General features: G+C 41.3%; 5 protein-coding genes across 29 annotated transcripts; 1 reads left to right on the top strand and 4 right to left on the bottom strand.

Annotated features, from left to right (window-relative positions):
* Positions 1–8,945: 8,945 nt before the first annotated feature.
* On the bottom strand, positions 8,946–56,531 carry huwe1 (HECT, UBA and WWE domain containing E3 ubiquitin protein ligase 1). 17 transcript variants are annotated; one of them, XM_068598030.1, is made up of 83 exons: positions 56,394–56,531; positions 53,836–53,905; positions 49,934–49,984; positions 49,696–49,765; positions 47,139–47,237; positions 45,865–46,071; positions 45,603–45,755; positions 45,445–45,507; positions 45,202–45,279; positions 45,033–45,080; positions 44,776–44,944; positions 44,590–44,690; positions 44,228–44,378; positions 43,991–44,118; positions 43,766–43,906; positions 43,531–43,636; positions 43,308–43,415; positions 43,126–43,227; positions 42,889–42,969; positions 42,548–42,654; positions 41,649–41,826; positions 41,470–41,561; positions 41,166–41,386; positions 40,981–41,038; positions 40,126–40,302; positions 39,728–39,973; positions 39,352–39,485; positions 39,155–39,267; positions 38,881–39,060; positions 38,548–38,764; positions 38,338–38,460; positions 37,974–38,211; positions 36,669–37,025; positions 35,363–35,413; positions 34,835–34,957; positions 34,057–34,152; positions 33,660–33,929; positions 31,742–31,894; positions 31,472–31,599; positions 31,285–31,366; positions 30,401–30,577; positions 29,715–30,266; positions 29,411–29,606; positions 28,996–29,163; positions 28,767–28,915; positions 28,615–28,681; positions 27,724–27,947; positions 27,429–27,640; positions 26,584–26,766; positions 25,935–26,107; positions 25,704–25,855; positions 24,892–24,967; positions 24,572–24,670; positions 24,320–24,447; positions 24,076–24,235; positions 23,394–23,622; positions 23,090–23,268; positions 22,911–23,000; positions 22,368–22,528; positions 22,200–22,242; positions 21,248–21,604; positions 20,835–21,045; positions 20,337–20,461; positions 20,031–20,251; positions 19,482–19,873; positions 18,654–19,308; positions 17,845–18,556; positions 17,637–17,728; positions 16,882–17,038; positions 15,555–15,687; positions 15,183–15,385; positions 14,846–15,087; positions 13,283–13,385; positions 12,850–12,999; positions 12,501–12,746; positions 12,295–12,412; positions 12,035–12,175; positions 11,657–11,944; positions 11,376–11,481; positions 10,993–11,110; positions 10,316–10,497; positions 9,895–10,085; positions 8,946–9,801 (listed from the first exon to the last, which is right to left on the bottom strand). In XM_068598030.1, exons 4-83 carry the CDS (start codon positions 49,738–49,740, stop codon positions 9,699–9,701), a joined length of 13,788 nt encoding a protein of 4,595 aa, XP_068454131.1. In that variant the 5' UTR covers positions 49,741–49,765; positions 49,934–49,984; positions 53,836–53,905; positions 56,394–56,531; the 3' UTR covers positions 8,946–9,698. The 17 variants fall into 17 exon arrangements, with proteins under 17 accessions (XP_068454131.1, XP_068454121.1, XP_068454128.1 ...); XM_068598020.1 differs by having other exon boundaries at positions 15,183–15,401; positions 15,556–15,687; XM_068598027.1 differs by having other exon boundaries at positions 15,183–15,398; positions 15,556–15,687.
* Positions 56,532–56,620: 89 nt separating this feature from the next.
* Positions 56,621–66,727, bottom strand: phf8 (PHD finger protein 8). The gene is made up of 22 exons (XM_068597968.1): positions 66,443–66,727; positions 65,700–65,823; positions 65,418–65,503; positions 65,175–65,301; positions 64,808–64,968; positions 64,539–64,680; positions 64,151–64,337; positions 63,868–64,030; positions 63,659–63,746; positions 63,107–63,213; positions 62,905–62,996; positions 62,037–62,126; positions 61,620–61,901; positions 61,405–61,487; positions 61,139–61,308; positions 60,838–60,923; positions 60,263–60,384; positions 59,620–59,951; positions 59,406–59,501; positions 59,206–59,315; positions 58,730–59,090; positions 56,621–58,638 (listed from the first exon to the last, which is right to left on the bottom strand). Exons 2-22 carry the CDS (start codon positions 65,795–65,797, stop codon positions 58,550–58,552), a joined length of 3,072 nt encoding a protein of 1,023 aa, XP_068454069.1. The 5' UTR covers positions 65,798–65,823; positions 66,443–66,727; the 3' UTR covers positions 56,621–58,549.
* A 652-nt stretch (positions 66,728–67,379) lies between these two features.
* On the bottom strand, positions 67,380–103,505 carry wnk3 (WNK lysine deficient protein kinase 3). Of its 7 annotated transcripts, none has more exons than XM_068597961.1 (25): positions 102,953–103,505; positions 94,404–95,538; positions 86,763–86,935; positions 85,902–86,122; positions 84,818–84,975; positions 84,553–84,641; positions 84,212–84,431; positions 83,606–83,912; positions 83,374–83,504; positions 83,055–83,264; positions 79,218–82,514; positions 78,879–78,922; positions 78,055–78,190; positions 77,835–77,951; positions 77,639–77,740; positions 77,507–77,555; positions 77,234–77,386; positions 74,999–77,133; positions 74,578–74,824; positions 72,759–72,844; positions 72,320–72,663; positions 71,820–72,055; positions 71,245–71,340; positions 70,998–71,161; positions 67,380–70,760 (listed from the first exon to the last, which is right to left on the bottom strand). In XM_068597961.1, the coding sequence occupies exons 2-25, from the start codon at positions 95,100–95,102 to the stop codon at positions 70,197–70,199; spliced, it is 9,978 nt and encodes a 3,325-aa protein (XP_068454062.1). In that variant the 5' UTR covers positions 95,103–95,538; positions 102,953–103,505; the 3' UTR covers positions 67,380–70,196. The 7 variants fall into 7 exon arrangements, with proteins under 7 accessions (XP_068454062.1, XP_068454066.1, XP_068454067.1 ...); XM_068597965.1 differs by having other exon boundaries at positions 74,719–74,824; XM_068597966.1 differs by having other exon boundaries at positions 74,999–75,195.
* A 1,969-nt stretch (positions 103,506–105,474) lies between these two features.
* On the bottom strand, positions 105,475–110,074 carry fam3a (FAM3 metabolism regulating signaling molecule A). Of its 2 annotated transcripts, none has more exons than XM_068598320.1 (10): positions 109,598–110,074; positions 108,891–108,922; positions 108,679–108,786; positions 108,398–108,421; positions 108,145–108,271; positions 107,737–107,795; positions 107,604–107,654; positions 107,407–107,491; positions 106,262–106,388; positions 105,475–105,779 (listed from the first exon to the last, which is right to left on the bottom strand). In XM_068598320.1, the coding sequence occupies exons 2-10, from the start codon at positions 108,901–108,903 to the stop codon at positions 105,681–105,683; spliced, it is 693 nt and encodes a 230-aa protein (XP_068454421.1). In that variant the 5' UTR covers positions 108,904–108,922; positions 109,598–110,074; the 3' UTR covers positions 105,475–105,680. The 2 variants fall into 2 exon arrangements, with proteins under 2 accessions (XP_068454421.1, XP_068454420.1); XM_068598319.1 differs by having other exon boundaries at positions 109,622–110,072.
* A 1,031-nt stretch (positions 110,075–111,105) lies between these two features.
* On the top strand, positions 111,106–117,065 carry idh3g (isocitrate dehydrogenase (NAD(+)) 3 non-catalytic subunit gamma). 2 transcript variants are annotated; one of them, XM_068598499.1, is made up of 12 exons: positions 111,106–111,194; positions 111,441–111,488; positions 112,173–112,270; positions 112,360–112,475; positions 112,597–112,657; positions 112,834–112,966; positions 114,055–114,188; positions 114,295–114,397; positions 114,500–114,646; positions 115,485–115,579; positions 115,692–115,752; positions 116,148–117,065. In XM_068598499.1, exons 1-12 carry the CDS (start codon positions 111,114–111,116, stop codon positions 116,247–116,249), a joined length of 1,179 nt encoding a protein of 392 aa, XP_068454600.1. In that variant the 5' UTR covers positions 111,106–111,113; the 3' UTR covers positions 116,250–117,065. The 2 variants fall into 2 exon arrangements, with proteins under 2 accessions (XP_068454600.1, XP_068454599.1); XM_068598498.1 differs by lacking the exons at positions 111,106–111,194; positions 111,441–111,488 and adding an exon at positions 111,584–111,840.
* The last annotated feature ends 1,362 nt before the right edge of the window (positions 117,066–118,427 follow it).

The raw sequence follows: 118,427 nt of genomic DNA, 5'->3' as shown, positions 1-118,427 counted from the left end.
AAATTAAAGAGAAAGAAAGAAATAGGAATGAGGTGTATTGGTTAAAAATAGTGTCTCTTGCGAGCAAAAATATCCCAATGCTCAAACAGCAAGTAATCCTGTGGTTTGTATCTGACGTGAGTTACCACAAAAACATTGTTTCAGACGGCGCTTAGTAACGCCACGACGTACATATCACAGCAGAGACTGAATGAAGGTTTCTTACTCCACGTCAACTTTATTCATAACACTGACAGGTTTACAAATAAACTTGGGTTGGTCCCGGTCTATCAGACAACGAGCATCTTCTCTCATCTGTCTAACTCAGTGGTTCTCAAACTTTTTCTGTCGCGACCCACTTTGGAGGACGAGAAATGTTCGGGCCCCACCGCCCCAACAACATTTTAACAAAATGGTCCAACTCTTGGAGACTCCTCCATTCGTGCTTTTTTAATTGATAGATTAAAGAACATCGAAATCCCAAGTAAACCGGATTGCTCCGTCAGACAAAAACTAATAACATGTGCACATCACTTTGTTAAAACAAAGCAAATAAAGTTTTACCTGTGCAAAAAATAACTAATATTTGGCAAGAAGATTATCACAAGGAAGCCGGTTGGATCCCTGGTCTCCCTGTAGTTTGCATGTTATAGTGTGCTGAAGCAAGACACTGAAGCCCCAGTGCTTTACAGCAGCACATCCTCATTTACTAAGGATGTGGAATTAGTAAAAAAAAATAAAAAATTTAAATTTATTTTATATTTTTAAGAATCTGCTTCTTCCCCCCGCGCCCCACAGTTTGAGAACCACTGGTCTAAACCAACCAAAGTGTGGCTCGACCTTTGTACATACTATATCAGTGACACCATTATGGTTATACAAACATGAGTATAGTAAACACACAGCCTACACAATCATTCCAAACTTGTTCCTAAAAATAAAGTACTTCCAAAGATTCAGGTAATTGGGGCGGCACCATGTACAGTCAGAAAACTCGTATTGAGCTGCTGCAGTTTTTCTTTGTGCCTTTGCAACCTGAGGGTGTCAGTGTGCCCATCTGCCACTGCTACCAGAGGATATGCGAGGCATGCAGACAAAAGCTGCCAAGGGAGCACACAGCATGGGAATAATGATTGATGAAGCCCGTTTAAATAGGTGAGAACCTCCGCCATTATCCTCCGGAGAGGCTGGGCGGCTGAAGAACGAGTTCAGGGTCGAAACTGTGGCTGGATCGACGCCAGGAGGGGAGCCAAAAAGTGGATGTGAGATTGGAGAAGAACATGAGGTGCACATGACAATGATGCATTCATCTGGAATCACATACTGTTCTTGTTGTTGCTTTACATTAAATAAGTAGTCAGTAAAACAAATTTAACATTTTGAGACGGACCCTGAAGAGGAAGGAATGAAAAGAAGAGAAGGGTGGTGGATTTTATTTCTTAGGAAAGATAGAAAAAAATATATATTTCTAGAGAAAGAAGTTCTTTGTTTGCACTGGATGTAAAACGTTATATTCATGTCATTGCAACAGTACTTTTTAGGTGTATTGTAAATCCGCTGGGCACTTACCAACTAACTGAGGCAACAAAAAGTCAATTTTACCGTAAGAATTTATGAAGACTTAACGGTCAATGGGCTTCACAGTTGGAAACAGAGTCATCTCCACAGCCTCTGTTCAGACCAAGCAATTAAAACATAAAGCAACACTCTATTATTTAGATGGCGGGTGCAAGTGGAAGATGGAAGTAAATAAGAGTCCTGCTTGAAGGAAGTCTTACTCGGACCGATCAATAGAACAATGTCTCCCTCGCTCTCATCGTTTCACCTCCTCATAGCTTGAGTTCAATGTTAAATTAAAAGTCGAACAGGAAATCTTCTGTATGACTTTTTCTAAACTCATCTTGCTGAACTATGATTTATATAAATGTATCTGTGAGGAGACCTTTACTTGAGCGGTCACACTTCTTCCATCCGGCCGGGCCTTCACCCAAAACCATTCATTGGTGTGAAACTTCTTACTTGCCCTTGCAAAAGCTCTCTGCTCATTTCCTTTCCTACCGACTAAACTGTGGGTGAGTCAGCTGGCAGACTGGCGGGAGAGAGAGAATGATATATGAGGAGGAAGACGGGAGTGTGGAGCAAGAGAGATGAAGGCTATGAATGAACAACTTAAAAGTCGCGAGCTGCAGGAAAAACACGAGGTCAGCAAAAGACAGAGAGAGAGAATGGGAGAGAGAGAGAGACAGAGAGAAAGAGAGAGAGAGAGAGAGAGAAGTCCATCAGCTTAAAACGCAAGGAGACGGAACCAATATAGCAAATGGATGCAGTATGTGTGTGTGTGGCGGTTAAGAGAGGGAGGGAAATAAGTACTGAGATGAAGAGCATGAGATTAAAGCAGAAAGAGACAAGAGGATACTGTGTCATAGAGGAGGGTGTGATGGACAGGTGATTGAAAATATATATTTATTTATATTAAAAAAAAGGTACAAACCTGTTATGTCCTTAAAGGCTTATTGGAGTGTATTTTATTTCCCTTGTTTAATTGCTTAATTTTCATCAATTTCTTGCTGATGTTGTTTTCTGAATGGGAGTTGATTCCCCTTATGTCCATTGACCTTTTATTTATTATCAATATTATTACTGATAATGTTAAAACAATGTTATTGTGGATGGGAGGAGAGTGAATGTTTGTTTAGTTTCTTCAAAATGTGCACGAGGAAAAAGAAATGTCATATGTGTATTGTAACAAATTAGTACTTTGAGCAGATGGTGCATACAAATAGGAAGCTAAGTGGACACAGATGGCCGAGGAAACATATTTCCTAGTTTATGAAAAATCAGTGATAAGTAAAAAAGTTTTGGCCAATTATGGGTTTCATAACAGTTTGAGAGATAAGGGACATTAAAGGGATTTAAAGGAAATCTACACAGGCATACCTACAAATATTGTCGGCCCAAAACCGTAACAGTCAGAAGAGGAACAGTCTCGAGTTAACGTGTTGGAGAAAGACAACAGACGAACAACCAAAAACACGCAAGGCACAACAAAGACACAAGCTTCATTATTTAATATGTCTGGAGGTTGTAAATACAACAGAGTTTAGATTAAGCGAGAGATACTGATCAGATGAATTCTTTGTTCTTCCATTGTGGTAAACATTTGATGTATTTTAAATCATTTGTTCTGTCTGCTTCTGTGTTATTAAATAAAGTTCAAGCCAGGGCTACCATGTATTGTTATTAACAGAGTTAAAGGGGTTCACATTTAAGTAATGCCCTCTCCTCGGTGCTGTAAAAACTAAATGTTTGTGTTTAATCCTAGTGCATCGTAAATGGGTCTTGTTGGGTGCTTTCAAACCTGCAAAAACAACATTCCCCCGGCAGCAAGTGTATTTGCAGCCTGAATAATTTTCCAGCAACTCCACCAATGGCTCCACCTGGGAAGATTATGTCATTACATAAGAGGAATAAAATTCAAATTAAGGAGAGCGGGTTCTTCAGGAGGAAAGAAGATGGCATCTGAATAAAGGCTGGAACATGAGGGCTCGTCTGGACTTGTGCAGAAACATCAGATCATTGATTGATTGGTTGATTAACTGAAAATAAAAAAAAACATTTGATGAGAAATTTGTCATTTATTTAGTCCCTGTCCACAGAGGAACATCATTGATTGTCTTGTGTCTCTATATGTATGCTGGCGCACTGCCACAGCTTACTGGGGATGTTATTGCATCTGCTTTTCCTGCTGTAAAAAAAAACAGTCTACTCTGTACAAGACCCATTATGGCTCTGAGAACCTGGGATTGACATTTCACTCTTTTCAGAAGAGACAATTATTCAATAGAAAATTTGTATAGGCCTAATAAAAAAAAAAGATATTGCAAAAATAGCATTTGTTGCAACCCTGGTCTGACCTGCTGCTCTTATAAGAATGCAATGAAATGTGTTAAAGAGGCGCTCGGAGCCTCAGAGAGTGACAGAAAAAGATTGCAGTGAGCCAATTGTACAGTGGGGAATAAAAGTATTGATGTGACCATTTTACAAAGAGACAGAGAGAGGTGACAGGCCATGATGGAGTAAGAGTCAGAAGTGGGCAGTCAGTGGTAGATACTCTCTGCTCCTACAGTGCCGGTCCAATGACTGCACGGATGTTGATGTGGCGATTGGAGATCCATTGATCCAGTTAAACCCATTAGGTGGCCAGAAGGTCAGCCAGCCGTCTCTGACCTGCCGTTAATCACTCGCTAATTGAAGGGAAATTACTCTGATTTAGTTTCCTGCCATGCTTAGAGTGGCTCGGCTGCCTGATATGACGAGCACTTCACTCGCCAGCCCACATCTCATTCAGCATGTTAACTGCATGTGAATATCTACGAGTCAGTATCAAGGCGAACGTGCAGTGGCACGCCAAAGGTTAGAGTACCATCAAAGAAAGGTTGTGGGAGGATAAACAAAATGAGGACACTCAGTCAGAGGGGAAATGGCCATTTGCAGGTTATGTATAGTCAAATTTTCATCAGTGACTTTCAAATTCAGGTTTTGCATAATGTGTTATTGCGCAGTGTGCCATGTTGTTAAAGCCAAAGAATGACTGAAGTTAACTAGTTTAATTCCTCTCATATCGAGGCCATTTTCCTCTAAAATTAGAAATGACCCTTTGCTGTACTGCATCTAGTATTACAATGCACCATGTAGGAATTACATCATCCCGTTAGTTGCATTTCTTTTTAATAGTGTAATGAGGTCGTCTAGAAAATGTCACCGGGAGGAGTGTACTGTGAACATTGCACGTTATGTTCACCGATAAAAAAAAGATGTTTTCTTCAGATTATGCCATCAAATGTCACTGCTGTTATTACCTCCCGCTTTATTACCTCTGTCAGTGGCTCAACAATAATTACATCTCCAGATGATAACCTTCAGTAGTTGACTGCATTACAAGGTCTGGAATATGACAGGGCTGAATTTCATGCACTGGTTTACCTCTAAAATGCCACTAGGTGCCCACTGTTGTGCCACTGAGGGGGAAGCAGCTTAAAGGGGAAGGGCTACAGATGCAATGTGGTAATACGTAGATAGCGACCAGATACTTGGAGGCTCAGAGGTAATAAAGACTACGACCTTTACAGTAGACAGACTGTCACTTCTGGTTTGAAGCTGGACTCTGGTCTCAGCACATGTGTCAGTGACTAAAGGCCAACCTTCGTGCACCCACCTGATCCTAACTTGTTCCACCGCTGACCCTCCATCCTCCCTAAAGGACAAATCGCACACAGTACTTAGACAAAAGAGACAACATCACTAGTGAGTACAGGGATGTCTGCTGCTTTCCTCCTGGGTCCCCGTCCTCGCAGGCTGAGCAGAGATAGCGGCCTAATCAAGAGGTGATGACAAACCCGACAGATTCACAACAGAACATAACACCCTCGCTAAGCCGTCACACTGCTGTCAAAACTAAGGGCTGCTCCTGTCCACCTTGATATGTCAAGTTTCTCCTTTATCTTACACATGTGCTGCAAGACATTGGGAGTACACAGAGCAATGTGACAGAGCGCACCATCATGAATCTGATTATCAAGTTCACAGTCCACAGGGATGCTTTATATTTGGAACATCCATCATGAATAAACCACACCGAATTAATGGTAAGAAACAATGACAAGCTGTGCTCACACCCTGTAAATAGCAACACTGTTAACTGGTTTCTTGGGCAAATGAAGCCGGCGTTAACTGACGATGAATATTTATCAAGCCTCATGTTTTTCATTATGGTGCTTCGGTGGATCAAGAAACCAGGAAGGAGCAGAAGTGCATGATGCATTCTGCAAAGGAAGTGTTGACCATCACCATCACCTTTCCTTCAGTATAAAAATCTCTTTACCTAATTAGAAACATTAAACCAATTACTCTAATGAACTGATTTTGTCCTCTTGCTGGTTTGCGCTCTGTGCTAAAGAAACCTTTTGTCATTTTGCTCTGCGAATGCTGTAATATTGTGATTTATTCCAGCGACACTAAAGACAGCAGCAGTAAAATGTCTTTGGCCGGGAGCGTTCTGGCTCATACACAAAATAGTCATTATTAATCAACTCCACCGGCCTTCATTTCCCCCCCAGCTCCACTATCACTGATGGGGACGGACTTTTTTGAGTGCACTTTGTTTTTAACTTTTAACTTGGTTGCGTTTAAAGACATTTACTAACTATTTATTTATCATATTGCCAGATGCGGTAGCAGAGGGACCAATTCTGAATTTGTCACACCGTTCTACTCACATGCAGACTAACAGCTTCCGTGGCACCAAACACACAAATAAATTAAATTCCTACAAAAGTCACCCTTAAATTCTTCCCATAGCATGAAATGGAAAACATCAGAGTGACTTTACATCAAAATGCACTGACTTGGAGAAATGTCAGGGAACATCCCGTTTACTCTGTGTAGTGTGTTGATTCCCACCCAGAGGGCCGTCCCAGTGTATTACAACAGCATTTGGCAAAACCACTGATTTCTCAAATCTCTGGAATTTAGATTCACAGTGAAATATTTTTTTTCATAAAACTGTAGCGAAAGGTTCACGCACCTGTGGGAAACTGTATTGTGAAATGGTTTTGCTCAGCAATTCAATGAATGACTTAATTATGTTTCCTATTTTATTGCAAAACAAAGCCACCACACCGCAACAGATGCTTACAGAATATGTGAATTACGCATGGCAGAAAATTGCATCATACATAAAGGGGGGCAAAAACCTGGCTAGCCAATGTACTGTAAAACCAGGGCTTGCTGGGGGGGCTAAACTCCCTGCATGACAGCACTGTAATTTCATTTCTCACGCCTCAGCACACACCAAATCAGACATGGATGATCCCTATTCTGCAATGAGTGTGTGAGTTTGCAGTTGTGGTGGGGGAGGGTCAAAGAAGCAGCAATAGAACACCTGCAGTAGTGGTGGCGGGGATTCGATTTCCACTGTTGTAGCGGGTCTTCAAGTGGAACAAATTCACCACGCTAGAGCAGGAAGGAGAAGATGGTTCACAGGGGAGGATTAAAAGAAAAACATGGAACGACAGGTGAAAACTGCAGACATGCAAGGGGCTTTAGTGGAGGAGCCGAGAGCCGAACGGGGAACCCAGAGAGGCAGAACAAACAGAGGTATTCTTTAACCGAGTATTGTGGCTACATGGAGCACAGAAAGTAAACATCTTTAAATCCCTGGTGACAAGGGAACCATCCCAATCCGGCCCCTACACCCTCTCCCTACCCACTTCCATATAGCTGCAATATTAAATGCCATTCCAAAGTAATTATCTGGGCGTGGTGGTGGATTGTGACCCAGTAACAGAGAGTGCGTCGATGTTGACTTCAGATGCCGACTCAACCAGAATACAGACGTGTAACGCAATTTCGAGTTTGACATGGAACAATGGTTCTGTGCAACCAATTGTATAAATATTTACTAATAAAGTAATTGAAATTAGGCCGAGGAGAGTTTTGGGTTGTGGAGATTTTACACCGTAAGCGTGAGGCGTTTTCAAATGAACTTTTGGATTCAAGTGCATTTGCCAGAAGCACATGAACATATTTAACTCTTCTTATGAGTGGGGGGGTAATACTCATCTAATTCTGGTGGCTGAGCTGCCATGCAAGGAGCTGGCCCGCTCATTCGGGTCAACTTGATCAAGGGCTCAGACTTTGCTTAGGGTTACTGAAGTGGCATGACTCAATTAAAAAACAGCTGAGCCACACAAAAGCACCAACAGTTAGTTCTTACATGGAGATTAGAGTTGTCACTAGTTTACTAAATCTCTTAGTACTACACTGACTAACTGGCAGTCTTAATCATTTGCAAGCCAACTGACAAAGGGTATAAAATACATTTAAAAAAAAGAAATATAATAAACAAAAATGTCCTAGTATCAAAACAGCGAACATCAGTTTTCCTAATTAGATATTTTCCTCGTTCTAAGCTTAATAAGTTGATCGAGTTCCTAAAACTGTTATTTTGCTGTTACAGTGATAGATTACTAGATGTTTCTTGTTTCAATTTACTGTCTTTCTTTAAAGTTTTAATTGAGCAACTAGATCATTAACTTACCAGTTTTAAGCAATCTGACTTTGTGGTTAATAAGAGTTTAGAAAGGACTAATGTAAACAGATGGATTACAAATAGTTTGCATAAAATGAGACTGCAGCTTTCAGTCCTTTGATTTGAAAATTGAGGCAAATCAAAAGTTCATTTTCAGGCACCTGATCAAAACCAAGGCAATAAATAGACTGCAGACATTTTGATTGCATAGGAGAAATATTGACATTAACTATATCAACGGACTAGCTGGAACTAGCTTAGCACAGAGGTACTGTTACTTTAAGTTATAAAATACGCCTGAGCTTTTCTAACTAGGACATGCCAATATGTCTGCTGTGAAAAATGTCAGTTTCCAACCATATGTTGCATGCACATATACAGATAGATGTCCGTTACACCCTGAGAATCTTTTTTTAATTGACACGATAAATTCAAGTCAGTTTGCCAATACGGAAACTGTGTGACACGCGTACTGACAATGGTTTCAGAATAAATTGCAAACTAGGCCAGTGTCCACATGGGAAATGACAGCAATGCTGCAATAAGCTCCTTTCATTCTCCAACTGATTATTTAAACCTAAAGGCGTCCGGCAGCGGATGAGAAATGTACTTCAGGATTTCATCAGTCACTACACGTTACTGTACTCGATTGATTTTGTTTGTCTGATTTACAGCTGGGATCGATGTCAGTGTAAACTGTCACGGAATATTTGAGGACTCGCTTGATAAACGGATGAAAATACTAAATATTTCTACTGAAATTGTCTAATAATTAAAAGTACTTTGGTGTGATTACACACAATCAACATATTCAATTTTGATTAAATTAATTCACTTCAAGTAATGCTTAAAACACTGTTAAAAGAGACAATAGACGCAATTTTATGCATTTATTCATGTAGTTATTCCACTCTGATTCAAAGGCTCAAGGCTGGGTCAGCGATTTAATAGCCAAAAATACTCTAGAATTTATGGTTAACTTTTTTTTTTATCTCCTTCAGGTTTTCTCTTCATTTTTTTGTACCATCCTTCCTTAAAAATGCCACAAAACTTTGAAAAGTGCATTTTTGTGAATATCTCCAAAACTTCTCAAGTTGTTCATATACCCCCGATAAAAATGTTCCCCATTATCAAGGCTTGTGAGGTCACAAATTTGCAACAAGAAACAACCAACATTTTTTCCCCAAAGGTTTTATAACCATCCTGTTCAAACAACATTCTCTTTTTTCTTTTTACACAGCCAGAGAACAAAAAAGATTAAACATAATAAACTCCCAAACCTTTTGTACAGAGAAATCAAACTAAATGAAGAAAACGTCTCTTATATTAGTCCATGTTTTATCCTCTGAATCCTCTCTTGCATTTGCCATTAAATTGGGAAGGGAGACACAATTGTGTCAACATGAGGCTCTCTGTGTTGTACGCAATGTCAATCAGTCCATTTCACTTGCTGGTTTTATCTGTTTTATATGGAATAGAAACCAGTAAGTCTAGGCGTTCAACAAGTAATTCAGTAATGTCTATGATAGTGTGTGCGTGCGTTCAAAGGTTATCAGTGTGAATGTGTCTGGAGTAGGCAAATCTAAATCAAGTGTTTGTATGCATGTCTGTGTGTTAGGAGTCTCATAGTTTAGGCCAGTCCGAATCCCTCCGAGCATTCCTGGATGGCCATCAGCAGCATATGTCTCAGCTTTTCATAGCTTTCATAAGCTGGGAGGTCCAGCTGGTTAAAGCTGAGGATTGAAAAGAGAAAAACATTTAAAACTTTTTTTTTTACAATTTAGTTTCTCCCAATATTGTTCAGATGTATGCCTCGCTGTATTTACCAGGTATGAGCAGATGGCAGACGGTCAGTGGAGCGATCATCACGGTGGATCTGGAACTTCTGGATGCCGTTCATGCCCTCCAGAGCAGCAAAACCTTGGAGGGGAACCTTGGATGTGCCAGTGACAAACTGTAGGAACTTGGCCCGGTCTGCCTGGTCAAAAGACCGCAAGGCTCTCCAGAACCACTGGATCTATAGTAAAAAATAAAAAAAAAAGATTATACAAAATAAATAAAATCATGCAGTTGAGTTATAAATGTCACAGTGTCGTCTTTGTTGTGTAAATTTAACATGTAAAAGAAAATGAAGAAATCCTGGATTTACTGTCGCCAACTCCTAACATACCCGTTGAAGTTCTTTCAAAAGTACGTAGACGTGAAGACAATAAAAGTAATGCAATACAAGTGTTTACACATCCATACCTGGATGGAGCTGGACTGGTATTTGTGATATTCAGTGTTGGCCTTTAAGTCATCGATGTCAATAGTGGGCAGGCCAGAGATGAGCAGCTCCAGTTCCTGCTCGGTGAAAATGGAGATCAGCCTCTTGGGAATGATCTCGTAGAATCCCTCAAGGAAGGCTGCCAGCTGCTTGCGGATCGCACCTAATAAACAAATTATGTTAACAGACCTTTCTGTGGCAAATACAATATTCTTACTTTTTTATTTAGTGGCCATTTCTTTTTTTAATTATAATGCAATTGAACAATGTATGAGCAGCTGAAGGGTGTTGCAAATGTTAAATCAGCCATCTTCCAGAAAGAAACACCTTCAGCTCCCTGCTGCCACCTTGTGCATTATTTAGTGCACAATTGAGAATTATATATCTCATGCATACAGCCTAAATATTAAAAATCTGTGTTTTTATTTTATATATATATATATATATATATATATATATATATATATATATATATATATATATATATATATATATATATATATATATATATATATATATATATTAGTTAAACCCATTTGGAGAAATATAGTTAAACCCATTTGGAGAAAGTAATTGTTTTTGTTTGCAATACTGTATTATTACAGCTCTTTTGCTAATAAAAAAATGTAATATTTGGTAAAAGAACCACAATCCTCACCTGTCATTTTCATCTGGCATACCAGGTGCACATACTCTTTTTTGTTTTCCTCTGTGACCAGAATATTGGCGCCATTCGGCTTGAGGTCTCTCACTTCACAGACTCCAAACTCCTGGACCTGGATAGACACAGCACATGCAGGCTTTCAGTATCACTGGTTCAGCTTAATATTTCACTGCTAGTCACAGATGATATCCATTAACAGTATTTTAAGACCATCTTATTGCAAACTACACATTTGCAGCACTTATTATATGATAGCATAAAGCATTTAGGATTCAACCCCTTAAGGCACTATCATAATTTCAACAGTTACGATAGGGCATGAGAACCAATTTTTTTTACTTAAAGCAAATACAAATGTTCAGAGAACAGACACCAACCTCTGTGCTGAATGTCAGCTCGTAGCCCAGCGTGGACACATCATTCTCCAACAAGTACACCAAACCCTGGAAAAATGGGTAGTCCTCGCTCTCCATGTCAGTGTACCTGGCAAGACCACAGGAATACATCCATGTTATGCACATATAAAACCAGCTCTCTGGTTGCAACACCTTTTAGTGTAGCGTAATAAGTAATAAGGCATTGTTTGGACAATTAGTGTAGTTGGAACACGTCTTGAACTATTAGAATACTTTGCTGCAGCTGCCATCGGCTAAAATACCTGACACTCTTGCCCAGAATGTGCTTGTAGAAGCTGCGGGTGAAGTAGCACTCCAATAACCGGTTATCGTAGACTGCCTTGGCCACCACACGACCTACAAACTTGAAGTAGCTCAGGTGGTTGGGGTTGCAGTGGGATGAGGGGTTGATGGTGTAGGTGACACGGTCACCTGGCGAAGTGCGAAACAGGGCGTACATGGCATTGAACATCTCTCGGGAGATGATCATGTACCATTCCCTCAGCAGGCCACCAGCATCCTGGCCCTCCTCCCCTTCAAACACAATGTATCTGTAATGAAAGGGAACAGAGTATGACTCAGGCTGAGTGGTTCTGAATTGAAAGGACATGCAGGTAGATAGACGGGCAATGGAGCCTTACAGCCTATTCTTCATGTCCTCTGGGCTTTTGCGATGCAGCTCCCTGTAGGAGTCCTCAAACACGTGATCTCTCCTCACATGCACAGCCATGTCCTCCTTTCTAAGACCTTCGTCCAGTCGCTCCAACTCCTGGCGGAAGTACCTGCACAGATGTCCAGAAAGTCAGTAATTTAAAAAACCAAAACTGTTCTAAAAAAAAAAACAATTAAAAAACGTTTTATTAGATGGTGTAAGATAGAAGTGTAAGAAAATGGCTCTTACTTCCTCTTCACGTCAAAGTCCAGGATGCGAATGTAGTCAACCAGTACTGCAAAAGGCCCATCAGCCAAGTGAGTGGTGGACTGGCGCAGGATCTGGTTAAGCACTGTGCGGTGAGTTTCTACATGGAAGAAGAATGAGTTACGTTACACACTGCAACATCAGAACAAAGCGTTAACGTTCTCCCTACTTAAATCTTTCAGGCTCACCGGCAAAGCGGAGGAACTTCTGCGTATCCGGTGGCAGGTTTGAAGAAATGTGCATGGAAGATGGTTCCCTGGAAAAGAACGGGTCCAGGGATGAGGGTGTGGCAGGTGTGAGTGGTGCCGGCGACAGTGGTGGAGGTTCATCCTTGATATGAGAAAGCTGGCTCTCCCGGGTGTCCCTCACAGGAGGTTTGCTTTCTCGCTCCGTGGCATGGACTAGGAAGAAGGCCTCCACAGCAGGCTGGAGAACTGGGGAAACAGAAAAACATTATGGGAAGAAATCAAACAACCAGACTCATCAAAATAAAATACAGCATAAATAAATGCATTTCTTAAGAAGGATTCCACATACCCAGTACTGCATGCTGGTCATGAGACTCCTCCAGCTCTTTCAGGCACTCCCCGAGCATGTCCCATAATTCATCCAACAACAGTTGCTCGCTAAGCAAAGGAAGGTCTGGAAGTCTCTCCTCACTCTCTGACTGTCCATTTCCATCTTCATCTGGAAAATGATTTAAATATTGAGCCATGCACTTGTCTTATGCTGTCATCAACTGTGACTAGAGTAGTCATTTGTACAGCCCCAAAAATTGTTCCAGTTGGCAAATAAGTCTATTCTACAGACTGTGTGCAGTTTAGCCATGTTAGCCATGAGTTATTACTGTTACTATTAGAGAAGTTTAGACACATTGTGCACATTGCAGGTGAAGGTCATTTACTGGAAAAAAACAAAGCAAATCAGGAGGAGTTTTAAATTGTCATTAAGAGTTTGCAAGCAATCCTACCCAGAGGTGCGGGGTCCTGCTCTAGAGGAGATGGCTGGTCCACGTCCATTGGAGAATCATCTCTTTGGGCAGCCTGAGCTTCTGACATTGACTGTACTTCAGACTACAGAAAACAAACCAGGAAGGACCAGAGAGACAGAGTCACAGGATGAACAACAGGGAAAACCATGGGGTAATTAATGACTGGCATTTGTGTTTTCTAATAGAAACCATCTTGAGTGGTGTTGCCATGCATAATGACATTCCCATGATTCACAGAGAGGAGGGGAACTGGAATTGAATACGAAAGGAAGGTGGGCCAAAAGCATGAAGCCATGCCAGCCAGCAAACAGACACAACCGATCAAACAGTTTGGAGCAGGCAACACATTCATATTGAGATTATTTCAACAGTCAAACATATCAATGCAAAGATAATGATAGAAGCTGCAGTCCACCGGCTCATCCATCTTTCTGTTAACAGAGCTATGTTCATCATGGCCGCAGCAGTCACTGTGCATTAACCAGACAGTAGTCCGAAAGGTGACTGCATAACACATTATGCTGTTTACAGATACAACAGTACTAGGGCTGTGTCGTCTGGCCCAAAATTCATATAATGGTATTTTGTAAGATTCTGACGGTTTCACGGTATATCACAGTTTTTTTTTGTGCCACCGGTCAGTTACATAGCAGTGTAGTCAGCAAGCCGTGCTAAGCCGTAACAAGTGCAGGCAACAACATTATTTTTTCACATGTTAATGTTGAAAGCGCAGCGGGATACTTGCGTCTCAGGGTTCTAACTCCAGTCATGGTTCAAACTTGTTGTGTATTTAACTTTATAACAATTGATAACCCACAACTAACGCTCTGTAACAGTGTTAAACACCACAACATAACACTTTATGACACAGTTTGTTACACTAATAATTGTACGTTCATAAAATTGCAAAGTCAAACTGCATGCTGGTTGTACCTCGCACACAAAAAGGGAGCATATTAGGCATATTACTGTATTGGTATTGAGTAAACAGCCTGTGGCTCAAAAGTTGAATTAAAATCTTAAATTATAGTCTTGATCTTTCCCTCCATCAAACTGATGTAACATTACTGTGAATAAATAAAAAACTAATAAAGATTGCTCATTAGATGCTCATAACCTCGTCGGAGAAATCGCAGCCAGCGAATCATTTCAAAAAGTCCTGCCGAAATCAGGCTGCTCTTGGCAGCAGAGTGCCGTTCAAGCATGCAATTCGGCTATGTAATTCTGCACCATGACTGAACTTAGAACCCTGACAGGTAAGTAGCTTCGCTGCACACTCAGTGTTGAACTGTGAAAAATGAAATATGCTTGCTGGCACAGAGCAACAACAGATGTTGTGTCTATGCACCGGTATGACAGTATATGAAGAATTCATATCGTATGGAATACTGAAACAGGTATACCGGTTAAACCGGGATACCGCACAGCCGTACACAGTACCATATACAAGGTTTAACTTTCAGCTTTCAAATGGGCTCCTACTGTAAGTGTATGCAGTGTCTGAGTAGGAGTATGCCTGCCATCAGTGCAACCCATGCTAACCGTGGAAGCAGCAGCCGTGCCAGCAGGGGGAGCAGCATTAGTGGGGGCATTGGGTGCCACCACTGATGATCCGGCGGCGGCAGCAGCAGCAGCAACGGCAGCAGAGGCAGTGGATGGGGGAGCCTGTTGGAGCCGACGTGCCCGCTGACCCTCTCTCACCATCTGGATGATGGCGTCAGCCTCAGCCTCTAGTTGACGCACCGCAGCCTGGATACTGCTGGCTGAGCCTAAACTAGTGGAGCCTGGCCGTAGGGAGAGGGAGGAGATTATAGTTTCACTTAATACATCACCATGTTGTAGTCATACATACAACTGTTTATATGCAACATCTTCTTACCTAATCGCCCTGTCTGTTTGGCTTTCTTGTTAGCACGCCGTGTGTCCTCACGGAGCTGGATAATGACCTGCAGCACTCGCAAGAAAAACTTTTGCGTTGACGTCTTGGAGGTTAGGGAGCTCATACAGGGAAGCTGTAGTTCACGTCCCCCGAGTGTGCGTTTTTGTGCAGCCACAATGACCACACTCTCCGAACCGTCAAACCTGTTCCCCAGCCAACAAATGGTATACAAGGTAAAGGAAATTGTAGTTGTGACAAATTCACTTTCATACAAGAACAGATAGGACTACTCAGGCCTATTTAACACATGCGAGAGAGACCGTTGTAGACCTAAAGTCACTAAGTGGCCCAGAACCATCACTACTGGCTAACCTGCTAGACATCTTGCCCTTGAGTCTGCCTGAGATGGAGGTATCCTCAGGAGGGGCATCCGGGGAATGTGAATCCGCTTGTGCCCGTCTCTGCTGCTCCAAGTTGTACTCTCTAAGTTCGGCTAGCAATGTGCCTGAGAGAAAGAAATTGTTAATGTTTAGGTCTCTTCAAACCAATAGAGTTGCAGTTTGCATCCACGTCTGTGCAAAATGTCTTCATGTTATTATTTGATATTTTTTAGACATTTGTGTTAAGTCATACTTATTAGTACATGAAATATTGAGTCACGACCAAAAGTGTTTTTGTTCTGAAGTCAGTGACCAGTCACACAATCTATAGATATAAAAATATATCCTTAAGTCCAAGTTAAACTCAACTGATTATTGGACAATAGGGCTACAACAGGGAATCGATAAAAATCGATTATTAAAAAAGTTGGCAACAAATTTCATAATCAATTTGTTGTGTCGTGCGATTATTACGCCACTCACTAAGTTGCGAAGATGTTGGAGTATTGAACAAAACAGTGGAGCGGAGCACGAGGCGCAGCAAACAGGAGCTTCTGCTGCAGCCCGTTGTATCCTCTCGTATGTCACTGCATAGTTTCGTTGCGTGTACAATAACTTAACAGCTAGGCTAACCGCTGTCGTTAGCTCGCGAGCTAGTCGCTCATTCCCCGTGTTGGAGCCGCGCGGTTGGGTTAGATAACGTCTTCGTTTTAAAATATTGCGGTGTCTTCAGAGAAGCAACACGTAAATATCTCCTGGAGGTGCAGAACGCAGACTTGCGTTCAGCAGTCCGATATAATGTGGCTTCATGCAGAGGAAGTGTTGCTGGGATTTGTAGTTCGATATCTAATTAACAACTTTTGTTTAGGTATAGTGCAGTCCGTAAGTTATCAGTTCATACATTAAGTGGTTACTTCTGGAATTATCATCTGTTCTCTGAGTTCTGAGTGTGTACACATCTGTGAGTGTGTACATCTTTGTGAGTGTAGAGAACAAGTTCTCATGTTCAAACAAATCCTGTTAAGTTTTCTGATTTGTATTTTACTTTTTATAAATTCTTTATTGTTACGATTTGTTGCACTGTGAATTCGCACTGTCAGTTCTGTTACAATTTTTTTTTTTATCCGATTAATCTAAGAAAAAAAAAGAAGAGAAAAAAAATCGACCGATTAATCGATTATTAAAATACACGTTAGTTACAGCCCTAGTGGACAAACATCTGCCGGGTCCAGAGGCATTACCAATGTGTATAAAGAGAAAACTAAATTGCTTAAATAGGAGCATGAAAACTAGCATCTGTGTCGTTGACCAGCACTGACCGATCTGTTTGCAAAGAGTGTATCCGAGATGTCTAGCTCCACTGAGCAGCAGTCTGAGCACAGTGTCTCTGGTGGCGCCATCTCCTCTAGATAACTGCAGCAGGATGTTGGCTGCATCCTCCAGACCCTCCTCTGAACATGAGTGAGATGTCAACACCTTGTGAGGAGGAAAAGGATTATTAGAAAAAACCTTAGGGATAATTAATAAACTTGCAAAAAGTTGTAAGAAACACAACACAGATAAATTGCCAAGTGTGCAAAACAATGAAAACGAGTAGATGACCTTATCAATAGTTTATAAAAGCACCCAAGCAAAAGTGCCGGTTTTGTGTCAGTTCAATTGTGGAGAGAAAGGGCAGTTCTCTGGACAGTCAATATAATGTACACGGATGACTGAACTAACGACCTATCTGGCTACCGGCTATGTACAAGTCCAAGTGGCAAGGCAGACAAAACAGCTTGTTTGTCAACTCTGAATAGACTCCCACAAAGTTTCAGTGCACATCTACCACATCATTTTACTTGTTTTGTATCTTTCTCGGATAAGAAATAAGTACAAGCCCAGATCCACACTCCAAACATGCCTCTTGACTTAATACTTGCTTCTCCCTATCGCCATAGTTTGCAAATTAGATTGCCTCAAAGTATGCATACTAAGATTAATTGATGAGTTTGGGAAATTATCAAACATTGCATGATGGCGTAATGAATGACAACCTATGACCCCCCCCCTCCTCCCCGCCAACGCCCCGTACCTCCACAGAGAGCTGAAGCTGTTTCTCTGTAAGTCCACTGGAGGCCATCTTGTTGTCACACTCTGTACTGCTAGTAGTGCCCCTCGGTTTTCCTGTTTGGGAAAATGGCCCAGAAACATACACATTACTATTTGCAACATTGATTTGAGTAGAAATGTTAAATCTAAGTGAATTGATTACAACTTATTTTGGGATAAATTAAAACTACCTGTAGAGGTTATTCCAGTGGATGTAGGTATAGAGATTGTTGTAGAGGATGTCTGGGATGCTGCTAGACCTGTCCCTGAGGATGTACCTTGGACTACAGCTCCCACAGAGGCCCCTAAGACTGTCACAGTAGGCTGGATAGAGCCTGCTGACACTGTGCCTTGTGTTGTGATTTGGGCTGTGACTCCTGAGCTAGATGCCGTGGTGGGGATGGCAGCCTGTGGGGTTGGGTGTCCAGCAGGCACCTCAGTAGCCTTGTTGTCAGGCAGGGCAATGGATATGAGGGAAAGCAGACGCAGCAACTTTTCAGTGAGCAAGGAGCTCCGTCTGATTACAGGGTGGGACAGCATGTTCATTAGCTGGCCGAGAGGAGAGGTCTCCAGGCTTAACTGAGCCCCCTCAGCCTCGGCACTGCCCCCCAGAGGCACTGTCTTCATAGAGGCCTTGCCCTTGCGGCTGACATTCATGTTGTCAAGCTTGACCAAAAGGTCCCAAAAATCAGTGGAGATTCCTAGAGACTGGAGAGTAGCGGCATTGGCGCCGAAGGAGTTCTGGGTGTTTGAGGCATTGGAGCTGGGGTTACCTAGAGATCCTGTTCGGGAGCCCCCACCTCCACCCACTCCCACAGAGGTGATTGAACAAAGACGAGAGTCCAGGTCAGACGAAGATAACAGATCTTTGCAGCGTTGCTGAGTGAAGTGGCTGGGGAACACCTGCATGGACAGAAACAAAAAAGGACATAATTATAACTTAATTGGCTCAAAAAACAACACACAACCAATGATGAATCAGATATAGATGAACTCTCACCTTTGCTAGCTGAATGAGTGTGTCCAAAACATGTCGACAGACCACTGGCGCAGCTTGTGGGTGGATGTGGACAGTGGAACCTCCACCTCCAGCACACGCGACTCCTGCAGCAGTGCCTGCCATTCCTGCCAGCGTTCCAGATGCTGTTGAACCCCCAGCTGAGTGCCGGTCAGCATGCTTCCTACCTGATGCTCGCTGAATCTGGAAAATGTTTGTCCGACAGCCCAAGGCTGCATCCATAGAAACAGAGAGCCAGGAAAGCTGGCTGGAACTGCGAGACTCCACCCTGTTCAGTAGCTCTAAGGAGGAGGAGGAAGAGGAAGAGGAGGAAGAAGAGGAGAGGGAGGAGGTAGTAGACCCTTTTCCTGCACAGCCTCCTTGGGTGCTCCTTTTGCCACGAGAGTCTTCTAGACGTGTGGTCTCCACACACACCTCACTCTCGCTGCTGCGTTGGAGGATAGACAACAGGCTCCGAATGACCCAACCACGAGTCTGAGAGTGGTAGCAGAGGTTCCTGAGCACACGATGCAGACGGCTGGTGTTAAGCTTCGGTTCATCCACAAACAGCAAAACCAGCAGGCAGGACAAGGCCTCGTGGTCCAGCAGCAATCTACCGCGCAGACGCAACAAGGAGTCCACACTGGAACTAGATGGTCTGAGGAAAGAAAAGAATAACATTTAGTTTTTCACTACGTTTTTTTCCCCACTAAAGTGCCCTTTGCAAAATCTGGGATTTCAGAAATCCCACATATTATGGAATTACATTTTAAAAAAATGCTAAAACATTTTGATTTTTCAAAACAAGCCATTAGATCAGTTTCCTCTCACCTGTGGTTTGTTCCTCCACCCATTTGAAATGTGCCTCCTCTCTGCACAGCAAGTCGCGTGTACTGGACGCCACGATTGCTCCCTAACCGACTGGTGAAGGCTGGTGAGCGCAAGATGGCTGATAGGGCTGAAGATGAACTATGACCAAACAACCTCTCATGCATCAGTTGCCTCTGGCGTGCCTCTTGCTCTCTACGCAACGCGGCTGCTTCAGCAGCAATGTCCGGGGGCATGACAGCCAACACACTGTCTTCCATGTCCTCCAGGACACTACGCCGGAGCTCTGAGGGCAGTGTCTGGATGAAGGTGACTGGATCCAAAGGAGTGTCTCCTTGTTGGGGCTGTTGAGCCAGCTCCCTCCGCTGTTGCTCAGCCCGTTGCTGGGCAAGCACCTAGGACAACAAATGACAATCCCAGTTAGGAGAAAAAATTATCTGGGATTCATTTCTCCTTAGGCAAGTATTCATATTCCCACCGACCCCCGTTTTTAGATCTAAAAAGGTAAGTATTGTGTCGTCTGCAATCTCATTTCAGTGAGGAGTCTCTTACCTCCTCCTGGATGGCAGGTGGCAAGGCTGCCAGGAACTCAGGGCTGACCTCTGTAACCCCTGGTCCTCCCAGTACAGGTGCTGTAGTAGAAGGCAAGGTAGTGGCAGCAGGTGGACGGGAGGGTGGTCTGATGCCAAGCTGATTTTGCAGCACCTCTCGACGGATGTCTTCAGGAAGAGCTGCCAGAAAAGATGGATCCACGCCCTCTGGCAAACTGATGCCTGCCAAGACAAATACACCATGAGATGGAATATTTCACTAAGAATATAAAAACTGCAGAAAAAGTATGAGCGCAATCAATTTTACCTGCAAGAGGATCCTCATCCTCATTGCTGGTGGATGGGAGAGGCTCTTCCTGGATGGCCTGAGACTGGCTATCAGCGCTATCACTCCTAGGCATTGTTTCCCCAGGTGATGAGACAGAAGTAGAGCTGTAAATGTATAAAAAGGTTATCATCCATCCGCAACACTATATGTGACAAATTACTCAACCTATTAACAAATTATCAAATTGAGAAATCAAAAAGGGGATAAAAAAGCACTGCATTTAACAAAAAAATAGCTTAAAAAGAGTGTAGTGTATTGCAAGTTTCCCCACTGAATGAAATTATGTCTTTCAACTAACTGTATCACCCTCTGTTTTTGTCTGACTGAAACAGGGGTTACATACACTGGATATTAAAAAAGTCCAGATTGCATTTTACGCAATCTGGACCTTTTTGTGAAATGATCTGGTCAAGTGATACAGGGTACATAATACTGCTTTTGAACGCTTGGTAAGACATTATACTTTATGCTACTAACCCAGTCTTAGCATCCGTTTGCCGGTCAGTCAGACCACCCTCCGCGCTGCCAGAGAGCTCCTGAGAAAGCTGGGTGGTCTGGGCAGGGTTTGGAGCAGCTTCTTCTTGAGTGGCAGAGGCAGGGCTGCTAGTATCCATGGGCGACCCTTCTAGTTGTGACACACCCACTATGGCAGGCTCTGAGGTTTCCACAATGTCTGGACTTAGAGAGGCTGAGGGGAGAAAAAAAGTGAGGTTACGGTTAGGGAACACATGAATCAATGTACTGTTGCAAAATTCCTTGGGTAACTAACTTGTATTTCAGTGTTCAGAAGATGTTTTGACAGATACTAGCTAATAGCACACTTAACATTACAGATGGATGTTCTTACTGTTGGCTAGTCTGTATAAAGAGAGTTTTCAAAGTTAGTCTACCTTCCCTGCCTTCATCCAATGCTCCTCCACCGACTCTCTCACCAATTGTGGGTGCCGGGGACATTTCCATCTGAGATGCCTCTGCTTCACCATTTGGCCGGTTAGCTGCCGACAAAGGTGGAAGGCCTGCCCCTGCCAGAGCAGCCAGTGAGCTTGCATGCGACTCTGCCAGTAGCAGGTCAGTAATTGGCTGGTGAACCTGCTGACTGATCGGAGTCTCTAGGGAGACTAAGGTCTGTTCATGAGGAGCAGGTGTGGTGGGAGTGACCTCTCCAGATGGGGGAGCTGTAAGGAAGCCCTCTGAGACCCTGGGTGGGTCCAGACATGACACCGTACCACCCTGAGCCTGCTCACCCTCTGCAACATTCAAAGAGAAAAATTATGTGATGACAGGAATATAGTTTTTATGCATTCTTGAACGGAAACATAAATTTGGGTCTAAACTTAGTATAATCATGTTTAATATGCTGTTTAGTTATTGATAATTTTCGACAGATGACAAGGACCTCCACTGAGGAAGGCAGTAAGTTGTATAGTTATCTCCTGAACGGGGTGCACAATCCTGATCCCCAACAACAACACAACTTACTACCTCACCACAGCACAGCCTGCAGCATTAAAGACTGCGCATACATAACATGCCGGTTTGTACTCCAGAGATGATATGTAAATAAGTAAAAGACTGTAAGAGAGAAACCATTTGCAGGTTAAGAATGGGCTACTTGCAGCAGATGGAGATGTCCAGTTGGTATGGCATTACCATAGGAAAGACAGTAGACTGTATAGTTATCTCCCAGATCTGGTGTGATCCTAAAACTATACAAACTACTACCTCAGCCCATAGCACGCTCTGCAGACTGCTTGTCTCTGGGTCCTCATCCCTGAGATGTGTTCATTCTCGACAAAGATTTTAACAAAGAAACAAAAACACAATCTACGCAAATGTCAATACCTGCAGTGTTCTCTGCACCATTAACGGTCCCCAATCCAGAGCCCTGTGGAAAAACAGTTGACATTATCAAGCAAGTGGAGAAAAAAAAAAGTGTAAAATATTAAAGCACTTCTCAGTTTGAAAAATCCTCTTCTTGCAGAACCAAGAAAAATGCATGTTTTTGCCTACCTGAAGGCTCTGTTCTCTGGCCTGTTCTGCTCCAGAGGCCCTCCTCTCATTCTGCTTTGACTCCTCCTCTTCAGCCAGCTGCCTCCTTCTCTTTTCTCTACGCTCTTCCAGTTCCTCATCTCGCAGACTCTCCAGATGTTGCAGGATAGGCACCTTCACCACTGAAAGCAGACAGGCGTCAGTAATCATGCTTTGTTGTGGCTGTATCTTACAAGGAATGCCGCTTAAGCCTGGTGTTTATGTTTCCACTGTTGAGATTATTATAATTCACTCATATTGATGACAACATTGTCACCTAAATAAAGGTTAGGTGTCCTGCTCCTTTGGGATTCTATCAACCACAAATGAGACTGAAATTAACAGCGAATACTTTTAACTATTTATTTTATCTATCCGTTTCTCAAAAATGGCAATATTTTCTGAAAGCACGAAAAGCCATCTACTACATGTTGTCACATCATTATTGTACTTTGTCAAAAACATTTTTTTATTATATAAAATGTGTCTCCATTAAGACAAGTCTCCATTTTAAGACCAACCAACCTGCAACACAGTCGTGCATACTCTCAGCATCCAGCACTTTACACTCATCGGTCCATCTGGTCAAGGCAGTTGGAATACTAGAGAGGGTACCTAAAGACACAAAAAGGAACAACCATGTTAGGAATTCAGGCTAATAGTCAGAACCTAAATACATAGCAATAACCCATAATGATTCTCACCTGCTTGTCCCCCAGTGCTGCTCTGCTCATGGAAAAAGTCATCCAATAACTCGTCATCAGAACGAGCGATGATGTGCACATCCTCATTTCCGACCAAAAGGCGGGCTCGACCACGGGATTGCAGAGGCAGGGAGCTGGACAGCTGTAAAATGTCTGCTGCAGCACTGGGACCCAACAATCTAAAGAATGGAGTAAAGGAGGATGTATTTTAATTAGCATTATAACTCAAACACAGAATAAGGTGTAACAGATGTTGCAAAAAATTATGCGTGTTTAACAAGGAAACCAAAAAAAAGAAATTCACCTTTGCAAGATGAGCGGAGGGTTTGGCTGGCGGTTGCCAGGGTAGTGGACATGGATGGTGTGGCCACTGTTGGCAGTGAGCTGCCGCAGTGTTCGCTGGCTGCGACCCATGCCCTGTGCTAGGCGGCTGCTAGTGCCTGCCACACCTAGGGTGAGGGAACCGTGGTCTGCATGTCGCACCATCAGTGGGTGGGAGCTGGGGATGTTGCCTGGGGAGGGAGGGATGTCAGCTGATGGAAAAACAACAGAAAACAGTAGGCAGACATTAGGGGAAAGCTATGTCACAACCCCAAGAAATGTTTATGAAAATAAAGCTAATAAATTCATTGAATGCATTATTGTTTTTTGGGAGTTTGTAATTTGTTAATTTGGGACATCTCAAGCTTTTCTAAGTGATGCGAGAAGAGCTACTTCAGAGGAGGGCTACCCATCATCGTTATGTGTAGTTGGATCCCGTCTTTAGAAAATCAGGCTGAACATGTGCTTTTACAAGTATGAAGGGCTTCTATTTTTTTCACAAATTTTTAACAGTTGATTAGGCTATCAAAAGGAGAAGAAGCCAAATTGTATTTGATCAGGATGAACTTAATCCAAAACCCAAAATGATATTTCTGGGGGGGCTGGGACATTGATACAAAAATCAAATTTGATTTTAGTAATCGTTAATAAATCGTTCTGCTTACCGTTGTTGGAGAACATGTTGTCAAACTCTATGATGAGGTCATCATCCCTGTCAAACCTTTCGAAACGGATGTGTGGAGCGGCATTGATGTCAGGAAAGTCCTCATCCAGCTCCATCTCTGAACCTTCATCATCATCGTCCTCATCTCCTTCTTCATCATCCTTCAGGAATGGTAACAGCCATGAGTCTCAAGGATAAGCAATAATCAACATGCATTTACTGAACCTCAATGCATGAAAACATACTTGATCCTCCTCCTCCTCTTCTTCCTCCTCTTCTTCTTCATCCTGGCTGTCTTCATCATCATTGCTGCCACTTGAGTCTTCCTCCTGTGTGTGCTCCTCATCCTCTGGTTCCAGGATGTTCATGGAGTCTGACAAAAGAGAGAAACAGAATCCCTTACAAGAAGACCTTAAAAACTGAAAAACAGTAAGTTAAAGCAGTTGCAACAACTGTTATTTACTATGAAAACACAGTTCATTTGTGCCAATTCTTACCTTCCCGGTTGGCCTGAAGAGTGGATGCCTGGCTAATATTAGAGGGAGCCTCATCCATCAACACATCTTCTTGAGATTCATCTTCACCACTGCGTCCCACTGACGGAACAAACGGTTGATACATCAGCTCTGGGTTACTTGCCTATTTTAAATACAGAATATTGATGCCAGTGTGCAATAACCTCTTGTTTGCAACTGTACCAATATGCTTTTGTGTCCAGTTACTGTGGTTTAGGTATTGCGCACACAACTTTTCCTTGCCTGTTACCCATTAATTCCAGCTCTAAATCCATTAATCCAAATTAATTTAAGTGGCTTACCTATTATTGTGCTGTTGACAGTGCCAGCATCCCTCTCCAGCAGCTCATCAATCAGATCCACCAATTCATTTTCTACCTACAAGCACAAGAAATGAAATGCAAATGTCAGCCATTCAGTAAAGAAAGAGACACAACACTGTGGAGCTCAATATTTACCATTTTGTAATATCCATCTTAATTGTATAGCCAGCCAGAAGTGTGAGGAGAGTGTTCAGCTGTGTGTGTGCAGCAATCTGCCTTTCCACAGCCAGTCTTGCATACAATTTGACCCAAAAGCCTAATATTTTTTTGTGCTCATTTATGACTTTGCTCAAGGACCTCTTGTGGTTGCGGTGATTCCCAATGTTTTGGGTAAACCCCTTTCTATGACTGTTCTATATAGGCATTGACTGCAACTCATTACTTTTCTCTTAAAGATCAAAAACTGCTTCAGTAGCAAAACGAATTGCTGGCAACCCGCTCAGCTAAAACAATTATTATCTAGTTAGTTGTTAAAGGCAAGTTTTTGTTGCAAAAATTAAAAAAAATGTATCGAGAGAAAGGTTTGACATCATTTTGAACTGGGGCATCTGCATATTTATTTCATGCTCAATATCTTATGATGCACTAAAGTTAGGCATACAAGATGAATAAATGATAAATAGATTGTGTTTCCTTCACCCATTTCTTGACCATAAGAGAGTCGGAAGGGGTAATTGGGTGAGCGTGCACTTTACCGAACTCACTATTTTTGTGTTTTTTGTAATAATTGTTTGATAAGGTAATGTGGTGAGATACTTTCTAAATATTGGTTATAATACAATGTCAATCACCTGCATAGCCTGTGTGCTGAGAACCTCTGGCTGACCAGCAATGACCACCGTGTCCCCTTCTGTCTCTCCATCCATCAGGTCGTTGTCTGTTCCTTGGACCCTGTGGTTGCCCTCCACTGGCTCTGCCTCACCAGATTCCCCTGGAATAAATGCTACAAATCAGCAATGAATATAATGGGAATCACTTTATCTTGAGTGTTGAAGGTATCTCATCTCATCTGCTGTGCATACCCTGGTCCTGGGTGTTGCTGTTGCTGTCCCTTGCAGTGCCCACAGTGTCATGTTCAGCTTTGTTTTTGCTGGAGCCTCCTTTGCCCCCGAACAGACTGCTGGGTTGGTTAACAATTCGGGACAGAGTCTCCAGAGGCTTCAAGGCAGCATTTACTGTGTTGGCCATGTTGGGACTAAACCAAATGATGTGAAGGAAGATTTGGTTATTTATTTATTTTTATTTTTTTACACAAAACCATCTTTATTCTTAAATAGAATACTAATAAATACATACATAAGTAACTTCATAAAAATAGCATGTTTGTCATGCTATATTTGCATTGTCTGGTTTACTAAGATTAACACTCGTAATCCAGGAAAACTTAGGTTAGCAACGGCTCTCCCAGGGTTCTTGTTGCTGCAAACAATGCAGAATTTAAAATACTTACAAAGCTGATTTATAATTAAAAAAAACTAAACTAAACGTTTGTTCAACCTTACGAATCAACAGAATGCTTTTAAAAATACAAATGTAACTTTTTTTTGGTTACAAGGAAATTTCACAGGCCCAGATAAACAGAATTATCTGCATATAACACTTTGAAATGCTGGGTCCTGGTCTATTACTATCTAAATTGTAAAATTAAATGAGTATAGTTTAATCATATACCTGGACAAATCCAAGCTGTGAGGCACACGGGCCAAATCGTTGACCAGTCCTTTCTTAAGAAAGAGCCTTATGATATTGTTCATGCCATTGTGTTGAGTCTTGGCTGCTGCTGTGCTATAGAAACTGGACGTTGAGGGACATGATTCCATGATGGTACTGATGATGCACATCACCGCTTGAAGTCTGTGAAAAAGATGTGAAAAACAAAGAGTGAAACTGGGAGTGTGGGTGTGTTCATAATGGCTAGAGTATCAATAAAAGGTTGGTATATATATATTTTCTACACTACCGTTTAAAGGTTTGGGGTCACTTAGAAATGTACTCATTTTTCAAAGAAAAGCAGTTTTTTTTCTTTCAATGAAGATAACATTACATTAATCAGAAATACACTCTATACATTGTTAATGTGGTAAATGACTATTCGAGGTGGAATTGTCTGGTTTTTAATGAAATATCTACATAGGTGTATAGAGGCCCATTTCCAGCAACTATCACTCCTGAGTTCTAATGGTACATTTTGTTTGCTAATTGCCTTAACAGACTAAGGGATGATTAGAAAACCCTGGATAACCAATTATGCAATGATGTTAGCACAGTTGAAACCAATTCTGCTGGTAGGAGAAGCTATAAAACTGGTCTTTCTTTAAACTAGTTGAGTATCTAGAGCATCACATTCGTGGGTTTGATTATACAGAAAGAGAATTTTCATGTGAAACTCGCTAGTCTATTCTTGTTTTTAGAAATGAAGGCTATTCCATTGCTATTCCATTGCTATTCAATTGCGAAGAAACTGGTAATTTATCTGGGTGACCCCAAATTGTTGAACGGTAGTGTATGTCATTTACCTGGCATGTTTTTCAGGACCTTCTGCCATTGCTAGTGCGCGACTAAGGGCAGCCTTCACCTCATTGACCAGGGCCACCTGGGCATCAGTGCCTGTGCCGGCAGCTGCCAGGCTGGCTAGGAAAAGACGTGCCAAGGCTGGGGTGTCTTTGTCCTCCAAATTCTGCGTATGGGGCAGCAAGTGGTCGAGCACAAAGGCAAGAACACTACAGTCCTGTTGGGATACAGCGAGGTCAAAGCAAGTTAAGAAGAAATAATTGTGTGTGAAAAACATCCAAGATTGTGTCCATTACCCACCTCCTTAATAAGCTCGGACTGTCCGGCAGTATAGCAGTAGGACGCGATTAGAGTGGCGATGCCCACGTAAGAGCGCACCAGTTCAGCCAGCAGTCTCAGGATGGTGGAAGTAGGCATTAGAGGCTTGCTTGCCTTTACCTTAGCTGCTTTACCCTCCTCTGAACTGGTACTCTTCTCTCCCTCCTGCTCTTTCTTTTCCTCCCGCATCTCTTCTGGTGTGGATGCTAACAGCAAAATGAGGAAAAAAACAGTGGGCTTGTACGAGTGCAACATATCAGATTTAGCAAATACTCATAACTTCAAATAACTGTGCAAATGACCAGTGTATCCATGTTGAATTACACCGGTGCGTATATGTCCTGTTCCATACGTTTAAAGTATTCCTTCAAGACTTTTTTTCCAATTATTTTAGTCATGCTTTCAGTAATTCATATAGAAAAGTTTATCATATATCATATTTTAAAAAAAGAGTCAGCGGCTGAATTAGGGGATCTGCTAAAGCAAAGGAATGGGAAAAAACTAATGAGTCATTAATGCCATGCCACCTAAGGAGTGTACGGTCAGTGTAATAAAGTAGAAATGATGTGATATGAACATTGCTTAAAACAATCCTGGCCTAGCAAGACAATTGATATTGTAGTCAAGGACAATTTTGAACTCCATTATCATTTGTTGCAGAGTCAAACAGGACAAACATCTTATATTTTCCTGTTGGCATTCAGACTTTTACCATGCCATGCAGTGCTTTACACTAAAAAAAACACATTAACGATAACAACTCAGACAAACAAACAATGTGATGAGAGTTGACAGCGTCTGATATGTGTAGTTACATTGCACAAATATTTGTGCATACTTTAAAAAAACAAACAATAAAATAAAAAATCTTACCTTCTCCTTGTGGTGTGCCGGACTGTGAAGACTCAGCCACACCTCCATCAGCAGAAAACACTTGAGCCTGAGAGGAAGCCACAAGATTCTATTATTAAACGTGGAGACACATTTCTGGTTTTAATAAAGGACAAGTGGTCATCGAGACTCACATTAATATGGAATGCAGATTGGGAGTCAAAGTCGCTGCCCTGCCGGGTGAGTCTGTACTGCTGGTAAACATCATCCCCAACATCCTGCAGTATCTGGCACAGGTCTGGTCCACCAGGCACCGCTGCTGCACGCTCTTCTGGACGCTCAGCTGTGCCACACAAACACACACTTAGTTGAAATGTTCGAATTACCATTTCCATCTGTCTGGAGCTTATGAACATGTCTTACGTTCTTCAGGAGCATGGTAGGCGGCCAGAGCATTGAGCATGTCATAGATGACTTCCTTGATAGTATCGGGGATAGGAGGTAAGGGGGACAGTTTCAGAGGAGTGGTCTTAACCAGCTGCACAGCATTGGGCCCCTTAATCCGAAGGTTCTCAAACTCGTCATCAGAAGCTGTAGAAAAAAAGAGAGAGTATGCTTACCGAAATAGCAGACATGACAGGAAAGCTGAATAAATCTATCAATACAATTAACAGATTCCTTCTTTGACCTCTGTAAAAGGCAGGGTTTTCTTACAGTCTGTACACACAATTTCTTTTTATAAAATGGCATAACACCAGTGTATCGCAAGGTAAAGTACTATTAAAATCTATTCCATTTTAAGTTTATCACACCTACTTAGAAAAGCTTGCACACTCACCTGTGCCAGCCCCCCGGGGTGCAGGCAGAGCAATGCGAACACAGTTGCTGGCGGTTTCAGTAAAGCACTCAGGGTTACGACAGGCAGCAGGTCCCAGGACGCGAAGGATATAATTGATTTCTCTGGACCCAAGACTGCCTGACACGACTCCTGAGGTGGTACTACCTGCGCCGCTGGTTACGGCAGACCTCACAACCTATGGCAAAAGATTGTCAAGGAATTTGTTAACGCTATCAAAAAACATATTATATATTCTTATATTACTATTCAGAAATATTATCCAAACAGTACAAGAATGACTAACCTTCTCCATGGTATGTCGCAGTGTGGCCGGGTCTTCTATGATGTGTCTGAACAGCAGTGTAACAAGCGGGGTAAAGCCATTGAAGCCGGAGCTCTGAGTCAGGCCCAAAATCATCCGTGTGCTCTTCAGCTCAGCAAACATCATAGCATATTGGTGATTGCGTGTAAGACGCAAACACAGACGCAATGTGGCGTGGAGTGTGTCTGGGTCCACAGGAACACTAATCATACTGACACAGGCACGAATAAGAACGGTGGTCATGTCCTCAGTCAGGCCTTGTACAACAATATCAGCGCTCTGAGAGTTATCAGACTCCAGAGAAGTTGAGGGGCCATGTGTCGTCTCCTTCTGCTGGCTGGAATCATCCTTAGGAACACTCATCTCCACTGCTGCTCCTGAGTCCAGGTCAGTCTGAGTTTCCTCTGCTTTGCTCTTGTCTCCCTCTTCTCTCTCTGAGTCAGTGATGCTACCAGTCTTGGTAGGCTTAGGCATGCGAGGCACTCTCTGGACAGTTAACATCACTGGCCTCCTGTTACCAGTCTCTTCGTTTACCTGACAAACAGAAAGGTTTTGAATTAAACAAAGAAATCAGATATTCAAAAACAACTATAAAAGTGTATATATATATATATATATATATATATATATATATATATACTGTCAGAGGAGAAAGTGTTTGTGTATACCTGCACCATGGTGTTAAACTGCACAGTGTATCTCCGGCGTCCGGCTGTGAAGCGGACACTGCTCTCCCCAGCCCTCCACGCTGAGTCAATAGTACTGTTGTTTGATGCACTGTAACTGCACCAACGGCCTGAGCGGTCATCAAACCAGCGCCAGTTATTTCCATTTGGTTGCAGATACTAAAGAAGAGCCAAGAAAAAACTTAGTAAGTGTACAAAAGATGAGCATAATATACAACATACACCTTACAATGTAATCCAGACATGCCAATTCAATGACTCTTGACACAAATGCAACATTTCTTGAATAAAGTGTTTATCTTCCAAAGGGGGTAATGACCCATTGAAACAGTGCCATAGTTTAACACAGTATAGTGCTTCAATTGAAACAACCGTTTCAATTGAAAAATTAATCATGACCTCCTTAGTGCATGTCTGCTTTGTTGCAGGCAACACCCCCAAATAGTCATGAAACACAGACCCTATCTCATTCACCATGATTTGGAAGTGTTAAAAAAATTACATCAATATTTATATCTATACAACCAATGTATTTATGATTACATGATCTACTGGAGCAGTGTGCAAATGATCCGTTTTTTTAATGTTAGAACTATGGACTGCTTTTTGGGGGACTTGCCAGAACCCCAAAAGTCACCAAATTTTGCACACGTCTCAGGCCTGGTGAAAATAGCCGTATGAAATAGGAGTGAAAGTGTGTTTAAAAAAAAAAAAAGGCCTAAAAAGTTGAACCAGCCATCTATTCATGAACTCAATGCATGGTCGTCTTTAACTGTGCTTGAAACGTAGCATACCTACTTCAGTATCTAATGTTACAATTGTAATGACTCTACTTGTTGTTTGGTTTTAATAAAGCTGACTTGTACCTTGTTCATTTGTTCCCTGCGCTTTGAAGATACTGCCATCTTCTCATAGAAGTCAATGATCAACAGTACTGGTGTGATCCATCTGCAGGAAGAAGTCATTTTTATGGTTAAATACAAATTCACAACACAAACAAATTAGGTTGAAGAGCTAGTGCAACATTTGTATGTAGGGCTGTGCAAAACTCACTTGGGTGTCTGTAGGTCTTTCTGTTCTTTACCAGCTTGCAGACAGGGCTGCACAACCTCAAGCAGCTTGATCAGCAAATCAAGAATCCCACTGTTCTCCACTACTCTGGCACCCAACAGCTTCAGTTCCTACAGAGACAGACACATGATTGTTTGGGATAAGTGTAGATGAACAACATTAGATTTATACATACATACATACATACATACATACACACTAACCAAGTGTGGGTTTTAAGCTTACAACTCTCATTGAGTGCATTTCTGTTACCTCAAATAGCAACGTGAGCAGCAGAATTCGTGTTGCAAGCTTGGAGGCTTGGGGAAGTGTGGCCATCTGTCTGGTCCACTCAGCCACAGTCTTTGTGTCGCTGGTAGTCAGGGGCTCAGCCGCCTTGATGAGTATGTCTGCTGCCTCCCACACCTACACAGCACATGAACACAATAGGGCTGAAACGAGAATGCTTGTTTTGCAACACCTGACTTTTAAAATTGTTTCTTTCACTTGTACTAAAAGACAAAAACAAAAACATATGCCATGGCTTACAAAGCTTAATTTGCACTTAAGACATGTTAGGTACTTATGGAAAACATTTACTCCGAAACACCTAACAATTAAATTAAGTGTCAGTGTTTCCCCTAGGTTTACAGCTTCAGAGGAGCGGGGGGGAGGGGAGACCTCTCCATTAGCTTTTGGCAAAACGCCCCAAAATAAAAATCGCCAAGTCGCACATGCGCATTTCTTAACCGTGAACATTTAGCCGAAAGTACAGGTATTTCTCCATGTATTTATTAATGACTTAGTTTTATGTCCGTGTACTTTGTAATGTGTGAAGCCAGCAGCTCATTGTTGGAACAAGACACGAGCACTTTGACTCGCGACTCAGGAAAGCTGCTCAGCTGCTCCTTACAGGAAGGCTACTGTTGCCATCTTCTACCTGGGAGCGTTTAAAGCGCAGATATAGTTGTCTGCTTTTCACGCGACATAACGCTCTCTGCCCGCTGCTGGGTGCTCAGCGCTCACCTGTGTGCACGCACGTGTCTCTGCGCATCGGGACGGAACAACGACGTGCGCGATACAGAGAGGAGTGTTCACGCGCAACCACGCAGAGACAGAAATGACAAGCTGTCGTGTAGATCATGTCAATAGAATACGGCTGTTTAGTTTGTTTAATAACTGAACAAGGTGGAGACCTGTTCTATAGGAAAGAGAACCTTAAACGACGTATTGTGATCTGGCGCTATAGAGAAAATTACAGGGGCGCGGGGGGGTTATTTCACGGGGGCGCCCCGCCCCCTTAATATAATGGTAGGGGAAACACTGAGTATAAATCTGCATCTGTCAGATGTCACTTTCAATTTGCCATTCAATAAAACAAGAATGAACTCATCTTCCACGTCTTCCTAAATTATTTGATCATAAGTGACCCTAGATCTTTATTGAACCACAATAATGCATACATTTTGGCTCTAAATATTTTTGGGGAGCAACATGTTTGGGTCCTATGCACTCTACCAAGTGTTTTGATTGAAAAGGTTCAAACTGATTTGTCAGTCCATAGTATGCTCAGCTGACATTCTGGAATCCAATTCCAATACAGTAACCCTCGACTAACTTTCTATTTATATTGTGATTGTGGGTACCCTGGTCATTTTAAGGGCTAACATTGTTTACCAAGTATTTGTGCTGTAGTAAGTGTTTTAGTACTGAAACGGGAAGCAGCCAACAGTGGCTAGCGTAATTAGCAACGGATGCTGCTCACGCACTATCAACAGTACTGATGTTTTAAGAAAGGATTTTCATGAACACACCTGCTTATATTCCAGCTTCTTATAGGCAGTATTGTGCACTTGTAGCTTTAAATTGAGACAACTTCAACACATTCTGTTGCCAATATTACAGTTTATTTGATCAATGACTGCAGATTTCTTTTAGTCTCATTTAACTATTGCTCTGAAGGATCTTTGTCTCCTTCTCCATGTAAAAACATAACCTTTCTTTACTAAATAACATTCATTTTTAAACCCAATAAGCAGGAAAGACTATTTAGACATATAGAGTAATACTCTCAACCACTTGACTGCAACAAATCAAATGTGGCAAGCAATCCCAAAACTTTTGAACAACAGTGTACACACATTGTGGGCTCGAGTGAGCAAACTGCAATATAAAGCATTTATCCACTGACCTGGTGGACAACCTGGCCGAGGATAAGCTCTCTGTACTCCGGGCCGCTCCTCTTAATGGCGGTCATCAAAAGGTCACATAGTCGATAAACTGTGTCAGGCAGCTCATCCAGAAGGTGGAAGCAGCCAGGCAGCATGGAGTCAGTGAAGGTATGCAGCTCCTTGGGGTCCAGTGGCTCAGCCTCCATGAAGCGCTCCAAGCAACGGGCCTCCTCTTCCTCTGCCCGTTCCCTGGCTCTCCTGTCCTCTTCCTCACGCCGACGTGCTGCTTCCTAATGCAGACACAGAAACAATCACAACTGCTGCTCAGATACTTCATTTTGAGCTTTCCTTTAGAAGCAATTAGTTCAGAATGAAATGTTTTTTTTCTCTATATTTTATTTGAGCAGTGTAACACACCTCAGGGGAATCAGATCGCTGCTCCATGCTGACCTCTTGCCCAAGTGACATGGCAATGGCTCTCATCATCTGGTCCTCTTCAGACATAGTCAGGTCCTGGATCAAACAAGGGGAACAGTTTTAGCTGTCTGAATTTGACACTCATTCATTCAGACAGATTCATTCATTCAGACAGACTCATTCAGACCAAACGCAGAAAAATCACACAAATAAATTGCACGTCAATTTAGAGAGATTTACCTCTGACCACAAAACACCAAAGTAGTTTCAATTTCTGCAAATTTCGTATGCTGATAAAAACAAGCCAACTAATAACATAAAATGTCTTGGTCAATTCATTATTTAAATAAATGTTCTATTCTCGTTCATACCGTCACAACATGGATATTGATTTCTTTCTGGTTTTGCAAAAAAGAGTTTCCTCTTTGACAAACTATATGAGTAGCCTACAGAAGAGGGGTAAACATACCATGTATTTTTCTAAGTGCATTTTTGGTAATGTTCTAATATTCACATTATTTGAGTAAAAAAATTACATGTAGTTGTAATAGGTATAATAAAACTTGACCATACAGAAAATCGCTAATATTAAATTAGGCCTATTACTATAATCATTACCAGCCATGGAAGCATAAGCTCACGGTCTTTCCTTGAGAAACGAGAAAATTCTGTATTTTTGCTTAGTTTTTCCCCCCCATTTGTCATTGATGTAAATAAGGCATTTATGAAAGTTACAAAAGATGTAAGTATGTGTGTGTTTCTGTTAATGAAGACTTACTCTCACTGCTCCACCGATAAGTGGAGGAGGGTGAGTTAGAAGGTACTCCGTGGCCTGCTCCATGGTGCTGGTGTTCAGTAGGGCCTCCATGGCATGTTCTCTTGAGAAACCCATATCCATCAGCTAAAATGCCAAACAAAAAGGCAAAGAAACACTTAACAGACAGTGTCAGGAATGAAAACCAAATATAAAGGGGGAATTATGAGGGACAAATGACAATGACATAAATAGTGAGGGAATGTCAAAGACACTTGCTATCATTAAGGCCGAGGAGACATTCTTCCACATCTTCCATTTTTTTTTTCGACTAATGAGTGAATATAACCTTTGTACATCTCTAAAAAATAAATAAAAAAAACGCTTCTGTCACAACACTATCCTGATGTTTGGGCTAAAAAAAAAAACTAAAACGTATGAATCTCCATAATCCCTCTAAATTGCCCTTTTCAGTCCTACCTCTCCAAACTCTATTCTTTCCTACTTCCCTCTCTTCAAAATGTATTCCACTCTCCCTGATGGCTCTTATACCTGCTGGCGGTGCTGCTGGTGGACCTGTGCGCGCCTCTCTCTGCACCTTTCCTGTTATAAAACAAATGGTGGCCCAGGATTCAGTGCATATATAATATGGGAGAGGAAGATTGGTAAATAACTAATCTAGTCTAACCAAAAGCCCCTCTGTTTTGGCGTGTTGCTTACAGGGCCATATCGATAGTGCCAATATACAGCGATGCTATATGGAGTTTGATAAGAAGATTCTAATAAATCAAAGTTAAATTTCTAGTACTAGTTGTTTTTTTGCGACTGCATTTTAAGGATTTGGGAACTTCTGCAGATTGTGGAGCCGAGGCTGCGGCTATGACCCAGACTATCCCCCTTTCTGTACCACACTAGCAGCAACAGGGAAAACACAGGAGAGGGTGAACACTGATTTTAGAGCTAGGCGCCGCAGTTGGTGGAGCGTGACTGTGGCCCAGCTCATGATAGGAAACGTCTGGCTGTAACCACATCAGAGTGTCGATTGGCTCTTAGATTTGACAGCAACAAACGTGTTGTAGAACATTTTTATTTTATGTGTAGTTGTAATACTTAACACTTGACCATCAGTCTCAGGTTTAATCTAAAAACATATCTTGTGAGGTTGATAATAATATAGTCATTTATATAACGTATATCAAAACCAGTAGTAATGCATTTTACAGGCAGACAAAAAAGAACAAAGGATGCAGCTGCACACATATTTCTACATAAATATATATGTATAAATACATATGAATGAATCCAAACGTGATCTACAGATCAGAACTAACAGGATATTTGTTTCTTTGACTTCCTGTGTATACTTTGAAGGCAGCTGACCACTGTCCAACTTAACCACAGTTTTGTCAATGCCCCTGCTGCTGCCATCTGCTCTCGTCTGGATTCCTGGCGAGGCACAGCTCTTTCGAACCGAGCCTACTGTCACAGGGTCGTTGCTCAGTTTGTCAAAGGCCTGCATCCCTTCTCAACAGTGGAGTCAAAAGGAATCAGGTAACACCTAATAAAAATGTCAGTGTATACCAAGTTGTTTAATACATAGTAATGAATAAGGGTAGCAGCTGTGTGTTGAACTTTATTTAGCAATTTGCTGGTTTATTTGATATATTTCTTGATTAGATGACATTTGTTGTTGGCATTGAAATACTATAGGCTACAATAGTGACCTACATATACAACCCGTTTAAAGTTCCTCAAAAGTAACTTTAACAGTGATTTAAAAAATAAATATATTTCCTGACATTAAAAAAAAAAATCAACTGTGAAAGGTGTCTAAGTGCAAGACAGCTTTCCCACATACCTGTGTAAGCTGGGCCTGGTTAACCTGGGGGTCACGGCGGGGAGTAGAAGTGGTTGAATCATCCGGTGCTCCGCCTGTTGCTGGCACTGCAGGTGCTGTTCCAGTTGCTGCTGGTGCCTCTCCACCTGATGTAGTAGATGCTGTAGCAGGGGCCCCGCTGGGTGCCAAAGAAACCGTGGAAGCCGGCTCGTCATCCGGGCGCACAGCCCCCTCTCTCTCCTTGGTCAGGCGCTCCTGAATTACAGGCTCCCCTCTCAGTATGTGGCAGAGGATGGCTAGCATCGATTCAGCCATTCTGCCTCCATACACCTTCAGTGGCTTTCTGTTCCACAGACTGCGGATGCAAGTGAATGCAGCCTTGATAAAGGAGAGACTGTGTTACAACAACAAAGCACCATCATGCATTCACAGCAAAACCTCTAACTCTCAGCCCTCATTTGGATATGCTAACAAACCAAACAGCTTACATAAGAATGCAGATGAGAATGAAAGTATGGTGCATTTCAACCAGGTTAGAGGAGCGTGTTTGCCATGTTCACAGAGAGTCCAAATTAACTAACTACTACGGTGAACACAGCAATGCCTGTCCAAATGATCTTTTGTGCCTAAAAAATATATTAGATCTATTCATATTACACATTAATTATGATAACCATCTCTTGATAATGAAAACAGTATTGCTTTCCAAAGAAATCCATGGGGCCCTTTTCTACAAAAGAACACAATGAGGGACGAGGAGTGAAGACTGAGGTGCATGTGCACCATCCACACAAAGTGTAAAAAAATGCATGACATATTTTGTTAGGTTTCCTCCACTGGGTTTTGTCAAATCCGCTCATTTTTGAAAAACCTCTCCGAGCATAAGTCGGTCTTGCTTACATTAGTCAAGCCTTTACTGGTTGCATTTTAAATCTTTTTGAAAAGTAATCATTGTTATTGTGTAACATATCATGCATCCCTCGCAATTAATCAACTACTTTTGAGTAGTAGTCAATGACTACTGAAAATTAAGTTGTCAATGCCCTCTTGGTGTTGAATTTATGTTCATAACTCATTGAACTTTTTTGCCGTTTCTTGTTCATTTCTTAACATGTTAATAAAAAAGGTAGAAATGCAACAGAAAACAATCTTTTTCGATAAGAGAGCAGGGAATAATTTTATACTTTTCTGATTTACCTGGCAACTATGTTCCCTCAAGCTTACCCACTTGAATGGCACACAATGTATCCTTCCCATGTGCAAAAAACGCGAACGCAAAAGAAGACCGCAATCGCCTTACTTTTTCTACAGCTAAGGGATACTGACCTTCTGGGTGACTATGAGGAACCGAAGGGCACTGAACTGGGGCATGGTGGGTGTGACCCCAGGCATTTTAGCTGGCAGGGAATGCGGTGAGTCAAGCACAGTGCTTGGGTTCACCATCTTCTCCACCAGCATTAACCAAGCATCCAGGAACTCCCCTGTCCCATCTGGTAGATCAGTATGCTCCAGACCCTCAGATACAGGCACCTTCCCACCCATTGACAGAGCCCAGTTGAATGTCCTGCACACAACCAATAAAACTCCTCTTTAACATAGAAAGACAAATATTACGGATATTAAGACGCAAAATCTGAAGATGAAATACTGTTCTTGAGCTTGAGATGTCACTGCACATGTGGAGACTTACTCAAATAAGGCATCATGACCTCCAGAGCAGAAGAACTTTTGCAGCATAAGGTGGTAGGGATACTTCCTCTCATCAAACAACATGGGGGATGTGAAGCCCACTGAGCAGATGAAGAAAGTCAACCTGCCAAACCAAAAGTATAGAATAAAACACTCCATATCATCCATGTGTACAACAATGGAAGCAATGGTAGTTGTAGTTTGCTCTTACCTAAAACGAGGGGTGGGTGTGTAGGGTGGAGGCTGCCAACTCAGACCTTTCGTGAGGAGCTTTGTCAGGGCAGAGGCAGTTGCCCGGGCAGCAGGCGTGGGGGTAGTGCCTGTGCTTGTGGCATGGTGGGAGCGGCGTTGGCGCACCGGGGAGCCCACACACAGCTTCACCAGCAGGCCAAAGAGTTCAGCTAGAGCCCTACCTAATCGAGAGGATGCTGGAAAGACACATGAAGGTTAGTGCGAGAAGATAAAATAAGACAATTTGTTTAAGAAGAATGTTAAAATTATTAACAGATATACAAATGTGACTGTGACATAGAAATTAGCTCACCAGAGAGTAGTGGTTTTATCTGTTTTATGCGGGTGGCCATAGCCGGGGTAAGTTTTGACTTGGCCTTAGGGTCTGTTGCGGTGGGTTCATCTGTCTCCATGGGAGCCAAGGTGTCCCCATCTAGACCCATGCCTTCCAACAGTCCACCAGTAGTTGAATCCACAGTCACTGCTTCAGAATCTGCAGGATTAAAAAGGTAGAGAAGATTGAAGTGGCTCGAGGGTCTCCATGGACGTGGTGGTTTTCAGTGAACAAAAGTAAATGGTTGAATTACCAGTTCTCCTGGAGCCAGATGATGCGGTTGCTGCAGTGCTGCCAGATGGCTTCTCCTCTTTGGGCACCAGTTTCTGCATGTCGGCCTGGCCAAACTCACATCCTGGAGGCAGACTGTTGGGCAGAGGCGAGAGGCGTTACAGGATTACAGCTAATCGAAAAGTACAAATAAAAGGGGGTAACGAATAAGTAATTTACCTGTTAGGCGTGCAAAGGGACAGCAGCACGGTGCTCTCCCATACCAACGAGCAGTAGAGCTGACTAAGCTTGTTAAGAACACTCAAGCCCAGCTGGGAGCCCCACTGGTTGACTGAGATTGCTCTGATCTCACTCTGTTTGGAAAGGGAGTAAAAATATTTAGAGCACTAAACCATTCTGAGATGAAATATGAATGATTCTGCAGTCCAAACTAGCTACAGTGGTAGTTTTGTGAAAAGAGCCTCTAAAAATGTGCATGTTACAACATATTTTACAGACTCAACCAAAATAAAGATTCAATTGAACTAAATTCAAAAGGTAAAACAGGGTAAAGGGGTGTGAATTTCATTAAGTAAGAAAATATATCCATATTTACCTGTCCTACTCTGCAGGTATGGACAAACATGAGGATGTAGGCATGCGCTGCAGTAAGAGCATGTAGCAGTGGTGTGGCACGAGCTGACAATGTTGGGTCGGTGACATGGCCCGCATTAGCCAGTTCTCTGAGAAGCACAGATCCACCAGGCACCTCAATCGGTCGATGAAGTGGCTCCAGAGACGTCAGGATACTGTCAAGTTGGCACAGGCCCTCCTGAAGTACCTTAGGCTCATGAGAGAGAGTCTAACAGGGAGAATTTAAGGGAAAACACTATTAAATAAAATGAGTCTTTTGACTACATCCGGCACAGGATATTGACGTTATTGTCCGTCATCACTGATACATAAATACTACAACAAAAATAGTCACAACAGTAATCTTTCGATTGTGCTCACCAATATAGACTTGCAGACACCAGCCACAGCTTGGCAAGCAGCAGACGTGGGGAAGTCTATGGGCAAGTTGGGCAGGCCCAGAATAGAAACCAGAGGTAGTAGACCTTTCTGGTTGACAAACTCCTGGCAGTGGTCATCTGTGGTGTTGTTGCTTAGAATGGATTCCACAAACTTCATCTAGAATACATTTGCATCGGAAATCAGTGCCTAAACTGTGAAATTAGTTGAGCAGTGTTCATTAATAACCCACTGTGGCAGCTCATCACAGTTTATTTTTAATCACCACAGTTTCATGACAAACCAAAACTATCTTTTGTTTCACAATGGGATAGCGGACTGGCCTTCTCCAGGTGCGTAACCAACGCAGCCATGTGCAGCGACCGGCTCAAGTTCAGCTTAGAAGGTGAAAGTGGCTTAGGCCCGATTAGTTGATTTATACTTTGTAGTGACGCAAAGTAGCCTAAACAGTAAATATTAGTCAAATAAATGCAGTGTTAAGTTAGAAGTCTAAAATTCCCCTCAGATTTAGTAGAGTAGAAATACAATGTTAAATAAAAAGGAAATATTTAAGCCAAATACCTCAACAGTACAGTAATTAATAAGTACTTTGTTACATTCCACCACTGCTAACACACAATTGTTAGCAAGAACATTCTTTATAGACCTAGCCGCTTAATTATGTCAAATGTTCTTTTGGGGAGCATAGCGCTTTGACCCCACTAGAAGGTGCCAGGTCCACCCATCATAGTCTGATGAAATCCTGTGAGAAAAGATGGGTGAGCTCTGCTTTATAGCTTGGAATACGTCACAACATGCCCAAAACCATACCAAAACTTTCAAGAAAATCCCACTTACCACATTCAGGATATAATCCATGAGAGGAATTGGTATCCGTTCCTCAGTGCCCACGACCCTGCAATAATCCCGACATCAAAATGACTACAAACTAAAACATTTGAAATCTAGTTGATTGACTTGAAGAAAATCAAAGTCTGTAAAGAATTGTTCTATTCTATTGCGTTATGAACTCAGCGTCATACAGTTCAAGTGGCACTGACTGTCTGTTGGTCTCTGGTTCCCCCTGCTGCTGGCTGAATGTGTGCAGAGCCTCCTCTTCCTCTTCATCCTCACTTGAAGCTTCTTCAGCAGCGTGGCTGGAGCGTGCTGGTGGCACGGCTACAGTGCCATCTGCTTTCTGGATAGACGGTTTCTGGCAGATGTACTCTGGGGCACGACCTAAGTTGCAGATCTCCTCCAATAACTGCAACACAAATTTACCTTGAGTTATTCTGCAAAACCATGTGACAAGACTAGAAAGACTGTTTGTGAATAAAGACACACTACCTTAATAATGGCAGTAGTAGCATCAGTCTTCAAAGTGGGTTGGTGCCTCATGAGCTCATCTACAGCACTCCCTAAGTTGGATGCAGTGTCACCTGAAGCCAAAGCATGAACATGTCATCCATTCAAGTAGGTTCCACGGACAAAGATCTGAATATCAACATATATAGAGTTTAACTTACCCAATGGGTCTGAGCTGCGTCGCCGTCGCATGGCAGGTAGGTAGTCGGGGGACAAAAGCACTTTGAAGAGGCGCTCAAACGGCTGGCACTGAACGAAAGAGTGCAGGCCTCTTGCGTTCAGGCACAGGGCGCTAAACACATTAGGCAGAGAACCTAACACCTCACGGGTAGCAGGGACCTGGACAGAGACACAATGAAGAACATGAAATGATTTAAACACTGAATTTGTGATTTGAACACACAAGCGTTCTCATTTTTAGTGCTGGCTTTACACAGTTTCGTGTAAAAGGATTTGTAATCATTTTTCACAAAACTCAAGGACCTGTAGTTTTGCAGTCAAGTTGTTTTAACATGTCATAGGCAACTTGAATCAACTTTGTATTGTTTTGTATCCATATCCAAATTTTTTGTGTTGATTTTCTAAACACATATTTGTTAATCAATGCACACCTGTAAACACTAAATGGAGTCAGAGAGTGTATTTTTAAGACTACATTTCTTCTTATTCAGCATCTGCACACAGACATGAAGGTATGTTTTGATGCATCTGGATACTGAAGCTTAGAAAGATGTAAATTTAGTGAATAAATATACAGGTCTGACACCTGATCTATTGACACAGAGCAACACATTTGCAATGAAAGTCAACCATTATTCAAAGCAGATTAAATTATAAATAAACATCTGAAATGTATATTTGAAATTGTTAATAAATTCTTTTAGCCACCTGTGAAATACTAGTAACAATTTCGTATTATTGAATTTTTTAAAAGGTGCTGCAACAATGACAGAACATGAAACAGATAATAGTTAACTGGTGTTAACTGTCAAAAAGGAGATGAAAGAGAGGTGACAGGATTAAAAAAGGCAACACACAAGAAAAGGGGCTGGAAACTCACATCTTTGATAAGAAGAGCATGTAGCATGACATCAGTGAGACCATTATCCTGCAGGGAGGAGAGCAGGGATGGCTCCTGGAACACAAACACCGTCACAACCTCCGTCGCTACAAACCCAAAAGACAGAGACAACAGCAGGAGGGGAAAAAAAGAGGATCATGTTAATAATCATAACATATTTTATATAGCATTAATAAGTGAAAAGAGGAATTGCATTACATTACATTTAATTCTCCATTTTACACCCAATTTAACATGACATCTCTATAGTCAAGTGGGATCACTCTGCTCAGTCAGAAGAGTACTTAAAGGACTTGTCTGAAGGTCTACTGTGAACTCACCCAAGAGGAACAGTGAAGGGCCATAATACTCTGCATTACTGATGATGTGCTTGAGTGAGGTAGGCAACGACCCATCCATTACTGTTGTGATAAAGAGGGTACAGGTAGGCATTAAAAACCAAGATTTGCATCGTGAAATCTTGAAGCAACAATGTATTAACGTATTAATGTATAAACACGATTAATACAACCTTGATCTTAAGTTTATCCAACAAGTACGAATTGCCAATGACTCACCGTGGCGGATACCATCAGAAAAGGCAGGGTCCTGGATTGCTTTCTTCAAGAAATTAAGCATCGACTTTAACAGTGCTGCCCTCTGGGGTATACACTGCATACCTAGAGAAACAGAGTGTCATAGCGACTGACAGAGTACAATAGTGACATTTTTTTGTTTTTGGTGTCTTTGCTATGTGTACCTGCACGAGGCGCGTTAGCAGCACTGGTCTGTGCTTTGAGGTCCGCTTCAGGTCTGGAACCAGAAGATGTGGATGGTCCAGGGCTGCTTTCCATGGCAACTTCTGACACTAATGATACATAATGTTAGTTAATCAAAACAAACGTATTTGGCGATATTGACGGCTAGCCTAGAATTTAAATTACAGCTGTTACTTATGGATATTAATTAATGAAGGAACTTACTCTCCATGTCTGTGTCCATGTCTTCAGACTCAACAGTTGCACTAGGCCTTTGGATCTTTGGCTTGATGACAAAAGGGCACTCTTTCCTTGACAGGTCCACCTCATGCTACACAAAGTGATTGAGAGAGAGATAAAAGGAAGAACTAGTGAGTCCAGAGGTTTAGCAAAACTTTCACTGACTCCGTAGCTGAAGGCTGCAGTGTTAGGAATGAGATATGCAAAGTACTTAACCAACCTCTAGCCTGCTGATAAAAATAGTAAGGCCGCTGTGGGACTGGAAGGCAGCCATGTCAAGGTTGGTGATGAGGTCCACGACCCGCACTGCTCGCGTCACAAAGGTGATCTGGTCCTGCTCATCACCCAGAAACTTGATAACCTACAAAGTAAGATCATAAAGAGGGCAGACTTAATTAAAAAAACACTTGATTGGTAATGACGTATTGGTAGGATCAGGATATACCTTCAGGAGGGCTTCCATCATGCCACAGGACACAAGGGCTTCCCCTCCAGCATCATAGCTAGCCAGGTGGTAGAGGAATGAGAAGAGTGCAGTTGCAAACTGGTGTGGATAGGGTTCCATCAGAGGATCTAGGTGAAACAAATTGAAAAGGTTAACAAACAAGCTTTCTTAAAAATGTTTCACCATCTTGACTATTAAACACCAAACTGTGAGAAAACGTTTTGGATGCATTCTCACCGATCATTGCTTGTATGCAGTTGCGCACCAACACAGGCAAGAAGCCATGGTAGGAGGCAGTGCCGGTGCAGTCGATAATGTTGGAAAGCTTGGGCGTCCTCTCCAGATGGACAATCGAAGTTAAAGTGCGCAAAGACGCTGCTTTGATATCCTGAAGGAAAAAAATCAAACTCAGCATTCAGAAAACTAAATATGAAAAGGGACTTAATCTTCATGTGTACACTACAGTGTCATGACAGAAATTTTATGATCGCACAAGATGTCAAATGTAATTTTACAAATAGAGTGCTACTGCTAATGTAGCATAGACAATTAATGTTATGACAAGGTGATTAAGCAGAAAAAGCAAAATACTTTCTTACCACAAGCTGTTTGTCTGTAATCTGTAATACATCCACCAGCTCTTCTATCAAGCCGTTATACAGAATACTGTTGGCCGACTCTTGGAGTGCATTTGAATACACTGCAAAGAAAAAGAAAGCATCAGAAATTAAAACTTGGAACCAAAACCTTCGTCACTTTATCTTGGGAAGGAGGCTTCTACTCACCCAGTATAGAGATAGCATGCAGTCGGGCCTGCACAGCCTGCAACCTCTTCTTGTGATTTGAGAAACCATGGGCCAGTCGAATGTGTGTGAACAGCAAGGTCTGCTTGTCTTTAGGGATGTTATACATCACTGTCAATGACTCCATGATCTCAGATGGGCTCTCTGAAATCTAAGAGATGCAGAACATGTGTTGGATGAAGGACCTAAAGTATTATTTTTGCTCAACTGTTAATGTCCTAATTCTAATCTGACTGTACCTTGTCAAGCTGCTCAATGTGAATATAGTGTAGTGTGTTACTACTTGTCTGCGAGGAAAAGAAGTTCAGAAACGTTAGGGAAGACGTGTAGCAATCGAAACATTCCAAAAATAAATTTAGTTTTGATTACATGAGATATAGATGAATAAAAAAATATATTGGTCTTTACCTTCTTCTCTACTTTTACCTCTGGGCCCGGTTCAGCGTAAAACTCAAAGTGCAGTGTGGTGGCACTGGGTGGGTACTTCTGCTCATGTACCATCAGGGGGCAGCAAAGTAAGGGATGATAGTTTACATATAGTGGATAATTAGTCTCGTTTGACAGTGTTTAATGATAAACATAAAACAAATAGTCCCATAGCTGTATGTAGTTGATAGAGACAAGTATTACACACAGACTGTAAATTCTTACCGTCATAAGCAGATCCCTGCAGCACTCAGCCAGACCAAAGCCATTCTCCTTTCCTCCCCAGCTCTACAAAAGAGAACAAAGAGACAAAACAATACAGCTTTTTCTCTTGAGGGGCAGCTGAAATCATGGTAATAGAAAAACAATGGCATTCACTAGACCTCAGCCAGGTGTTGCAAACGGGCTAGTAGAGGCGTCCTTTTGTCAGATCCTAGTCTTGTGATGTAGTTGGAGCGCTTACTGAACACATAGAGCAGGTTCAGCACAGACAGGACCACCTGCATGTCACATGACGCTAACAAGGTGGTTAAGTGCTGTAAAAGGGGTGAAAGTGATGGATGAAAGAAGGTAAAGTTAGTGAGCTGCTTTACTTTTTCCAAAAAAGCAGAGTAGTAGTCCAGAGTATAGCAGGTTCAAGCCTACCTCTATGGAGCTGTAGAGGTGCCTAGAGAAGCTATACTCAATGAGCAGGGCTGTGAAGTTGAGCACTGCCAAAAGCAGGGCTTTGAGCTGTCCATTATCAGGACGGTCACACACCAGCAGCCATGACATATTCTCCACTGTCTGGCCTGCATCACACAGGATGCCATCAAAGCGGTCCAGTAGATCCACCCAGTGGTACAGCTCACACTGTTGAAGATAAATAATCTTCAGGGATCAATGCAAAAAAGGTAAGACATCCCAAGTTTTTTATTTTTGTCTATAAAAACAGGGGACTGCATTCTGTGTACAAGTATTCAGAATAGATCAAGTCTTATACAAGCAGATCACAGATTTCCTCAAATAAACTTGACCTGCAATTTAACATATTTCATGACTTGTGTAGATTTGTTTTTTTTTTTACTTATCAAGTGGTGATAGTCAAACGTTTTTACATTAAACGTCTGACAAACACGTTCAAAGATGTGTTCAAACAATCTTTATATTTAGGGTGGTGTTTACATTTGCTTTCCTACTCTCTGCCTACTCTGCACTTACTGCATACAGGATCTTGTTATCTGCCCATCTTATTCTTTACTTTTTAGGTTTTCTAGTGGAGCAAAGGGATTACCTTTTAAAATGATCATACCAACAGGGGAATAGTAATTACCGTTTGAACAACCAAGGCATCCTGGTGAGCAAGCAGTCCAAGAGTACATCCAAATTAAACCAGTTAAAAATATATATATTTTTACCACTCCATTCACACTAATTTTATGTCATTTTTAACTTACCCTGTGGTCTTCTCATTTTAAAATGTTGATATAGCTGATCACAGCATAGCTGTTGTCATTAATATAAATGTCTGTATTCATCCATGTATTTTCTAAGAGGATGTACAAACTTAAAAATAATAATGTGCAGGACAGCAGCATGAGAATGACTGGTGTTCAACATGTAATGTCAATGAGCCACAAATAAATCACTATTCTTTACTCATTACATTAATCGATAGTTATTCAGGTCTGGGCAGACAACGTTGTCTCTACAAAAAAACAATCAAGAACTAACGTGGAAAAGTAGTTTTCCTGAAAGCACGATTTTTAAAGAAATCATAATTTTGTGTAGACAGTCTAAAGCATGTCTGAATACCTGTTAAGTACCTGGAAAACACCTCTTATGTCTGATATTTTACAATCATTGAATAGTGGGAACTGACAGGGTTCCCAAAGAAAAGACTGAGGATGGTGCCTCTCCCCATTTTCTTTGGGGCTTACCTTGCCAATATTCCAGGTCTTGATGTGCTGCAGTTCAACCAGCAGTTGCTCATCACTGCATGCCTTGAGCTTCTCTATAAGTATCCTACAGTCAGCAGGCTGTTGGTTCAGAAGAGGAATACAATGGTTAGCCAGTTGTGAGTGCATGGACCTCCAATGCCTCTTTTCTACGAGCATAGTATAACACACATTAGCAATGCTGTGACATTAAAAATCTGCATTTCCTCTGTTTATTTAAAGTAGTGGGGGAACCATGCTGTCCTACAATACCAATGTTTTTGTAGCATTTATAAGAAAGACCAAACTATGACCTTAAATTAGTCACTGCACTATAATAGTTGGCTTAACACAGTCCAACGAGCAGTTCTGAGTAAGCATACAGGCAGCATAACAGCTAGAAACCTTAAGATGTATTTATGCACGCAGGATTTGAGGGTCGCAAGTGTCTACATGGTCAAAGTGATGTTACACCATCAGACACAATGCTTTGAAGGGGTTCTGCGTGGGAGGTTTTTGAAAATTCTTGTACATCCAATATTTTATAACGAAGTGGATGCGATAAAAAAACAGAACTTTGAACATGGCGGTTTTCTGTGGTGACAAACTTGCCTAGAGTATACAAGTTGCAAGGGTTTCCATGTCACTATTCCACTTCAGCTCATGCCCCTGCAACTGTTCTTGACGAATGTCAAAATTGTAAACCATAGAGAAAGCTTTGATATTGTAATGTAAGTGGTTATTGGCATTGAGACACAATTAAACTAAGTATTTAAATACCTGATTTGAATTAAAAAACACCCATTTTATATTGCTGAGAAAACATTTCCTTCAAACAACTGTACAACTTTCTCGCCATAAACCAGATTTCACAAGAATACATTTCAACAATTTACATTTGTCCAATATTCAATTTTAATGTATAGACCTTGAATACAGTATAATGCAAGTCAATGCAACCTCTGTTGTAGGTAGCTATTTAGCTCTTTTAAAGGCAGGACTGTGCTACAGTGAAAACCTGTGTTGTAGGCAGACATGCACTGCGACAATTCTTGGCAGCATGTATGGGAATGAATTACAATATAATAAGTGTCTGATTAAGTTTGTTGTTCCAATGTTTTGAGCTTAGTTTTCCACTTTATTTTGGATTTACAGTTGTGAAAAACATAAATAATATATTGTGTGTTTGGCTGTGACATTACCATATGTGCTGCTGTGTGCTGACTTTAAACTATAATGGGGCAGCTGGACATATGGGTAAATGTTACCAGCAAAAAAATCTGAACAACTTAACCAATCAGTTAGTCACAGATCATGGCTTAGCTGAAAACCAGCAAATTCAAATCAGCATCTATCTAATCAACTGGTGCATCTTTTAGTAGCGGTGGGAATCACCAGAGGTCCCACAATACAGTGAGTATTGCAATATATTGCAATTTATTACTTTTTTTTTCAACCACAAATTGTACCCAAAGGAAAACTGTCAACATATTTCATCAAATAAGATAAGGTTTTAGCCCGTTCATCTGAAACTGGGACAAACTGATCAACAGTTTTTATAAATGTTGCACCTGACAAACTGAACTGAATTGCTTGTATCACAGTCTGCTTAGTCACATCAGAGAGGGGGAGGATCTTACTTTTGTGGTTTATCTCTGTGCAAAGAGTTTTTATTCCTACCACCCACCATGAAAATAATCCCTATTTCTGCTTTATACTTGCTGTGGAAATCCCAAAGACATCGAAGGATCAAACGTTGTTGTGTCTGGGTTCATAATATTATCTGTAGAAATTTCACCTACTGCTCCAGGAACTGTGTCGGGATGACGGTGTTACAGATTAACAGGTGGCCGTGTTAACTGGCATCTTTTGGCCGAAAGATGCCAGTTAACACGACCGCCTGGTATTCCGTAACACCAGCCACTTCCAGCGCTACTATGGTATTGGTAGCCAGTTTGATTTATGTTTCTTTTTTTTCCTACGTCTTTGACCAACGCCGTCACGGATATTGTCCTGTGCACCATGCAACAGCTGTGCGAGCAACGGCACTACGAGTGACAGAAGTCCTGACGTTTGATTTACACGCTCACTGCGCATTTCTCATTTCTTTCTCCGTTGCCTCCCATAATTGATTACATAAAAGATTGACACTTGGCTTCCATGTATCGATACAATATTGCCACGCAAACTAATGTGATACTATGCTGCATCGATTTTTTCCCCCCACCCCTATCTTCTAGTGCTCCATTAGTCAGCACATCATTTTGCAAAAGGAGGAATAGTATGTATGTTATACTCTTTTAAAAAAAAACTAAAAAAACAACCACAGTTGATATCAAGGGATGCGGGAGACCGACGTCTACTACTGTTAATGCAAATATCCAACCTCCAACACATAGACTTCAACACCTTTTACTAAGCTCCCCTGTTATTTTGAAATTCCCTTGGATTGTGACATCAGGATTTCCAATCTCATTTGGTCATAATAAAGCCCAGATTGGGTATCCCAACTTGTATTGAAATCATGAGGTAGAAATGGCCTAGCTTTAGGCATACTCACAGCTTCCGTAGGAGTTTTCTTTAACTTGCTTCTGTCTACCTTCATTGTCGATAATCTCTATTTGTTGCTCCTGTTGAGAAAACCATGTACATTAGAAATACCATGTTATATGGAATTTAATAAATCCAATAACTGATTCTGATTTAAATTAGTCATAAATATGTATTTACACATTAAATGCAATTCTAAAACCAATGAGATATTCAGATTTAATAACGAAGTTGTAAAATATACTTACAGAGAATTAATTTGGCAATACCCACATAACAGCATGTTCCAGTCACGTTATCTGTGATTTAGATATATTTTTTAAATTAGACTGATGTCACACATTTTAAAGACCATGTACAATAATTAAACATGTTCAATTTCAAAGAGTCTCTTTGTGCATGTGCACACACACACACACACACACACACACACACACACACACACACACACACACACACACACACACACATTTTTACAAAGCATATACAATTATGATAATACATTTATAATCATGAATACAAATGAGATAATGATACACAATTTGATTAAGTTAGCAAGGTCTGAACGTCACAAAGCAGACTGAGGCTGATCAATTGCTAGTGGCTAACTAGCAGCATAGCACACAAAGTTTATTAAAATCAAGCTGGGGCCTACTTAATGCCCAATAACATGTGTCTAATATGTCTTGTATTTCACTCTGATATCACAATAAACTGATGTATGCTGCTTTCCCAGCATCAACTAGAGTGACATGACGCTGAACGGTTTAAGTTACAGCCACATAGCTAACAAGCTAACGTCAGCCTTGCTAAGAGCATAACGTTATTTACCTATTAACAAATCATCACACATGTGTTGGACTGTCATTATGAGTCACAAACGACATTGGTTTGCTTGGTGACTGCCCGGCAATAGTATGGCGAAAGAAGACAATGGGAAGCTCAACATACCGAAGAAATCGGTCACTAACGTTTGCTACGGAGTTTGTTAGCCCGGGACAAGCTAGCTGTGAGCTCCCAGTGACGTTAGCAAATGATCTTTTTTTTAAATACTTCAAAGCATTTGGATACCGCCCAACCACTAAAGTCAGCCAAGTCACAAACGAGCCATATGTGTAATCGACGTAAAACATAAGAAACAGCTCACGGAAAATCAAGCAATGTTAGCCATCTGTGCCAGAGCTGTCAATTCAGATCTAACAAATTCACCATGCTGTCCTGACCTGACTCTTGACTAATTTAGATCGGGGCTGCGGAGGCCGTAAAGGAAGCTCGCACTCCCTACTCCTGCACCATCCCCGACTCAAGTAAAAACGAAACCGTAAAAAACACTCGGTGATCAGCGACACTAAAATGGTTGCCTGTCAAGTACGTGGAGCCATAGCGTTACTTTGTTCCGGCTCTTTGCCGGTTTCCACGGCTATAGACAGTCGTAGCACGCGCTAGCTAGCAAGCTAGCTCCCGTTAGTTGAATAGCAAGTAGAAACGCAAAATAACTCGCTGAATCATTGCTGGAAGGGTCTAACGTGACACTGTGAGTTTAGTTTTCAGTTTTCGTTTAGGCAAATTGACTACCGGCTACATACTCTATAGAGAAGTGTGTTCATCCGTCCCTTGCATTATTTGTCAGAGTATCCGCGCTTGTTTCCATAGCACACAGGCACTAGCTGTTGGCACAGTCATCATGACTCTGGGTAGTGTGCAAAAAGTGAATAACGTTCCGGCAGGGGATGAGTGGCCACTGTTTATCGATGCAGTGCATGTTAATAGAAGGCAATCGACCCTACGTGTAACGCATCAGCGTCATATTTTATCCTTAACAATTAGGATCAACACAGGTCTCCAAGACGACAAGAAACGACACAAAAAAAACAAACACTAGAATGAAGATAAATATGACTACATCATCTTTAAAACTATTTCCATCGAAATCCATCAGGTGCTCAACTGTCAACTCTGATGCATTCTTGATTGTGAACAGTGAACCAAAAACACTGAAGTATTAAAACAACACATGACCACAGCAGCAGTATACATGCACAAAAAGTAAAGAGCCAACATTTGGAGACCATATTTTATGAAAGCAGGAGCCTATTTGGTTATGACTAAACCAGCTATTAGAAATTCAGCACTCTGGTTTTTAACATCAGCCGAGTAAAGATCACAAATGATGGCACAGATTAAATAAAAATGTTAATTATTCAATTATGTCATTATCAATTTTGTCTAGGTTATCATTATGTACCAATTCAATTTTGCAAATCTCAAGAAAAAGTTATCAGGATTCATTATCCTGCAGCCAGCCTAATTAATCTACATCAAAATACAAACAGCATCTGTCGTCTTTACTGTCCTATCCAAATAAATCTAAGACACAATTAGAAATGGTCCTTTTAAGTCTTAAGGAAATGTATTATTATTACCAATGTAAGGAGAAATGTTTGTTACTACTTTATTAAAACAACAAACTTATTGAATTGGCTAATGAATTATGACCTGGTTATGAAAACTTGATCTATGATGATTTTGATGAAAAGCAAGATATTGCAGATGTTCTACCAGTCTATTCTGACCAGTGCACTACACATTCTTCCTAGTCTGCTGGGGGAGCAGCATTGGAGCCAAAGGCACCAACAGACTTAAACTAGTTAAGAAGGCCGGCTCCATTGTTGGCTGCAAATTGGACAGTCTAGAGAAGGTGGTGAAAAGGTAGTCACTGAAGAAATGATTATCCATATTGGAGAATCCAGACCACCCTCTCTCATCCAGCTCTGCTGTCTCGAGGACAGATACAGATTATTACTGCCCAGTGCAATAAGATTATATCATAAATCACCTCTGGCCAAATCAATCACTTAAATAAAATACTGTACTCTGTTTGGGTACATCTTTGCTTAATTGTTTGGTTTGTTCGTTAATTTAATATTATTCTATCCTATTTTTTGGATAATACGCCTTTTTTTCCCCATTGCTTACCTATATGTATAAATACTGCTGAAGAGAAGTTGAGGCACTGAGCCTTTAACAAAATGAGATCCTTGCTGCTATCAATAAAATAGGATGTGCTGCTGTTTTCCATGACATCTTTATGATCTGTGTCAAATAAGCACAACTGGTTATGAAAACCTAAATAATTATTATTAATTCAATTGACAATGTGATGCAAACGCACCTATCTTTATGACAACATCAAAAACAGCAAATGTGAGTGTTTTTACTGATAGAACAATGTGACTTCAACAGCCGTTTAAATTAGTCAAAATCATGTGACGAATATAACAGTTGAATTGGATGAAAAAAAAAAAAACACAGGTAACATCAAGGGAAAATCTCACTGAGGAATGGGATTAGAACAGTGCCTAACCAGGCGCAAAAATGGCTAAAGGAAAGTAAGTTTGATTGCGCATTTGATCGTAGAGAACTGCAATCTATGAAATTTGTAGAGTCCTGTCTGGGTTGAGATTATTCCATCTGTGTGTCACATTTTTTATGTTCCATAAATATTTCTAAGAAGTATAGACCAGTGTTTCCTCATTCTCAGCTCTTCAAGGGACAATAGGACCGTTAAAGTAGCATAAAAAGCACCCATGAAACTGCGGTCTGCCCAGTGAGGCCGACACGCTGGACTCTGAAGCCCCAACACTGCTCAGAGCGCTGTTCACTTGTTTATTCAAAGATTATTAATATTGAACGTGTTGTGTGTCTAAATTGCACCAGATCTGAAAAAAGCACCCTCTTAGGTCCCCAGCAAAAGTGTGAAGTTTTGATTGAATAAGTTGTACAGACAAAGTTTTCTTCTTTTATAGTTAGATACATTACAAAGTATGTGAACTCATCCAATGAAGTTCTTCACAGCATCTATGGATCATCACAAGGAACGATTGCCTTGTTCTTAAAAGAAAATGCTGCAGTATCAGTTTATCAAAACATTGTTATGGATACTGGTATGTGTGGAAAATGAAATTGCACCACATAAATGTTATATCAGCATTGGATGCATTTTTTAAATTTAAAATATCTTATTTAAAATTACTTCATTCACACTCAAGTCTATTTTAAACATAAAAAGTAGTAGTTGACATATATTGTAAGGGGGGGGTTAAGGCAGAACAGTTTAAGTCAATATAGTAAATTAGCTAGCAGTACATACCAGAAACAGCTTTGGTTCAATGGCTCCCCCATTCTCATCCTTGGCTTGCTTTTCTGTTTCTTATAACTATCTGAAAACACAAACACTCAAATCAGATATGATAATAAATTCAAGCAGTTTGATCTTTGCCACTTTTTTGACAATTGGAAGCATAGTTCTGTTAAAATGGCAAAATGTAGTTACATACTGTTTAACTTTTTTTTTTTCCTGGTGTTTAAATCAAAACCTGAAATTGTATTATAACTTCTGGGCATTTTGTTGGACACTTTTAAATCCAACATGCTAAGCATGTACATGTCTTAGTGTGGACAACTAAATAAACTTGAATAATTTGCATGCATCTTTATGATTAATCAGCTGCTTGAATTGACAGAACATTCATTTTGAGTTGTAGGCCATCACTATCACTAAATTGTTTGTAACATAAATGATTGTATTACAATCTTTGTATTTGGGCATATATTTTCACAGATCTACAAGTCCACTTTTTCAGCTGCCTAAGTTTTAAAGTTAGTCTCTGGTGTCCATAAAATCAACTTCAGTGTGCCAGCTATAATGGACTGGTATGACTTAAACTATGTCATTATCTACAGAATAGTGAAATACAGTACTATTCACAATAGGTCCACTCCTCTTTTTGTCAAGACATCTTGAACAAGAAAAGAAGTTTGCAGAAGACACAAGCGTCACCAGACAGATTACAAACAACAATGAAACTTCATAGAGAGGACATACACAACTTTGCAGAACGTTGCACAGAAAACAACCTACTGCTTAATGTCAGTAAAATCAAGGAGCTGATTGTTGAATTGAGAAAAAAGGAAAGCAAAGAAGCACACCCCTGTCTACATCAATGGAGCTCAAGTTTAAATTCCTGAGAATGAGCATCAGAAACAACATGACACGGTCCTCTCACATCTCCAGCCTGGTAAAGAACGCTCATAAACAACTGTATTCCTGCAGGAAACTTAAGGCTAAATTCCTGTGCTAAGTTCTTGTCAACGTTTACAGGGGAGCAATAGAAAGCATCCTGACTACAATCATAACAAACTGACATGGGGTGTGTACTTACACCACCCGGAACAATATTAATACCAATCTACTGAGCATCAGTAATATTGGTGAAAAGAGGAGCTTGCAAAGAATTACAGGGATATTAAAAGAAGAAACTCAACCCAGCCACAACCTGTTCACCCTGCTGTAATCTGGAAAGAGATACAGAAGTATCAGCTGCCAAACCCCAAAAATTAAAACAGTTTACTTCCTTTGACTGTGAGACTCTCTAATTCATCCTCTGTATATAATATAGTTTAGTGGTAATTGTTTGTTTTTTCCGATGTAGCAAATCAGGACTACAATCTAAATTGTGTTGCGCAACCCTGTCATATAATGATAAATAACAACCTTGTACCTATGGTCACTAATTGAGATGACAAGGACCAAAGGGGAAGCTGACATTTCCACGTCATTACGTTTACATTAAAATAATTGTGGCTGTGTTTACCGAAAGGCATCACAACTTGCCTTCAAAGACATATTAGTGTGATCAACGTTAGACGTTGTAAGCCTTATTTGACAGTGTGACACCTTTCTGAATAATCAGCATCCACAAACAACAACTCTGCATTAACGTGAATACTGACGTCGAGAACTGGTTTGATCATCTTCATCATCATCATCATACAATACAGTGACGTTAACGGGCCGTGGGTGGCACCTTAGTTTCAGTATCATTAGCTAACTAAACTCACACTACAATTCACGTTACCACACTAACTCGTTGATCACTCCCCAGTAAGCACACGTTGTGTCCGCTGTAACTGTGTAAAATACACTCGCATTGTCTGCCAGTATTTTTAAAGTAGCGACCCAACGTTACGCAGTTGCGGTTAGGTCAATGGTGGAGCTAACGTTGGCGAAGTTAACCGCTAACGCCAGTTAGGTGACGTTAGCTATAGCTAGTTAGGTGTTCACTAGCAGTTGGGGCTAACGTTAGTTACTTCGGCTCATATTCAGCTCTAACGGCTAACGGTCGTCACTTAGGCTCATATATTCAGCTCTAACGGCTAACGTTTGTTACTTCGGCACATATTCAGCTCTAACAGCTAACGTCCACGCTAGCAGATTACGAAAAGTCAAATCTGTAACCCGACACACATTTAGACTCTCCCCGGTTTAATTTATCATCATTTGCGAGGAAAGAGAGTAGTCATTGAGCGGGGGTACCGCTTTGACTTGTACATGAAGGCCCATATCCGCACACAGTAAACACATGTATGTATATGCGTGTGGCGTGTGTGTTTGCGGGTTTTGCGCGAGCTAACTAGCTAGCGGTGAGAGCGGCGCACAATGCTCTATCAGTGGGATCATGGCTAAATTAAAAATGGCGGTTAACATAGCAGAGGATCCGTAGTTTAGCCGTAAAATACCCTAGTTTTGTAGACTCGGATCTGAGTGACGGTTGTGAAACATCGATTGCGGTTATTAAGGAAGAGGAATGTTTGCCATCAGTTAGCTAAAACCCACGGCAATACAAAGGAATAATAATTTATTCTTACCTCGAATGCGTGTTACATTTGCTTCTCCATCTTGCACTAGAGTGGTGGTAGAGCAATTTTGGATCTCGCGAGAATACCTGCTGCTGCGTTTACCCAGGGCACTCCCTTGTAACCAAGTGGGTCTTCGTTTTGAAAGAGGGCATACGTACAACCTTATTAACTGGTATTTCCAGCCTCATCCTTGTGATTAGATGTGCACACGAAAGCACACAGAAGAGTTTACCAGGTTATATGGGAAAAATATTTTTAATTCAGTTTGATATTGAAGTGTATACAAACTCACTGACAATCAGGAATTAATGACTGGACAATTTCATAACAAGTGCATTTTCTCCTAGTTGGACTGAAAGAAAATGTAAATGTGAAAGTAATTGTGCAATAGTGTGTACAACAATAAAAAGAAGAAAAACTGTGGGCGGTACTAATTCTAGTAAAATCTAAAGTGTCTTAATTATACCAAATTGTAGATTAGTTTGAAAGAAAATCATTAAGTGTTGATGCGTTTAAACCAACACAATAGTACTTGTGTCTCTCCAATAATTCCCTAACGCCACTTGTAGGTGATTGCAAAGAAAACAGAGTTCTCCAGTAGCTTAGAGAGTAGTAGTACTAGATAGAAAACTCAAAACTATGCATTTAACTACCAAATCAATCTTTTGGTGATTTGGTAGTGCTAAAATAATATAATAAAAAAAAAAGAAATTTTGCCCAATGTATATTTTATCTTTTCCAGGTCGTATTTAAACATTATGTTTAAAAGACACAGTACACACTAACACAAAAATGAATATCGGGAATAGTTATTACAAAAAAATAAATGGATGAAATTAAACAAGGGCATTTTTTTCAGAACATTTTCACTATTACACTGACAAGACAACATGACAAACTAAGCAGCAAGACAATTACTGCGTACAAATATAAAAAAAAAAAACTATTTCAGATATTTTCCAAATAGAGCAATGTATCATGTACAAGTTATGTTAAGAAAGATTTCAAATGTTTTGAACTATAAAAAAAACTTAAATTACAACATATATTTACATATCAGGTCCTGCACCTTCACAATGTTTTCACACAGTTAAATCTACACTTCTGCCTCTACATTTTAGAACCAGTGCATTCTGTGTAAAGATCTGGCCCAAGAATGCTGCCAAAACTTGGGGCACAAATTATGGCAGGAAACTAGTCTCTTCATCGCATAAAATTGTTCTGCTCTTCCAATGTAGCTATATAAATTACAAATATTACAAATATATACAATGACAACAGACTGTAAAAGAAATTAAAACAATTTTTGTACAGGTATTAAGTGGTTGAAAATAATTGAAGTAGGGACTAAGACAATGAAGTGGAAAAGCATACCATGTTAAAACAATCTGAGAGGTGGCAAAAGGCTGCCTTGTTAAAATAAATATACTAACAATAAATAGAGCTGTATGATGTTACTCTTGGCATCAGTTGAATGCTTAGAACGTCATGTGTAGAGCTACAGTTTATGGAGGAAAAAAAGTTGTACACACTTCATGACAAATCCCTAAAGAATAACTTATATATGTGGCATTTTGGGTGCTGCTGAAAATTTGCATACGCTGACGACTGTTATGTTGTGTTGCGATTGGGATCCTGTAATCATCATTAGAAAACAAAATGTGTTTTAAGAGGTACAAAAGGACATTACATTTTACCAGACCAGAATACGTGTTGTTGTTTTTCCTTCCCTTTTTGAAATGTATGATGGACACTGGACAGTGTAATGTCTTTGCATAAGTATAACCACAAAAGAATACCTAAATAAAAGAAACAATTGAGTTTTGTAAATTTATCACGCTTGTTAGATCCATGTCAACCTACATTTTGAAATGTGAGTCACAATTTCCAATTGACAAAATCGAATGGTATATGATCATAAAGAGGTTACTTAAGATTGGTTTTAAGTCACACATATGCCTCTGAATAACCGTTTCAACAGATATGGATAAATGGGCAGACTAAATGGTGTACAAGACAAGGTATAGTGAGGTTCAATAACAGCTGACAGTAAACATTTATATAGAGTACAAAATATAGATCACTATCTCTATTTCTTTAAGACCTACTTCACTAAAGCCTTTTTCTTCATTTCCACAAGTTTTCAGGCATTTTTCCAACATCTCTCACAAGAGAAGTTTGCCGTTACGATGAATTTTCAGAATCTTTCCAAGTCTCTGTTTTGCAGTCGCAAGTCCTTTCTTTGGACGCTTCCCTAAAGTAGAAGTGAAAGGGGGAAATACATGAGAAAAAATGCTGTCAAGAGATATTAAATTATGTTGTTAATGTTTTATGTTTATGCTTACCTTGACCAACTCCTGTTGTGGCTTGGCTGGTTAAACCTGCAGGGGATGTAGCAGAGTTAGAGCTGCTGTTCTGTGGAGAAAGTGAAGGCCGGCGTGAAGTGAGGAATACACCAGGGGCCATGGCTCCACTGCCTCTTGGTCCTCCAGGGCCAAATGGTCCTGGCCCTGCAGTGTATTCATGGTCCAACAGACTTGCAGAGTAATACTCCATCCTCCTGTCTGGACTGGAGTCTGCTGCAGTCTCTGTAGCAGGTGGTGGTGATGGTGGGGCTGGCTCAGTCTGAACAGGGAGAGGAGGGGCGACAGGAGCTGGAGGACGCTGCTTTTTTGTGTACTTTCTTCGTGCAGGCTTTTGCTGCTCCTGGATCATAATCAAAAAAAAGAATCAAAAGTAATTTTCTTTAATTGCAAGACGCCTCCACTTTATTCACTGGGCACATATTTCAAAGACCAATAAGCTTTGTTTCCCAACTCACTTGTTGTGCCAGCTTGGCAGCAGCTGCCGCAAGACCAGTTTCTACAGATGCGACTCTAGCCCCTTCCCTGGCTGGTCGATCCTGTTTAGGTAGGGTGGGCATCACCCTGGCTATAAATGAAAATACATTCTTAAGAGATCAACTCTCAGTGAGCTAAAAAGCATTATGTTCCATCTTGTTAATATGTTTAAGCCAGTTACCTTTTGGGCTCCACGGTGTGTCATCCCAGTTTTTCTTCCGCTTCATCTTAGCCTTGTTGGCACGGTCCTCCTCATCAGACTCCAAGGACGGGTAAACTTGAACAACAAAAAATGTTTTATTATAATTTAACAGCTTGACCAATAAAAACTTTAGTGCGCTGACTCTCACTGATTTGTACGGCAGCAGGTTTTAGTCATTGAGTGTATTGCTCACCATAGTCTGAATCTTTGAAACAGGTTCCCAGCGCCTCTTGCTCATCTTGACTGTCGTCGTCACTAAGGTGACGGGCTGGTCGTTTTATTGCCCGTTTCCCAGGTCGCTGGATGACAGGTTTCTTCTCAGGAGTTCTTGTCTTTTTGACTCCTCCAGTCACCCATACTGCCCGGCCACCCTTTTCCTTGACCACCCCTAATCCTTCTGTCAGGCCTCCAGAAATGGATAAGGGAGATGAAGAGGAGGAAGATGAAGATGAGGAAGGGGGATTGGCCATGGACAGCATACCCTGTATGGCATCACGAGTACTGGGAGAGGCTGGAGCTTCCTCACTGAGAGAAGGACAGAGTTGAGCAATCACTCAGCATCTCAAAAATAACCTCCTAAACATAGCATAGTGTCAGAGACATTGGAAATATGTGAACTATGCAAGTTTCAAAAGGTTATTGGATTCTTGCAACAACACGGCGAGACAATTATTCTAGCTTGTATTCAAATGTATTGCTCTTTTGTCAGGTATCTAAAACCAAGGAAGTTTGCTTCAGATATATTTTGCATCTAAGAACCAAGAAACTTCAGACTCTTACTGAATTTGAGTGTTCAATAAAAACAAGAAAGGAATCCCTTGTCAAGGAGATCTAACCTGAGTGTTGCAGAGTCCAAGCCCGCCACTTGCTTGCTGGCCTTCAATAAGTCCAGAATTCCCCCTGCGCCACCCTTTACCCCGTGGGCGGCTAGTGCTTCTTCATCTGTGGTGTAATCCTCCTGAAGCCACATGCATAAACATGTTATTGTTATTATTAAAAATAGTGCTGTAGAGGTCCAGTGGATAAAGCAGGACATGCGTCATAATAAACAAACAGACGGGGAGGAAGGTGTAGATACTCTCATTCCTGTCACATTTCTACAGTTTATCACTGACAAACATAAATGTAAAGTGATTACAAGCAAACAACAACATAATTTGTCATGAGCTGTGACCTGCTAGATGCTAAGTTTGAAAGTAGAAGCTGGTATGGTTGGTATGAGATGCATAACAAATCTAAGCTCAAAGCCATAATGTAGTCACAATCACAGATTTATTCCAGCTGTATCCTGCAATGGCATGTGTGAACTCCATCTTTTTTTGTGATTAAGACTTTGCTGATACTGGCTACTACAGCTAAAAGATGGCATTCACAACAGAATACCTGATTGGTGTATCCATAAAAATCTCACCTCAATGTCAAAGTCTACCTCTCCAGGCTCCCTGATGCGATTGGGGTCAGAGCAGGGTTTGGCTCTGGGCAGCTTCCTTGGAAGACCTGAAAGCCCATTTAAACACAATTAGGTTACAGCAGCAAGGTAGTTTTGAAACCATCCTACTTAATATTAGGTGCTACATTTAGCAAACACTCCCAAGTGTTAAAATAGCTATACTGATCTCTCAGACTTTACTGGTGGGTGAAGAAATGAAAAATATATGTCCCTTCTTTATTCATAACATTCATAAAACGCTTGTTGTAAGTTAAATTCCCACCACTTAGTTTCTTTTTCTTGCTAGGTCCTGCAGGCTTGCGTCGTGGAGGAGGGGTCTCGTCAATCTGCAGCTCATCGTCGGACTCCAAGTCAGACGGACTGGATCCCTCCATGGCAAGATGTTTGTACTTTCCTGCCCTACCCGCACCATTACTACTGCCGACCTTCTTACTAAAACCAAAGCATCGGCAAGTTAGAAACAAAACCTTAAGAAGACCATAAGATCACAAAAGTAGAAACACACCAAATGGCTGCAAAGCTTATTACCCTTGGAGTTTTCCGTTGGTCAGCACAAGTTTCAGTTTGTTTTTCTTTAGCTTTCCTTCAAACTCATCCAAGGGCAACTCCAACTGGAAAGACACAAATTGTCAGAAAATATGAGGATAAAGCATACAAACCAAACAAATGCTGGCTCAGCATTCCCGTTACCTTCATTAATTTGTTCAATTTTGGGGATATGCTGCTTTCTGCAAATGGCATACCTTATTCTTGTTTTTGGACTTTCCATGTGGAAATTTTTTGAGTGTATGTTTGGTGTGGATCTCAATTAGATCAAGTTCTCCTGCTTCTGCCTTTAGCAGCCCCTTCTGACCCTTCTTCTTAGTTCCTGGAGGCCCGAGACCCGCCATCATCTCCTTGGGTTTGGGTCCTTTCTTTTTTCCGGGGGGGCGTGCTGAATTCTGAGAGGTGGTCAGAGGAGCTTTTGAGATTGGCGAACCAGGAAACTGAGGTCCAGTGCGGCCAATGTTTTGCTGGAAGATGTCCTATTGAGAGAGATAGTGTGTATTGTCTAGTGAGTAAAAGCTCAAATGTCATAATAGTATTTCTAAAAACATAAATCACAAAAATCTAAACTAAATAGAAAACATGCACAAACTTTCAATTATTCTCTCACTTACCTCAACCAGACGAATCTCTTTGGCCAGGTCCTTCACTAGTGTCTGAGTATTGATGGTTTCTGGGATCTCCACTTCATGATCTGCTAAAGCCTGAGTGTAAGAAGACAACGATCACTCAACTCACATAATATACTGAAATTAAATCAAATATTATACTGCACAAAACAAGGCATTTTTAATGAAGTTCAATATCATTCTTATATCCATTCGCTGAAGCTGCAGCCAGCAGCTGGTTAACACAAATATTGGAAACAAGACGCAGCTAGTGCAGCTTGGGGAAATGGTAATGACAGCTGCCTCCCAACACCTCCAAAGATCACTAATTAACACATTACAGCTTTGTAAAATACAAAAATGACAGGTTATATGCCAGATTTTATTTTAAAGCAATATCCATTAACTTTCTGGGGCCTCGGCTGATTGCCTGGCAACTGCTCAGAGTCAAGAAACAGTTAGACACATGACCCCCTGTAAAACCATAACGTATCCAAAACAAACACATTTGTGAACTTTTGAGGATTTTGTAGGAATTATTTGTGATGAACTAACCTAACCTACGGGAAGCTGTAGCGGCATATTTAACTGACAAATATGAGCGTGGTAATAATGTTTATATTTTCAACCAGAAAGTGAATAAGTGTAATGTTACAGTTCAGCGTTGCCTTTGGAGATGAAACATGTGCATTACCTCCTTTTCAAATTCAATACTTTTATGTAATGATATTGTTGGAGCTTGCATGCAGTCGGATGCAAAATAAAACTAATTTGAGCATGCCTGTTTCACAATTAGTTATGGGAGTAAATAAATTGAGCAATGAAAAAATAGGAAGAGAGAAAAGAGTGATATTCAATACAAGATTTTGCCAACCTCTTTACGGGTCCAGGTGCGGAAGGCATTGTTCAAGGCCTTAGCTCCATGAACCAGGTAAGTGGCAGGATGTCTGCGGTTTTCTCTTAAACCTGCAGAATATCACAATGTTAATAATATCAAAATGACATACAACAAAAACAGTCAACTCAAGCAGTTCCCATGACATGGATGCTATAAAAATTAATTAAAACTCCCTCACCTCTGAAGGTATCAAGAAGGTGCTTTCCAACATACCAGCACACAGTCTCAAAGTTGGGAAAACTGAACAAGTCTGCTGTGCTCAATCTCTTCTCTATTTCATATGCCCTGAAAATGGAAAAACAGCACAGGAAAAGTCAGATATTAGTGATTATAAATAATATAAGTAAGGATCAATATTTAACAGCAGTTGTTCAGTTCGAAAAGTTCCTTGGGGCATTCATGTTTTAAGTTTATCTAAAGCGTCATAAATATTAAGCAAATTAAAGTATAATGTTGGGGCCTGTGGGAGACAACACCAAAATGGCAATTGTCTCCAGTACAGCAGGGATCTGCCAAGTGGATTTTTCCTGGTTAATTTTCTGCTTTTAGTGTGCAACTGCATTGAAACAATTAGCAAGTAAAATGAAGTTTCCATTTCATTTCTTCACTATTTTTCATAGACCTTATAGACCAGCAAGATTGTCAATATCATTAAACAAACATTTTTGTCAAAAAGGGAAACAATAAGATTATAAGGACTTGGCATGGAAAAAGTCCTGAGGAAACTCACCGTATCTGCATGTCAATGTTGAGACTATGCAAGAAGTTTCCTCCGAAGGCGACGCAGTCCACTGGAGTCAGCACAGCATGAATCCACCCTGGAAGAAAAACCAATGACAAAAATGGAAACAATATTCGAGTCAGACTTGCTTGACCATCACAACTGTACTAAACCCTTTTTATTTAACTAAGAAAACAAAAGGAAGAATTACGGCTCACCTGTTGGTATGAACAAGGTGTTTCCTTGTTTGAGAGAGCACTTGTAACACATATCCACTTGGTCTCCAAAAAACATCTCATTCTGATTAGATGAGGAACTCCACCGCTCAAAAAGTGCCAAGTTGGCTGCAGTGGGGGAAATTAGGTAGAAGATTTTCTCGCCCTGAATAAACACAGAGACAAGCTCTTAAAAACAAATACGAATTACTTTTTTAAAAAAAATTAAAAATCAAAAACTAAACTAAAACTTCTATAACAGGACTGAAATAATTGGCCTTCTCACCCTAAGGACATGGTACCATACTGAGGTGCCTCCAAAGTCAATGTGGAAATCTGTGTAGCTGTCCTTGACTCCCATTAGGCAGTACTTCTGCACATTGGGGCGTTCAAACACCGACTCTTCAGGCCAGAGGTTTTCCACCCATGATAGTTTCCTCACAATCTTTGGAGTCTCCACCAGGTTCGAGAGCCTTAAACAATTCCAGCAGTTATTGTAAGTTTTCAAAACATAACTTCAATCCAACTCTAACAACAAACTTCACTTTTACAATGAATTACCAGTTTTTTTAGCGCAGCTGATTAGATAGCAAAGTAAATATTATACCCTAATAACAAGACACTCCATTAAAATGGCAAAGTGAACGTTTAGTTATGCGTTTCTCTTTGTGTACCTGGTTTCAGAAAACTCCAGGCTGATGACATTGAGCACTTTGTCTCTGTTGGGCCTGTTGTAGTATTCAACAAAGTCGCCTAACCGCATCTTCAGGTCACATTGGCGAGACACATCAATGACATCAATCTGTTTTTCTGAACCTGCAATTCAAATTAAAGAAAAAGTTTGAGAAAAAACATTTGAATGTCCGGAATACACATGAGCCTCAAAATCTTGACATAAATCAGAGCAGATCTATAGATTGGAATAAATTAGTAAATACTTCACCAATGTAGTGCTCCACATCGCTGACGCCAAATGATGCTGGGGGAAGGGTCATGCCTAGGCCATCACGCCTCAGCACCATAACAGGAACACTGAATGAATGCTCTTCCAGAAACTCAACTGTCAGCTGGGCCCCAGACGGCTTTAGCAAAACTTCATCCGCACTGTCATAGAACACAAACAGACATATGCACAAGTTTTGATTGTGATCACTGGAAGAAAATATTAAAAATAGAGTGTCTAACAATTATGTGAAAGGTTGACATCGGCTCTCCCTTCAACATAAAAGCAGAAACCGTCAGAGGATGAAGATAAAACTAGATCTTTAAACTTGCGAATAACAAACTCCTGACCATTGTAGGAGACTAACCCTGGGAAGGTGCGGCTCCGTAGCTCTCTAACAAACTGAGGGCTGCCCGTCTTAACAGGCCTTTTTGGATCTCTTGCTCCAGCAGCAGCACCATCTGTCTGCTTATTGCCTCCACGGCGTTTGCGCACTAAGAAAGGAGATGCAGAGAAGAAAAATGATCAATGCATGTTTGTATGTTTAAGTAAACAAACCAATAAGATCAGAACAATTTAAGAAAGGTATACTAAAGGAATGGTAACTTACTGACAGATGGTCCATGGGTGACCTGGCAGTTGGGGCAGTGATACAGGTCAATCTCAGCTGCTTTGTCCTCCTCCACTCCAACACAGCTACACAGAAAACATTATTGTATCAAAGAAAGACTGCGTAGAAAGGCTAGCCGAATAAACTGTGATGAGTCAAATACTGACTATACCCACAGGAAACGCACAACTAAGACAACATATATAACTATATCATAATTTAATCTCAATGTGCAGGTACATCGATATGATCAACACAGTGTTCAATCTGAAAGTGACCTACCTTCCATGGAACCAGTCTTGACAAATGTCACACTCGATCATGAAGCGTGTCACATCATATGGCAGGCGACACAAGCAGTACACCGGCACCGATGCCATTCTGAGTGTGTTTTTCACTTGGAAACCTGTTGGAATTTAACAAAAAGAAGAAAAAACATGTAATAACATATTCCAATAACACAACCAACTTCCGTTGAAAACTCACTGGTGCATAATATAAGCACAGGGAAACACAGTAGCTGCTGCTCCTACCACCTGAAATGCTCAGTCAACTTAACTGAAAAAAATAAGTCGTCTCGGTCGGACAACAATGATTATAATTAGCAGTATTCCACATTCTTCATATAACGATACATTATTATTATTGAACAGACAACAGTTATCTTATTTCAGTCCTGTATTAGAAACACGTTGCTTCTCATAACTAACGCAGGTTAACAGCAGCCAACTGGCGTCATAACGTTGGCTCACTGTTTGTAAACACGCTGTGAATGTTGTGTCGCTAGGAAGCTAACGTTAGCTGTTAGCTCTAGCAGCTAACGTTAGCTTCCTAGCAGCTACCGATACAGTTAAACTACGCGAGTGTGAATGTGTAACTTTAATTTACAAAACAACAGCGGGTGCACTTCATTTATCTTTTAAACACGAAGAACCACTGCATGCACCCAACAGAGACGACGGATTACAGCCAAACAAAGAAGTGTCGTTTGTTATCTTAATCGATATTTAACGCTAGCAACTCACCGAAGTCTAGCTGCGGCAGGCCAAGCGTACAAAAGCCGTTGTAATCCCTACGCGAGTTCGGGAGTAGCTGCGGCCTTATTATGCAACGTAAACTATAAACAATTTGCTTTACCACTTTATTGTTTATAAATTCCGTTATGCCCAAATATAGAGACCAGGTCCAGAAGTCCCCCCTTGACAAGAAAACTTAAATATGAAGCAACCGAAACGAGCACAATAACTACAAAATAACGGCGTATTGAACTACATCAACGCCATTTCAAAGGCTGCAGCGTCAGACAGACGGTCGTTCGCCGCTGTCTGCTATTGAAAGAACAATAAAGTTGAAGACGGTTAAATGTGGAGTTGCATTCAGGAAAAAACGTTGCGCAACGTTTATGCGGCAACAAAGTTGTAGACACATGTCGACTTGGCTGCCATAGATTTTCAGAACCTGTAAAAAACGTTTTGTAAGAGTAATATTGAACAAATACATGTCAGTAAATGTACTAATTATTCAACACGCAAGTACATTCAGAAATTCCACATGATCTTAACTTACATTTTTATCCCATGTTTTTTTTTTACCGCCAGTACAGAAACTTTGAAGTTGTAATACGACTATATATATATATCTTTTTAAAATTAATGTAATTTAAAATGGCTCTGCCTTGCCTTTGCACTGGACTTGTGATAAAGTCTGACGTGCCGCCTGATAGTTGTGTCGGATGTGGCATGTGGGATCTTAGGGTATATGACTCCGTCTTTGGACGTTGTACGGCTGTCTCCATCTTGTTGTGGTGAGGATGAACTGATTGAACAATAGTAACCACAACGGTAATTATAATACATAACATAATAAGTAATTGAAGTGTGCAGAAGTACCAGCCTAAATATAAAACATTCATACATCATTTTACTTTGATGTTTTACATCATTTATTTTGATTAGTTACAAAACATAAATAAAATCAACAGTTGAATTAGTTGCAATTTACAGAGGCTATATCATCAGCAACATACTTTATTTTTTAGAAGTTACTCTGCCCAAATGTCATTTTATCATTGGTTCTCAGTCATGCCATTGTAGGACTCCCCAGATTTGTGTTGCATTAATTTGTGAGTGAATTAAATCCGACCAGCAGCCTAATAGGAAGACTTGTGTAAGTATGTCATGTATCTCCCAGGTTGTCATGGTTAAAAACTGTAATAAGATGTCAAAAATGACCAAAACCTCTCTGACTATATTCTTATATGACCCTGGCCTGTCAGGACTCAGAGAGGTATATCAAGATAGGGAAGTCCCATGTAAACATAGATGAAAACCAGTGTTTTCTAGTTTAAAATAACCTCAGATTTATAATAATGAAAACACAATTTTACAATTTGTACAACCCCATTTCAAAATACAAAAATAATCTTTATCTTTTAGATAACATTTTGGTAACACTTCAAGGACAAAGCCACCTCCACATCCTGTATCGTGATCATTAAGCTGTAGTATGCAGTCAACATGTTAGTATCAAACATGACAGCACAGTATCTCACCTTCAGTAATAATTAACTACATTTCTGTGACTATGTGGGTTGGCTTGACAAAATACAGAGATGTTTTGTTATATTCTAGCTTAAGCAGTTTCTGCCCCACCGTACCCTTTAGCAGAAACTCTTCCTGCTTATCCAGGAAACAAGCCCAAAATATTGGCATGGTAAACATTTTAGTTGGGTAGAATGACATTTGAGAGGCCGCTTTGAATAAAAGAAACAGGGATGCAATTTGATACCATGCGACTGTCACAAAGGTTTGTCAAAATGTACACTCACACCCACGAAAAATGCAGTCATTTCAAAAGGCAATATGGGTGTAACCCATATGGTCTCCCCAGACTATATAGTAACTTGGCAGTTTCTTCCTGCTTAACCATTCATGTGTTAAATGTGTTTGACTAACATGTCTTCAACAACCAGAACAATCTGCTGTTTTCAGTGGCACACAGTCTTTCTATTATTAATAAAACACAAATGCTGCTTTGACTGCAGGCTCCTTGTTATGCCAAAAAACTGTATAAACGCCTGACTGTTGTTGGCCAAATGTGTGTTTGGCTAATCCCACTGATAACCCAATGAAATGTACAGTAATATATCCACTGCTGATATAATACTCTGTGTATTGCTGCATCTACAAATTAAGTGTTTATAGAAATAGAGGAATGGGACATTTCTGACTTAAGTAAACATTTAGCAGTGTACATAACACAATTATGGCCCACAGTTATGCATTCATACTGGCAGCCTATGGTCAAAGACTAAATAGTTTAAATTGAAACAAGGAATTTATCCAGTGCCAAACAAAGTTGGCAAATAGGCAAGTGAGGATTTGACAACAATGTTGGACATCAAGCTTACATCCAGTATATGATCTAACCTCTTACTTGTTTATGTTTTTTTTAGGAAACAAGCCCAAAATATTAGCATGGTAAACATTTTAAGTTGGGTAGAATGACATTTGAGAGGTCGCTTTGAATGAAAGAAACAGGGATACAATTTGATACCATGCGACTGTCACAAAGGTTTGTCAAAATGTACACTCACACTCGCAAAAAAATGCAGTCATTTCAAAAGGCAATATGGGTGTAACCCACATGGTCTCCCCAGACTACAGTAACTTGGCAGTTTTTTTTCTGTTTCATCTTCCTCAGCATGACACCTTGTTAAGCAGAGCTCACTAAAAGCGAAATTGTCAAACGCACTGAAAGCACATTAACTCATGACTGATGAATTATGTCAGTAGGTTGCAATTAGTAAATGTGAGATTCATGGATACATAGCAAGTGCAAGCAGCTTGCAGTCTGGCAAGTTAGTCGTACGGTCATGCAGGCTTGGGCTGAGGGTATCCAGGTCTCCACTGAACACAGATGGCATATTTCAATTAACCATCATATCATTAATGTATCTGAATTGATATCACATCACTCAGTATGTTACAACTGCGAAACATAAAATAATAAAAATGAAGCACATGCTGTACCAGTAAACAACACTGCAACAGTGTATTCAGTCGCATTGTGGTAATGATGGCAGCCAGATAACTTTACCTTTTTCGACTAACATCGTGTGGATGTTTTCATTGCCCATTGAAACACATTGTGCTTTCGGTCTAGTTTCATGTCGTGGTTATGAGAAGATCCTCTGGGCCACTGTGCTTCTACAAAAATATTTTATGCTCTACAGACAAATCCATACAATACATGCTGATCAATTTAGATGACCATTACTAATTGCACTTTTAAAATTGATAGTCCTTTTACTGTAAGCATTGACAAATCAAACACACTGTTAAAACGTTTGTCCTTATTATCTCTGCTTAGGGAGAATTTAAGTCCAACTGAGTAGGTTTGAAAACAAAAACATGAACGTTCATTTCGTTAAAGGACATAAGGGATATGTACTTGAATATTCCCTAAACACTCACACTCATCAACACACAATCGTACATTTAAGAATTTATACATCTCAACACCCAAACATATCATGATTCATAAACCTCAGCCGCTGTGCTCCATGTTACCTCCGTCTGTACATACTAAAACCTATCATCTCTCACATTCACTCCCCATCTTATCCAAAAGTACACTGGGATCCATATATTCATTGCAGTCTCAACTTTTTCATGCATACACAGAACAAGCACTCCAAAGGGATCTGCTTTACGTCCTGATCCACTTAGTATTTCCATCTCTTGCACCTTCATATTGACCTCACTCTTCACCTTGGTTTCATTTCTGTCCCAGAGGAAGAGTAGATGTGGGGGGTGTTGGGTGAATTTTGGCACTGGAAGGTAGAGTAGCAGTAGAGCAAGAAGAGGAAGAGGTCGAAGAGGGTGAGGAACAGGAACAAAATGCCCCCCCAGTGGCAACAGTGCTATCTGTAGGTGCAGTTGTGCAACTGCCAGGTAGCAGAGACACTGGAGATGTGGGCTTTTGGGAAGGCAGCAGCGGTTGGCCTTGAGGCGGTGAATGGGGCAGTTGGGTGATGGGTTGTGTCTGTGACAGTGATTGGGACTGTATGGGAGTTTGCTTTTGGACCTGCGGTATCTGCTGGCAGAGTGGGGACTGCTGATAGGTCATCTGCTGGAGGGGGAGAGACTGATGGAGGTGTAAACTTTGCTGCATCTGTGGAACTTGAGCCATGTGTGTTTGAGGTGGTGGTCCCGGAGACTGCAGGGTGGACAGGCTTCCTCCTCCTGTGTTTTGGGAAGGGGCTGCCACAGGCATGCTGGCAGGGGTCGGGGGTGCCTGGGGGTTCAGTGGTGCCACTGGAAACCAACCTGGTGGTGCCACCTGTAGGAAATATAGTAATGAGTATTAAGGAAATATTACGGCACAATAATAATGTGTTGGTACTGTTGCTATCTGGCTTATTTTATGATAAAAAACATCTTTCATGAGATAGAGCTAGTGATTTGGAAAAGCACAACCTTATCCACTGCATTTATGATAACACATTAATAATCCCTCTGACCATATTAGGTTAATTTCATATGCTATTAAAAATTAAGGTATATAACATAGTCATACTTCAGTCGGTTGACTCCAGCCTCCCAACTCCTGCACCTGCTGAATCTGCTTAATCTGATTCAGCGAAGGCTTGGGTGGAGCGGGGCCCACTGTATCCTTCGTCCAGTCATCAACGAGTTTGTGCAGTTCATCTGTGAATGTGCTTTTTCTAAGAGGACTGTGATCTGTGAAAAAATGAGGGCGCGTATCATACCACTGATTGTCACTAAATTCTGTGTTTTTCTAATATATTGAGGACAAACTGTACCTCTTTTTGCAGGCAGTGAAGTGTAGTGCTCTGGGTTGCAGTAAAGAGGCAGTCTACTCTGTTCATTACCTGATAAACTACTTGACTGCTGAATCCCTAGACGGGAGATACAAGAAACATTAAAATAGAAAGCAAGAAATAGAAACATAGAAAGGTTTCATGGTGGCAGCAAGACTTATCCTGCGAAACTGGAAGAGCCTGTATATGCCCACGCTCACAGACTGGCTCAAACTCATGACAGAGACATCTGCATTTGAACATATGATTACTAGGGTAAAGAACAGTTCAAGCCAAACTGACCAACAAGCATGGAACAATCTAATGGCTTTTAACAAATTAGAGTAGAGGAGTGGTCAAGTACTCGTGGGCGGGATTTGTGTGTTCAGGAAAATGCAAGGTATAAATGAAGGGCTGTGTATGCAAATTTACATGTAAAAGATAATTAAAGGCTTTATTATTGTCTGATAAACCTATTTTTTGTATTTATGTTTAAAGTTGATATATCTAAATGAATAACAATTTAAGTGGCAAAAAAGAAAAAATAGAAAGTGAAAGAATTCATAAAAAGTGTGTACCAGAGTGTGTAACTCCATTGTTATCCATGTGAGAGTGAGGCCGGGGCCGGAGTTTGATTTTGGCTGGCCTGGGCCTTCGAGGAGAGAGGACAGGTGGGCCAATGGGAAGAGGAGTTGTTCGGGACAGAGAGACAGGCAGACTATGCCGTTGGTCTTTGAGGGAACGAAGCTGTCTGTACAGCTCCTGCAGCTCACTGTTCTGCTGGGACTGAAGGGATACCACCTCTTTGATGTGCCTGCAGAGGAGGAGATGCAAAACACAGAGCAGCAGGTGTTGAAAGTAAGGTTCAGTAAAATCAGGAACTGAAAATGAAGATTAAAAAAATCAAAAGAACAATGAATGTGCAAAAAAAAAAAGGGTAGAACGGTTAAAACATTTCTTAAAAAGGTAAGACATAACAATTAATTGAGACAAAAAAGAGAAAAAGTAATTCATGGATAGACAAGCATCTTCTGAACTCTGAAATAATGATATTAAATATTTCTCTTCACTGACTTACTTCTCTCTGAGCTTGTGTAGTTCTTTTCTCAAGTCTTCATCCTCCAACTCACACTCATCATCATCATCATCATCACTGCTGCCCATGGGTGAGTGGCTGTGTCCGTGACCTCGAAGCAGGTGAGCCATTGCTGGGGTTCTCTTACTTTCATCTTTCTCTCCGTCCTTTGCCCGAGACCTCCTCCTCTCCCTCTTCAAATCAGGCGTTACAGGGGAGCTGTCAGTCTCTCTATCTTCCTTCTTAGTCTCAGCCTGGGTTACAGAGAAGCGGCCCACTTTCCTGTGGGTGCTCCCATGGCCTAATGGTGCAACCTTCGGGGAGGAGGACTGGTGCACTGGAGTCACCTGATGGCAGAAGACACATTACCTGCCAGTCCAGACTGCAACAACGGTTCAGTCTAATTGAGTGGCAAAGATAAAATCTGTATTATGGCTCCTACCTGAAATCGTCCTTTGCGTGAATGAGGTGGATTTGGCTGTGGTGCCTCCTTCTCCTCTCTATGTGTCTGACTGCTGGAACTTCCATCTGATAAACAGACAGCGATGAAAAACAAAAAGGGGAGACAAGGACCCAGAGACAGGAACACAGATACATAAGTATAAAGAGCACATACATGACAAGGTAGACACACACACACACACACACACAAAAACAGACACAGAAAAATTGACATGACAGAGACACATACAGATGCACATGGGGCATGAACACAAAGGCACAGTGTTAAAAATCACCCATAAATGTCACATGTCATGAATTAAATGACTTGCATGCAGGCATATGAAATGTGTCATCATATGTTTAGTTCTTAGGCCTTTACTTTTCTAAACTATAAACAAAAAAACAATAGAAGGAATACATGTTTTGGTGGATTTAAAAAAAAAAATGCTTCAGAGAAATGTGTAATGACTGTTTTGGTAAGGAGTGGTAAATGCTTGTTTGAGTAAAAATAAAATGATAGTATAATATAATATATTAAATTAGAAGAGACACATTGTGAAATGGCAGTTGAATGTTTACAACAGTGTTACCCCACCCACCCACACATCCACTCTCTCATTCTCACTGTTTTCCAACTCATATACCAGACAACAAAGCCCATTATCACTTTGAGATCTGTGATAAGATCCACAGTGATAATGTTCAGTGTGTTTGATATTTGGGATTAATCACTGCATAATTTAAGATCAACACATAAATATGCAGTCCGATATAGGTGTTATTTACAGATATCAATACATTATTAGTCAAGTGGGTAGAACATAACATACAAGGTCATGCAGGTGAACGTGGAGCAAAAGATCGAAGCAACTGCTTTCCATATTAAACGTAGAAACACAAACACATGCAAGATGGCTGAAATAATTTGAACAGTAAACAGTGTGATAAATCTTATCTGTATGAAAAGCCTGTCCATGCCTAATACTAACTCAATAATCCCTGGGTAACATGCACAATATATACCAGAAATAAGGATTTTTATCATAATCTCAATATTTTAGACAGATAATTCATACGAGAAAGTAATCTTCATGAATGCATTAACTACAACTACGGGATACAGTAAGTCTCATGGAGCAACAATATTCTGAAGGAGCTGACACAGAAAGCGTACACATATTCTGAACTGATTACATAACATCAGTTTAGCATCCATCTTAATTGTGATATGACGTGAGTTGCATGGTGCGGTCTACACTGAGCCGGCAGGTGGAGGTGAGATGGTTGCTGCCGGCTGTGTTTACAGATTTTGGGAAAAAAAGAGGGGTGTCATATGAAGGAGTATGTCATGGTCACAGGCACTGCTGGGCCTTACTCCAGAGCTCCTCTGCAGTGGGAAGGGCATCAGATGTTTGATGCCAACCTCTTCCTACACTGTGCCAAACTTCAACCCTCGTCTACTCTCCTCTGTTCTTGCTCCAGGGTGAGCAACCCATGCAAAAGGAAAAACTGCCAAGAAATTAAAATTAACTAAATAGGAATTAAGAAAAAAAAACAAAGAAAACAAAACAGTAATGTATGTGGTAATGTCAACACGTACATTGCATGGAAAATATTGTCACATTACATGACAAACAAAAACAATATTTTTTAGCTGAAAGCATTAACATTCTTTAACATATATTAATTCCTGATGGTTAAGAAAGTTATTTTACTATGTTAAAACTAGTACTAGATATTAGATTTAAGTCCATGCCCCAACAACCCATTCTCTCTCTTTCGCTCTCTCTCTCTCTCTCTCTCTAAGAGGACGCTACCTTGCTGGACTCTGGGCTTCTTGAACAAGCTGGCGGAGTGGCGCAGTTTGCATGCCCAGTTTTTGAATTTGCGAGTCCAGGATTTCTTGCTAACAGGATTTCTGATACTAGGACATGTCAGGTTTAGGCCAAAATATCCACCTCCTGCATTGTGCTTCTGGTGTCCATGCCGGAGGGGGATCGGGTGCTGATTGGGGGGCCATGATGCATCTCCAGTGGTACTGGTGTCAGAGTGTGGGGCTACAGCCTAGAACAGTTCAGACAATTAAGAGTTGCAAACGGAGAGACACAAATACTTAACCTCAACAAATATAACGGCAATACACTGGAATATAAACTTGTGAAATAATGTAAATTCAGTACAATGAAAGAGAACATTTCTTTAAAAAAATGGAAAAAGTTTTCTATGGTTCTCACTCACAAGAATGGTTGGTTCTCCTGGTACAGGTGGACGCTGGGTCCCAGGCGACTCATCCTGATTGGGAGGCAGGAGAGAAGTAGGCGGGGTGGACGAGGCAGAGGTGGAGAGGAGAAATGGACATGGCTGTTGTTCCACGGGGCCCATCTCTGCAAAGCTGGGCACTTCTGAGGAAGCTTTTCCTCTTGCGCCATCCCTCTCTGGGTCAGGGGAGGTAGAAGAGGAGCGAGAGGTGATGGGGGAGGAAGAGGAGGAAGATGAGTGAGGGGAGGTATCTGAGGAAGAGGCAAGTAGGGGGAAAGATAAGTGGTGGAGCGATTGTGGCTCAGATGACTCGTCTCCTCCTGCTGATGTGGAGGCAGCTGATGTAGGGCCAGAGGCAGCTCCCCCGGCTGGGGCTGCCCCGCTACTATACTCCTGATATAACAAGTTCCTCAGCTTTTCATCCAGAGTCTTTATGCGGTTATCTACAAATTCAATTTTGGGGGGGCCTTCACTGTCTGACTCGGCCACAGAGGAAGGCTGAGCAGGGGATGGTGTCATTGTGAGGGAGAGTGCGGGTACAGGGGCTTCAGTGGTGCCCAGATGTAGAGTGGGCAGCGAGGAGTCCGAGGAAGGGTGAAAAGGGGTAGAGTAGCTTGTGTCGTCTGTGAAACTTGTCTCTCCCGTGGACATCTCTGACTCAGATATCTGTAAAGAGGACTGCTTTTGCAGCGGAAACTGCTGCTGTTTCGGGGGGGTGTCCACCGCTTTAACCGTCTCTTGTTGCTGATCAGAGTGTTGCAGCTGTTTCTGTGACTGTGTATGCTGTTGTACCAGCTCTGCAGTGTTCTGGGTTTGTTGTTGAATCTGCTGTTGCGGTACAGGGTTAACACTTAGCTGGGCCGGTTGTTGAATAAACTGTTGACTAATTGACAGGGGCAGCATTTGGCTCTGATCTGGTGTTAAAGCCACAGCACCAATAAACAGCTGATGTTGTTGCTGCTGTAACTGCTGTTGCACCATTTGCTGTTGCTGTAAGTGTACTGTCTGTTGCAAGTTTAACTGGGGCTGCTGCTGGTGATCAATGTGGGCCTGATGTTGAGGCACTACAGCAGCTTGGGGTGCTATAACCTGCTGCGGTATCTGTTGTGACTGAGGCTGCTGCAGCAACTGTGGGGTATATTGTGGTGTTTGCTGTTGAAGAATGGATTGTTGGGTCTGCTGCAGGGACATTGGTGGCAGAAACTGCTGAAGAGGCGCAGACTGTTGTAACAACTCTGTATGACCTGTCGAAGGCAACACCTGCAACTCAGTTATCTGTTGTTGAAGTGGTATTTGTTGCTGCATTAGTTGCTGATGTTGTAACTGCTGGAGAGACTGTTGCAGTGCCCGTTCCTGCTGCAGCTGAATTTGTTCTTGGTACACTTGTTGCGATTGCTGTTGTTGCTGTGGCGTTTCCCGCTGTAACTTTTGTGCCTGTTGTATGAGCTGCATTGCCTGCAGTTGCTGCTGAACTACTGGTACCTGTTGCTGTAAAGCAGGCTGTAGTTGTGGTTGCAGTAGTTGTGATTGTTGTGAGGCTGGTTTGTCCATCTGAGTGAGAGTATGCTGCTGCTCCATGCCAAGTTGGCTAACTGCAGAAGAGGTTACTGCAGCAGCAAGAGGAAAAGAGGCTGATGACTGGGCTGCTACAGGCACACATGACCTTGGAGCAGTTATCACTGTATCCCCCATACTTTGACCTACAGTGGAGCAACCACTGCTTCCAGGAGGTGTGAGGACATCAGGGAGAATGGTGGTAGGTGTGTGAAACACAACATTAGGAGCAGTGGACAAGGTGGGGAAGTTAGCAGCAGCAGCAGCAGGTATTACAATTGATGAGGGAACAGTTTGCATTTGGTCAACTAAAGCTGAGGTGAGGACAGGGAGTTCAAGACCACCTGCAGCAGTGACAGGGACCGAGGCCTTTAGAGTGGAGGCTGGTGCAGAAATGCTTTCAGAGGCAGTGGCATGAGGATTTGGGGCAGAGATGGCTGAGGGGACAATGGAGGCAGGAGCTGAGACAATTGAGACTGGAGGGGAGGTGGCAGAAAGGGTGGGGCTTGGGGGAAAGGCCATGCCCGTCAAGGACTCCAGACTCTGGGATTCTTCACTTTCTACAGCCGCAGAGAGGGACACATTGTTAGTTTCTGTTATGCTGTCATGTCAGTCATATTAATAAGCCACAGCATTAATCATGACATTGGTAGAGCTCACCTCTCTCTGTTTTAGGAGACTGTGGGTTCCTGCTTTCTGCAGTGGGGGGTGGCGTGCCAGCTCCCTGACTGGAGAGAGAGTCTCTGTGGCGGATGGTCTGGTTAATAAAAAAGCGCCAGCGTCCCACTGGAGAGGAATGGGGCACAGAGTCCGCTAAAAATCATAAAGACATGTTACAAAACATAACATGTTAGGTTACAAAACATACAGCATTTTCTCATACTGTAATGACACATTTTGTGTGACAAAAAAAACAATATATTCACAACTCACCTGAAGAGCTAGTGGGAGTGCTCACATGCGACTGGTCAGTTGATCCAGTCTAATAAAGACATAAAGATTCAAATCCATCGAAAAATGGGAGAGGAGAGAAGGTGATAGATGGAAATATGGAAATCAATATACCTGTGAATGTGTTTGAAGAATTTCGTGAGCTTTCTTAACTATGGCTCTAAGCTCTTCAACAAATGTCTCTTTCTCTACATCAAGGACAAAGTCCTCCTCCACCTAAAAAGAAAATGAAACCAAACAGCAATTATTCATACACAGAAGGACTACTTTTTACAAGTAATTCAGCAATAATAATACATGTGCAGTCTACCATGTAGTCTGCTATGTCCTCTGGCGCATCCCCTTCAATGTCAAACTTAAATGTCACCATCTTGTTGGTATGGGTTTCCAACTGGCATTCCACCATATTGTCCCCGCTGCCTGACACCTAGAGGGGACAACACAAATGTACATGCTATAGCTGTCATTTTCAAAATCTTTGGGTACACGTGATTTAGCAATATAGGGTGTTATTTGTTACAGTTTTTTACCTGGTGGATGCTCAGTTGAAACTGATGTGAAATTTTATCAGGCCTCTGACCGGAAGCTCTCCTTTGAGTCTTTAATTTCTCAAACTTCCCATTGGCTAAGAGCTGAAATGTTTCTTCCCCATTAGCTGGAACAGACCTGTGGGTGATAAAGTAGTAGTGTTGTGGTTACACATCATGATATAAATTACAGGTCACATACGCAGACATAATGCAACATTATATTCTGTTTGACATCATCATCCTGGCTTGCCAATTTACTGAGAATTTAATTGTTTTCAGTTTTCTATTACTATATTTCAGTATGGCACCTTACCCGCTTTATGTATGTCACAGTGCTGCCCTGCTCTGATAAAATGTTGTTGTTAGCTGTACTATTAATATGTTCTTATAGGTTTTGGTCCTTTAACTACTGACACTGCAAAACCACGTACTATTGTGTTATTTTATATTTTAGTGAATAACACAGGCAGCCTGTAATGGCAATTTTTAGGGTGTAGATTAGGCAAATGATAAGATGTTACAAATGTGTCTCATTAACATGTGCTATTCATCAATTAAGAGTTTTGTGAGAACAAAAAATAAGAGAGGTTTAGGCTAGGAATACGAAAATGTTCTGACATGTGTTTACACTTCTAGAAGTCCAATTACACTTTGCAAATCTACATGTGTTTTGCCTATTTAAGCTTCTTTCGAATGAAAGCTTTCATAATCTCCCCTCATCAGTACTTATAAAGTGTTTATCATGATGAATGAACATACTGAGTGATTGGACATGCAACAAAAATAATCAAGAAAACATCAGACAGTAACAATATCAGACATACCCTAATGAAGAATGACGTTCTGTACTTGACAGGCACGGACCATCCTGAAGAGTAACATGAAACAGACACAAAGACCGCAGGTATAAAGAACAAAAGACACAAAAAACATTAGCAACATCAGATACAAGTAAAGCTCTACTGTAATAATGGATATCAAAAACAAATGTACTATTCTATCAATATATTGATGTATTCACATTTAACCGTTGTTAGTTTAAATTGAAAAGATCAAGTTAAAGCCGTTTCATATAATTAGATAGCAGTACTCTTAATCATTCTGCCAGAATGTCAACAAAATTAAATCCATTTTTAATTATACAGCACACATTCTTCCTGTACCTGAGCAATGCCCAGCAGGGAAAGGTCACAGTCTTGCAGCGAGGCTTGGGGCAGTTTGGGAGCATTAGGGTCAAGCAATTGTAGAGCAGTTACAGGATGATGGGAGGTGGGTATAAAGTTGGCCTGCCCTGGTAAAGTTACCTGGGCCGCTGGCGGAGATGTAGGCAGTTCTGGCACTGGAGAAGCAGCGGGATGGTGGGATGGTAGGAATGGGAGGAATGGTAGTGATGTCGGGGGACATGAGGTATGAGACGGGCTGAGGGGCATTTGTTGTGCAGGAAAGACAGCATGGGGTAGCACAGGCTGTTCAGCAATAGGTGTCTCAGTGTGAGAATGAGCCTGTATCTGAACATGTGTCTGCATTTGGGAGTTTGTTTGGCCCTGAATGCTGGTTTGTGAGTGGGTGTGAGCTGGCAGCATCTGCTTGGCTTGGTGCTGCAGAGATGGAGGGACACCTGCCTCTGTATGTGCAGAAGGATGGGTCATCAGATGAGAAGCAGGTGGAAACTGCAGCTGACCCTCCTCAAGGGCAATAAAATCCTGCTTCATAGGAAGGGGTTGCTGGATGGGAGGAGTTTGGATTGGCTGTGCTTGTAACTGAGTCTGTGCAGGAGGTGGAGCTAATGGTTGCTGCGTTTGAGAAAGCTTCTGTAGCTCTTGCTGGTAATGCAAAGTAGACTGAGGCACAGGGGCCTGGGAAATGGACTGAATGACTGAAGGGTCAACAGAGCCTCCTGGGGTGTGCTGCTGGACCTGAACAACTGGATGTAGTGGTGCTTGGCTTTGGACATAGGCTTGTCCCGCCTGCTGCACAGGATGAGCAATGGCAACAAAGTTTGCAGGGTCAAGTACAGAATTGAGACAATCGGTTGTTGTTCTAACATTTCCAGCTGAGCCAGGAGGCAGAATCATCTGCTGGAACTGCTGAACTGGCTCTTGTTGCTGCTGATGTGTAATTTGAGTTGCATCCGGTTGTCCAGATGGCGTGACTTGGTGGGTAGGCTGAGCGACATACTGAGGGGTCAGAAGGCCAGCACTAGCCTGAGTATGGATATGGCTAGGTGACTGGCCTTGAGTTTGTTGCTGTAGCTGGGTCTGCATCAGTCCAGGTATTTGAGTATTTTGCTGAAGAGTCTCATGTTGAATTTGACTGGGAATTGATGTAATTGCAGCTGGAGGCTGAACTATAGCTTGGTTTTGCTGACCCATCATCTGAATGTCCACAGTTGGGCCCTGACCATGTGGTGGCTGAGTCCGGATTAATGGCTGAGCAGTTACCTGGTTCTGTGTGAGTACGTCAGGTCCTGAGTAATTAGTCTGTTGAGGAATTTGCTGGGTCTGAATGATGTTAGTCTGTTGCTGGATCACTGCCACAGGAGGAGATACTTGAGCCTCAATTAAAGCCTGAGCTGCTTGGACTGTGGACTGGGATATAAATTGGACTGGGGACTGGTTCTGGGGATGAGCCTCACTTGGTCCTTGCTGGGTAACGGCTTGAGCTGGGACAACAGCAGGCGTCTGAACAGGGACGTGCATAGTCTGAATGGCCATGGGGATCTGGGACTGTGATAATATTTGAGTTTGGTGCTGGATTACCTCAGTGGCGGCTGACACATGAGGTTCCATTGCAGAGGTTTGATGCTGCGTCTGGGCAACAAATGCTTGCTTCTGCTGGATCAATGCTGCTTGCTGCTGTTGCTCCATCACTTGCTGCTGTGTGAGAGTGGTATGAGGGGTGAACTGAGTGGCGTTTAGTTTTGGGATGGACGTGTGCTGCACATCAGTTGGTTGCTGCTGAATCTGCTGCTTACTGTTGCTTTGTGGAATAGGGACAGCCTCTTGCTTCTCAGTTTGCTGTAGTTGAATAACAACTGCTTGTTGCTGCTGCTCTTGAATCTGATGCTGTATCAAAGCCTGTTGATGTAATCTCTCTGCTTGCTGTTGTTGTAACAGGACTTGTTGCTGACACTGTTGCTCAAACTGTTGTTGCAACAGGGCTTGCTGCTGCTGCTCTATCTGCTGTTTGAGTTGCACTTGTTGTTGCTCATGTTGCTGTTGCTGTAGCTGAGCTTTCTGTTGTAGCTGATGCTGTTGTAAAAAAGCTTGCTGTTGCAGATGCTGTTGTATTAGTGCTTGCTGCTGTTGTTGTTCCATTTGTCGGAGTAAGGCTTGCTGATGCAATTGTTCCACTTGCTGTTGAGTCTGCTGGGGTTGCTGCTGTAATACAATGTGTTGCTGCTGTTGTCCACTTTGTTGTTGCTTCTCTGGTTCTTTTTGTATTCCACTTTGGTGTTGTCCAATTTGTTGATAAAACTGATTCTGCTGATTTGGCTGTGAAGGAGGCTGCAGTTGTTGCTGCTCTAACTGATGTTGTAAAAGTGCTTGTTGTGGTTGCTGTTGTACAAGACCTTGCTGTTGCTGCTGCTTCTCTGGTTGCTGTTGAATAAGAACTTGCTGCTGTTGTTGATCCAACAATTGCTTGTGTATAAATACTTGCTGTTGCTCCAGTTGTTGTTGTTGTTGTAGTTGGGCCTGTTGTTGTTGCTGCTGTTGAAGCAGGGCTTTGTGCTGCTGCTGATCAAGCTGTTGCTGGACGAACGTCTGATGTTGCTCGAGCAGTAAAGCTTGTTGCTGTTGTAACAGAGTTTGCTGAAGCTGCTGTGGTTGTAGCATGGTCTGTTCACGAGGATCTCCTGTTGGTTGTTGCATGTAAATCTGAGGCTGCTCCCCCTGCTGTGGCAATGACATCCCTCGCTGCTCCATTCCTGTGTGGGTAGGTAATACTTGCTTCTGAGGAAGTGTGTGAAGAGGTGGAACAGGCTGCTGGACATAGATCTGCTGCTGAGGTTCATGTTGATGTTTCGGGACCGCTATCGATGAAAGGCTCTGTGGATGATGTTCCGTCGGTGGCTGAGTCGCATTAACTTGTTGTTCAAGCAGAGTGACCTGGGCCTCCATTTGCTGTTGCGGCTGCTGCTGAAAGGTGGTGGTCTGGGGATCCATCCCTATCTGTTGTTGTTGGACAATAGTCTGTTGAGGGATTATGACAGACTGTGTTTGCTGGGGTGCTGCCTGGGGAATGATGTCAGTAAGCTGCATGGGAGTGGCAGGGGGTTGGGTCTGCTGAGCGAGGGGCACATTGGTCCCCCCTGGTCCAGCGCGATCATTGACTGATATGGATGTAGTGAGAACATTAATGGGTGCTTGTGGGGAAACAGGAGGTATGTATGACTGCGAGGGGGCCAATGACCCATGGGGGCTGGCAGTTTGAAATGAATCTGATGGGAATGTTTGTGACTACTCAATGATAATGACAGAATGATGATTGTTTTTGAAAGAAGAGGGAAAAGAAAGTGGTGAAAAAATTAGGTAAGTATTAGCTTTGGCAAGGAGGATAAATTATCAACACAATTAATGCTATACAACAGGGTTTCCCACAGTGTTTTATAGCGCAGGTATGCTGCCTCAACTGAAATACAGATGGCACAGCTTGTAAATACAATATAATAATGTAAAACATGAACTCTCAGGTAAAAACAGCAGAGGCACTATTTCAAGTCTATACAAGTATCTTTAGTTGAGAGGTAATTTGACAATGACATATTACCAACCAACCAATCTCCTGGGGGAAACCCTGTACAACACACTGTCAAATGGTCAATTTCAGAGCATTAAGAGGATGATTTGTGGTTAGGTAAATAGTTATTAAAAAGTAAAGATTCCAAAATGTGATAAAGTAGTGGAACTACAGCTTTACTTACTTTCAGAATAATAATAAATGTTGTAACTGCAGTGTACATATATGGATTTAATTTGAATACTAATTAGTTTTATCACCATTTTCACCTGAAAGTATTGTTGAGGGACACTTGGTGAGACCTGAGGAACCATGGTACTGGGCTGAAGATATGTCTGACCAACAGGGCCTCCTCCACTTTGGCCTACGGACATGCTGGACATACTAACGCTCTGACCAATAGGCACATTTGGTACACTTCCACTCTCTCCAATTGGGAACATTTGAGGATGAGTTAATGCGCCAGTACTCTGAAGAGCAAGAAAATTGTTAATAAACAATGTGGTTTATGAAAAACAGTGATCAATTTATTAGTTTGGTGTGATTTGTGAACGGGAAGAAAACAAAGTATATACGTACAGATGCTGTAGGGGGGAGAGTGTTCTGGAAGTGGGTGTATGATTCCCCTTGTTGAGAATACAACTGGCTCTGTCCACTTGCATAAGATTCACAGCTGGCAGGCTCAATGCTCTCACCTTGTGAGTGAAAAACTATTTTAAAACAGAAGGAATGTAAAAACGTAGAAACTCATAGCGTATGTCTCTTACAAAATAGAGTTGTATGAACTATATAATGAAGGCGCATACTCTACCTGGCAAACTAGGGTTTGTCCCACTGAAAATATGTTGCTGCCTGACATGCTGGTCCACTTCAGGCAGAAACTCCCGCCCTCCTTCTCCTCCAGTCTGTCCAGCTGCCAATGGCCCCAGTGAGGATGGGCAGGATGGATGAGAAAAGGTTGAGGAGGTGAGAGCAGCTTCTCTTTTTTCTTCAAAGCCTTGCTGCTGGAAGAGCTGCTGCTGTCGACGCTCCCGTGACTTTTTGATGAGATTTACACGGTCCCGGATGGATTTTCCCACGACTTTGGCATCACTCTCATGGAAGAATCCTGACTTCACCTGAGAGAGAGAGAGAGAGAGAGAGAGAGAGAGAGAGAGAGAGAGAGAGAGAGAGAGAGAGAGAGAGAGAGAGAGAGAAAAGAGAGAGAGAGAGAGTTATTAATAACTATAGGAAGGCTGAGGAAATCTAGGTCAACAGGAGGTACCTTGAAATGGCTAATAAGTTAGGGATTTCCCTCATTACCGTCCTGCAAGCTTTTAAGCAGCAAAGCCTTTCACCAGTCCACTTTATCACACACTGGACCCTCACACGAACCCCGTGTTATACTACTATGGCATAAATGGCCCATGTGTCTTACCATCTCTAGAGCTACTTCCTCAGCGCTATCATTCTCCAGGTCGTAGCTGAACTCGATGGCCTCATTGTCTTTGTGCTTCCCCTTTAGCTTCTTGGGGTCTTCAACCCAAATCCGAAGAGCCAGACAGTCCTGGGTGCCTGTGTCCTCCTCTGCCAACTCCACCCGGACCCCTGTGTCCTCCCCAAAGAATGCATGGTTCAGGAGGTCTCGGATGGAAAGTCTGTCAAAGGAGAGACAAGAAAAGGAGCAGGGATGATGAAACAGGCATCAGCATGTTTTATGATCCCGATCAGGAATTCAGCATGAGACGATGTTATGTAATTAAAGTAAAACCGGCTTGCCTCTGACTCTTGTTCTGACGAATGCAGCATTCTATGATCTCTTTGATTTCCGGATCATTCACTTTATCAAAACTGGCTGGCTTTATACCCTGCGAAAAAAAGGAGGGAAATAATTTTATAGTAAATGATGGATCTAGGTTCTGGGATATTGTATCTAATCGTTGAAGACATTGAGTTTGGATCGCACGTCAATAAATTATTAAAGAATAAGTTTAATCATCACCACAAATGCTTGTATGAGATTATTGCAGTCAAAGAGACTCACACTTGTGACTTTGCGATAGATCTGAGCAGCATTCTGGCACTCAGAATAGGGGTATTCTGAAGTGGCCATCTCCAGCATGCACATCCCGAAGGCGTAGACATCCACAGACTCATCATAGTGCTCCTCATACATCTCTGGAGCCATGAACTCTGGCGTTCCTGTTAAAACCAGATTATGGTTTGCAGTCAGTTAGCAGAAGCAGCTGAATACTATTCCACCGCTGGCACTGATACAATCTGTAGTCACTGTGACATCCCAATGTCCGCACAGCACTAATGCCCCAAAGTCAACAGAGGAATTCATATCAATCTTCCTGGTGATTGCTCTTACTTCCGCAGTTAAACTTTATTGAGCTAAATGGTACTCACGGTGCATTGCTTAAGTTGGTTTACAGAGGCAACATCTCATCAGTGGTTTCTGTTTGCATTAAGTGCAACTTAGAAGGATATTAAAGTGGCCGTGTCAATAATAATCTATACCTTTAGACAGCTAATCACCTCTGTAAATATCTGAACAGTGCTGAAGGCAGAGAAAAGTATGAAGGCCCTGACTCAGTTTGCTGATGCAGCTTCTATATGCTTGGCATTTCTCTCAGAGGTTCACAGGGTTCCTAAACATTTTCCATTTCAAAATGCCATACTTCAGAGCTATGACTACAGTGCTTTTGCCCTTGCATATGGCTTACAATTGCCGCCTCCTCCATGTTGGAGTTTTTGGACGATTTCACACAAAGTTGTTTGGAATCCTTCGCCAATCAGGCTTTACATTTGGGAAATTCATCTCAGCCCTTAAAAAACCAGAGTGTGTCTTTAGCTGCATTTCATTCTTCTAACCTTGCTTTTCAATGACGTTAAGCTTGCTCGAGCCCGTGCTCTCTTACACAGTGGCATACAATTTGGCTGCGCTGGGGGCCGTTTATTTTTAAGTAGGATGAATAGCCTTGTAACGCAAATGTTTTTCCATATACCCTTCCTTTTTCCATGCTTAAACAGCTAGACCGAGAAATTACAAAAAAAATCCAATTCCCTAATTTTCCCTGCTGAGTCGGGAGCCTGGAGATAGTTGGTCTACTTATGATGCTTACCAATGACACTCTTGGCAAAGGAGGTTCTCATAAGAGTGGCCAGTCCCAGGTCACCTATCTTGACCGAGCCTGTAGGGCCTGTTATGAAGATGTTGTCACACTTCAGGTCTCGGTGGACTATTGGAGGAGTTCTGGTGTGAAGGAAGTGAAGGCCCTTCAGGATTTGTCGGCACCAGCTTCTCAGGACCTTGGGTTTCATTACTTTAAAGCGCTTTAAGTAACTGTGTAGAGAGATAGAGCAGGATTTAGTCGTGGAAACAAAAAAAACTGAACTAGAGCCCCATGAGAGACAAAACACATCATACATACTTTTAAATTCCAATCCTAAGACAACAGGACAGTGTAACGTATGTACAGTATCACTTGCAAGAAAATCTACCATTGAAAGAAAATCTACAATCGAAAGAAATTCTACCACCAGTTCATTTGCAGAAGCTTTGAAGTTGATTATCTTTTTGTTGTTTTTGGGAGAGAGGATTGAGAAGCACTTCAAATATCAACACCATGTGTTCATAGTAAGCAACTGTCAACACCATGTGTTGATACTTCCTTACAATGAAAGCAGGTTTATAGCTATTGTTTCGCACTGAAGCTACAATTAATACCGCTACAGATGAAATAAGTGAGAGAAACTACTTTACATGGTCTATGCCTTTCATCAACATGTAAATGATTATGTATTCTGTATATCAACTTTGTTTTAGTAACAATTCTAAGTGTGTCATTCATTTTTAATAATTTGCAGTACAGAGCAGCTGCCTATGGGGTGACATTTACTCTAATGGGTGTAGTCATGACCTGACTAAATAACAAACATAGTGAGAGAATGAAGAAAACTAGAAATGAGGAAGTTGGGCTAACGTTTTGAGTGTTCCTGAAGTCATAAGTTCAGTGACCAGTACGATGCACTTCTTGCCGCGGAGCACAGACTCCCAGGAATCATAGAAGCGGACAATGTTGGGATGCTGGAGCCCCTTCAGCATCTCTGCCTCCTCCTTAAAGCGTTGCTGCTCTGCCTTGGTCAGCTTGCGGTCCTGAAGGGAGAGGTACACAACATGTTATATGGCATGACTGTGAACATTTGCTCCGCCAGAACTTTAGAGCTTTTGATTCCTATACTCTGTCAACTGCAAACACTGTTACTGCCACTAGATGGTGTGAGCAATACAGAGTTGCAGCAGTGGCGAGACAACACCCAACCCTTGGCTTTATAAAACACATTTCTACTGCATCTGCCACACATCCCCAGTATGGCGGCCAGAGTGGACGCTGCAGAAATCCAATTCACTGGCACAGGCAGCATCCCACAGGAACAGACACATCTATTGATTCATCCCGCTGTCAAACACTGGTGCATAGGTTATTTATAAGATGGTAGACTCTTGCATGCTATGCAGAGAAGGTGTTCGGTTCTTCAGTTAAAACAATAATTATTGCTTGTGTATTATTATGTGTTCTTCTAGTTTCTTAAGCCATTGGTGCACTCATCAATAACATCAGCTGTATTCAGACAAAACACACCAATTTGTTTTAATTACAAATAAAATATCAATAGGAAGTCGTCTTTTTGAATTTGCAAGTGATGCATTGGTGATAAAAATAAGTAATATTGAAGAATCAATCCTAACAATTAATAAAAAATAAATTAATAAAGCATTTTACTGTGGATGAAATGGTAACTGGCCCAAAGTCATGTGTATTTTTAGACCTGCCACAAGCAACTGTTGTTGTTGTCAACTATTTCCATGTGTACGAATAACAAAGCATTTTAAGTGTTTGACCTTTGTTGACCTTGTGACCTGCTGTGTGAGAGCATTTTTTGATGATATTGAAAAGTATAAATAGAACACGTCAAATGTTAATTGTCATGTTTTTGTATTTACCAACAGACAACCTTTAATCATGTATGTAATAGCAAAAGACTGTAAGAAAAAAAAGAAAAAACTAAACAGTGTGTCTGACTCAATATCTGTATGGGAGTCGGGTGGCAGACATTGTCACGACACAAAACAGACAAAACTATAAATAGAAGTCATCCTAACACTGGCTCTTCACTGATCGATTCCATCGATGTAGAGATTTTTTTTTCTTCACAAATTTCCTGAAAGGGACACGCTGTACTGCAAATGTTTAGATGTAAACATTTAAACAACAGATTTTCATAGAACGCAGTCTCTCTGTCCCTACCTTTTTCTATATTTAACATAAGGGTTTATTTCTTTTCCAATGTGTGCTCATTTTGGGCCTCTGGTTCTCTTTCCTCTTGTGTCTGCGTTTCATCTTTTCAGACAGGTTTTCCTCTCTGTGTGTATACTGGTGGATATACTGGTTCAGTCTCCTTTTCTGGAAGTACTCGTGGAGCCAATTGCTCAACACCTCTCAACAAGGAAGTGGTATCAACAAAAAGGCTGTTCCTCGTTGCACTGTTATGGCTAAGAGTAAGTTAGCCAGCCGAGGTCTGTCCTCATGCGCTCATTCCTTTAACGTCAACTACCTCATGTTACTATGTGCATGCATGCTTAAGCAATTATGTGTGTTTACCTGACTGTGTGCAGGTTTATCTAACCATGCTTAGGTTCCAATGCTGTCTGTCTCTACAACCCCTCAAGCCATATCTACAAGTGCTCTATTTTTTGTTTGGGTGCCTCTGTCCACAGTTTCACTCTTCAGAGCATCGCGCTGACTCACTGTCTTGCTCAGTGTTTGCCTGTGTGTCCCTGCCTGCTGCCTCCTCAGCATCTATCATGTCTCTCACTGAGTGTTGCATCAGACAGCTTAAATGTCAACAAAGGTCACAAACAGTTCAGTTGGGGAGATTTTGTCTAGACAGACTTACAAACCTTCTTCCAATTCGCATAGCTATCCACCCAAACACACACACACACACACACACACACACATTTACACAAAGAGAAGCACGCAAACAATAAAAACTTCTATAGAAAAAATGCAATGTGCCTTTTGAGTGTGTCATTAATAAGCCACAGTCCTCTTTCCACTGCCAAGTGTGCTAAGCACGACTAAATACAATTACTGCTGTGAGGAGGCCTGATTCACACTAATCTATGTGATGCATTTAAGGGAATACTACTCAATAGACTCCTGTAAATTATGATAATGAGGTGGAAATGAGTACTAAAATACATTAGTCCAACATTGGTACAAGAGCAACACACAAAGAACAGATATGACAAAGAAACGGCACATGGCCAACTCAGGAGAAAAATAGACAAAACAGCTTCCTACCAACAGATAAAAGTAAAGAGGGAAGCAGGAAAAACAGAAAGTGAGGCAGAGAAAGGGCAGCTCAGGAGTCCATGACACAGCTCTTTAGTGACTGGTCAACCCTTTTTTCCTCTCAATCAGCCGGATTGTTCCCCATTTCTGCAACCTTAAGAAATTAACAGTCTAGCTTTAAGCACATAGTAATCACCACAATGAGAAACCCTAATCAGTAATTATTTGTAATTAATGTTTGATTGTCTGTATCATGGAGATCTTGGAGCTGTTATCCCAATGAATACCTAACACTGTAAACAAGATAAACAAACACTTGGTTTGACTGTGTATAGCACAGCACAGCAGGAGCTGCCATTAAAATCAACAAGCCGTCAGGGGCATACGCACACATTTAAACTTCCTGTTCAGCCACACTGTTTTTAACTAATGTTTATATTCTCACTCTCTGTATACCATGTGAGCCACATAAAATATACATTTCCATTGCCTTGTGATGGGAAGTTTTTCCGATTCTGAACAGAAAATGTGATGCAATTTTTGTTGAGATAGAGGCAGTTTTTTTGCTGTAGTTTTATTTTGGCCAGAATTAGCAAGCTATTTGGATTGCTTTACCAAACCTATACAATACAGGAACACCCTTTAATACAGTGTCAACAGATATAGAACATGAGAAGATTCACAAATGTAGTATTTACTGCGGGGTAACATGCTATTTTGAGTGTTCCTGATATGTTGTACATACCTGTATAGTCAGTCTGGTCATGTAATATTGTCACAAGGCGCCTCCGTGGCAGGGGCTTAAGTACTATAACTTGGTAAGCAGAGTAAGACCTGGGTGTGCACTATAAGATGTTTTTGGCTCAGACATCTGGTAAAGCAGAAGGTCAAGCTGCAAGGTAAGTAGCCTCATAAATGGACAGGGTATGCTTACAAGGCACATTTGGTAGATGGCGAAAGGCTAGGATAATGAATGCCAAAACAACTATTTTGGCAAACACTGCAGGAATATCAGATATCATACAGACTGATGATGAAGTGGCTTCCCTGGTTACATTCTTGTTTTGATAAATAAGTGCTGCTTTTGGGCACTATCACGGCATAGATGAACATTAGTTTTGCTGCAGGTGAATATTTGTACATTCATAAGCATGTATGTAGTGTGTATGGCTCTGCATGGGGGAATAAGCATGTCAGTGTTTGAAAGTCCAAGGTGGCGGGTTGCTAGGATTAGATTACTGTAAGCTACAACAGCTCAGACTAACAAAATAGATTGTTGGAAAGGGCTGGCCCACACGCCAGATTAGAACCTGAGGCCAATAGGCCAAGTTCACTAACCTTCATAGATGCCTTTAACAAATAAACTGCACTGGCCATTTCTTTTTCAGTGTCCACTTGTAAACAGGAGGTCTTCATATCTCTATATGTACTCAATTCTGCTTCGCATATAGAGTTGGGAGAAGGTTTAATAAAGGAAACCGTACTAATTTATCTTAAAATCTGTGGCATTCCCTTTTTTGTCAAATGCCTAAGATAATGATGACATCATAATAATTTGAGCATGTGTTCTTCAGAGGTATTGATTGTTTGATTAGCTTATACAGTTAATGCCTGTGGTATGTGGTAATGTCTCTAACATTCGATAGTCATTTAATCTCCATTGTCAGTTAGGTAATGGGAATAAAGCCCGAGGGACACTTGCCAACCGTTGGTGCCCCAGTTGAGCCATGCGTCTGGTCAGTATGGTTGGATTGATTCCATCCGGGTCTACTTAGTTCAGCTGTAGTCCATCTGATTCCTAATTTTAGTCACCCATCAATAGTCTGTTTTTGCTTTACAGAGCCAAACCCTTGTTGTATTCTGCTGCTATGTGTTACACTAAGCAAAGAATAATGTCATTATTAAGTCTTTCTGCAAATGATATTGTTCTTTCAAATACTTTAACCAGAGTATGCATTAACTCTTCATTTCAAGGGATAGGATTACAGCTATCAATTATAACATAACCTAAGCAGCCACAGATGATGTCTCAACCTTTTGAACGGCTCAAATATAAAGACGTCAACTGCCAAACTTGTGGAATCAACTGTACATAGAGGAATAAGAGGTCTACACTGTTTCACAGGGTCTGCATGCTGAACTCTGAACCATATCAAAGGGCTCTCATGGCCTAAATAAAATAAACATTGCACAGTGATTGTAGCAGGCAACCTCCACCTCAGATGGCATTTATCTGCAGACGTAAATCCAAAAGGCCCAATAAGCTCAGTGGACACTGTATGTATATCGCTAACGCCTGCATCTGGGTTTTCGCGCTATATCTTTGCCATCAACATGTTAAATCAAATATTAGAGGCGGTAATCATCATTGTCATGGCAACCTTCAGCATTGGCGATGTGAATGCTGCTCTGGTGTTTGCAGCTCTGTGAGTGTAGCTGAGCTGAACTGGACCAGTCTGGGATGACTGGGTTGAACCAGTCTGGTGTCTGCCGCCCGAGTTATGCTGTCTGTGCAGGGTTTTTGTTCCAGCCTTATGAGCACCCACTGTAATTAACTCCCTGGATCACTCTGCATGCTCGCTCACTCAGAAAAAAATAGATAGATGGAGTGCGAGAGAGGAAGAGAGAGAAAGAGGGTGACCAGCAGACACATACAGTGGCATATGTTGACACAGACGGACAGAGAGCAACAGCTTGCACACAGAAAAGTAAAACTTGTACAAGACAAACACAAACACATCCACCTAGGGCACGGACAGCAAATGATATAACAAACACAATAACAAGGGAGATATACAGCTCTGTCCTTTTAGGTGTGGAATTCAATGTAAATTTCAACAGTAAAGTCTGAGGAACTGAGCCAAAAGCTTCAAACCAAATGAATTAACTTTCATCGCAATTAACACATTTAGACACAACTATAGACAACAATTGTTACATCAATTATTATCATTATTCATTATTAACATGGCTCACCAATCATACCTAACCATTACTATTCTAATCACTATTGTCTCACTAAATTCCACCTCCCATTGAAACTTTGTATAAGCTTTGGTAAGGTCGGCTAAACAGGACGGATCATGTGACCTGAGTGTCTCGAACATTGCCGTGAATGTGACACTGGACCAATCCATAGGCTGGTTACTAGGACGCTGTGTGAATGTGTACGTGTATGTTTGCATGTGTCTCCCTGCATGTGGTAGCTCACTGTTAGCTACACAACTGCTCTCTGGGAGGAAAGCCAATCCTCGACATGGCCTGTCATCTCTCTCTCGCTTTCTCTCTCTCTCTCTCTCTCTCTCTCTCTCTCTCTCTCTCTCTCTCTCTCTCTCTCTCTCTCTCTTCTCTCTCTCTCTGACCATCACCTACTGTGTCTGCTTTTCTTTCTCACACTCACCCTACTACTTCAACTTGCTGTTGCTCTGTGTCCAAGTCTCAGTTTGTAATCGGCTGTCTTCCTGTCTGTGTATGATTTACATTTAATTACACAGTAAAATATGCATCAGTGTTTCGAATTGTCACAGTAATTTCTGACTGATGCATTGCAAGTGATGTCCTCTAAATGAACAAATAACCAGAAAAAAAGGTTTTCTTAATGAGATTTGCTTTGACACAATGTGATTTTGGAAAAAGAAATTGGATTGTGCAAATCCAATATTGGTGCATAAATCAGCTTGAGCTTACTGTCTTTTCATTTTCAAAATGCTTTACCACCTCATTTTAGGTGCTTCTGTGTCATGGAGGTGAAACAGACTACCTTTGCCATCTGAGCAGATCTCTTGAAAAAGCGGGACACATCTAGTTTTCAAGTAGGAACATGATGAACATACATGATACACCAAGCAGCAGAACTGCTGGTGTGAATCTCATTCACAAGGTGTGGAAGTAAAACCAGAAAAGGTGATTGGGGCACGCCTTCTGTTTGCCAGACCAACAAACAGAGCCTGATCTCAAGGATTAGTCCAGGCTCTTGTTTTGGAATTAGCTCCAACCCAAACACATGACCGACTTTTCTCACACAAAGCCTGCAGTCAAATCGGACGGCTTATCGTTACACTGCTCTCTATTGTGGGGCCAACAGTCAGAGGGATGCATTTCTTCTCTCCTCCACGAGTTTGTCTCCCACCACATGTTGGATTTAAATCATCCAACAATGTTTCCCATTACTTCTCTGCATAATAAAACCGGTTGGCCCCAGCATGTAAAGACTTTGACAGTGCTGTGGTATTAGACATTTAAAAACTTCCCTCCCACTGCAATGTCAATGCATAACAAAGAGTTTCTTACAGTAATATTTGCTGTATATCTGATACAATGCTCCTATTAGCTCTGTAGTCCCATTCAGAGCTTCCCTTTCACATGACTATTTCCATTTCAGACTTCATTATATTACACAATAGACAAGCAGAGACTATAAAATGTACTGTTGTAGCCCTCACTTTACCCAAGCATGTTCAAACCAACCTAAACAGCAACATAGTTTTGCCTTCACTGAAGAATGTGGTCAAAATATTGTGCTATTTGTTTTTCTCCACATAGCCCAGTCCTATTAAAAACTTGTGATACATGCTGACAGCTTCTTCAAAAATATTTTTCTTGTAACTCACAATGGTGATTATACAAATTCTTGACCTCTCAAGATGCTTTTTCTGAAACACCATGGAGCCCCTTACCTGATATAGCACTGCACTACACCAATAATACAATCCTTAAAATGAATATGTATTTAAGTGCTATGACTGAATAATATAATTCACACTAATGCAAAGCATTGTTTCCAGTAAGATATCATATCACAACAGGAAGAAGCACTGACAGCTCATGATTCTATTATTCATAATAGTCCCAGAAAAGGCAACGTCTCCACTTTCAATGTGTGCTGTCACTTAAATACAAGCGATGCTCCTCCTTTTCACCCCGGCCTCCACTGAGCTGCAGTCTTGCAGTGTGAATAGCAAGCAGACAACGTGCTGAGATTATTAGATTCACAGAGCTCATGGGACACATCTCTTACTATTTACCTCAAAAGATTATGGACAGCTCTCTAAAGCACACTAATTGGAAATACTATTTGTCAATATCAAGTATTTCCATTTACCTTTCAGTATCGTGTTCATATTCGGAAGTGTGTGCAGGTTATTAGGGGTTTATTTTATCATCCATCTATTTGTGCCTTCTAATGCAGCATATAAAATGCTACATTCAGAATATTTAGCATCATCGTGTGACGAAAGAAGAAGAAAAGTAAAACGTTTGTCTTACCTGTAGTTCACACCAAGCCACCTCCACCCAGGTCTCTGTGTCCAGGCCTTTATACACCGTCTTGAAGGCTCCTCTGCCCAGTTCAATGTCAAACTTGAGGAACCGGCCTCCAGGAGAAGTGGCCACAGCCTTCATCTCCGCCTCCTCCTCTTGCTCACGATCCCTCTCCTTCCTGCTTGCGGAGGAAGGTACGTCCTTGCCCGGCTCCTGGCTGGACCTGGGGCAGGATGGGTCATGGCCCATGACAGCACAGGATGAAGCAGCCCCTTGCTGCTGGGCACAGCTGGTTAAGACTGAGTCTGAGGAGCGCAGCTCCAGGTGAGGGGCACTATGGGGCGCCTCTGGGGTCACCACTTCATCGTCCTCCTCACAAATCTCCACACTCTTCCGGAAGAAGCGCTTCTCCCTCCTCAGTCGTTTCTGGCCAGTGTCGACTGGCAAGGAGGGCGTGACAGGGTGCTCCTCACCCTCCTGGCTACCTTCTCCTCGTCCTCCTCCTTCTCCTCGGATTCTTCCATCCTCTCCTCCTGTTGATTTCCTCTCCTGAGTGTGGGAGGAGGGGAAGTCCGCGGGAGTGCTGTTTGTCCTCGCCCTCTGTGTGTCCACCCTGCCCTTCTGCTCCGCGTCCTCCTCCCTCCGTCCATCAGGTTTCTCCGAGGAGTCCTCGGTGCCTGTCGGCTCTCCTGGGTCAGTAGCCATGGGGAATGGACTTTCCCACTCCTTCTTGACCTCCTCCTCCTCCAAACCTTTGCTGCTCCGTCAGTCCCCGTCTCTCTCTCTTTCAGTGGTTACCCACTCACTCCTTCTAGCGCGTCAGGTTGTTCTTCCAGCGATGCAGGTGACTGAAGGACGTCCTTAGCTCCGCTCTCTGCCTCCCTTTCTCCTTGTATTAGATTCTTTACTGTAGCACAGGAGGGTGAGACCCAGCTGTGAGAGAATAGTTTCTATCTTCACTTTCGTCCTCACCATGTCCTGAATTTACTCAATATCCACATATGTGCAGTACTAATCAAAGTAAACCACACGTCTCCCAGCTCTAAGAAACACACACTAAACCAGGAGTTTTTTCAAGGCTGTTGGGAAAGCTGCTGTGTTTTTCCTTCAAACTGTTGGGGTGAATATCTTCAAGTAAACCCTGCAAGACAGAGACAAAACATTGCATTAATATTAAGTCAGAGAGGGGAATTATTATGAAATTGTATAAGACGTTATACCATTTTCCTTTCTTAATAAGAATGTAAGTGGGTTCGTGTTTATTTGGTGAGATACATTTAAATAGGAAAGTTAAAGGGTCTCCTTTGCTATAGAGGGACAAAATGGACCGACATCAAAGTAAACTCACAGACATTCCTCACAGCACTATTGAAAACAAAGGACTGTGAGAGTAGTCTGAGTAAAAGTATGTGTAAACTGAACTAAAGAAGAGTTGTGGCTGATTAAACAGCTCTTTCTTACAAAGCTTACCACTGCTAATACTGTAAGTACAGTAATGTATCTCGACAACATGAAGTGTGGATTGCCTGTAAAACAATTAAGCTCACAAGGCAGCAAAATGCTGCAAACATGAAAGAAATCCTAATGTGAGTAGATTTGAAGATATCCATAGTTGGTGTGAATGTTTCCATTAATCAGATACAAGGTTCAACCTCAGAAAGTACAGATGTCTGTAAATGGCCTTTTTCCACAGCTGCTTGTCTGTGGGCTGAGTTAATTAGTTTGGCAATGTTAATCAAACTCAGTCGTGAACTCTGGCCTCCCAGTTTGTACCCGTACATGGTAAAAAAGCAGAGCAATCATTTAATCTGCTCAATCGGCCAAAGAAAATCTTCATCTCTGTTATGGGCTAAACTTTGACCCAAGAATATTCAGCTAAAGTTACACATGCCTTCATCAATCATCAAGTGCATGTTTATAGGCGTCTTCCAACTGAAGTTGTGTTCAACAGAAAGCTGCAGCTAGAAGTATGCGATCCCAACCATTAAATATGGATGATGAAGTATGGGCCGGTTGAGTGTGAATAATTCATATGCAGAGGGATTGCTGGCCGTACTGGAGTGACTTCAACACATCTGCAACAAAGAGCTCATAAATATACACAACTATGATTGTGATTATCATAATCAGAGGCATCATCCGGCAGTATTACTCAGTGCACAGCCAGTCATCCATTCAGGCAGGGTGATAGTTTTAAATCGCCCCTCTGTGTTCTCCTCTGCCAGCAGGAGGTGCAAATAAATTCAGCAGGTGTCCTGTGACATGGCAATATCCCTGGACTGCTAAATCAAAGTTTTTGTTTGTGTGTGTGTGTGTGTGTGTGTGTGTGTGTGTGTGTGTGTGTGTGTGTGTGTGTGTGTGTGTGTGCGTGTGTGCGTGTTCACACTAGTAGGCATATTTCTGATGACATCTATATATTCACTCCTCCACTCTCCATCTGTCGCTAGGTAATATATCTCCTGGCAGCCAATCATCTCTGGGTGGCTGCATCAGAGATGTTTTATTAAGACGTCTGCAAGACTGAAGTCACTGTGGAGCCAATATCTAAGAGACAGGGTTGGTCTATCAGTAACAGATGCAATAAAGCCCAAATTTACCTTTGATTTTTAAGTAGTTGAACTTAGGAAGAGAGCGTGCTCATCATTACTAACAGCAAAAGCTGAACGGAAGGAATGTGTCAGTGCTGGGCGTGTACTGGTGAGGTAAATGGAAAGTAAAAAATGCAGTCTGGGACATGGTATTAACTCCCTTTGCATATTTGTTTACAACGCAACACATATAACTTTACAACTGAACATGTGAGACTTTCGAGGGCCACTCACTGCCATCGCTTGGATTACAGCACTCGGAGGTATGAAGCTCTCCAAAAGGACCACACATGTCTAATTTGGCGCATGAAATGTGCCGTTCACTGCCAGATGGGCTCAGTCAAAGTCAATGCAACAAGTCTGGACTTTTTTCTGAAATTTTAATGAGCAAAGCCCACCGTGACCACTGGGGGCTCATCAAGTGGCTCACAGAAGCCTTTATCTTTTTTATAAGGCGGCCATTAACACTCACGTCAGGCCCGTTGTCCCTCCAGGCTCCAAGCAAATGGGTCTGACATGCAATGCTAGTGACTGTCAATCAAATTAAAAACACAATAGGCTGATATTAGACCAACTGGGAAGAGTCTCCCAAGGAGGAATTCCAGTTTAGCAACGTTCCTCTGACACATGCTGAAGCACACTCAATGGCGAACACCATACTGCAAGAAAACTTTATTATGTAATTATTTGACCCATGTGACACAATCGTCACATTAGACTGTAAGTGATTTACTAAATAGGAAACATTATATACTGTACACTGTTCTATAGTGTTTTATAGAATTGTGTATGAGATGAATGTGGTTTTGGCTAAACCAATTACCGACATACTTGAGTAATCAAGGTACTGCATTGTTAGAGTGGAAAACACCGAAAGTGTAATATTTACACAAAGCAGTGCTGTCATTAGGACCATGACGGTCTAGTAACACACATTGAAGTGATCGCTACCTGGACAGAAACTCTTTAGCAAAATCTCTACCTGTCTCTCCTGTGTATTGTAAATATTTTCATTATATATATATATATATATATATATATATATATATATATATATATATATATATATATATATATAAGTAGATATTTTTGGTCAAACCAACAGCTGAAACCCAAAGGGCTTTAATACAAAATTACAGTATAAAACAAGCAGAATATCCTTAAACTTAATTAATTAAAATGTAAAGGATCAAAACTGTATTCATCTCCTATCAAATACTGATTTTAGCAGCCCAGTAGGGACATACTGTAGTGGACAGTGAGTGTAAAAAGGTAAAGGCTAACAGGATGTGGGGAACATAAAGGGGGAAAAAACAACAGGCGATAAAGAGAGGGAAGTTGCCCTTTAAACAGGAGCTTATTCGCTCATGTCCCCAGGGCAAGGAGTTCCCATGAAAGCCACATACCGGACAGAGTTATCACAGTACATCAAACACGTTCAACCTCATCACTGTCTCTCTCACCCGCCGAGTTTACACACACACAGACACACACAGACACAGATAGCAGACACACACACCAGCAGGCTAGAACAAACTTCATGTTTCACTCCTTTCTCCCTCTGTCCCTCTCACACTATTTGTATCTTTCATACGCTGACATAAAAACACACATATCATAAGCAGACCATCTCACGCGCCCAAACCGCGTGTCCCCTTTCAATGAAAGAATGTTGAAAGTAATTTCCTGACACCAGGAACATGACCAAGCAACTGTCCATCTGGTAAACCAAAGTTGAAGATAAGGAAACCTACATCGGAGCTAAAAGTGTGACATCGCTCTTCGTCCATCACACGACTCAAAATCTCTGTCTGTTGTCATTTTTCCTGCAGCGCTGCAAGAACATGAGAACTGAAACAGCTGACGTGTTGCACCCTGCCTGCCCTCCAGGCTGCTTTGAGGCTCCTGCACGGGGAGAACACCTGCAGCACCCTCATCCTTTCTGAACCATGCAGTGAAAATCATTGTGACACCTTTGCTTTCTGACAAAAATATGTGATTTGTTTGATCCTCCAAACCAGCTGAAGGCCACATTTGTTTTTGCTCGAACTTCTTGAAACAGAAAAGTCTTCTACATTCTTTCTACGCTCTCTATCACACAAAGACAAACAAAAGTGCATGCACAGTCTCACATCTACGACACAATCTATAAAACACACAACATAAACACTGCAACCCTATTTGGGTCCTGCACTTTTTTCATCCCTTACTTAATGGGGATACACACATTAATCCCCTGGAACCAAACTGCCGCTGTAAAATTAGGCAGGCAGACAAAGGAAGAGGCACGGTATGTCTGTGTGTATGTGTGTGTGTGTGTGTGTGTGTGTATATGTGTGTGTGTGTGTGTGTGTGTGTGTGTCTGTGTGTATGTGTGTGTGTGTGTATATGTGTGTGTGTGTGTGTGTGTGTGTGTGTGTGTGTGTGTGTATATGTGTGTGTGTGTGTGTGTGTGTGTGTGCGTGTGTGTGTGTGCGTGTGTGTGTGTGTGTATGCGCACCGACAGTGCCGCTTTTGCAATTGAGGGGGACATGTAGATGAAAAGAGTGAATAAAAAGTGGCGAGGGGGACAGGAAGGGATTGTAGTTGGTGGGAGCAAGCGGGCAGCAGAGTTTCAAACAGAGAGAGAGGGAAGGAGAGATGGAGCGAGGGGGGCCGGCGAGTAGAAGGGGTGGGAAAAATGTGTGTGTGAAAGAGAACAAGAGAGAGATAAAAGGGGCGGGGGGCAGACAAAAAGGGGGCTGGGGGGATTTTGCCTGATAAAATATGTGCCAATGTTTGTGTGAATGAAAGCAGTGACTATAGCTAAATTTTAGCAGGGACAAAAGCAGCTACAGTTGTAGAGAGGAGAGGAGAGGAGGAGAGGAGGAGAGGGGAGGGGAGAGGAGAGGAGAGGAGAGGAGAGGAGAGGAGAGGAGAGGAGAGGAGAGGAGAGGAGGAGAGGAGAGGAGGAGAGGAGAAGAGAGGATGGGAGGGGAGAGGAGAGGAGAGGAGAGGAGAGGAGAGGAGAGGAGAGGAGAGGACAGGACAGGAGAGGAGAGGAAAAGAGAGGAGAGGTAAAGAGGAATGCTTTTAGTCATTTGATAATGTTGAAAACTCGAGGTGATTACATTAGCAAAGGAATAGTTTCCGTAGATATGCCCAGTGTCACAGAGAGACGGTGAGGCCCGAGGGGAAGCAGAGAGAAGAACTGATTTACTGTAAACCTGTTATTATGCTATTATGAGGAAAATAGACAGTTGGGCAGCTCAAATGATTGATGGCTGGTCAATCAACAGAAAATTCAGTTTTAAAGTTAGTCATCAATTATTACACCTTCATAATTGCAAGGATGCTTCTCTTTTTTGTTTGCGTCAGTGACAGTTAGCTGTAAATACTTTGGCTCTCGGAAGTTATTTGAACAAAACAAGAAATCTGAAGCTATAATTTATTATCATAAATCGTCTTTCAAAGAAACCAAACATTTTTTACCACTAAGGTTCACTGAGAGACTGATCTCCTAATTTTGTTCCTTAATTTGCTACTGAGCTACATTTTTCCTGAGCTCATTCCATCCACTTTTTGTGTATTTACAATCTTCTTTTCAGGTTTTCTTTTGAGTTTATAACTTATACTTTTTTGCAAACTGACTTGACTAATTATAAGTTATTTGCAAAACTTCCAACTTATTTGAAGTATTACCAAATTTATACAGGTGTCCGTCAGGTGTACAATTGTAAGAGCACAAGTGTACCACCAGAACTATTCCTTCTTCCACTGCCAGCTTCATTAGATAGATAGATAGATAGATAGATAGATAGATAGATAGATAGATAGATAGATAGATGGATCGATGGATCGATGGATCGATGGATAGATAGATAGATAGATAGATAGATAGATAGATAGATATGTACTTTATTTATCCCCAAGGGGAAATTTGTTGTCATAGTAGCAGTGCCACACACTTTACAGACAAATACTTTGCATATCATCCCTTTGTTGATGACTAGACTGAGTGAGCTTTTACATTTTGGGAGTGCAGAAGGAGCTAAAGACGAGGGAGAAACTAGAGAGAAATATAAAAATAATTGAGTTGACTGAGTACTGCAGCAGTCCTTTTAGTCATGTTGTCTATATCAACTCCACCTGTAACGATAACTTTTTTAACGCATATTTAATGCAACACTCTATCCAGTACTTTTCCAATTCAGTATTAGTCTAACAGAAACTTAAAGACGAGATGGAGGCTGAGTGATGTGGGAGGACGAGGCAGAGGAAGCGCAGGGTCTGAGAGCTGCTGGCCAACATTCAAATGGCTCAGTGTCAAGCAGCAACTGTTCTGGTGATCACACGTCTTCATCTGAGCTCTGCAGCTCAGCTGGTGACCACACCGGCAGGTACAAACAAAGACTTTGTTCAGCACGGCCACATCTAAGAGGCATGACTTCTGTCATGAAGTCAAACCAGGAAACATCCCTGGAGGTGGAGTGTAAACCTTCAAAGCGCCAACTGTCTGGGCTGATGTCGCTTCGAAAGGCCAGCGGCTGCCAAGCTTAAACTGTGATTATCCGGCACAAGTACAATTAATTACAATGTTCAGGACAGGCCCGGTGCAATACACACATCCAGGAAGGAGAAAACACTCCAGTTTGAACCCACAAGCTAATTTAAACCCATCAGCACAGTCATTTGAGCAGTGTTTACTGTATGTGCAAATGTACACAACGACATAATGCAATTAAAACTGCTCTGACTACCTGGTTCAGCACATGTTGCTTCCATGTACGTCTTCAGCCATGGGCAAGATATTTTAAATCTGATGAAAAATATCTAACGCTGGCTACTAGAATCAAACACAGAATGATTGTTCTCTTCCCATTAGGGAAACCCAAAGCTGGAAACACAACAAGGACTTTTGTCCAATCCAGGTCAAGCATGGGAGAGTGGAGTGTAGGTAGCACACACGGAGCACTGTTCGCTGAGAGAGACGCACAGAGAGAATATGTGTTATCTAACCCCCCTTTTTGTTCTCTTTCTTTCCCCTCAGCGGGCACAACCATCCCATACCGAAGGATTCCTCTAATCCAGGTGAGCGAAAGGCTCCTTAATCAGCCAATGATGAAGGGGGATTACATGTTACTAAAGTAGCTTACTACTCCCGGAGCCTCTTTGAGTCATGCAAATGGTCTCTGAACTTATATCAGCCTGGTGTTGCTTTCCATATTTAGCAGCACACAGGCTGTAGGAGAGGAAGCATCCTCTCTCATGTTTAGAGTAGTAGATGTGTGTGTTGCGCTTAATGTTTTTTCTATGTTATGTCATGTAGGTTTATACGTTTCTGACTAATATATTGTGAAAAGAGCCCATGATGCACCGGTTATGTAGTAGTCACATTTAATGTACGTTATATATAGTCTATATATATATATATATATATATATATATATATATATATATATATATATATATATATATATAAATATATATATATATATATATATATATATATATATATATATATATATACATATATATATATATATATATATATATATAGTGCAGCCCCATGAAGAGCAGCCATTGGCTAACTGGTAGCTCAGCTGACTTTAGAAACACCATTCACACGGTGAAAGACACAAAGTACAGTCACCATACGAGACACGAGCGCATAGTGACTGAGACGGCTGACACCGCCACAAACCAAACATCCCAAAACCTCCTGGCCTTTACAGCGAAATAATGCGCTCAACATTTTCTGAATTAGGGCCTGTCAGTCAATTTGACTGCAGGTCTGCACTTGACTTGAGAGTTACATGTTATGAGTAAAATCATCACAATAAACATCCATAGAGGAGAAGTAGGCGACCTAATAAGCGCTACTCAGACAGACATAACTACATAATAATAGCTTCGGAAGGGTCGTCGTCTTGGAGTAACAAATAATACTATTTTAATTGTAAATGACGAAAAACAAACATTACTCACCCGAATGCAACATATTAGCTTTCCGGTCCAGCGGTATCTTGATTTAAAAAAACGAGCTGCTCAGCGCAGATAGCTAGCTAACTCACTGATAACTGCATTTCTTAGTAACCCCTTTTTACAAACGTTATTACACACGATTTACACAAGGGCTTTCTGCCTACAAAATATTGTTTACACCCACTGGAAAAATACATTTACAAAAAAAAGCTTTAGGAAAAAAAAAGTGCGGTTCCATTAGTCTTTTTTCCCCCCTGTCCCTCTTTACATTTCATGAGCGTCGCTGCGGTGTTTGTCGGCTTGAAAATCCCCACCGGAGTCGTCGAGCCTCGGTCTGTGTGCGCGCCAGGCAGAGAGCACTTGGCGTAATTCAGATGTTGGTTTCCAGATTTTCACACTTGCTGCTCGGTTTAACGGCTTCAAGTTGTGCGGCTGCCATTCATGTAGACCCGAATAATATCAGTAACTTATGTACATAATTTACAACGCACGACTCCGACGGCCTTCAGCAGGTTCGCGTGTGTAGCCCACTGAGCGCGCGCTGTCTGCCTGCTCTCATTTGGCACCGGTCTTCTTCTCATCGTCCCCAGGACGGTCATGCACGGCAGTTACCGCCCTCGGCCACAAGAGGGCGGTGGCGCTACATGTTCATGTCAACGGCTTGTTATGAGACTTAAATGCTGCATTCAAATGCTCCTCGTAAGCTTTGCTTTCAAGGCAGCAGCCGTAAATAAAAGAAACATATGTTACAAGCAAAAGTCCTGCGTTTCAACATCAGACTTGAGTCACAATACATAAGTATTATAAGGATGATGTATTACAATTAGAATGCCAACAATTACCCCTGTATTATGATACTGATAGATTATTACTGATGCATTGATGGGCGTGGAGCATGTTATTGTTCTAGTCCAGGTTGAGCTATTTAAGCTACTGCAGTTTATTCTGTCATTGAATCATATTGTCTAAGCTAGTCACATTCATCTTCACGTTAGTTTAAATTTATATTTATTTTATGTTTTCTTGAGAGACATGCAGGCTGTAAAAAACTTACCCACAGACAAAACAGTTTGTATTCAGTATCTCCATTTTTTATTTAAAGCTCATTATGTACAAAGAATAAAAACTAATTCTAGTGAAACACTGCAATTCCCAAGAGTAAAATAGATCATGTGCATTTCAATTTCAACCTTATTGGTGACAACAACAAAAAAACACTTTAAAAATAGTACACAGGTAAATAGGCCAGATAGAAATCTTAGGCACTGAACTAGATCATCATTCTACCTCAATAATGCTCGGCCTCTTCCTTTGAACGCCACATAACCCACAGTCCTTAAAAACAATGTAGTAATTCGTACATGGGCAACTCGAAATCACGGCTTTTTTTTAAAGCACTTGAATGGGTCATAACACAGCTAAATAGCCCAATAAAAGGAATCTGGTTTTTACTAATTACGTTACAGCCCTCAGATTCAATGTGCAACAGGATTCTGTGATGACAGTGAATTAACCTACAAATCTTAAATGTTCTGCATTCTGCCCACAGGGTTCATCACAACCACGACTAATGCTTAGTGAAATAAATGCTTTGAGCAGAATGAACCGAGTAACCCCTCAGAGACCGACCTTTGACGCCCTCTACTGCATTTCTTCTAGTATGCCACATTACTCAAGATCCCTCCGGACACGCAGGAGAAGAAATAAAACACAATAAACATTGGGCGCGTTTTATTCACGATTTTTGTGTCACATTATAAAGACTGACGGTGATGCATTGTATAAAAACCTTTACACTTAGAGGTAACATTAAACAATTCTGTCAAAGGCAGCTACAATTGACATCCATGTAAAATATTGTATTTATTTATATATATTTCCTTCATTGTTAGGCCTGCAAGATGTCAGACACATACATTAAACATTACAAAAAAACAGCATACACAGCCACACACATGAATTGATTCTTTAAAACAAAGCACTCTGATTGGAAGATTACTTGCAGGCCTGAGACAATGTTATACCCATGGGCAGTGTTACGATGAACACACTCTTGCATTTTCTAGAAGTATTAAAATAAATAGTTTCATAAGAAACACATCTAGCAAGCAATACGTGGAGTGCATCAAGTTCTAAGGAAGCAATGGCTGCTAACACTATCAGTGAAATATGCATCACACAATGAAAGTTTATCAACGGATTAAAATGTGCCTACAGACCTGGTGCTTGGTCGGACATTTAAACTATTATTGTACCTCAAAGGTTTCACTCATGTTGACTTGGATTCGGTTTCCAGTGAGGTGTGCGTTTTGCCTGCAGATTGACACCTTACACACAGGCTTGCAGAGAGGAAACATTTCCATTTCTACAATGGCTTTGGAAGACCTACTCCAGCTGCATTCATTCACTAGTCACCGATATACTTTGGTCATCAAACACTTGGCCTATCAAGTTTCTCATCACCTGATACAAACCATTTCCTTGTTTCTACGATATTATGTCTGCTCGAAAATGGCTCACAAAGCTTAAAGCACAAATCCTTTATAAGAAGTTACAGCAATTTTAAATACATTAAGTCAAATCCTTACAGTCAACTCTTGCCACTGCAATGAGGAGAAATCAAATGTTGTTTGTGACCCAGATTTTGGGTGACTTCAGTCATTTCCTGTCTTTTTAAACATCCATTTGGCCAGGTGTTACTGTACTGTATGCGAGAGAGGAGCAGGCAGAGCTATCCTTCCAGGGGCGGTCGCAGAGGAATACAGCCATCCATTTCCAGAGACTCAGGCCAGCCTTCATACTTGTTGCTGCTCTTACTATTCTTCATACGCTAATGGGAGCAACCAAGGGGAAACAGAGCTGACGTCAACGATACAGACTGGGATTAGGACGGGACCCCAACAACTTCAACTGTAAGTTTTAAAGACAGCCTGTTTTTCACTGCTTGCATTACCATGTTACTGTAAATATTAGAACAGTTGTAGAAGGACAGAAGCACAAACATTCATCATGCGTCATCACATTTTCAGGTGAAATGGATATTTAATACGGCCACATTTTCAATTAAGATATCTTATCTACAGTGTACACTACCGGTACGTAGGTATATCCCCTCCTTATTTTATTGCTATATCACAATACCATTCTAACTGTAAGCAACTAATATTTATGATTATGATATACATCTTTTATGATATTGATGACAGAGGGGGGGATTTCATTTTTACTAAATCTTTAAGAACATGACGGTCACATCAAAAGGAGCTGATGGGTTTCACCCATGGCCTCAGCTTAGCATTGATAGTAACGTACCTGCTCAAAGGGACTCTTATTCTCGATGCCCTTGGCTCCAACAAACACCCAGCTGTCTCTAAAGGCCAGCTCCTTCATTGCAGTGCTCCCAAGATCGTCAAACAGTCGCCGAGACTCGTCGTTCATCCTGTCATCCGCAAATAGGGATAAGGTAGCAGGTTAATAAATATTAATTAGATGGGTTTGTCTCCCCAAGTCTGCATGTTGAAGCGTCCTTTTGCAAGTTATTGAAGGCGAAATAGTGCCATTGGTGTGTCAGTATGTGAATGAGCGTTTGGATTAGATTCTGATGTTCAGGTGGCATCTTGCATGGTAACCGCTGCCATCAAAGTATGAATGTGTGTGTTTGATTGGGCGAATGTTGACATGTAGTGTAAAGCACTTTGAAGACGAGAAAGTCCCTTTTCCATTCTCCTGAAGCAAAAGAGCTTATGGTTTAAATGAAGTGCTTATCCTCCGTTTAAGTTTACTGAAATCAAATGCACACCAATCACATTGTTCAGTGGGCTGCACCTGGGCTTTACTAAAAAGGTCTCAGAGCTAATCTGTCTGGTTCAACAATTTACAACACTGATGGGCTTTTGAGCCATAAGATTTTCTGAGGTAATGGAGTGATTTACGATTGCGCAGTCATCCAGTGTTCAAAAACAAATTAATTGAATGCAATTATCAAAATATAATCTTGGTTCCTTGTGGCACAACAAGGGCTCGTCATTACCCGCAGGGCATTTGTCATCAATTCAACATTTTCGACTGCTCTGCTAAAGTTGCCTGATATCAGACTGGAACTCAAAAAGACCTGGAGCCATGCAGATAACCGCTCACATCCGTCAGTGACCATTGGAGTTTTGCTCTTTCACTGTTTAACTTCAAAGATATATACAATGTACCAAATGCAAATAACGTATGGATTATTATACAATAGTGGGTAATACAACGTTGCATTTTGTTTGCATGGTGAGAGCAGATAAACCGATATGCATCAGCTGTTGATTTATTAGAATCATTGGACAATGATCCTACTGATGTTTGTTTAGCAATGACAATACAAATGCTTTTCTCTATAGCAGTGCCACACAACATGCATCTAAGGAGAAAAGAGAGGGGTGTTGGACTGGAACGGCTTGCACATCATGGATTCTTACTTTGTAGCTGCATCATCAAAGGAAGCCACAAACACGAGTGTTCCTTCATGGAGCGGCCGGAGAAACTTTAACAGGTCAGAAATATCTGCGAACGAACATCAGATCAGCCAGGTTCTGCGGTTTATAGGGTTTTATTGCCAAGCCTTATGGACCAGATGTGAAATATGTGGCATACAATCGTGTCTGGTTTCTATTACCTCCTGCCCACATATCAAAGGTTTTTGTATCCAAGAGCTCTCCAGTCACCCCTTGAGCAAAGAAACATCAGTTAGCTGTTATTATAACATAACCAAAAAGAGCTTAAAATATCAATGATGAGGACACGCTTACCATTCACCAAAGCTATGTTGAGTCCTCTGCCCACGTTGTTCTTCACACTGCTCATTAACCTTTGAGACAGAAATACAAACAATTGAAAAGCTAGCTAAGCCACTTAAGGAGAACCCCTTGCCTTGAACATACACATTAATCTACACACACTTGTACATACTGCATGGCACTTGAGAAACAACAACATATATAATAAAACTCAGGACTAGAGACAAAAATAAAGAAATGGGGACAGACGGACTGAAAGAATACTTGCATTCAGCTCCCCAGACAGGCTTGGAGGCCTGGTTATGACAGCACAGGGGGAAAAAAGAACAGAGTATGAAACCAAAAAAAAGAGGAAGAAAGACAGTAGGGGAGACAAAGACATAGATGAACAAAAAGTAACTAATAAGCACTGAATCTCACATCTTGTCTTCCAGGCAGATCTTGGGCCCTATGACGTTGGCCGCACCAGACACCAAGCGGAAGGCCAAATGTTTTGGGGGACAGGGAGCTGAAAGTCCACATTTATACCTTCGAGGGCGGGTTTCAGCTAAAATATACAACACAATAATCAATGGTTATAAGAGATATGATTAAGATCATTGATCATATCGTGCTCATATTTTACTGGAAGAGTCGTCCAACATTTCTTGGTTTATAAATTTATTTTACTTACCAACTGTTGGTTTCTCACTTGCACCTGAAAAATAGAAAATATTTACACTCAAATGAACTGATCTCATGTCATGAAGGCTTTGTTTGATCATGTTGTAATTATAATCTTCTCTTTTATCCCAAACACGTCAAACTTCACAATCTATCTTTAGCATTTGTGCTAATTCATCTCTAAAATAATGGGGGGGAAATGCTAGATTTTAAAATCCATTTTAGTTTGATGAATTGTTCTTAACTCATGTCCTGTCTATTAAGTCATCATTTCAGAACTACTTCCCTTACCGCTGAAGAAATGCCGCACAGATGAAGCACTTGCCCCTCCAAATAATGTGTTTAATAAGAGCCAGGAGAGGCCCACCAATAGGAGCACAGCCACAGCTCTAAGGGGAGCTGTCAAGAGAAACAGGCAACACCAGTTCAGGCAAGGAGCATTACCACCGGACCAACAAGTTCACAATGGGTTGGACCAGAATGAACATAAAACTTTAACCAACCTGTTAATCTCATGATTCACCGTCTCATAGACCTACATAGAGACAAAAAACAACAACCGGATAAAAGTGGTTAATTTTTCAGCCAAGTCTGCCTAGTGAGGTTGTTTTTTGTTTTTTTTACACTGCCTTTTTTTTAAAAAAAAAGGGGCCAAAAACTGATAATACAAATAGGTTTACATTTTCTACCTGCATGACAGAACTTTTGAACTGTGTAAATAAAAAGTGATAAAAGGTAATACATAAAAGGTTTATACATTAAATTTGTAATTTTGGGCTAGACAAAATAAACTGAATGAATTGAATATAGGAGGAAAAAATAACATTACGTTAGGGCAGATTAAATTCTACGTGTTTTTATTAAAAAGGGAATAACACAATCTGTATATTGTATCGCTTTTATGCAACTTTAAAGAGTTTTACAAAAATATTTAAAGTCTTGAAGGAAAATATGGGTATACTTTTATCAAAATGGTACATTTAACCCTTTAAAATCACAACATTTGCAATACAAATCACCTTTGGTAATTCCATTCAAATCTCAGTATGACATCTTCAACCTTAAGCTTTTATTTTTCAGTGGCCATTTAGGATGGCTCATCCAGATATAACGTCTGAAGGGCTGACATACACACGCAGAGCATCGCAGACATGGCAACAGCACATGCTAATCCCTTTGTTAACATAATTATTTACTTATATAAACTTACAAAAGGAGAAACGACAGCTCGTACCTACTGCGTCCACACTTCAGGCGAGAACCGTTACTGCTCTTTTCTCGTCAGCGTCGCTAGCGTGTAACGTCAATGAACGGTTGAGAGGAGCTGTTGCTCTCGCCACAAGGGACTTGGGGTTATTTCTTGCGCTGTTTCCTCATCGAGGCTCCTCTGCTTTGAATCAGCTTTCTATGAGAAGATGGTTTCTAATCAAAATCCCTGGTCGATCGCTTACACACGTCGTATAACGTCACTTCGCACTTCACAAGCATGGGGAGAAAAAAAGTATATTCCAAACAGTCTTGTCTTCCGTATATAGTCGGTTCCCACTGCGTCTGCGCAAGGTTCTTCTTCTTCTTCTTCTTCTCTTGCTTTTTATGGCAGTGTCAAACGGCTTTCGAGTGCCCAGCGCTAGGTTGTTCACGTGATCGAGATTTACGTTATTCGGCTCGTCCGTTAGAGCTGCGTCGTTCATTAAAAACTGCGTTCAAGTCGGACAGTTTTCAGCTGCCTTCAAATTATTAACAGGAAGTCACAGAAAAGGACTTCCTGTTAGTTCCTATCTTGAGACTATTTGTAGTTTACAGATCATGTTTGGATTGTTTTGTTGTTTTTATGTCTGCCGTTGAAATACATTATTACTGTTTTTGTTTTTATACACTTTTTTTATTTTTATTTTTTTATTATTTTTTTTTACATATTTTGCAATACTTATATACACACTTACCTATTTTATTTTTTATACCATCTGTATATACACTATTCTTCTTGCTGTTGATTTTGTTTTATTACTATTCGGCTGTTTGTTTATATTACTTGATCTGTATATTTATTTAATGTGAGCAAGACTGCTGTAATCCTGTAATTTCCCCACTGAGGGACTAATAAAGGATGACTTTATCTTATTTTATTTTATCTTATGTGTTGTATAAATACGATTTTGTATTATAAACCACACAAAATATGTTTTTATAGTAAACCAGAAACTAATAGTCAACAATTGAGCGTTAAGTATTACAACTGCACATAAAATAAGGATTTTCTACAACACTTGGTGTTTGCTGTCAGATCTAATAGCCAATCAGCTCTCTGATGTGGCGAAAGCCAGGCGTTGCAGGCCATGCAGTCGGATGAGAGCTGCTGCAGCGCCTGGCTCAAAAATCGACGGCCGCCTTGCTCTCGTGAGAGTATCGTTGACCACGTGTGCATGACGTCCGAGCAAGCCGGGAGCAAGTCGGACACAAATCTAACCGGCATGCATTGCGCGTCGATCGCCGGCGGTCGATTCTGCGCAGAACTGATTCATCTCGAACGAACCTATTAATTTCTTTTTTTATTATTATCGTTGAACAGATATGTGATTAGACGTCTGTCCCTCCTTATATTGTCAAATAAAACCTATGAATTTATTTTTTAATTAATACATAATTTGTATTGACAAAAAAGACATTGTAAATATTGCGCGAGCACAAGCCCTCATCGTGCACGCGACCAGTTCTTGAACGTCAAGATGGCTGCCCACACTGCTGTTCTGTCAATGTCCAAAGTCCTTAATCCTTTCTGGGGTGGACGCCTTGGACATACGGTCAAAGTAAGACTAGCGACGTCGTAGTAGTCACATTGCTCGTGCACGTTGTTGTTGTCTGGCTCCGATTAAAAGTCGTATTATAGCTGCTTTAGACTATTTCCTCTGAACACAAGGTCAAACATAGCAGTCTTCTTCCACATCGTTTCAACAGCGCCGACATATAATTGTTTGCATTGAACCCTCCGATAATAAAATGCATTTACAAACACGCTCTAACCCAAATCTCTTTCTCTCCGCTCTGTCTTTCAGGTATTTGGAACCACTCTCACGAGTCACAGAAACAAGACAGGAAATAGTGTGGGTGAATCAGATTGTCTCTGTGGGTCTGAATCTTGTCGGAATGAGCAGACGTGATTTGTTTGTCATAAAAAAACAACAACACTGCTACTCATTGAACAATACTATGTATTTCCACATTGTATGGTGTTGGGTTCAACTTTGGGAGAGATAGGGTGCTTCTGGTTTTTGTTTTGATGTAACCTGGGACTGCTAAATACCTGTTTCCCACCCTCTTACTGGAGGAGAGGTGATAATACCTCAGTACTCGCTACTACCAGAACTATTTTACATGGTTATCAAACTACTACTATCTAACTCTTTTCCTTCTGCTTTCCTTGCTGTCTGTCTTCAACAACAGAGTGGTGACATTGTAAGTAGCCGACTCTGACATGGTTTACTATCCCACAATGCATCACTTCATAAATACAACAATATATTACCTTTCATGCTGGCTTTGTGATGTAGAAAAAACATATCTATTATGACCAGAACACCTACTGACATAAAGTCATGAAACATCACATGTCAAATATAATGGATATATTGAGGATAGTAATTCTATCCTTATTTTTTGTTAATAACAGCTTGGTTCTTCATGTAATAGATACGTGATTTGCATTTAGGTTAAAACTTGCAAAACCAACAGTGTTTGTCCTTTTTAAATGAAGTGCAGGTAATGATGTATAAAATTAAATTTTATAGCCCCCTCCTGCAAAGTATGGAGGCAGACACACTGTGACCCTCATACCTGGAGATGGAATCGGTCCAGAGCTGCTTAATCATGTCAGAGAGGTTTTCAGGTTGGTGAGACCAAAACTAAATCCTGTTTATAGTGTTAACTACAGACTGGTCTCAGATTCAGCCTCCATTTTCTTTCTTCATGCTGTAGGTTCAGCTGTGTCCCAGTGGACTTTGAGGTGGTGCACGTCAACTCTGCTCTGGAGTCGGAGGATGATATCAACAATGCCATCACTGCCATTCGCCGTAATGGTGTTGCCCTCAAAGGCAAGCAAACCTTTTTTCTGTGTCTCTTGCGGATCATGAAAGCAAAGCACAGCTGTGAGAAGCATGACGTATATATTAAGAACATTAGACTAATTTTTAACTATGTTAACTCTTATCATAGGTAACATAGAAACCATACATACCATGGCATCATCTGTCAAATCCAGAAATAATCTCCTACGGTAAGAGTTTTAAGAAACATATTTATATAGGCTTTCTTTTGTCAGATGGCTGACATTTCTTCCATCATTTTTGCCTTTGTGTCTGGTAGTAATAGTTGGCCTATTGTTTATTTCTGACATGCCAACCCAACCATTCTCTATCTTTCTCTCTCTTGTTCCATTGTGTGTATTAACAGCACAAACTTAGACCTGTATGCCAATGTGATGCATTGCCAGTCGCTCCCTGGAGTTCAAACTCGCCACAAGAACATTGACATCATGATCATCAGGGAGAACACAGAGGGAGAGTACAGCAGTCTGGAGCACGAGGTCAGACGGGAACAGAACGCTATTATATTTGCTTTCTCCTGAAACAAGCGCTACTCCTCCCTCTCTAAAAGACTTCTTTTCTCTCTCTCTCTCTCTCTCTCTTTCTCTCTCTCTCTCTCTCTCTCTCTCTCTCTCTCTCTCTCTCTCTATCTAACTCTCTCTCACTCACTCACTCACTCGCTCGCTCTCTCTCTCGCTCTCTCTCTCTCTCGCTCTCTCTCTCTCTCTCAATCTGTCTGCCTTACTCCTTTCCTTTCTTCTATTTGTGAGTTAGGTACTACTTATGTACTATTAAAACAACAGCTTTTGTTTACGAAGAGAAAAAAACATTAATCTGATATACTTGATTATTAGCGCTAGAGATAGGTATCGTTCAGATTTTATCGATACTCTTATACTACTAATCTAATAATATAATACTCTTATTGATACTACTTATCTGCTGTTTTTGATTATATTGTGAGAGAAAAAGACAATTAATTTGGAAAACAAATGATATTGCTTTGATCTTGAAAATACATTCGCAGCTAAACAATTAGCTAAGTGATGATTAGCTTTCCTTTTATAAGACTATTCTAATTATTAAACTCTATACAGCATCGCTAATGTTCACTGCAGAGGATAAGGATGGACGGCTGATTGCCAAACACTGCAAAACTATATATTTCTGCACATGATTGTTGGCCAAATGGTGTGATAAGTTTCTAGTATTACCTTTAGTTTCCTTATTTGAGGGTTTTATTTACTATACATGCTGTATAGAGTCGCAGTTGGTGTTTGGGTGTCAGAGTAAAGCATGACTCCGCCCCTTCTGCAAAGAATTAGCAGGGCCTCATCGTTACTCAGGTATTTTACTCATTTGGACCTGGTTCTCATTTAGAACAGAGTTCTAAATTGCGCAAGACCTGAAATGTATGTTTGTCTGTGTACACCTCTGCTCATGCACATCAGCGATGGTACAGCCTGATGTTAGCTTCTACACAGAAGAATAATCTGTTTCAGTTATACATGCGACTTCACAATAACAATGTTAATACATTATTAACAGCTGTCTTTTCTGCGTAATTCGCCCTCCTTTCTTCTTTTAGAGCGTACCAGGTGTAGTGGAGAGTCTCAAGATTATCACCAAGAATAACTCTTTAAGGATTGCCGAATATGCCTTCCAACTGGCCAGAGAGAAAGGTCGCAAAAGGGTCACTGCCGTGCACAAGGCTAACATCATGTGAGTTACTCTGAGGTGAAGATATTGTGCCGAAACTGTCGGGCCACCTGAATCTTGCATGATGTTTTGGGTGGAAATGTTGAGTTTGGTCTCTCTTCTGCAACAGGAAGCTTGGTGATGGCTTGTTCCTGCAGTGTTGCAGGGAAGTGGCGTCTGGTTACCCAGACCTCACATTTGACAGCATGATTGTGGACAACACAACCATGCAGGTGACGGAGGATAAAATGACAAAACCTCTTTGTTTGGAAAAGTTTCTGATTGTGGTTTTATCTAAATTGTCCAACTATTATTTGGTTGGTCTCTGTTTTTAGCTAGTGTCCAACCCCCAGCAGTTTGATGTCATGGTGATGCCCAATCTGTACGGAAACGTGGTGAGCAACGTGTGTGCCGGCCTGGTGGGAGGGCCTGGCCTCGTGCCCGGGGCTAACTACGGCCGTCACTATGCTGTCTTTGAAACGGTGAGTGTTTGTCAGTTCGTGGTGAGTGGGACACATGGAAATAAAGAAGGATTTACTACCACATGCACACATAGCACTTCCTGACACAATGGCCTTTAAAAAGTGGTTTCGGTGGGTTAAAGTTCCCCCATTGTTTTGTATGTAAAGTTTGTGTTCTGTTGCATCTGTTGTTGTCTATTGTGTAAAGCGTCTTTGTGTACTATGAAAAGCGCTATATAAGTTGAAACTATTATTATTATTATTATTATTATAAAGTAGAAAAGAGAAACAGCAACTCAGTACAGTTGAAGTTAAAGTAGGGTTTGCGCACTTTCCAGTTCATCAAGATTGTTTTTGCCGAGAGGCATTCTAGCGTGACAAGAAGGTTTGTTGGAAATGAGCAAACATGAAACGTGACAAACCGGGAAATTTCCATGTAGGTTAACTTAATTTGATTAAAATGTGTGCTGCTGCTGCTCCAAGTTAAAATCTGGCAACTCTATTGTGCCAGAAGATTAGAGTCATTGGATGATGATGACAGCATTTTCACAGCTGGAAGGCATAATTTAGGCTTAGAATGATGTACAAAATAATAGTGATATTTTAGCTCTTGTTTTTATTTGATATTGGGGTAATTCAAAAGGAAATTAATCAAGTTATTTCTTTAATGTTGGATTAGGGTTTCAGACCACATTTTATAACAGGTTATTGGTAATTGTAATGGATTACATTTTTTAAATATCATCCCAACCCTGGTGCTGTCTCCTGTTTGAACAATTATTATTAAATATTATTATTAACATTTAATATAATTTGACTCGAATTTTGTTTCTTGTCCTTTTTGTTCTGCGTCTCTCAGGCCACAAGGAACACAGGAAAGAGTATTGCGCAAAGGAACATTGCTAACCCCACTGCCATGCTGCTCGCCAGCTGCATGATGCTGGACCACCTTCAGTAAGCTTTTCCAAATAAAATACTTTTACTGTCCTTCACTGTATCTTCCTGCGGTGCTCTTTCACTGTGGTATACCAGTAAATGAATAAGTCTTTCTCGTGTTCGTGTCCAGGCTCCATGGCTACGCAACTATGATCCGAAATGCAATCCTGACCACGATGAATGAAACCAGGGTAAGTCTTCGGCTCACCTGTCGCGCTGCCGCAAAGTTAACACGCCATTGTTGTGTGACGGCGGCTTAGAGGCCCTGGTGGCAGATCTGGCATGCTTCCCAGTGGGCATCACAATACACAACACAAAGCAGCATCCTTCTCTTTCAATGTTACAAAGCTTCTATGAAGTGCTAACACTATATGGCTTCTGGTTTACATTGTGTTGCATTGACATTAATTAAGTCCTTGAGCTAATTTTGAATCTGCTTATCATCCAAGGCATTTTTTAGACATAATACGTGATGTGTATTTATTTTTTACCCAGTGAGAAATTGTTTGTATCCAGTTTGCTTTAAAAACAAACAAACAAAAAATTATATAGTTTATAGAGTTTCCTGGTTTTTTTTGTCTTGCAGTTGCACACAGCTGATATTGGGGGTCAGGGCACAACGTCAGATGTGGTCCAGTCCATCATGAGGATTATCCAGAGTAAAGGGCAGCTCATATCTGAGCTCTAAACACACAACCACACACACACACACACACACACACACACTCTCATCAGAGGTGTGAGTTTGAACAGGTTATCCAATGCGTGTCTGTTGTCATAGCGCTGGGTCTTATTGCTGGCAACAGGACATTTCCTGTTTTTTGTTGTTCACAAAGCTTACTGATAACTGTACAAACAACCTTTTACCCACACCTGTGTGTTTCACATAAAATAATGCGAGGCTTTATTTAAAAACAGTTTACCATTGATCAAATTCCATTATCACTCCTATCAGGTGATGAACGCTAGTGTAAGGAGCATTTCCTGAGTTTATCAGGTTCATTCAGTTGAAAATCTGTGGTCTTACAAATTGTTATGAAACATGAAAATGCCTGACACATGTTGGGGTCAGAAATGTAAAAATAATATCCTGATATGGCCATCCATTTTCAACTTTGCAGTCTTCAATGTGTATCCTTATTATTTTTCCGCATGCTGATTATGTTACAGCCTTTTATTCAACAACAATGTGCTATGTTCATTTAATGCCTTACATTTATTTTGTTGTTATACTGTGACTTAAAGAGCGGGTTGCCCGTTAAAAATGTACTGTCCTATGTGTTCACGTCAAATCAACTGTACTTAAAAGAAATGTATTGTATCAGACAAGATTAAGAAAAGTAAGTTTGTCTCATGTCACAAAAATATGACATTGTTTTTTTAGTCTAACAAGAATTGCTTTAACCGGATTTTAAAAGATTTAATTTATCATGAGTTATGAGTTATAAATAATCTGTGGATGGTTATGTATTCTGTATAACACAAATAGTATCAATAAAGAAATACTCTACCTTTATTGTGATCTATTTTGACTGAATTTCGAATATGTAACCTCTCTCAAATGAGTTTTAAAGGTAAAGTAAGTAGATTTCGAACTACCCACACACTTTAACATTATAACCTTCATGAAGGTAAGATGTACAGCAGGACTGGCTAGGTGGACCTAATAATGGGAACTTTTCATTGTTAAGATTTATCTTGATTCATTGCCTCGGCTTCAAAGAAAGAAGCTCTACGGCCTGCTGCTGGGAATAAAGACTATTTGTTTTACAATATCATGCTCCATAAACGGCTTACTCTCAACATTGAATGACCAGTTGCTGTTTTACATCCCACCACTAGGTGGCAACACTACTTTCTAGATCTAGAGTTGCCACAAAACTAACTTGGAGCAAATTGTACACAGCTGTATGCATGTGCGCTCCATTACATACAGAATATCTGAATCCCTGTGGATCACTATGTGTGTATGTTATTACTGGACTGACAGTAGTGTGAAAAAGCTGTAGGGAACCAGCAGACAAAAATAGTCCACATATTGGTTGCATTAAAAAATGATTCTTGTTCTTTTAATGTGATTTCTAGGAATCAGACTCTTGGCTTCAGACTACAAGTTTCTAAGACAAATGTGAAGGATTTTGGCTTATTCTCATTGAGCATGAAACCAAATCATTTATTATCTTCACCTGGTAAAACCAAACCATTAATTATTGTTCGATCACTTTTCTTTTTGATACCCTGACCACACAGTCATTATGAGGTAAAACTTCCCTGGTGCTCTTAGCCAGCAGCTGCAGGAAGAAGAGCGGATAAAGTATATAGTGGTTCAGCACCGACCTCCTGCTTGTACAAATAATCCCAGCTTCTCTTTCTCTGATGCGGTCAACAAGGGCACTTCCCATTGTAATTGCACTTACCAATTCATCATGTGTCTAAATCTGTGAGAAAGTTACAAACCGTTTCCTCTGTTTAAAGTATTTTGACATTGAGTGAGGAAATGCTCAGTGGACATGCTCGCCACAGATGTAGTTGTCGTAGAGAATCAACAATCATTTACAATGGTGTAGCTTGGGAAATTGTAAGGAATTACTATGTGTGTACTTTGGCCTAAACCAGTTGGCCATCGTTAACACTTTCTCTCTGTTCGTGTCAGTTATTCACTCTACAGAGATGTAGAAGTAATCAATTTTTGCTGCACTTTTTGTAAGAGGTGCAACACCCCAGACCAGCTTTTTCTCATTGTCTTGTACTCACTGTTTACCTTACTTTACCTCACATCACTTCTCATCACTGTATGTATACACACTCTCTCTCTCTCTCTCCGTCACCCCTCACCTCTCGGTCTCCCCCCTTCCTCCCCTCTGAG

Source organism: Clinocottus analis, unplaced genomic scaffold (assembly GCF_023055335.1).
Source record: "Clinocottus analis isolate CAN_PGR_092001 unplaced genomic scaffold, fCliAna1.0.p SCAF_4, whole genome shotgun sequence".
NCBI lineage: Eukaryota > Metazoa > Chordata > Actinopteri > Perciformes > Cottidae > Clinocottus > Clinocottus analis.
This window is presented reverse-complemented; position numbering and strand designations above follow the sequence as displayed.

What these genes read in the sequence shown, in the direction of transcription:
- huwe1 (XM_068598020.1), bottom strand. Translation starts at nt 49,740, where the DNA reads ATGAAGGTAGACAGAAGCAAGTTAAAGAAAACTCCTACGGAAGCT. An exon ending in TTATCGGTGGAGCAGTGAGA is followed by an intron (nt 34,153 to 34,834) that starts GTAAGTCTTCAT and finishes TGTTTGATCCAG; the next exon opens with GACCTGACTATGTCTGAAGA. An exon ending in TGGTGCAGAGAACACTGCAG is followed by an intron (nt 21,605 to 22,199) that starts GTATTGACATTT and finishes TGAATGTTGCAG; the next exon opens with AGGGTGAGCAGGCTCAGGGT.
- phf8 (XM_068597968.1), bottom strand. Translation starts at nt 65,797, where the DNA reads ATGGCATCGGTGCCGGTGTACTGCTTGTGTCGCCTGCCATATGATGTG. An exon ending in CAAGACTGGTTCCATGGAAG is followed by an intron (nt 65,504 to 65,699) that starts GTAGGTCACTTT and finishes TTTTCTGTGTAG; the next exon opens with CTGTGTTGGAGTGGAGGAGG. An exon ending in CGATGTGGAGCACTACATTG is followed by an intron (nt 64,681 to 64,807) that starts GTGAAGTATTTA and finishes TTTGAATTGCAG; the next exon opens with GTTCAGAAAAACAGATTGAT.
- wnk3 (XM_068597961.1), bottom strand. Translation starts at nt 95,102, where the DNA reads ATGGCTACTGACCCAGGAGAGCCGACAGGCACCGAGGACTCCTCGGAG. An exon ending in TGGCTTGGTGTGAACTACAG is followed by an intron (nt 86,936 to 94,403) that starts GTAAGACAAACG and finishes CTCTCCCTTCAG; the next exon opens with GACCGCAAGCTGACCAAGGC. An exon ending in AGGACATAGCAGACTACATG is followed by an intron (nt 77,741 to 77,834) that starts GTAGACTGCACA and finishes TTTTCTTTTTAG; the next exon opens with GTGGAGGAGGACTTTGTCCT.
- fam3a (XM_068598320.1), bottom strand. An exon ending in CAACATAGCTTTGGTGAATG is followed by an intron (nt 107,655 to 107,736) that starts GTAAGCGTGTCC and finishes TCTTTGCTCAAG; the next exon opens with GGGTGACTGGAGAGCTCTTG. An exon ending in ATAAGAGTCCCTTTGAGCAG is followed by an intron (nt 105,780 to 106,261) that starts GTACGTTACTAT and finishes TGCTCCCATTAG; the next exon opens with CGTATGAAGAATAGTAAGAG.
- idh3g (XM_068598499.1), top strand. Translation starts at nt 111,114, where the DNA reads ATGGCTGCCCACACTGCTGTTCTGTCAATGTCCAAAGTCCTTAATCCT. An exon ending in GAAACAAGACAGGAAATAGT is followed by an intron (nt 111,489 to 112,172) that starts GTGGGTGAATCA and finishes TAAATTTTATAG; the next exon opens with CCCCCTCCTGCAAAGTATGG. An exon ending in ACAGCAGTCTGGAGCACGAG is followed by an intron (nt 112,967 to 114,054) that starts GTCAGACGGGAA and finishes TTCTTCTTTTAG; the next exon opens with AGCGTACCAGGTGTAGTGGA.